Genomic DNA, 144179 nt, shown 5'->3' with positions numbered 1-144179 from the left:
CCAACCTTTTGATCCTTGCTATTGAAGAGAAGAATTTGGTCATTAAGATCAATGTTTAGGGGGTTTTTCAAAATTAGTGACCTGGGAAATCCCCAGCCAGCAGCTAGCACTTCCTCACTCCATGAACACGTGACTGTCCCTTCCAGGGGGCTGGTGTTTCTAGTTCAGCCTTTCTGAGCCCCTCATGCAATAGTGACATAAAGCAGAACAGTTAACAGAAGAAATTCTAAATATTCAAAGCTGCACTGAAGAGGCAGAACCCCTTGTTTCCTTCTTCAAATTTGAAACTATGTCTTCAACATAATTCTCCATAAAACAAAATTTTTAATTTGTTTTTGACATCTCCAAAACCGGTTTTCTATTACAGTATTTTCAAAAGTTAGAGTGCTGTTTACCTTAAACTCTAAACATTTACCAGCTGACACCATTAGAGTCTTCTATAATTGAAAAAACAGAGAAAGAAATGTATTTTTAAGTCTCCATACTGCTTAGGTCTTCATATAGGTAATGCTGAGTACACAGTGATAGAAGGTGTTGGCAAGAGGCTAAATTTACAAAAATAAAAACAAACAAGAATGATTTATCACTAATAAATGAATTTCACTAATGCTGCATACCAGGAACTCCCCAGTGACAATTGGTATCTGCTACATATTCTTCCAAAAAGCAGGAAAATCAAGGAGATAAAGTCAGCTTAAAAGTCAAAAGAATATAAAAACAAAAGGAAGCAAATACACTGGGCAGTCTCCTACTACTAACATTCAGATAGTAGCCCAAGTATAACATGGGAGAACAAGGCACCCGTGCGCTCACCTAACACTGTAGTCCATGGACCTCCCAGATTAGAGTGCTACAAGGGGGAGAAGCAGCAGTCCTCACTCTAGGCCAAGTTGTGTGCCTGTGATGTCATGTCATTTGCAACAGGACTCCCTCTTCCATGGGGAGCTACTAAGGAGCAGTTCTGCTCTAAAACAGGGTTCCCCGAATTGCCTCTCTCTGTAGGCTTCCCTGAGGACCAGGCATTAGAAAGAACTTACTGCTGTACCTGTAACAGGAAAAGGAAAACAACAGAAGCCCTGAAGTGAAAGTGAGTAACAGCTTGAAAATTCCTTTCAGCAAAAACAAAAGCCATTGTGGTGGAATTATTTCAGCTTTGCACTTGAGAACTGGGGAGACCAAAATTCCTTATTAAATTAAATATCCTGAACTTTTACTTTGAATCTCTTAATATCAGAACCAATAATCTCCCCGTACAAAAAAGAAAACACACATCTATGTATTAAAAATTATTTTCCATATGGATTTTACTAGAGTTCTAAACAACACCTTCTTCAAGCAGATAAAGAAAAATAATCTTAGGGAAGCATCTCCCACACAGCTAAAATTTCAAGATTTAGGAGATTCAAAAGAAAATACAGAGTGTGCAGATGTGAAAAGGAAAGTGGGGTAGCTCTTTCGCCTCACACAGATTTGATGACAATAATAGTGGTTATCTTAAGAGTGACTCACAAAAATCCGCTGAGATAGGTATTAGTATTTCCATTCTATAAACAAAGAAACTGAAACACAGATAGTCCAAGGCCATGACATTGGTAAATGATAGAGCCAGAATTCAAACCCAGCTCTCTTACAAATTCCAAATCCTGAACTTATCAATGAAAAATGGATCATGCTTGTGCTCACTCACTAAGTTGTGTCCAACTCTTTGCAGCTCCATGGACTGTAGCCTGCCAGGCTCCTCTGTCCATGGGATTTCCCGGGCAAGAATATTGGAGTGGGTTGCCATTTCCTTCTCCATGGTATCTTCCTGACCCAGGGATCAAATCCATGTCACCCCTGTGTCTCCTGCATTGGCAAGAGGTTCTTTACCACTGAGCCACCAGGGAAGCCCATAAAGAAAAAGCTAATAGACCCCATAATGTTAGTAATGTACATTTATTCAACATACCTGTATTAACTGTTGTTAGAAGCATCATATATATATATATATTCTGCCTCTAACAAGTAAAGATAAGGTCAAAATAAAAAATTTACTTGGCATTTTAACTTCATACAGAGCAGACATAATACTGAGTCCAATCAAAGAGTAAATATAATTTCACCAAGTCTCTTAGAGTCTCTCTATTCAAAGTGTGGGGCTTCCCTGGTGGCTCAGTGGTAAAGAATCCACCTGCCAGCAGGAGATAGGGGTTGATCCCTGGGTTGGGAAGATGCCCTGGAGAAGGAAATGGTGACTTAAGGAGGACTGAGTCTTTAAGAAGGACTTAGTGACTAAACAACAACAATGATTTAAAGTGTAATTCCAAGCCAGCAGCTTTTGGATACCAAGGAGCTTCTTAGAAACACACAGTCTTGGGCTCCACTTCAGACCTTTGGAAACAGAATCTGCATTTTGACAAGATCCCCACGTGATTTGTATGCAAATTAGAGTTTAAGAGGCAGTGACTTAGAGATACGGGATTCCAGGTAAAGGAATTTCTCTCATCCCTACTGAAGTCTTCCATATTCAAAGACCAGGGAGGGAGAGAATGGTTAAGAATCCACTCAGATTTCCTCTCTGGTTTTTAACTAAATATTCTTTTTTTTTTTTTTTTTAGTAACAGCATTATTGAGGTTTCATTACAGTTCATCCATTGAAGTGCACGATTCAATGGTTTTTAGCTTATTCAAAGTTGCACAACCATCACCACAATCAATTTTAGAACATTTCATCACCCTAAGAAGAAATCCCATACCCTTTAGCGGTCACCCCGTCTTTGTCTGCCTGCAATACCAGAGACCACCTGCAATGCAGGAGACCCAGGATGGACCCCTGGGTTGGAAAGATCCCCTGGAGAAGGAAATGACAACCTACTCCAGTATTCTTGCCTGGGAAAGCCCACAGACAGTGGAGCCTGGCGGGCTACAGTCCACGGGGTCCCAAGAGTCAGACACGACTGAGTGACTAACCACCGGCACCATTCTCTTTGCCCCCAGCCTCAGGTCCTCGGCAACCACTAACCTACCTTCTGTCTCTATAGGTTTGTCTGTGTTGGACATTTCACACAGGTGAAATTGTACAATATAGGTCTTTCGTGATTGGCTTGTTTCTCCTCCCCTGTTGGCAAGGTCCATCCATGTTGTTCATCAGTCCGTCTTGCTCCTTCCTCTTAAGTGGCAGTTGTTCTTTTAACAGATGTGCAGGTGTCAAGCAATGTGACCTCCTCCCCTATTCCTTCCAGGGGAGCTCCTGGGTGCCACCGCTCCCCCAGAAGGCTTTTTCCTTCCATCGCTAACTACCCTACTAAGGAGGCCTTTTACAGAGTTCCCCTTTTCCATCTTTTCCCTGGGACTTAGCAGCTCAAGTACAGCTGGCCCTAGGCCAAGTTTCTCTCCACAGCACCTGCAGGCACTACCAGTGCTGCCACCTTATGCCCATTCCTTGAAGTAGTGGACACAGGGGCAGGCACTGTCTTCCTCCCCGAGAGCCCAGCTCTTTGCTCTTTGCTCAGCACTCAAGGGTGTGACGCATGGCAGAGTGTGACCAGGAGAGGTCGAGGGTGTGCTGTGCGGCCGTGCCTGCCCGGCACCTCCAAACAGCCAAAAGCCAGAGAAAGAAGCAAACGCAGATGCACTTCGGGCTAAGGGGGGCATGTTTTGCAATCTCTCTTCCTGATTCTTGGCTGTTTCTTCAGCTCCCATTTCTCTTCCTCTCCTTAGTTCACTTTCATTTCCCTACGTTACTCTTCACAGAATAGGGAACCTAAACATCTTTTCCTGTTCATTTCTACCTGGATTGTTTTCTCTTGTCACTTCCAGCAGCATAACAGTTGTGTACATAGACATTTGGGTATGCTAAGTTACTTCTATAAAAAAGACAGCCAGTCTAAACATTCTGCCCTACTGAACAGCAAAACAAGGAAACGGTTTTCTGTTCTCCAAAATCAAGATGTTCTTCTTTAATGAATGAAGCTGCCCAAAGCCAAATTTTTGTTATGAAACATAAATGATCAGTCCCAAAGAAAAACTAGCGTGATAACAAAAGCATTTTCCCTAGATGCCTTTTCCTAGATTTGGAAACTTGTCTGAGTTCATTTGGGGGCATATAGTTCCATTACAGATTGTTATACATTGCTTAGTACTCTCTGAATAGCCTATACGTCCCCAGGTCATGCCCTTATTCCTGGGAAAAGCTTTCCAAAAGAAGGCTTCAGGTACCTCAAGCTCTCTTTGCCACTCTATCATGTTCATTCAAGAAATGCTTGGATATTACCACATGCCAACCCTGTGCTGTATGCCAGACACACAAGGTACCAGCTCTCAGGGGGTTTTGCCCTGGAGTGGGTGGGAAGGAGGATATGTAACAGACTGCAGCCCTGACCGACCTGCCATGTGCTTGGGTGATTCCCTCACTGTGTCTTGAACAGTCCTGCTCTTCCTGAGTGAAGCAGGAAAGAAAGACCCTGAGGTCTTGGACGGCAAGGAAGAAAAACAGATATACTCATGAGTTCCTGGCTGGTAGCCTTGCAGAACCTCCTGCTTTCAACTTACTTTGACCCTTGAATACCAAATAACCCTAAGAGCCACAGAGGTATCTTAGAGGGTGAGAACAAGAGCATTTATGGACTTCATAATATTATTGCGTTCTTAAGCAATACCTTATATGTATTAGGTTTAGAGGGCTCCTCTGACTGCTCAGTCGGTAAGGAAATCACCTGCAATGCAGGAGACTCAGGTTTGACCCCTGGATTGGGAGGATCCTCTGGAGAAGGGCATGGCAGCCACTCCAGTATTCCACTCCAGTATTCTTGTCTGGAAAATCCCAAGAACAAAGGAGTCTGGTGGACTACAGTCCATGGGGTCGCAAGAGTCGGATACAACTTAGCTACTAAACCACATTAGGCTTAGAAATTGTTCTTGTATACAATCTTTGCTAATTTGTATAGATTCATGTTATTTAGCAGTACAAATAATTTACATTGTGGGTTTGTTTGTATGATCATCCTTTAATCCTTGGGAACTCAGAACTTGGTGTCTCATAACTTTCCTATTTTCTGCTCTTTTTCTCTTCTACATGGCTGGGCATACCAATGGGAACTTGTTACACTTTTACTGTTAGTCAGTTTGTAAAGGAATGCATGATTTATTCTTTCTTGCTTGGGGGGCAGGGGAGGGTCAAAGCAACCAACCAGATCTAAAGACACATTTAGAAGACCTGTCAATGTAAACAGATGTGTATTTACTCTGACTTTGCTGTTATAATGTATTTTTTTAACAGTTAAATTTTTTTTTTTTTTACTTTATTTATATTTGGCTGTGCTGGGTCTTCATTGCTCTGCAGGCTTTTCTCTAGCTGTGGTGGGCACTGTTGTCTAGCGTGATGAGTGAGCTTTTCATTGCGGTGGCTTCTCTTGTAGCAGAGCATGGGCTCTAGGGCACACGGGCTTCAGTACTTGTGGCTTGTGGGCTCCGTAGTTGTGGCTCTCGGGCTCCAAAGAGAACAGGTTCAGTAGTTGTGGTGTATGGACTTAGTTGCTCCAAGGCATGTGGAATCTTCCCAGATGAGGGATCAAACCTGTGTCTCCTGCATTGGCAGGCAGATTCTTTACCACTGAGCCAATAGGGAAGCCCTGCTGTTACAATTTAGAAAAGCTTCATTTATCTAACACCTTTGGAGAATGTGAAAATTCTGAATTAGTTTTCTAAATAACTTAAATTAATTAACTAAATGAATCCTTTTAAGTACAAGATGTTTAAAAATCTGCCTTTAATAAAATATTATTTTAAATAAAATAGATGCTTGCCTTCTTGAAACACACAGCAAATCCACTCCAAGCTCTTCTCATGGTCACCATTAGCATTAAGAAGTAGAGTTCAAAGTAATGCATGTTGTGCTACTGTGCTCAGTCGTGTCTGACTCTTTGCAGCCCCATGGACAGCAGCCCACCAGGCTCCTCTGGGTGGAATTCTCTAGGCAAGAATACTGGAATGGGTTGCCATTTCCTCCTCTCCCACTGGTCAAACCCGCATCTCTTGCTTCTTCTGTATTGGCAGGTAGTTTCTTTACCACTGAGCCATCTTGGGAAATATTAAAAAATGCCAAATTCTTTGCTCTAACCCAAGTGACCCAAGGCTGGTGTGTCTTTGTGTTCTTTGGTGTACTTCTTTTTTTTTTTTTTTTTTTTATGTACTTCTAATAATTTTCTTTCTGGCTTCTCCCCCTTCCTTTGTTAAACTGTTAGATAATACCTCTTGCTACTTCCTAGGCACCTGGCTTTGGCAGCCCTCTTCCTAATTTATGTCCTAGGAACCAGATAACTATGTTTATTAGCACTGTGTGTAAAGTAGGAGCGAATAGGTTAATCTGAGAGTTTTTCCTGGAAGTGAGTTGTGTTGGCTTTTTAAAGACAGTTCAATGTTCCTTTTCACTAGTTCCAGTATCCTCAGTTTCCCTACAGATGCCCTAAATTGTTGGATAAATTACCTTGTTGAAAATTGAATTACCTTAGTACTTTTCTGTTAGCACAGTTCAGCCAGATATGCTTTTTCCCATCAAAAGTTCTCCTTTATTTCTTTTCTTTTCAGTTCCTCCTGATTTCAAACTGTTAGTCCCTCCAATATGGGCATAAAGAAAACCTCAGTAACTTAGAAACCTGATCTTCTTATAGATCACAGGGAATGCTCTAAACACAATTTTGGTTTTGGATTTGTGTGTGTATGTATGAGAGAGAGAGAGAGAGAGAGATAGGAAAAAGGTCCAAGTTGTAATTTTAACTTAAAACCAATGTATTCGATTTTAGAAATGTAACAGCTATTATTTAAAATTGATTGTCCACTATATGCCAGGTATACTAGTTTCTTTACTTAGAACAGTGCTGTGAAGTATATAACAATCTTACTTTACACTTATGAAGCTAATAGACATTAAAGGGATTTAATCAGTTCACAGGAGTATTAAATGTAAGAGCTAATATTCAAATTCCACCCTAAATCAAGAGTCTACATTCTTCTTTCTTTTTAAAAAACAGAAAACAGAAGTTTATTTCTCAAATAGCAATCTGGAAGATGCTGAACATCAGGCAGCTTTGCTGTCCCTGGTCAGTCAGAGATGGGTTCCTTTCCTATTTTTGGTTTGCCCTCTCTTAAGGATATCACCTCAGTTGCATGGTCAGAATTCACTCACAGGCACATCTGGTCCAGCTTGCTCTGGAATGGTGGAGGTCAGACTGGAGTGGCTAAGGGACCCTTCAAGTCCTGTATGTTGAGGGAGAAGAGGGTGAGGGAGTCTGGGTACCCCTGGATAAATGACGAGTCTTAAAGACTGGGGTTGCCCATCTCCCTACCTCCACCCATCTTCCTTTCTCTGGTACCCAGACCTAGAAAGCTACTCTCAAAGTCTGCATGCTTTCTATTAAGTCAAGTTGTTTTCCTTCTACTATTGCTGAGAGGTAATAAAAGAATGTTCAGCATGTTTTCAGCAGTGTAATTGAGACCAACTTGCCCATGGACCTACTGGTAATAAAAGTAACAAACCAGCTGTGTTTGTAATTGGCAGTTATCATTAGAAGATAAAGTGGAAGTGGTTCTTCCCAGTTGCTAGAGTCTCCCTCTGAGGGAGGGGTCAGGAGTGCCTTGGACTAGCCTAGCTAGGGCCAAAGGCCAACTGGCTTAAAAGCTAGCATTGGGTTCCATAAGAGCAGATCTAAAGCCATTTGATGAAAGCCAAATGGCCAAACACTAGGCAGTCAGGGATATGAATATCCTGACTCAATGGACATGAATTTGAACAAACTCTGGGAGATGGAGAAGGATAGGGAAGCCTGGCGTGCTGCAGTCCATAGGGTCTCAAGGAGTCGGACATGACTGAGCGACTGAACAACAGTAATAAGGGGTATGAACACCCCATCCAGAGTACAAAGGCAAATGTTGAGTTAAGATAGTATAGCATTGAGACTTTGGTGAGAACGAGGACAGGCATAGTTCAATAGGAGGAAATCTTAGGCAATTTTCTAAAACAGCTGTTATTGAAAGATATACAGAGGGGTCAACCTTGCTTAAAAGGAACAAGGTCTTCTGTGTTGGCCTGGGATGACTGGAATCATAGAAGCCACTTACAAGCTTTGTCAGGCAGTGGCATAGCCCCCTAATGGATGAATGACAGTGAGAACTGTGCTTTTCTGAGTTCTTATTTAATATTTACAGCAACTTTTAAAGTGTTTAATTCTTTATCTTTTCTTCCTTTTTTCCCTCTAACTGGGATAAACACCAATTCTAGTGTGTTTCAGTTAATTCTTGGTCTTTCTTCCACTTTCTGTTTCTGCTTTAATTAGTTGTCTATATATTTATATATAGATATATTTATATCTATGTCACGTTTTCTCTAGTTCTGGCAATCGGGGCTACTCTCTAGCTGTGGGGTGAGGGCTTCTCATGGTGGTGACTCTGTTTTGTGGAGCACAGACCCTAGAGCATGCAGGCCAAGTTGTGGCTCATGGGCTTAGTTGCCCTGCGGCATGTGGGATCTTAGGGATCAAACTGACCAGGGATCAAACTCATGTTTCCTCATTGGCAGGAGGATTCTTAACTATTGGACCACCAGGGAAGTCCTATAACTTTTTTTTTTGGCCTTCAGATTTTCAGATGTATAGTTTTTTGTGTTACTTTGCCTTCTACAGGGGCTTCCCTTGTTGCTCAGACTGTAAAGCATCTGACTACAATGTGGGAGACCTGGGTCTGATCCCTGGGTCGGGAAGATCCTCTGGAGAAGGAAATGGCAACCCACTCCAGTACTCTTGCCTGGAAAATCCCAAGGACGGAGGAGCCCGGGAGGCTACAGTCCATGGGGTCGCAAAGAGTTGGACATGACTGAGCGACTTCACTTCACTTCTTTGCCTTCTACATACCTACTGTCTTCCTACCTAGGAGATGTGAAACATCTCATCTTCATTGTGGTTAACAGGATTGGGATTCTAGGGGTTCTCCTTTCTTTAGACCCCTCTATTCCATCTAAGTTGGGGCCAAAACTCAGTGTGATCAAAACTCAGTTTAACTGAACGTTAACAGAGGCCTACAATTCACCGTTAAAAGCTTTGCTTCATGCCTTTATATGAGGAGGAGGAAGAAGTATGTGAGACTGTGAGCTATGGTGCTGCCTTAGTGTTGGACCTTATGTTTTCCTGTCAGCGTCTTGCTCCTTTCATTCCTATAATCATAAGCTGCACTGATTGAGACGGGGGTTAACATAGTGTGGTCTTGCTCTAATAAAGACTCCGCTCCAATGTATTAGGAAATATCCCTTCATAACTTATTTCATGCTGCTCCCTTCAGCAGAAGGATTCCTGTGGCTCCCCCAAGTCTCATCTCAAATATCACCTCCTTAGGAAGCAGCCTCTAATTTCTCTAACCTAGGGTTGGCAAATATTTTCTATAAAGGATCACATAGTAAATATTTTAGGTTTTACAGGTCAAGAGCAAAGAGGGTGCTATATAAGGTCTCTGTCCCAATGAAACAACTCTCCTATTGCAGTGCAAAAGCAACCATAAGCAATAGACAAATGGGAAGGGTTGTATTGCAACAAAATTTTACTTATAAAAATAGGTAATAGACTAAATTAAGCCCATAGTGTGTTGACCCCTATTATACTCAGATATATATTCTTTTAACATTTATTTATTTATTTGACTGGATCAGGTCTTAGTTGTGGCATGATGGATATAGTTTCTTGACCAGGGATTGAACCTGGGTCCCCTGCACTGGGAGCATGGTGTCCTAACCACTGGAGCACCAGGGAAGTTCTGAGTCAGATATTTATTTTTCAACCTAATTGTTCATGCTTCCATTATCTCACTTGTACTGTGAGTTTACCTCCACTAGAACATGAGTACCTTGAGAATAAATTTTCTGTCTTTACATCTTTCTGAACTGCGCAAAACTGAGCTTCTAGTGATTGTAGGTACTCTATGAACATTTCTGGAAGATAGTGGGGCAGAAAGGTAGGAAGAGGTGTGTTAGTTGCTTAGTCGTGTGAACTGTTTGTGAACCCATGAACTGTAACCCACCAGGGTCCTCCGTCCATGGGGTTTCCTAGGCAAGATTACTGGAGTGGATTGCCATTTCCTTCTGCAGGGGATCTTCCCCACCCAGGGATCAAACCCAGGTCTCCTGCATTGCAGGCAGAATCTTTCCTGTATGAAGCACCAGGGAAGGGAGGGAGCAGGATCCTGCTAGTCCTCTCCTGACATGCAGTTGAATATGACCTGACTCCAGTAAAATGAACAGAGGCTGTTTATAAAATGGTTACTTTGGGTTCTTCTGAAGGTCTGATTTCAGCAAGCTTGCATTTGGAGATTCACAGTGACAGTCAGCCTCCAAGATGGTCTTTAATAGTCTTACCTCCTGGTAGTCATGCTCCCTCCCATGCTGACAGGGATGACCTCTGGAACCAGTAGGATAGTGTGGAAATAAAGGTACAGGATTTCTGAGGCAAGTCATAAGAGACTTGTGGCTTCTGCGTTACTCTCTCTTGGATCACTCTTCCCAGAAAAAAACTAATGGCTATGTCTTGGAGACAAGCAGCTCTATAAAGTCGTCCATGAGGCAAAGAACTGAGGCCTCCCGCTGAACCAGCTGAACGAGCCATCTTGGAATTGGCTCTTTTTGCCTTGGTTAAGTCTCAGATGACCACAGTTGTGACTGACACGTTGACTGTAAACTCATGACGGTCTCAGAGCCCACACTACTCAGACACTCCTGAACTCCTCACCCATATAAATTCTGTGGAATAATAAATGTTAATTTTTGTCTGAAGTTTCTAATTTTGGAAATTATTTGTTATATAGCAATAGACAGCATACAATAGACTGACTGGCTTTCCTTCTATCTAAATTCCCTATAGTTTTGCAAGACACCTTGAACTTCTCTTCTTGGTTTTGAAAATAACTAATTCTCTATTTGTTTAATGTCTGTCTATCTCCTTCAATGGAGGCAGAGACCACATCTAATTTTTCTTCAAGGACAACTCCTAGCATTCAAGAGGCATTAAAATATGTTTTAGTAAATATCTAATAACAAACAAAATGAAGAATCCTAAACCCAAGAATGATTTGTTCCCAACATTTTATATCTCTAAAAATATTATAGTGATGTCATTCCCTAAATCATTTTTCACATAATATTAAAACATATATGTGCCTCTATAATAGCATTATCACACATAGTAATAGTTGGCATTCTGTGTGCTCCATGAGGGCAGGGATCTTAGCTTATTGACTCAGCATTCCAGCATTTGCAAGTAGCCACCACAAAAGTGTTCAGTAAATGCTAGTGAGTGACAAACTAAGAGAAGTGATCAATCTGCAGAATGACTAAGAATGGACTTCTCATGATACTCACCATTCAAGACTTGAGGGTATGCCATCTCATTCTCTGCAGTTTGGAGGATTCTTTCCTTTGTTGTGGAATTTATACTGAATTAAAAAAAAAAAAAAACCCTTCTAAAAAAACCCTTCTAATAATGCCCATTGACCAAACCAAATTTAAACAAGAGATTCTACTCAGAAAGACAATAAACAAGAGGAAGGATAGTAACATCTTCTGGTCCAAATGCTGCTCCAGTTTGGCAGATGGAGAACACAGTAGAGACACCAATGTAGAGAATGAATGTAACGATATAGAGCAGGGGAGAGGCTAGCATGATTTGGGAGAATAGGGTTGACATATGTACACTATTATGTATAAAATAGATGACTAATGAGAACTTACTGTATAGCACAAGGAACTCTAATTGATGCTCTATAATGACCTAAATGGGAAGGAAATCCAAAAGAGAGGAGATATATGTTATATAATCAAATGGAGATACCTATTGCTGATTCACTTTGCTGTACAACAGAAACTAATGCAACATTGTAAAACAACTATGCTCAAATAAAAATTAATTTAAAAATATAAATAAAGTACCATGTTATACTAGAAGGTATCAAACATGATCTATCTGACTGTAACCAAAGCTGCTTATACAAATTATGTAATAAGTATACACTCTAATGAAAGTTAGCTAGAGTATCTGTTGATTTAGGAATGACTGAGAGTTGAGTCAGTTACTTTTCTTCTGTTACTTACAGTCCCTATTGCAATGACTACTAGTATAACTTATTCATCAAAATAATCTATCATCAAAGAGTTCCATCATCAAAATAATGAGGTCATGTCTTTCACTGGTGGTCTTTCTAACTGTTAATGACCTTCTCATCCCATATACAAAGAATTGCCATAACGCAATAGCAAAAATAAATCTATCTAATATTGTCAAAGTATAATGACCAACATGAAACACAGATATCTTGATTAAAAGGAAAAAAAAAACAAAGATAATATTTAAGCTGGTACTCCCATATTCAAACATTTTCATTTGGATATTTAGTAAAGAACAGGAGGGCACAGTAAGGCCAGCAATGGATCACACAGCTTTGAAGAGGATCTCCCAACGAAGTCAGAGCCACCGATGTACACTTGGTATTTAATGAAACATAAAAGTGCAATGTTCTAGGACAGGGCTATGTTTATACGGTGTTGGTATAAAGACCATCTCAGCTCCAACTGTGGCTTGCAATAGTCATGAGTGAAGGAATTTTGCTAACTGATGAAGCTGTTAATCAACGGTTCCGAAGACATAACCATGAAGGCCTGAATGCTAATTTTCACAGAAGTAGCCAATTTGATGTTATCCCTATTTAATATACTGAATTTTATTATATATTCTCAAACTACGATGGCAATCATTCATTCATATTCCTCCCCCCCCCCCCCGCTTGGTCATTCATCAGATATTTATTTTACTATACATTAATTTTGGTGATAGAAAAGATTTTATTTCATTTTTTTAAGTGTCTTGACGTGTATCTTTTTTTAATATTCCTTTATTTTTTTTAAAGCCTATGATTTGCCTGGCCCTAGTTTTGGTATTAAGGAAACGGGGTAAACAAGATGGGCAAAAGTCTCTACTGTTAAAAACTGACATTTTAGTGATGGGAGCTAGACAATAAAAAATAATTAAAGTATAGGTATAATATGCCAAATGATTCATTGGAGAAAAATAAAGCAGGAAAGGGAAAGATAATGCCGGGGTTAGGTGGGATTGCAACTTTAAACAGGATGGTGAGGAAATGCCTCAGTGAGAAAGCAACAGCTGAGCAAAAACTTGGAGAAAGTGGTGTGTGTTAATCAATTCAGACTGCCATAACAAAACACCATAGGTTGGGTGGCTTAAACAATAGACATTCATTTTTTTTTCAAGTTCTGGAGTCTGAAAATCAGAGATCAGGGAGTTAGCATGGTCCAGTTCTGAGGAGAGCTCTTCCTGGCCTATGGAAGGTAGCCTTCTTGTTCTGTGCACACAAGGAGACATAGAGGGGAGGAGACAGAGAGGGAGGGAGGTGGCTCTCAGGTATCTCTTCTCACGTGGACATTAACTTTGTTATAGCAGGGTCCACCTTTATGACCTCATTCAACCGTAATTACCTTCACTAAAGCCCTATCTCCAAATAGTATACTAGGGGTTGGGGCTTCAATGTATAAATATGGGTCGGGGGGTCAACACAATTCAGTCCATAGCAGGTTATCAGTAATGTGTATATCTGGGGGAAGAATGTTTTGTTTTTAAATTGGAGTATAATTGCTTCGGAATTCCCTGGTGGCTCAGCTGGTGAAGAATCCTCCTGCAATGCAGGTTCAATTCCTGGGTCAGGAAGATCCCCTGGAGAAGGGATCGCTACCCACTCAAGTATTCTTGGACCTCTCTGGTGGCTCAGACAGTAAAGAATCTGCCTGCCATGGGGGAGACTTCGGTTTGATCCCTGGGTTGGGAGATCTCCTGGAGGAGGGCATGGCACCCCACTCCAACATTCTTGCCTGGAGAACTCCATGGACAGAGGAGCCTGGTGGGCTACAGTCCAGAGGATTGCAAAGAGCCAGACTGAAGCGACTAAGAGCAGCACAGCACATAATTGCTCCACAAGGTTGTTATGTGGAGCTGTATACCAAAGGGAATCATCTGTGTGTGTATACCAAAGGCAATCATCTGTGTGTGTATACCAAAGGCAATCATCTGTGTGTGTATACCAAAGGGAATCATCTGTGTGTGTATACCAAAGGGAGTCATCTGTGTGTGTATACCAAAGGGAGTCATCTGTGTGTGTATACCAAAGGGAGTCATCTGTGTGTGTATACCAAAGGCAGTCATCTGTGTGTGTATACCAAAGGGAATCATCTGTGTGTGTACACCAAAGGGAATCATCTGTGTGTGTATACCAAAGGGAATCATCTGTGTGTGTACAGATATCCCTTCCCTCTTGAGCCTCCCTCCCACCTTCTCCCCCATCAGATGACCCCTCTAGGTCATTACAGAGCACCGAACTGAGCTCCCTGGGGGAAGAATGTTTTGGGCAGAGAGTTTGGGACAAACAAACTCTGTCCAGTCAAGGAGTTGTCAGCATATAGATGATATTTGAAGCCATCGGGCTGGATGAAATCACCAATAGAGTAAAAATAGAGAAGCCAAGGTCTGAATCCTAGACAGGAGCAGTCAGTGAGTGCGGTAGGAGAAAACCAAGAGAGTGTAGTGACCTGGAAATCTAGTGGATAAAACGTAGATATTTCAAGAAGGAGGTAAGAGCTTTGTCATAAAGAATGAAGGCTGAGTCTTGGCTGTTGGATTAACAACATGGAGCTCACAGGTGACCTGACCAAGAGCAATTTTGGAGGAGTGGTAAGGGCAAAAGCCTGATTTTGGAGTAGGTTCAAGAGAGACTGAGAGGAGAAGCTTCAAAATATTGAGAAGACAAACAACAAAAGAAAAAAAAACAGATAAATTGGACTGTATCACAATTAAAAACCTTTAGCTGCAAATGATACCATCAAGAAAACAAAAAACAACCTACCATATGGGAGAAAAATTTTTACAAATCTGATAAGAGACTTGCTTCCAGAATATATATATTTTTAAGGTTTTATAACTCAACAGTAAAAAAAAAAAAAAAAAAAAAAGTCAATTTTTTTTCCAAATGGACAAAGGACTTGAATAGACTTTCTCTCAGGAAGATATGTAAATGGTCAGTAAAAATGTAAAACGGTGGGACTTCCCTGATGGCTCAGTGGTTAAAGCTCCGCACTTTCAATGCAGGGGACGTTGGTTTGATCCCTGGTTGGGGATCCCACATGCTGTGCCATGCAGCCAGTAAGTAAGTTTATAAAATAAAATTACCTATGGCTGATTCATGTTGAAGTTTGACAGAAAACAGAAAAATTCTGTAAAGCAATTATCCTTCAATTAAATAAATTTAAAAAAATAAAATTTCTTTAAAAAACATAAAAAGGTACTCAAGAATCATTAGCCATTCAGTACAGTTCAGTTCAGTCACTCAGTCATGTCCAACTCTTTGCGACCCCATGAATCACAGCACGCCAGGCCTCCCTGTCCATCACCAACTTCCAGAGCTTGCTCAAACTCATGTTCATCGAGTCAGTGATGCCATCCAGCCATCTCATCCTCTGTCATCCCCTTCTCCTCCTGCCCCCAATCCCTCCCAGCATCAGGGTCTTTTCCAATGAATCAACTCTTCGCATGGGGTGGCCAAAGTATTGGAGTTTCAGCTTCAACATCAGTCTTTCCAATGAACACCCAGGATTGATTTCCTTTAGGATGGACTGGTTGGATCTCCTTGCAGTCCAAGGGACTCTCAAGAGTCTTCTCCAAAACCACAGTTCAAAAACATGAATTTTTTGGCACTCAGCTCTCTTCACAGTCCAACTCTCACATCCATACATGACCACTGGAAAAACCATAGCCTTGACCAGACGGACCTTTGTTGGCAAAGTAATGTCTCTGCCTTTTAATATGCTGTCTAGGTTGGTCATAACTTTCCTTCCAAGGAGTAAGCATCATTTAATTTCATGGTTGCAGTCACCATCTGCAGTGATTTTGGAGCCCAAAAAAATAAAGTCTGTCACTGTTTCCCCATCTATTTGCCATGAAGTGATGGGACCAGATGCCATGATCTTAGTTTTCTGAATGTTGAGCTTTAAGCCAACTTTTTCACTCTCCTCTTTCACTTTCATCAAGAGACTTTTTAGTTCCTCTTCACTCTCTGCCATAACGGTGGTGTCATCTGCATATCTGAGTTTATCGGTATTTCTCCCAGCAATCTTGATTCCAGCTTGTGCTTCTTCCAGTCCAGCGTTTCTCATGATGTACTCTGCATATAAGTTAAATAAGCAGGGTGACAATATACAGCCTTGACATACTCCTTTTCCTATTTGGAACCAGTCTGTTGGTCCATGTCCAGTTCTAACTGTTGCTTCCTGACCTACATACAGGTTTCTCAAGAGGCAGGTCAGGTGGTCTGGTATTCCCATCTCTTTCAGAATTTTCCACAGTTTATTGTGATCCATACAGTCGAAGGCTTTGGCGTAGTCAAAAAAGCAGAAATAGATGTTTTTCTGGAACTCTCTTTCTTTTTCGATGATCCAGAGGATATTGGCAATTTGATCTCTGGTTCCTCTACCTTTTCTAAAACCAGCTTGAACATCTGGAAGTTCTCGGTTCATGTATTGCTGAAGCCTGGCTTGGAGAATTTTGAGCATTACCTTACTAGCGTCTGAGATGAGTGCAATTGTGTGGTAGTTTGAGCATTCTTTGGGATTGCCTTTCTTTGGGATTGGAATGAAACTCACAGTCCTGTGGCCACTGCTGAGTTTTCCAAATTTGCTGGCATATTAGCCATTAGAGAAATGCAAATCAAAACCACAATGAGATACCACTTTACACCCGCTAACATGCCTATTATACAAAAGACAAATATTTACAAGTGTTGGTGAGGGTTGAAGAAATTGGAATCCTCATATATTGCAGGCAGGAATACAAGATGGTTCAGAATTTTGGAAAACAGTGACAATTCTTCAAAAAGTTAAACATAGGATTACCCTACAGCTTAGCAATTTCATTTCCAAAGATATATCCAAGAGAAATAAAAATATATATCCTCACAAATACCTACATGAAAAGAGATGTACATGGATGTTCACAGCAGGATTATTCATAATAGCCAAAAAGTGGAAACAATTCGAATGTTCATCAACTGATAAGTGGATCAATGAACAAGCAATGGAATTATAATTGAGCAATTCAAAGGACTCAAGTACTGGTGTATGCTACAACTTGGATGAACTTCAAAACATTGTGTTAAATGAGAGAATCTGGTCAAAAAAGATCACATAGCTAAAAAAAAAAAAAAAAAAGATCAGTAACATAATTCCTCTATATGAAAAGTCCAGAATAGACAAGTCCATAAAGACAAAAAGATTAGTGATTGTGTAGGGTTTTATTGAATGGGAGTGATTAATGGACTGGGGGTTCTTTTATGGAAGATGAAAATATTTCAAAAGTGATTCCTGTTGCACAAGTCTGTGAATATGTTAAAATCATTAAATTTTACACTTTCAATGAGTGAATTTTATGGTATGTGAATTACATCCCCATGGAGATGTGGTAGAGTTTTTTGGGTTTCTGTTTGTTTTTTTAATTACTTATTTATTTATTTTTGACTGTGCTAGTTCTCTGTTGCGGCACACAGGCTTTCCTCGAGTTGCAGAGGGCAGGGGCTACTCTCTAGTTGCAGTGCTCGGGCTTCTCATTGTGGTGACTTCTCTCCTCATGGAGCACGGGCCCTAGACTATGTAGGCTTCAGTAGTTGTGGAGCATAGGTTCAATAGTTGTGATTTGCTGACTCTAGAGCTCAGGTTCAATAGTTGTAGCACACTTTTCGGCCGGAACCGCCATCTTCCAGTAATTCGCCAAAACGACCAACACAAAGGGAAAGAGTAGGGGGCACCCGCTACATGTTCTCTAGGCCTTTTAGAAAACATGGAGCTGTTCCTTTGGCCACATACATGCAAATCTACAAGAAGGGTGATATTGTAGATATCAAGGGAATGGGTACTGTTCAAAAAGGAATGCCCCACAAATGTTATCATGGCAAAACTGGGAGAGTCTACAATGTTACCCAGCATGCTATTGGCATCATTGTAAACTAACAAGTTAAGGGCAAGATTCTTGCCAAGAGAATTAATGTGCGTATCGAGCATATTAAGCACTCTAAGAGCCGAGATAACTTCCTAAAATGTGTGAAGGAAAATGATCAGAAAAAGAAGGAAGCCAAAGAGAAAGGGACTTGGGTTCAGCTGAAGCGCCAGCCTGCTCCACCCAGAGAAGCACAGTTTTGTGAGGACCAATGGAAAGGAACCCGAACTGTTAGAACCCATTCCCTATGAATTTATGGCCTGAAGCGTGTAAAGATAAAGAGCTGGACTGTAAAAAAAAAAAAAAAAAAGTTGTAGCACATGGGCTCAGTCATTCCACGAGATGTGGATTCTTCCCAGACCAGGGACCGAACCCATGTCCCCTGTATTGGCAGGTGGACTCTTACTAACTGGGCTACCAGCCAGGCTCTTTCATTTTTTAATTGCATAGTGATGACGAGAGCCACAGAAATAAAACTCTAGGAGATACTAACTCATCACTGTTTGGGATCCAATTCTAAGTTTATCTGACTCTTAACCACTTTGCTATACTGCCTGCTAAGGATTATTTTCTTAAGTTAGATTCCTTGTAGAATTAATTACTGAAACAAAGGATGTGAACAATTCATTGGGAGGGCTGAAGGAGTTCATGCAGCCATTTGGGCTTGCCAGGTACTTGGACCCTTTCTAGGCAAAATGATCCAAACTGTTCTTTCCTGCTCAAGTGATATGACTCATACAATCTGTTTTGAATGAAATATACTCTGCTATCACAACTGATTAACCAGAGGCCAAGACACAAGTCGAAGGCAGCTATATGCAGGCTAGACAACTGCCATTGAGGCAGTAGCAGTAGCTTAGCGTGCAAAAGCAGAATTCACTAGAGAAGGGAATGGCAACCCACTCCAGTATTCTTACTTGGGAAATCCCATGGACAGAAGAGCCTAGTGGGCTGCAGTCTATGGGGTCACATGACTGAGCATGCAAGCATGAGCTGGGTGGAGGCAGGTGGGTTGATAGCAATAAACAGAGGTGCTGCTGCTAAGTCACCTGAGTCATGTCCAACTCTGTGCGACCCCATAGATGGCAGCCTACCAGGATCCTCCATCCCTGGGATTCTCCAGGCAAGAATACTAGAGTGTGTTGCCATTTCCTTCTCCAATAAACAGAGGTAGAACTAAAAACAAAAAACACAAATGCAGAACTCAGTACTGAGTAATGGCAAATCAACCCAATCAAATTATCTCTTTAGGGACATATGCCAAATGAACAAAACAAGGCAAATAACTCAAGTCCAAGTTGTTAAGCTTTTAGCAGCTGTGTGGTAAGTATAGAAAATGAATTATTTGTGAAGAGTTTTCAGTTGTTGGCCAAAGAGTGAGCCCAAACACATCTTGAAGACAAGCCCACACTGCTAGGAACCCATGCATAACACATTGGTGCCAAGTTAATTATACTAATGTAATTATATGAAGCATTCTCCAAATATAAAGGTTTCAAAGGGAAACAAAGTCATTCCATCAGATTGAATCATTATACCAACAAAAATTTTAAATAAATTATCTTTTGTTCCAAGGTGGGGAAAATGAATATGAACTAGAACATCTAATCCAGTAAGGCCTCTGAACCTTCTAAATATTCAACTGCCCTCAAGCCCTAACATCCTTTTCTGCTCTGCACCTAGCTAATAAATTTGCCTTTATGCCACTGGGAAAATATGGCAACCAGATAAGAACTTTCTCATCCTCTCATCACCAAATCCACCAACCTATATCTGCATCAGCACCCATATTCTCAGGAGTGTCCTGTTCTTATTAAAGACCAATTGTCCCATTTAGGCTTTGTTTTACATTTCCTCTAGCCTAGTTATAGACTTTGCTCCTGAAATTTTCCTTAATCTCTCCTGCATTATCAATTTCTACCTTTCTATTGAAATCGTGTGATCACACTCTAGTTATCTCCTTCCCCATACTTAAAAAACTCTCCTGGGAGATTAAAACAAATGAAAACTTTGGGGGTGGGGATGGTTTTCAAAGTATGACACAAAACCCAGAAAAATTCAACTGTGTAAAAAAAATTTTCTTCAGAGAAAAATCAACATAAACAAATTGAAAAGACATATTTATAATTCATATCACAAAGAGAAGGCTAATGTGCCTAATATATTAAGAGGTCCAACAAATTAATAAGACCAATAATACTTTAGAAAGATGAAAGAAAGATAAAAAAAGATAAGAAGAGACAATTCAAGGAAAAAGAAATACAAATAGCTTTTAAACTTTTGAGAATATATTCAACCTCACTTAAAAGAAATAAATGAAAGTTTAAAATACACTAAGAAACCATGTTTCATTAACTAGATTGGCAAACATAAAAACAATTAGTAACATGATATAGGGAAACATACTCATATCATTGCTGGTGGTAGAGATATTGGTACAAATTATATTGAAATATTTTGGAACCATATCTATTAAACTCACAAATGTACTTATCCTTTGACTCAACAATTCTTCTAAATAAATTTACCCTATAGATATATTGCCACACATGTGAAAAGACTTATATATAAAATTATTCATTGCAATTTTGTAATAGCAAAAGATTGAAAACAATCTAAATATTCATCAAGAGGAATCACTAGGGGGTTGAATAAATAAATTATAGTATAACAACACAATGTAACCACAAGCAAAGTAAGTGGAAGACCTTTTTGTATACCTAAATGGAACAATCTCCAAGATATGTTGAGAAACAGAAAAGCAAGAGACAGAAACAGTGTGTAGAATGAGCTATCATTTGTGAATTTGTTTAAAAGGAGGGAAAGTGGAAGAATACATGTATATTTGCTTGTACAAACACAGAATATCTCCAGAAGGATTCAAAAGAAAATGGAAACATTGGAATGAGGAAGGGAAACACTGTGACTGGGGGAAAGGTGTGGGAGTGAGACTTTTCACTGTTTACCCTTTTGTATCTTTATAATTTTGTACCTAATGCAACCTATTCAAAAGTTGTTTCTATTTTTTAAAAAAGTTTTTTTTTCAAAGTTTTCTCTGACCTAGTTCCCTCCCAGCTATCATCCTAATTCTTTACAGAACCACTCAAAGGGTTTGTCTCTATTTGCTATCTTTATTTTCTCATCTTTATTCTCTCTCCAATCCATTCAAACCTAGGTTTTATTCCCACCATTCTACAAAGCTGCCTTGTTCAGGTCATTATAACCTCCATCTCTACCTTCGTCTTAGCCTCTCAACACTGTTCAACACTATTGATTACTCCCTGCTTGAAGGAATTTCTTTTCTTGACTTCTAGGACACTTCATTCTTCTAGTTTGCTTCTTGCCTCCATGGCCACTCCTCAATCATCTTGGTTGGATCCTCCTCTTCCTCTATATAATTTCTAAAGATTGGTTCTCTCTTTGGCTCTTTTCTACTCTACCCACCCTCTGCTCTATCAGTCGGATAGCTTTAAATACTGCCATTGACCACTTGATTTATAATCCAGTCTTGCCTGTCTCCCCGACCTTCCAGACTCATATATTAAATATACACTTGAAAATTCACTGAATGTCTAGCAGACATCTCAGATTTAACATATCTAAAATAGAACTCTTGGGACTTCCCTGTAGGAGATGGTGCTTTCACTGCTGGGCCAGGTTCCATCTTCAAGTTCCTGGCGTGTCCAAAAAAAAGAATTCTTGACTTCTCCCTAAAACCTCTATCTACTTCAGTCTCCTCCAACTCAGTAAAAGACTCTTCTGGGGGCTTCCCTGGTGGTCCAGTGGTTAAGAATCTGCCTTGCAATGCAGGGGACACTGGTTTGATCCCTGGTCCGGGATGCTTCCACATGCCACGGGGCAACTAAGCCCGTGTGCCATATAGCCTGTGCTCCACAATGAAAGAAGCCACTGCAACAGAAGTCCAAGCACCCCAACTAGAGAGTGGTCCTCACTCTTGACAACTGGAGAAAGCCTGCACACAGCAACAAAGACCCCACGCAGCCAAACATTATATACATATATTTATGTACATGAAGGACTTCCTTGGTGGCTCAGACAGTAAAGCGTCTGTCTACAATGTGGGAGACCCGGGTTCGATCCCTGGGTCAGGAAGATCGCCTGGAGAAGGAAATGGCCACCCACTCCAGTACTATTGCCTGGAAAATCCCATGGATGGAGGAGCCTGGTAGGCTACAGTCCATGGGATCGCAAAATGAAGTCTCTTCTGGATATTATTCACAATTATTCAGGCCCAAAACCTAGGATCATCTCTGATCCCTCTTTTCCTGATACCTATATCCAATTATCAATAAGTTCTTTCAGTTTTGCCTTTAAAATGTAACACAGATCCGCTCACTTTTTTTTTTTTTTTTTTTGCACAAGAGATCTCCTTTGAGTCATGTGGGATCTTTTGTTGGCCACATGGACTGTCTAGCTGTGGTGCCCAGGCTTTGCCCCACAGCATGTGGGATCTTGCCAGACCAGGGACTGAACCCATGGTGCCTGCATTGCAAGGCAGATTCTTAACCATTGGACCACCAGGGAAGTCTCCCATTTACTTCTTTTTTTTTTTTTGGCAATAATCAAAGTTTTATTTTTTTTCATATATATATATATATATATATATATATATATATACTTTTTTATTTTTTTAATTAGTTGGAGGCTAATTACTTCACAACATTTCAGTGGCTTTTGTCACACATTGACATGAATCAGCCATGGAGTTACATGTATTCCCCATCCGGATCCCCCCTCCCACCTCCCTCTCCACCCGATTCCTCTGGGTCTTCCCAGTGCACCAGGCCCGAGCACTTGTCTCATGCATCCCACCTGGGCTGGTGATCTGTTTCACCATAGATAATATACATGCTGTTCTTTTGAAACATCCCACCCTCACCTTCTGCCACAGAGTCCAAAAGTCTGTTCTGTATTTCTGTGTCTCTTTTTCTGTTTTGCATATAGGGTTATCGTTACCATCTTTCTAAATTCTATATATATGTGTTAGTATGCTGTAACGTTCTTTATCTTTCTGGCTTACTTCACTCTGTATAATGGGCTCCAGTTTCATCCATCTCATTAGAACTGATTCAAATGAATTCTTTTTAACGGCTGAGTAATATTCCATGGTGTATATGTACCATAGCTTCCTTATCCATTCGTCTGCTGATGGGCATCTAGGTTGCTTTCCCATTCACTTCTTATGTCTACAGCTTCTTAGCCTGGGGCATCATCATCTTCCTAGTGTGATGCTCATGGTAATTTAACATTTTTTTGTGACTACTGGTAATTTAACATTTCTACCTCCCCAAATACAGCATGAGCCTCTCAAAAGTAGGACCCACATCTTAGTTATTTTTGTATTCTGCTATAATACAGAGCTTGGTACATTATAGCTGCTTAATAAATGTTTGTTGAGTAAATAAATGATTAGAGAAATTATGGTGGATGGTGACATGTAAACCATGACTCAGGTAAATAACAGCACCCACATCCAGTGCCTCCTGTCATTTCCTTGCAGTTGTTTGCTAGAAAGGCCATATCTTTATAACATTTCATACAGTAGACACCCATTAAGTTTTCTGGCCAGCATCACATTTTCTGTGAACTGCTTTCCCCACCTCCCACCACACTGTGGTGGTGGTGGGTTAGTTGCTAAGTCGTGTCTGACTCTTGCAATCCCATGGACTGTAGCCTGCCAGGCTCCTCTGTCCATGGAGATTCTCTAGGCAAGAATACTGGAGTAGGTTGCCATTTGCTTCTCCAGGGGATCTTCCCGACCCAGCAATCAGAACCGGGTCTCTTGCATTGCAGGCAGATTCTTTACCAACTGAGCTATGAGGGAAGTCCCACCATATTAATTCACCTTATAATGGTAGTGGGGCCATAGTACCATTTTTTGAAATTTTTGAATACCAAAAGACACTACAAACTAACTAAAATGGAAGGAAAATCCCCCTAGACAGAAGGCTAATATTATTAATGTAAAAATAACTTCTATGAATTAATAACAAAATGATAAACAGGAAAAAACTGGGCAAAGAATAAGAACAGGCAGTTTATTAAAGATGAAATGCAAATGTTAAAAAAACAAAACAACAAAGGCAGAAGATAGTCAACTTTACTTGTAGTCAGAGAAAAACAAAATAGATTTTTTTTATTTTTTAAAAATTATCATTATGATGATTATTATTTTGACCACACTGAGCAGCTCCCCGTGTCATTCAGCAAATTCCCGCTGGCCATCTATTTTATATTTGGTTATGTGCTTTCTCAATGTGTCCTGTCCTTTCCTTCCCCTGCTGTGTCCACAGTCTGTTCTATCTGTCTGTGTCTCTACTGCTGCCCTACAAATAGGTTCATCAGTACCATTTTTCTAGAGTTCATATATATGTGTGTTAATCTTTGTTTCTCTCTTTCTGATTTAGTTCACTCTGTATAACAGGCTCTATGTTCATCCACCTCACTAGAACTGACTCAAATTCATTCCTTTTAATGACTGAGTAATATTCCATTGTATATATGTACCACAATTTCTTTATCCATTCATCTGTCTATGGACATCTAGATTGCTTCCATGTCCTGCCTCTTGTAAATAGTGCTACAATGAACATTGGGGGTACATATGCCTTTTAGAATTGTGGTTTTCTCAGGGTATATGCCCAGCAGTGGGATTGCTGGGTCATATAGTAGTAGCTTTATTCTTAGTTTTTAAAGAAATCTCCATACCATTCTCCATAGTGACTGTATCAATTTACATTCCCATTAACAGCGTAAAAGAGTTCCCTTTTCTCCCTTTTCTCGTCATATCCAAGATACTGTTGCCAAATCCAGTGACATGAAATTTTTCCTTTGCTTTTTTCTCCTTAGAGTTTTATAGTTTTAATTCTTTCATTTAGGTCTTTGATCCATTTTGAGTTAATATTTGTATATGTTATTAGGTAAGAGTCTGTTGCACAAGGGTATCCCAAAACTATTTGTTGAAAAGACTACTTTCTCCATTGAAAGGTCTTGACATCATTATTGAAAACTTTTTGAACGTCTATGCAAAGATTTATTTCTGGACTCTATTCTATTCCATTAGTCATCTTTTTCTTTGTGAAAAATAGACTTTTATGGACTTCCCTGGAAGTCCATAAAACTAAGATCTCACGTGCTGCATGGCGAAGCAAAAAAAAAAAAACTATAAAAACAAAAAATAGACTTAAAAAAAAAAAAAGAGAAAAAAGAAAAGAAAAAAAAATAGACTTTTAATATACTATTTTTAACTCCTCAGATTGGTTATATATCAAAACATTGATAACATTCAGTACTGGAAAGAATATGGGGAGATGAGGACTCTCATACATTGCAGGGGGAAATAGCAAGTACTATGACTATTTGGGAAAGTAATGTGGCAGTATCTTTTAACATGTAATATATCCTTTTAACACAGTATACGGGATCTTTTTTATAGAAATAAAAATGCCAGCACGTATGTGTACAAGGATACTTATTGTGGCATCAGTTGTAGTGGGAAGAGGTCAGATTGGAAAATAGTCAGGCAGCTTTCTCTCCATGCATCTTTGTTCCCCTGGGGTCACATGTTTTCTCTTCTCTCTTTCTCTCTGTATGTCTCCTTGGACTTACAGGACCAACAAGATCACCAGACTTGAATCTCTCTGATCCTACAAATTTCAGTGCTCACCATGTCTCAGTCTAGAGTTTCTACTTTGTTCATTGACAAATCTGCTAATTCACTTTTTATAGTTTCTAGTTCTCTGCCAAATTGTTCAAGTGTAACATTTATCTCCTGGAACATAGTAAACAGAGTTGTTTGATAGTCTCTGTCTACTCATCAGAGTTCCCTTGGGTCTGTTTCTATTGTCTATTATTTCTCTCCTTCCTCATAGTATCTTTTCTCCTCATGTGCCTGGTTATCTTTGTGCTGGCCACTGTATTAAAAAAAAAAAAAATTGGGGATTCCCTGGTGATTCAATGGTTAGGACTCTATGCCATGCTTCTACTGTAGGGGACATGAGCCAGGGGCACAGATTTAATCCCTGGTAGGGGAATTAAGGGGTTTCCCTTGTGGCTCAGTTGGTAAAGAATCTGCAAAAAAAAAAAAAAAATCTGCCTGCAATGTGAGAGACCTGGGTTCGATCCCTCGGTTGGGAAGCTCCCCTGGAGAAGGAAATGGCAACCCACTTCAGTATTCTGGCCTAGAGAATTCCGTGGACTGTATAATCCACAGGGTCACAAAGAGTCGGACACGACTAAGTGACTTTCACTTCACTTCAGGGGAATTAAGGGGCTTCCCTGGCGGCTCAGATGGTAGAGAATCCACCTGCAATTCAGGACACCTGAGTTTAACCCCAGGCTTGAGAAGATCCCCTGGAGGAGGGCTTGGCAACCCATTCCAGTACTCTTGCCTGGTGAATCCCCATGAACAAAAGAGCCTGGTGGGGTACAGTCTATGGGAATCACAAAGAGTCGGACATGACTGAGCACCTAAGCACAGCACAGCGTAGCACAGGGGAATTAAGACTCCACATGATATGCAGCCAAAAAAAAAAAAAATTGTATATAAATAGCTTGAGGCCAATGATGATGATATTTTCCTCCAAAGAGGATTACTTACTGTTTTCTAAATATACGCTCTTATGTTATATTCCTGTGCTTTTTCATATGCTATCCCTTAGTCAGGATTTCATCCCCTCCTATTCTAGTGAACAAACTACCATTTCTTTTCAAGTATCTTGACAGTCCCTTGGACAGCAAGGAGATCAAACCAGTCAATCCTAAAGGAAATCAACCCTGAATATTCATTGGAACGTGCTGAAACTAAAGCTCCAATACTTTGGCCACCAGATGTGAAGAACTGACTTATTGGAAAAGACCCTGATGCTGGGAAAGATTGAGGGCAGGAGGAGAAGGGGGCAACAGAGGATGAGATGGTTGGATGGCATCACAGACTCAAAGGACATGAGTTTGAGAAAACTGAGGGAGATAACGAAGGACAAGAAAGCCTGGTGTGCTATAATTCATGGTATCACAGAGTCTTAGTAACTGAACAACAAACTGTTGCCTCATTTCAAAAACAAGCAAACAACAACAACAACAAAAAAAACAAAAATGCAAAGACAGACATTCCTTCGTCTGTCTTTTTGTAATGTGCAAAACCTTTTCAGAGCAATTATTCTATCCTTCAAGATAGGAATTATTTTTTCACTTATGTGTCTTTGGATTCTATGTCTTCTATGAAAATCAGAGAATGAGGAATCCAAGCAATTGCTAACAAATTCAGAGCATTCCTCAGGGATTCTCGTATCAACCAATGCAACCAATTTCACTCCAAGGGATAAATGGCAAAATGTTTTGAGAACTAAGGATCCATCTTTTGAAGATATTTTTGAGAAAGATAAGGAGGACAGGGAGGCCAAACAGGCTATCAAGCACCAGTCACCTTCAACTTCATCAAGAAAACAGAAAGCATTGTTCAACCATGTTCCCCTAAAAGAAGAGAGTAGGAAGAAAACAGACAGAACACTAATAGTAGCTCTTTGAGGAAGAATAAAAAGAGAGGTTGAAGTATGACCAATTATACAAAGCAGGAAGGATGCAAGAAAAAAAAATATCATTAAAAGTTGCTTCAACTCTAATGAGAAGACATCTACTGTGTTTAGAAAAGCATCTGTAGCCCAAAACCAAAGAAGAAACAAAATCAAAATAATAAAATTTTACCCAAAAAATGAATCACCAAGTAGGTTAACTAGATTTTTTTCCCCCCATAAAATATGCTTATTTAATAACAGTGTGAAACTTCTGGTATTCCATAGCTACTGATAACTTGATCCACTTCTTTGATCTTTTGAAAGTCTTCATTTCAATAGTTGTGGCTTCCAGGCCTCAGAATCATTAGTGAAATGATGGCTTTAATATAATTTCCTAAGGTCTGCATGGGAATTTTCAGTCTATTATGTTCAAGAATCTAGCCTTCTTCAATCCAAAAATTTTATTTCTGTATACAGGAGGGGAAAAAATTAAGTTGGGGAAGGACTAAAGAAACGACTAAAGACCAGGCTGTTTCAGTAAATGCTTGTGAATGAACAAATGGCTACAGAAGAAGAGTTAGGAAGGAAAACAGGGATCGAGCAAGTGCTGATCACGTCTTGAGCACACTGATTCTTAAAGAACACTGGCTACTTATGTAATACTTTTGCCAAAAATGTTTAACTTTAATCATAAAGAAATAATCTGATTAATCCAAATTGAGACCTTACCTCTCCAAAAATGGCAATGTCATAAAGAAAAAAAAAAAAAAGGTGGGGAATTGTTCTAGAATAAAGGGAACTAAAGAAATGAAAAACTCTGGAGTTTCCTGGTGGTTCAGTGGTTAAAAATCTGCCTTCCAATGCAGGGGATTGTAGGTGTGTGCCTTAGCCTAGAAACTAAGATCCCAGATGTTGTGGGGCAACTAAACCTGTGCACCACAGCTCCTGAGCCTGCGAGCTATGAGCCACAGCTAGGATGTGACACAGCCAAGTAAATAAACTTAAGTATTCTCGCCTGGAGAATCCCATGGAGGGACAAGCCTGGTAGGCTACAGTCCATGGGGTCACAAAGAGTTGGACACGACTGAGTTACTTCACTTTCACTTTTCAAGAAATAAAATAAAATTAAGAAAATGCCATGATGTCTACAATGTGCAACTTACTTCTGAAAGGATCATAAAATAATATTTTTTAAGGTACGGATGTATATATTTTTAAGATATATGCATATATACACAACTTAGCAAATAAGACAAAATATTAATGTTATCAATTCATAAATTTAAATGAAGGCATGGATGTTGTACTATTCATTTTTACATAGAATTGAAATTTGTAAAAAAAAAAAAAAGAAATTTGGAGAAAATGATAAAAGTTTACTTCTCTAGCTAAATAAGAAAAAACAAAGAGACATTTACTGGCCCTGGGGCTGTCAGTTTTTAAAAGCAGTATTCACGGGTAGAAGGACAGTTATTTCAGAATGCTTCTTGGAAATCTTATTTCAAAACCAGCAAAATCTGCTGGCTGATATTCCCCCACCCAACCCTCAAGATGGAAGGGATATGAAAACTAATGCTTCTAAATGGCAGAGACAAACAGGATCCATATATCACATAAACTGGGATGAGACAGAAAAGGTAGAGCAGCCAGGTTAAGTAAAACCAGAAAGAACCTTGGAAATAAATTTGTTTATGATATTCCCTGTCTTCAGATTCATGATCTGAAGAAATAATTCCACCTGAACATATGGGTTCCTCCACATTCCACCTTTATAGAGTCAAGTACAAAGACGATTAACTTGAATGGTTTAAGTCTTCACTCAGTATGCCAACAAATTGGGAAAACTCAGCAGTGGCCACAGGACTGGAAAAGGTCAGTTTTCATTCCAATCCCAAAGAAAGGCAATCCCAAAGAATGCTCAAACTACTGCACAATTGCACTCATCTCACATGCTAGTAAGGTAATGCTCAAAATTCTCCAAGCCGGGCTTCAGCAGTACGTGAACCGAGAACTTCCAGATGTTCAAGCTGGTTTTAGAAAAGGTAGAGGAACCAGAGATCAAATTGCCAATATCCTCTGGATCATCGAAAAAGCAAGAGAGTTCCAGAAAAACATCTATTTCTGCTTTTTTGACTACGCCAAAGCCTTCGACTGTGTGGATAACAAAAAACTGTGGAAAATTCTGAAAGAGATGGGAATACCAGACCACCTGACCTGCCTCTTGAGAAACCTGTATGTAGGTCAGGAAGCAACAGTTAGAACTGGACATGGACCAACAGACTGGTTCCAAATAGGAAAAGGAGTATGTCAAGGCTGTATATTGTCACCCTGCTTATTTAACTTATATGCAGAGTACATCATGAGAAACGCTGGACTGGAAGAAGCACAAGCTGGAATCAAGACTGCTGGGAGAAATATCAATAACCTCAGATATGCAGATGACACCACCGTTATGGCAGAGAGTGAAGAGGAACTAAAAAGTCTCTTGATGAAAGTGAAAGAGGAGAGTGAAAAAGTTGGCTTAAAGCTCAACATTCAGAAAACTGAGATCATGGCATCTGGTCCCATCACTTTATGGGAAATAGATGGGGAAACAGTGGAAACAGTATCAGACTTTATTTTTTTGGGCTCCAAAATCACTGCAGATGGTGACTGCAACCATGAAATTAAATGATGCTTACTCCTTGGAAGGAAAGTTATGACCAACCCAGACAGCATATTAAAAAGCAGAGACATTACTTTGCCAACAAAGGTCCGTCTGGTCAAGGCTATGGTTTTTCCAGTGGTCATGTATGGATGTGAGAGTTGGACTGTGAAGAAAGCTGAATGCCGAAAAATTGATGCTTTTGAACTGTGGTGTTGGAGAAGACTCTTGAGAGTCCCTTGGACTGCAAGGAGATCCAACCAGTCCATCCTAAAGGAGATCAGTCCTGGGTGTTCATTGGAAGGACTGATCCTGAAGCTGAAACTCCAATACTTTGGCCACCTCATGCGAAGAGTTGACTCGTTGGAAAAGACCGTGATGCTGGGAGGGATTGGGGGCGGGAGGAGAAGGGGACGACAGAGGATGAGATGGCTGGATGGCATCACCGACTCGATGGGCATGAGTTTGAGTAAACTCTGGGAGTTTGTGATGGACAGGGAGGCCTGGCGTGCTGCGATTCTTGGGGTCACAAAGAGTCGGACACGACTGAACGACTGAACTGAACTGAACTTGAATGGTGCTAATATGATTAAAGCCCTCTGAGGAGGGAACAAACTCAAGGTAATAGTTTTTTTAAATAATATTTTAAGCAGTATTCAGACAAAACAAATTCAGTGACCCAGTTAAACTCTTTGCTCTCAAACCTGAAAGTTAATTAAAGCAATTTTTACAAGTAAATCAGTAAAATAAATACTGTGGAAGTGAAGAGAACATGGACTAACCAGCTCTATTCTGTAATGGTATTTAACCGAAAAGTATCTGTTAAAGGTGACAAATCACAAAGTAAACCAAGAAAAGTGAAGAATAATCTTTGAATACATTGTGAGGATGTTGATCTGCACTCATGCTACCTGCATTGCTAATTTAAGGAGAGAACTAAGCAACTTTTTGGAGCCTAAAGATAAAAATATAAGCAGTTATTTCAATTTAGTTTTCCACTCATTCAGGGTCAGTTTTCATTCCAATCCCAAAGAAGGGAAATGCTAAAGAATGTTCAAACTACTGCACAATTGCACTCATTTCACATGCTAGCAAGGTAATGCTCAAAATCCTCCAAGCTAGGCTTCAACAGTACATGAACTGAGAACTTCCAGACGTACAAGCTGAATTTAGGAAAGGAAGAGGAACCAGAGATCAAATTGCCAACATCCATTGGATCATAGAAAAGCAAGAGAATTCCAGAAAAACATTACTTCTGCCTCATTGACTACCCTAAAGCTTTTTACTCTGTGGATCACAACAAACTGGAAAATTCTTCAAGAGATGGGAATACCAGACCACCTTACCTTCCTCCTGAGAAACCTGTATGCAGGTCAAGAAGCAACAATTAGAACCGGACATGGAACAACCGACTGGTTCCAAATTGGGAAAGGAGAACATCAAGGCTGTATATTGTCACCCTGCTTATCTAACTTATATGCAGAGTACATCATATGAAATGCCACGCTGGATGAATCACAAGCCAGAATCTAGATTGCCATGAGAAATAGCAATAATCTCAGATATGCAAATAACACCACCCTTATGGCAGAAAGCGAAGAGGAGCTAAAGAGCATCTGGATGAAGGTGAAAGAGGAGAGTGAAAAAGCTGGCTTAAAACCCAACATTCTAAAAACTAGGATCATGGCATCCAGTCCCATCACTTCATGGCATATAGATGGGGAAACAATGGAAACAGTCACAGACTTTATTTTCTTAGGCTCCAAAATCACTGTGGATGTTGATTAAAAGACACTTGCCCCTTGGAAGAAAAGCTATGACAAACCTAGACAGCATATTAAAAAGCAGGGGCATCACTTTGCTGACAAAGGTCTGTATAGTCAAAGCTACAGTTTTTCTAATAGTTATGTATGTATAGATGTGAGAGTTGGACCATAAAAGAGGCTGAGCACTGAAGAATTGATGCTTTCAAACTGTGGTGTCGGAGAAGACTCTTGAGGGTCCCTTGGACCCCAAAGAGACCAAACCAGCCATTCCCTAAAGGAAATCAAACTTGAATATTCATTGGAAGACTGATGCTAAAGCTGAAACTCCAATACTGTGGCCACCTGATGCGAAGAGCCAACTCATTGCAAAAGACCCTAATGCTGGGAAAGATTGAAGGTAGGAGAAGGGGATGAAAGAGGATGAGATGGTTGGATGACATCACCAATTCAATGAACATGAGTTTGAACAAACTCCAGGAGATGGTGAAGGACAGGGAAGTCTGGTGTGCTGCAGTCTATGGGGTCACAAGGAGTCAGATGCAACTAAGTGACTGAATGGTGATTCAATTATTTTTTGAGTACCTGCTATGTGTAAGACACTGGGGTTGGTAGTGGGTGGTCACTGAAAATACAAATAGGAAAATGAGCTCCTAACTTCAAGGTATATATGAAAACATATTTTTAATTGACAGTTAAATGTTTAATTGACAGTTTAAATGTAAACTGTATAATTTGGTGCTTTTGAATATATTCACAAAGTTGTGCAAGCATGACCACTATTTAATTCCAGAACATTGTCATCATCCCCAAAGGAAATCTTGTATCTATTAGCAACCATTTCCCTTTTCCCCCTTCCTCTAGTCTCTGGTGACCATTAATCTACTTTCTGTCCCTATGGTTCTGCTTATTCTAGACATTTCATATAAACGGAATCATATACTATGTTGCCTTTTGTGATTGGCTTCTTAAACTTAGCATAATGTTTTCAAGTTTTATCCATGTTGTAGCAAGTACTGGTACTTCATTCTTTTTTATTTCTGAATATCATCCCACTGTATGGAAACACATTTGTTGATCTATTCATTAGCTAACAGACACTTGGGTTTTTTCTAAATGTTGGCTATTATGAATATTGATACTATGAACATTTCTGTACAAGCTTTTGTGTGAACAAAGTTAATACAGAATGATTAATGTACTAATTAGGTATAACTTAATAGAGAAGTAATGGAATGTGTTAAGCATCATGTAATGGATTTTTACCGGCTTTGACTGCCCAGCACTTACTCCTCCTTCCCCTTAGAAAGAGTGCCCATATTCTCTTATGTATAATCACTAAAGGAAGCTTCAGGATAGACCCTATTTGGCTTAAGCATAGCACATGCTATCTCCATGGACATTGATCAGTTCAGTGATGGGCAAGTGATCTTGATTCAGATCAATGAGATATGAAAAAGCCTTGCTGGGGCTTCTGGGAAAGACGCTTCCTTGTTATTCTGAAGGAGCTTCCTTAAGAGATGTCCTCTTCCCACTAGAGATGAAGGAAGCACATGCAGCCCTCTTAGAAACTGCTGCATCCATACTGAGATTATGAAAGAGGAAACTTTAGAAAATCAAATATTTTAGAAGAAATGGAAAGGAACTCAGTCTTTAGGAACATCACTGCACCTCAACACTGAGGACCAAACTTTGATTTATTAGTTGATAACTAGTAAATTCCCTTAATTAAGTTTGAATGAGCTTTAAGTTAACAATCCAAAGATTACATCATAGTATTAACAGAAACTAGATTTTTACAGCCCTTTAATAGTATAACTTCAAGCTACGTGAATTCAGTGGTAGCTACACTGGCTGCTGCCTGTGGGAGTCATGAAAGCCTTCATGTGAAAAGTAACACTTGAATTATAACTTGCAAGTCATAAAGTATTTACTGAGTACAATGGGCTAAACAAAATTAAGTAGATTTCTTTTACTGAAGATGTTCTCAGATACTTTAATATTCATTCATAATTATTCATAACATGAATCGTGTCCAAGAAAGGGATATAATATATGGTGTTTATTAAATGTATTTCACCCAGAACACCGACTAATATCTCAAGCAATCAGCTGGCTTGGGAAACACTGATATGTTTTGTGTGTTAACGGATGACTAGAAGAGAAGAACAAGAGCATCTTGGCCATCTTATTAGGACATTTTTATGAAGGGAAGAGCATTTGAAACACATTTTAAGAGACTGATAAGTACTGACCAAGTAGAATGAATGTAGGTATTAAGTCAAGCTCATCAACTAAGCTCTTCAGTCAAGTAGAAATCTGAAAGGGTAGTCAGTGGTGAGTCACTTTAAAGTTTATCAGTAACACTCTTTTTTCTGGAGTCCTGGAGCAAATTCAACAAATAAAAGAAAAAAATTTCTCACTTTAGCCTTTCTAAAAAAAATAATTATTAGTAAAAAAAGGCCAAAGTGAGAAATCTTTTTAATGTATTGGCCACTGTATTTACAGGAAATACTTGCAGAACAGAGGCATGAGTAATAAGCATGATTCTTTTATATTTGAAAATATATTTGATAAAGTGATTTATATTTGATAAAGTAATTCTTTTATATTTGATAAGAAACTTGGTAATGTGTGGGTCACATCCAGCTTCACTACATAATTGTGAATACACCCTGAAATCAATCTACATTTTTTCAGTTCTGGCTATCCAATATGAACAATTGATAGTTGGAGAAAACTCTGCAAGTTCGTAGGGATAAAATAAGAGAATTAGAGTTGTTACTTTATTAAGACAGAATCATTAAGTCTCTAAAACTCACTCACAATCATCAATGGTAACTCCCTTAGCTCCAGATTAAGAGATCTTTCTCTTCTATGTTTTTCCAAATTTATAAATAACAGGCCAATGAAAGGAAAAGAGACCACTGATACACAACCATCTTTATTTTCCAAAGAAAATTGTACAACTTTGACATAAATTGCTTTCAACGAAGACTTAGTTTACACATAAAAAGATGGGTTGGGGGTGGGAGTAGGAGATTAACTAATAAAAGAAACCCAAAGATCATTTCTAGAAAAGCTACAAGGCAGAAGGAAGAAAATATAAACACCCACCTCTCTCTTTAAGAGTAAAGCTTCCAGGGCTTCCCTGGTGGCTCAGTGATAAAGAATCTGCCTGCCAATGCAGGAGACTCTGGTTCAATCCCTAGTCCAGGAAGATCCCACATGCTGTGAAGCAACTAAGCTCATGCACCACAGCTACTGACCTTATACTCTCTAGAGCCCAGGAACCACCGCTACTGAAGCCCGTGCTGCAACGACTGAAGCCCGTGTGTCCTAGAGCCCATGCTCCACAGCAAGAGAAGCCACTGCAATGAGAAGCCCTCACAGCAACAAAGACTCAGCACAGCCAAAAACTAATAAATAAATAAAAGTGTTTTTTAAAAAAGAGAGTAAAGCTTCCATTGACGTCTTACATCTATCAGTCAGTGCTTATCCAGTCTCCAGGATGAAACAGTATCTCACATGAGGCATACCTATCAATGAAAAGTGAAAGTCACTCAGTGGTGTCTGACTCTTTGTGACCCCATGGATAGTCCGTGGAATTCTCCAGGCCAGAATACTGAAGTGGGTAGCCATTCCCTTCTCCAGGGCATCTTCCCAAACCAGTGATTGAACCCAGGTCTCCCGCATTGCAGGCAAAGCCTTTACCAGATGAGCCACAAGGGAAGCCAGTACCTACCAATAGAAGGCCAATTTGTCCCAAAGTAGGTAAAGCACACAAAACCAAATTTCTAGGCTGTAAGATGCAGATGCTGGCTAAATAAGGTGTTCACAGCGTACTTCTTATCCACAACTAAGTCTTTAAAGGTAGAGAAAATCTGAGATAAACCTTAAGGTACCAGATTCACATACCAAACATTCACTCCCAAGTTTTTCTACTTATTGGCTGAGTCTCTAGCTGAACTGTCTTAAAAATACATGAATTATAAGAAAGCAATTGAGTCTGCTCTGCTCTTTAAAAATTGCTACAGTATTCTTAGGACCCAAAGTCTTATTCTTACCCTAAAGTCTTCTACTTCCCTCATGCTAAATAATTTTTTTCTTGATATTTTACTCTGTTCCCTTGAACATGATTCCCAAAGGTCTTTTCAAATAAAGAATTCAATATTTTAGGAATAAAGATAGGGTATATTTTCAGCAGAGTCAAAAGGCAATTCAAACTCTACTCTGTGAAACTTAACAAAACATCACACATTCATTTAAAAAAAATAATATTCTAAGTCCTTTTGATTGTTTCATTGGGCTACGGTAATTTTTATTGTAAAGACAGGTGTTATCAACCACAGTTTTTCTTAAATTACTTTTAAAATATTTCATAAGTATAAAATAATAAACATTAGACACACAAATACACAAGGATATCTTTCATTATCTGAAAACTGCCCCAGCTACTCCCCATGGTATCACTCCAGGAAGTAAAAATCAAGAAAATACAATTATTTTTTCACCATTCATCAATGGCAAAAATGGAAAGAGAAAGATAGAATGCACAAGCTAAAGTTTCTCTTGAATGATAAAAAGACAAAAATGAGGAAATAAAGAAGATCCAGGTGACTGACAAGAATTGAGAGCTAAGAAAAAGACAAGGAGAGGAGAAACTGAGGGAGAGATTGACAGATAGGCCCACGTCCAAAAATTGGGCTGTAGAAAATATAAGGTAGAACATGGTAGAACATGGATACTGAGATAGAAAGACTACTGTCTTGGGAGTCAGGATATTGCATTCATGCCATACTTCTGAGATATCAGCTTTATAATATTAGCTCTGTTTCCTCATCTCAAGTATAAGGAGACTGAACCAACTGCCTCTGATATTTCAACTCTAAGAACTACTGGATGGATCCCAGGTGGCAGAAACTAATATAAGCCAAGATGGAAATCTGGAGGAACTTGAAGACTAGCAGGAATCTCACAGAGAGTGACAGGACAGAGGGACAGCCAGGGTAGGAAAAGTAAGTGAGAAGTTAAAGATTCAAGAGCAGATACCACATGAACTATCTTTATTTTTCTACCAGTTCCCTAAGAGAAGGGAAAACACATCACTCCCTTAATAATACACTTGCCATCAGGTTGAGCCATATGAAATTGTTGACATTTAATTGTTAATTAATACTTTCCATTATCTCACTTGGAGACACAGCATCTCCAAACTGATGACAAATAGCTGATTTACACTGATTCACATGGAAAATGATAGATCTGATTTCTTAATTTTTTGATAAAGCTGAATTTACTCAATAACTAGTAAGACTAGTAAATGGCCCCCACCATCTATAATTGTGGTTAGATTAATCTCTGTATTTTATAATTCTGAATGCTATATTCCCCTTTTTTCAGCATATTATGTCTTAATTGTCCACCAATTAAGGAAACTGAGTCTTAGAACAACAGAAATGAAAACGCATGATTTAAAGACGGCTTCCCTGGTGGCTCAGTTGGTAAAGACTCTACCTGCAATGCAGGAGACTTGGGTTCCTTGAGTCAGTAAGATCCCTTGGAGAAGGAAATGGCAACCCACTTCAGTATTCTTGCCTGGAAAAGCCCAAGGACAGAGAAGCCTGGTAGACTACAGTCTACAGGGTTGCAAGAATCAGACACAGCTTAGCAACTAAACCACCACCATCAATAGTAAAGAGACCTTGAAATGGAGTTGCCTACGGAAAGAAGTTTAAACAATAAAACATCATCACTCTACAGAGGAGGGGCATTCAAATAATACCACATAAAAGAAGCCTACCATGTACAGAAAACGGTTGGCAATAAGAAAGATACTAAACCTACAAGAGGAGCGATATCCCAGCTCAAAAACTTCAGATTGATCCTTGCCTAATCATGAAGGAACTGAAAGAAGCATTTAGTTATGTTACTTTGGTTCTCTAGTAGAAGGAACTAGCTCTAAGGAACCAAGAAACTAAAAAGAGAAGTAAAAAAGGGGTGGTTCAACCTTTGTCATCCAACACAAATACCAAACAATTCAGTTGGTGTAAAAAGAGGACTGACATCTGGATATCTGAGTTTTGACCCTAACTCTATCACTAACTTATTGTGTGACCTTGAGCAGTCTTCTCCTTACAAAATCTCAATGTTCACCTCTTCAAAGTGAGGGTGGGACAATTGTTATAAAGCAATGTAATTTCAAACTTGCAGAAAAATTTTAAGTATAGTAGAAGGAACTCCCTTAAGTCCTTCATCCAAATTTTATTTCTATTTTTCCCAATTACTGTATTATTCTCTCTTTACATATAGACTTATGAATACATGTATTTTTTCCTAAACCATTTGAGACTTAGAAATATACACTTTTACCCCTAAATACATCAGTGTGTTATTTATTAGGAACAAAGTCATTCTCTTATGTAACCAGTGTGTGGATATAAAAATGAGAACATTTAACACTGATACAATTATTTATTATCTAATTTACAGTCCATGGACAATTTTGTCAATTGTCCTAAAAACATTATGTAGAGCATATTTTTTTTCTGGGTTTGGGATTAAATCTAAGGGTCATACACTGCATTTAGTTGTCATGTCTCTTTTGTCTCTTTTAATCTGGATCAGTTCCTCAGCCTTTCTTTTTGTTTCCTGACCTTGACATTTTTGAAGAGTACAGGCCAGTTATTTTGTAAAATGGCCCTCAATTTGGGTTTGTCTGACATTTCCTCATGATTAGATTCAGTTTGTGCATTTTGGCAGGGTTACCACTGAAGTGATATTGTGTCCTCGGTGCTTCTTATTAAGAGGTACATGCAGTCAATTTGTTCCAATATTAGTGATGTAGGTTTGATGACTTGGTTAACATGGTGTTAATGAGGTTCCTCTGGTTTCTTTGTAACTATTAAATAATTTATGGAAAGATGTTTTGCCTTGTAAATATCCTGCTACTCAACAAACTTTCAGTCACTGGTTTTAGCATTCATATTTATTTGTTGTCAAACTACTGAAAGAAAAACTTTCAGTTTTTCTACATTTATGTAATGATTCATTTACTTATTTATATCAGTGTGGACTCATGGATTCTTATTTTATTCAATGATTTAAAACCCACTATTGGATGTTTGGCAGAAACCAACAAAATTCTGTAAGCAATTATCCTTCAGTTAAAAAATAAATAAGTTAAAAAGAACAACAACAAAAAAACCCCCACTACTAACAGTATTTATTTTTGATTAAAGCAGGAGTTCTTAATCTTTCATTGTACCAAGGATTCCTTTAGCAATGTGGAAAAACCTATAGATCCTTTCTCAGAATTATGTTTTTAAATCCATAAAATAACTATAGAGGATATTACATTGGTTTACAGAGGAAACCTATTATACTGAAATAATTATCAAAACGTTTTGGTAGCTTGTGGGATCTTAATTCCCCAACCAGGGATCAAACCCATGTCCCCTCCATTGGGAGTCTGGTCTTAACCATTAGACTGCAAGAGAAGTCACCCAAATTTTAAAAATGTATGATACAGTAATGAATGTATTTCTTTATTAACACATTAAATAACAAGATCTCCTAGTAATGAATAAAAACTGTATCAGCATGTCTGCAACAATTGCAGTATTGTTATGAAATTACCTGTGATTTCTATCAGTGACTGTCTCAAGTACAGTACTGCTAATACTGCTGTGGTTTTGTTTCATTCAGACTAAAAAGAAATGTTAAATTTCAATTACGAATTAGTGAAAATAAAGATGTGATTTTCCCCTATCCACATTCAGGACCCAATGCATTCTATCCTGGATGCCAGGTTAAGAATTCTTGAAATAGTCTCTTTGTTCCTTTAACCTCTCTAAGGCCTTGCCTTAACATAACATCATTTTTGAAGCCCAAAATTTCAATCCCTCAATGTAAAAGTTCTCTTATCAATGTATAAAAGCTAAATGACTCAGATTTGAAGTAAAAGAAGAAATTACTTTAAAAGTCCAGAGCTCTGCAGCACTGAGGCAAAGAAATGACCCACTGTAGAATGACCTGGGGCTGGTCATGGGTTCAGCAAGATTCTAGATAGAGAAACTGAAGCCCAAATAAGAGGAATGACTTACCCAGGATCCCAAAAAGAACAGAGTCAGAGGCAGTGACCAGAACCATCATCTTTAGAAAGCTTGATGATAAAAAGATTTAATAGGCATCTATTCAAACTATGGCTCATAAAATGACCAAAGAAATGGAAGCTTTATGACTTCCAATTTGGATGCAAGTAAGGATCTATTTATGCTATATGACCCAGAGGTTGACAATAAAGGGAAAAGCAAAACCTGAATTCCATTATGATAATGCTGATGACTGTGTCAATTTTTCTATAGGTTTTAGTCTACAACGTGATTTTCCCTTAGGAAATCAGATGGTGCCACTGACCTCCCAGTTCAGTGAGAATAAACCAGAGCAGTCTGACTCTAATGTCTATGGGGCATAGTTGCGCGCGCGCGTGTGTGTGTGTGTGTGTGTGTGCGCGCGTGTGCCCGCACACACTAAGTTGCTTCAGTCGTGTCCGACTTTTTGCAACTGTATGGATTGTAGCCCACCAGGCTCCTCTGTCCATGGGATTCTCCAGGCAAGAATGCTGGAGTGGGTTGCCATGCCCTCCTCCAGTACATACAAGAGTTCAGAAAATTATCCCCAGATTTAATGAAAAGTAAAGAACTAAAGAGCCTCTTAAAAAAAAGAGAGAGAGCCTCTTGATAAAAGTGAAAAAGGAGAGTGAAAAAGTTGGCCTAAAGCTCAACATACAGAAAACTAAGATCATGGCATCCAGTCCCATCACTTCATGGCAAACAGATGGGGAAATAGTGGAAACAGTGGCTGACTATTTTTCTGGGCTCCGAAATCACTGCAGATGGTGATTGCAGCCATGAAATTAAAAGACGCTTATTCCTTGGAAGGAAAGTTATGACCAACCTAGACAGCATATTAAAAAGCAGAGATATTTCTTTGTCAACAAAGGTCCGTCTAGTCAAGGCTGTGGTTTTTCCAGTGGTCATGTATGGATGTGAGAGTTGCACTATAAAGAAAGTTGACCACAGAAGAATTGATGCTTTTGAACTGTGGTGTTGGAGAAGACTCTTGAGAGTCCCTTGGACTGCAAGGAGATCCAACCAGTCCATCCTAAAGGAGATCAGTCCTGGGTGTTCTTTGGAAGGACTGATGCTGAAGCTGAAACTCCAATACTTTGGCCACCTGATTCGAAGAGTTGATTCATTGGAAAAGACCTTGATGCTGGGAAAGACTGAGGGCAGGAGGAGAAGGGGACGACAGAGGATGAGATGGTTGGATGGCATCACCGACTCAATGGACATGGATTTGGGTGGACTCCGGGAGTTGGTGATGGACAAGGAGGCCTGGCGTGCTGAGGTTCACGGGGCCACAAAGAGTCAGACATGACTGAGCGACTGAACTGAACACATTTTCACATGTAACTTCTTCATTTTACTCAAGAAAGACTATGTTCTTGGGGTTCTTACAATTTAACTTCTGAATCTGTTAGAAGTAGAATAGAATCGAGCTGAAAACCTAGTTACACTATAATACAGCACCACCCCCATGAGAGGCATCAGTCTGCAAACCAGGATGTAACAGCAAAGTTGCAGTAACTGGAAGTAGGAGCCTAGCAGAAACATTCAGAGTAGCAGAATGAAGCTAAAGCTTATAAAATCACTGTAGAAATGTAAATTTGAATAACAAAGTTCAAAGGCAATGCACCCTTAATTGATCTAAAAGTATTTAGATTTAAGTTATATGTTTAATCCCAACTATAATTGATTTTCTTTGGCAGTGGGGTAGGTAAGAGTTTTGACTCTGTCTAACCTAAATCAAACGATTTGATTTCCAAAGTTTGAATTCCACTGCAAACTAGATTTTTCTTCTCTACCACTGGTATTCCTTAAAACTCCCCATCAGAGAATTCCCTGGTTCAGTGGTTAGGACTCTGTGCTTCCACTGCGGGAGCATGGTTCGATCCTTGGTTGAGGAACTAAGATCCTACACGCTGCATGCTGCTGCTGCTGCTATGTCACTTCAGTCGTGTCCGACTCTGTGCGACCCCATAGACGGCAGCCCACCAGGCTCCCCCGTCCCTGGGATTCTCCAGGCAAGAACACTGGAGTGGGTTGCCATTTCCTTCTCCAATGCATGAAAGTGAAAAGTGAAAGTGAAGTCACTCAGTTGTGTCCGACACTTAGCGACCCCATGGACTGCAGCCTACCAGGCCCCTCCGTCCATGGGAGTTTCCAGGCAAGAGTACTGGAGTGGGTTGCCATTGCCTTCTCCAACATGCTGCATAGTGAGGCAAAAACAACAACAACAACAAAACTTCACCAAATCTGTGTCAGTAGTCATGTGCTTAAATACAAAACTGTTTCATCTTTCCTGAAATAAAAGCTACATTTGTAAACACTCATGCAAAGTTAAACAGCATATAATTTCTAAGGCCTTCCTATCTTTCTTCACAATTTAAAATCTGAAGACCTGGATATTCTTACACTTACATTTTTCTTTCCTGCCATTCCTATAATCTCATTTTTCAATACTGAACTATCCTTATTCATATTCCCATTAAGTCACTGCCCACTCATGATCTTTTCTATTTAGATGCTTCTTGGCTCTCCAGAACCTGAGAACTGCACATAAACATTGGAGAAAATTTTTGGAAACCTCAAATCAATATAACTTAAGTGATAAAAAAAAAATAATCAATCTAGAAATAATGAATTTTTACTGATTTGAGCCTATGGTAGAGAATTTTATCTCCACTTAGATTGCTTCTTAAGAATAGCCCTCCCTAGCTTGTCCAACTTTATGTCTCACAAAAGACCTAATATAGTGCTTTGCACATAGAAAACATTTATTGACAGAACAAATGTTCATAAAGTTTATCATGCAATATTCAGTCAACTTAAGAAACTGGCTTGAAACAATCTGGACTGGTTCTTCAGACCATAATTATGCTTAGAAGACATCAGTCCAATAAATAATTTAGAAATACTTGCAATAGAAGGAAATAGTGATAAAACAGTCATTTAATAGAAAGTCCCACCAGTGACTTTCCAGGTGGCGCAGTGGATAAGAATCTGCCTGCCAAATCAGGGGGCCAATGCAGGGGACACGTATTCCATCCCTAGTCCAAGAAGATCCCACACACCACAGAGCAACTTAGCTCACGCACGACAACTAGTGAGCCCGTGTGCTGCAACTACTGAAGCCTAAGCGCCTAAAGTCTGTGCTCTGAAACAAGAGAAGCCACCACCACGAGAAGCCTGCAGACCTCAACAAACAGTAGCTCCTCCTGCACACAGCAACTAGAGAAAGCCCCCAGCAAGGAAGACCCAGCATAGCCAATAAATAAAATAAATTAAGAAAACAGACCCACACTTACAATACTTGGAATGAGGATCTCAAAACATTTGAATCTGAAATAATGAATCTCTTGATATACATAAAATTATACTAATCTTTTCCTTTAATTCCCACTTGCAGCTTTAAAGTTTGTGATACACAAAAAGCTTAGAGATGCAGTGCCTCAAGATTCTCTGTGACATCTCTTGCAAACTGACTGGAGATAACTTTTAACTGGAGCTGAAGCCCAGGGAAGAATGGACTTTAGGGACTGAGGTGTGGAATTTAGGAATAACAATCAACCATACTAACAAAGAGCTTCTGTGGTGTCTAAGAAGGTAAACACTCTGCCTGCAATACAGAAGACCTAGGTTCAGTCCCTGGGAGTGGAAGATCCCCTGGCGGAGGAAATGGGAACGCTCTCCAGCATTCTTGCCTGGATAATCCCATGAACTAGAGGAGCCTGGTGGGCTACAGTCCACGGGGTTGCAAACAGTCGGACAGTACTGTCCGATCAACACTGATACTAATAAAAAGGAAAAGTTTGTTGTTGTTGTTGCTGTTACTGGGATACAAATTATGTCAAAATGTTCAAAAACATGATCTCAAATTGGGGAAGGAGTAAGAGAATTACAAAATCTAAGAGAAAATATTACACAGTGCGTTTAAAAATTACTTCACATTGAATAAATAGCCTATACATAACCTCTAAAATCGCCAATTTGCTCTAATTCAGTGATCGCTACATAGTTGATTTGGGATAAATTGTTTCTATGGTGTTTGCCAACTGGGCTCGGTGGTTTGGCCTGGATTGAGGCTGCCAGAAGACTGGGACTGGCTTTCCATGGTTGCTTAAATTGTAGCAAGTCAAGGGTTACTCTTTCCAAAACCAGTTACAGTGTCTGCTTTTGGGTACAACTCAAAAGGAGCCTTTTCATACTGTACATGGGAGTCTCCTGGCAAGAATACTGGCGCGGTTTGCCATTCCCTCCTCCACCGGACCACGTTTTGTCAGGTAGTTAGAGAGCATCAGCCACTCAATGGACAGGAGTTTGAGAAAACTCCGGAGAGAGTTAAACGACTTGGCAGCCTGACTTGCTACGGGCCACCGGGTCGCAAAGTCGTACACGACTTAGCGATTGAACAACAAGAAGCCTTTAGAGTCTAGCTCGTCGGCGCTCTGGACTTTAACTTCCTCATCTGTAAAATGGAGCAGCCATCGCCTGCAGGAGGAATACAAGGTACTCCCCAGAGCCCCACCAGCGTGAACGCAGCCATCCAGTTAGGGCTGGGAGGAGGCGGCGCCGAAAGGAGCGAGAACAGGGTAGTTTGCAGGAAGTGCTTAAGGGTTGGGAGGGGAGATAGAAGGCGGAGGCGGGAATGTGAAAGCTGAGCCCTAGCTGCGGAGTTCGTACCGAAGCTCAGGGGAGGCGGGGCGAAGCTGGGGTGAAGGGGTTAGTCAGTCGATGGGCAAGATGGGCCACCTCCCCCGAAACGAAAGGGCTGTGTGCGGGGGAAGCTCTGAGGTGGCGGCTGAGGAACGTGGGGGGAAGGGGGGGGAAGCGAACGCGCTCAGGAAAGGGGCGGGAAGCGCGCGCCCACCGCACGCATGCGCGCGCCTAGCTCCTCCAGGTCGCAGGCCTGGGTTTCTGACCGCGCGCCCAGCGCCGACGGTGCGGACGTTACTGGAGGAGGAGCAACACGATCCCTCCCCGCCGGGACCTGAAGGTCCTGCCGCGCATTTCGTGAAGTGGCGAGTCGCCACTTGTTTCTTCACTAGGTATTTAGGAAGCAGAGAAAGGGAACACGTTTCTGTCCCTTCTTTTTTCGTTCCCCTCCCCCACGAAGAGTGGGGAGGGAGGTCCTAGGCGTGTCAGGGAGAGTCCGCTCCGGGTTTTCCCGCCCACTTTAACTCTGTGAGCGCTTCGACCGCGCGGCGCTTCACTCCACCCGGCGCGTCCGAGCCCTCCGCCGGAACTCGTTCCGCCTCCACTACACATATTTCTCCAGGAATGGAAAGTGGGACCTCGGACCTTTTTGCCAGAGCTCCCCAGGCCAGAGAGCTGTTCCCAGTCTTTTCGGAGTTCCAACTCCCGACAGCCTCTGGCAGCTAGAATTCTCTGAATCAGGTCGCTCTTAGGGACTACTTGACGTCTCCGTGCGCTCGGTGGTGCGACCGCGCTCTGAGCTCTTCCTGGAAACTCCCGCCTCGGGGAGCCAGGAGAGCCCGGCCGGGGGGAGGGGAGCGGAGGGGACGCACACGCCCCCTGTCCCGGGGGAGGGCTCCGCACCCCCGCCCTCCTCCCCGCGGGGAGGGGAGGGAAAGGAAGGCAAGGCGCGAGAGGGGGAGGGGAGAGCGCGGGGCACGGAAACGGGGTGGGGGGGCGGCTTCCCGCCCTACCCCCTGCCTGGAGAACAACGGGTTCCCGCTGCTGCCCCCTGCCGCCCACAGCGCCCCGCACCCCGCGCTCCTGCCCGGCCCCGAGAGGGGCGTCGGGGGAGCCGCAGCTGCCGGGGCCGTGGGAACGCGAGCCGACGCTTATAAGAACTGACCGGTTTCCTGTCAGAAAACTTCCAGTTACTTTAGAGAAGCCCTTTGGGCCAGCTTGGTCTCAGGCGGAGTTGGCCACATTTCACTACAGTCCGGTGACCTCCCTTATACTTTAAAACAACGGGGAATAAGCTTCGGGGAAGCAGTCGGTTCATAAAACCAAGAGCAACACCACGTTGCACCGCTCTGACTCAAAGGAAATTAAACAAAATACTGATTGTGGGGAATTTTTAAAGGGCTACCAACAAGGAACTCGGGTTTTTCAAATGAAAGCTTTTCCCCCCTCTGTATGTACACAAAGATTTAAGTCATGAGAATTTATTACAGCAGTACATCTGCTTGTAAGCGTACATGAGTTTGTGGTTTAAAAAAACCTTAGTGAACTTTTTAAGAGAGGCGTTTGTTTCTGAATCCAACAGGAAAAAAACCAATTCGAAAAAGCCTGAAAAAGTTCAATTAGAATAGCAGCCACATTTCAACATTTCCCAGATTTTGCAATATTAAACTGTGAAGGTTTGTGCCAAATTTTAAGGCAAGAATTCTTACTGCCAAATTACAAATTTCTCAAAATGAGGGGTGTTCAACCAAATTGCTGCCAGACCCCATGAACAGGCACTAACAGCACTGCTATAATTACACCTTATTATCTCCCTCGCAGCCTTAGTTGATTCACTGCCTGATAAAATCCTATCCCGGGTGTCACTAGCTGGCCTTTTTCTGGGGCTGAACAATCACACTTCACCCATGCCTCAGTTCCTCCAACGCCTCTTTAACTGTGTAACCCATCGCCTTCTATTCCATTCTTCACAGTACATCTCTTCCAAAAATGCAACCCAATCAGATAGATTCTTTTCACCCTAGCTTCCCTAGAGACTAAGAAATGAAGATGAAAACAAATTTATCAGAGTTACTCACAAGAAAAATTTCTTCTTTGAAGAAAAGGATTTAGGCCAAGAAACTAAATTTGTTGTTTAACTAGAGCCCCCTACGGGGATTTAGCATAGTGGGTTGAATGCAGTTAAACCAGCTTAATCACTTTCTTTGTTCTGGGCTCTTTGCATTTATTTAATGTTGTATTTTAACATGATTTGACACAACCTAAACTAATTTCTTCTGTTAGTGTAGTCTACACTGTAGACCATACAACATGACCAAATGAAACTTTCTGTGGAACCTTTGACTTTTTGTAGAATTCTGTGCTAAACTGCTATATGACCAAGACTAAAAAGGGGTTGGGGGGGAGGGGTGGGCAGGAAGTCGTGTTTTCATTTTTTTTCTAATCCAGAGATTTTAAAAACACACAAAGTTGACCATTGTAGACCATTTAATTCTTTGGTAAGATCTGTAGCTCCACAGCCCTTACGGGGAACTACATTTACTCATTTTTGAAAGTGGGTTGGTTGGTTGGTTTCAATGGAGAAAAAAGGAAGAGAGCATGCCAGATCTCCTGCCTGATAGATTATAATTCTTCTAGCCTTTACTCTCTCTCAAATAACAATTCTACCCTGCTTCTCCCCAGCCCCAGATTGAAGGGCATTCATTCACAAATGACTCTTGAGCTTTTTTCTGAGTGTCTGCTTGCTTATAAAGCCAAAACCTCAATAATAAGGTTCCGTGAATTAAGGTTTGTAAAGATGCAGGCAGAAAAACCTAAGTACCTAGGAGGAATAATCTCTTCTACCTTTAAATTATTTTCCAGGAATAATAATATTTGTCCTTTACTATGTGTGAGATAGACACTGTTCTAAACTCTTCATATGAATTAACTCCTCACTGCCGGCATAGGAGAAGTAGGTACAATTGTTGCTACTATTTTACAGATGATGAAATTGAGACAAAGAAATAATTAGCACAACCCAGGCTGGAACCTACAGAACTAAGTTTTAAACCCAGACTGTTTCCATTGTGCTTCTTATCATCCAAGCTGATTGTCAGTTTAACTGTCCATAAAATGAAGAGTCATCATTCATTAATTCACCATCTTTTGTTTTCAGGATGTCTCCTATATGACCAAGTCTAGGGCTATGCTTTTTCCTGTGGAACTCCAGTAAAGTGAAATCTGTTGAGATCTGCTTAGGAAAAGCATTCCCAAATCAGATTACTCTCTTGGAAGCTAGCCTCAAACTGTCAGCATATGCATTGTAAATGTTAGCCAGGACAGACACATCCAACCTCACCAGAGTCAGAAAGAAGCAAGATGGTTAAAAGTGATTTGGATTCTCTGATGTTGAAATAGGTAGAAACCAGGAGATGAAGTGGGAAGAGATAAGGTGATGGAAGCTGAGAGAAAATAAATGTAACGTATGTGCACAGGGAGAGAATAGTCTGACAGAGCAAAGAATGAGGATCAAGGTCATGCAGAAAAGAATTGAATCCTGTGCATGTGTTACAAGAGAACTAGAAAAGGAGCATAAACGTGAAAATCAAGTACATAACAAAGAGGGGTGGTGGGGTGTCAGGTTGGGTTTTTTCAGCATGTGGGGCTTCAGATGAATTAAATACAATTTTGGCCTGGATTAATAGAAATATAGCATCTGGAACGAGGAGAGAAAGAGCTCCACTTCATTCTATGTTAGACCTCATCTAGGTAATGTGTTCACTTTTAGAGGGATGTAATAAAGAGAACAACCAACCAAGATGGTGAGGAGGCTTGAAATACAGGCTTAGGAGGAAGCGTTGAATTCATAAGTGATGGCAGAGCTATCTTGAAATACCTGAAGAGCTATTGTGTGAAAAAAAGAATTAAGACTTGTCCTGGGAGGTTCTAAGATTCTAAAACTGATGAATTAGGAGCTTCAGAGACACACACTGTAGCTCAGAATATGGAAGAAGTCACACAAGTATGAAATAGATCATCTTAGAATGTAACAAGCTCCACATCCATCACTAGAAGTATTCAAAATATATGTGGAGGCTGGACTATATAAGATTGAGGTACCTTTCATCCTTGCTGCCATTCACCTGGTCACTGTAAAAAAGGGGGAAAACAATATTACATACTTCAGTAGTTCGTTGAAAAACACTTAGCACATAGTGATGTGAAAGCACTCATTAAAAGTCAGCTGATAATAACATCCCTGAAGTTCTAAGAGTCAGGATTTCTAAATTTATCAGTGGGTAACTATTTAAGTCTTGTGTTTATAGATCACTTCTTTAGCATTATCAATACTATCCTGAATGATGGCTTGGGTATCAGTTGGCACCTTTAGGAGATCTTGGTGCAACTAAAACTTATTTAGTAACACCCAGGGAGCAGGATGGTGAATTCTACACCACCAGGATCTTAAAAATTGAATTGTAGCATTACACTGCAATTCCAGAGGCAAACAACACAGTAAGATAATGTGGGGTGACTGTAGGAAGGGTGGATAAAGTAAAATTAATAAAATCTGGCAGACAGAAATCAAGCAGTACAGCTTTGTGTTGATGACTGAAAAACAATAGCAGCTAGGTCAGCCTTAAATTTCACATGCAAGAGTCAGATGAGATGGCTCATTTTGAGCAGAATGTGTCATGAAGCCCGTGAAACTGGGAAAGGTGGAGACAGAAACAAAGACAAGCCCATTAGTGAGCCGGTTATGCGCTTCCCCCAGGAAAGGAGTACGGTAAAGATGTGGCTGTTTCATGGAGAATAAGGCTGATCCCAGCTACATCTTCAAACAAATAAACATACATGACTGTTAAAAGGGACAATGAAGCTGTCTTAGCAATCAGACTTACTTAGATTCCTTTTCCTCCTACCAAAAAGGGAAAATGGAAAGGAGACAAGACTGCTGTGGAATAGGGCAAAACTAGGACTAGAAACCCAGCTCTGCCTCTGCTAGATGAGCAACTAGAGCAAATGACTTTACCTTTCTAAGCCTTAGTTTTCTTATCTGTGGAATGGGAATAATAATAATATCCACCTCATGGCATTGTTGTTGAGGGTTATATAATAAATTACATTTAAAATATAGTTAGAAAAAAATATATAGTTAAGACAATGCCTGACACAGAGTGCCTAATATATTAACAGAATAAATTTTATTGGGAAAGCAGGGAAAAAAGTGTGACCATATTAATATCTGTGATATAGATTCTGCCATGTAGAGATAATGATATTATACAAAGGGAATGAAGAGCCATGACCACTGCATAACCATCCCATCTTAAGTGGTCACTAAAGGGCATAAAACCTACAACTTGTATAACTTATTGGAGAAAGTCAGCTGAAATGGAATTGCAAGTGTCCTTGCTCCAAATGCAAGGTAAATGATTTCCTTCTCTCTCCTTTGGTTCTGTTTTTCTCTTCATGGTTTAATCATTTTGACACCAAGCTGTACGAAAGTAATTTAAAATTAACATGTCTGACACTTGGTAGCTAGCAGAACCTGATTCTGAACCCTGCCCCCTCTCCAGGGCAGCCAAAAGTCGTCTTTGATTGGCTACTGGTCCTGCAGCAGCTGATGAAGGGCCCAGGAAAACACATCCAACAATTAATTTGCTAATTTAGTTTTCTGTTTAATTTGAAACCAGAAAATCCTCAATCACCCAGGAGCTTGGCTCTCTGTCTTGCCTTCTGAAACTTCTCTTTCAGTAGTGAGCAAAGAAACACAAAGGGAGAAGAAAGCTTACCTCCTTAGGTACATATCATACCTCCTGTGCCCTCCTGTCTTCACAATGGTTTTCTATAGGATCACAGTTCACACCTCCTTTCACCAGGAGAATTGGGAGCAAACGTTCAGGTAGGTAAAACGCTTCCTGAGTTATAGGGAATTTCCAGACCAATATATGTTTAGAATTTAGGGTTACAGACAGACCCAGATGGGCTTCTAGCATTAGAATTAAGGATTGCTCTAAATTCTGAAGCAGCTTTCAGCTTCCCTGGGAACTTTCTGGCTGATTTCAAAAGGAAGAGGCAAATTTATATCAGAGGTTGAAAAGATTTGTATTAGAGGGTTGGGTGAGATAAAAGACACAAATTTCTTCCCAGATTCCTCTGAAAGCTTGCTGTTGCTGGAAAGAATCTTAGAATTAAGAGGCAGAGGGGGAATATCCACCAGAACCCATTCCCTTTCTGTCATTCAGAGTGGATTTTGCTCAGCTGGTGTTTTAATTTTTACTACCAGTTTTTCCATCTCAGGGAAGTTAAACTCTTCTGCCTGACATCCAAGACCGTCTACAATCTGGTCTCACCTACCCATCAATCCCTATTTCTAACTCTTCATCAGAGTGCATTTCCTAATTTGGCCAGCCTCAATGTTCTGAAGACACACTGCTATGTTCCTGCCTTTGAACCTTTGTTCAATTCCCAACTGATATTTCTCCTACATGCTCCTCTCCCCTTTATTTAAATCCTATCCAAACCTCAAGGCCCACCAAGGTTTTACTTCCTCCATTCAATCTTCCCCACCACTAACTTCTCCCCTCTGTCTTCACACTGGTAATGTTTATATAAAGTACCACATGTTTATGTAAAGTACCACATGTTGACCACTCTGATGAAACCATATTCACTTATTTCTTATCTCAGTTCTAATTTTCCAAGTAAACTGTTAAGTTCTAAAAGCCAGGGTCCATATCATATACTTCCTTGGTATCCCCACATGGCCATCCATGATAATCATCAGTGCTTATTTACAAACACAAATTATCAAGTTGTACCCTCCCTGTGTTTCTGTTTTGTTAGGTCTCCAGAGAGACCCGGGAGTCTATATGTTTTGCAAGTGCTTCAGGTATAGTCAGCCCTTTAGTTAGAGATCACTGCTCACAGCACATGACACAGTAGTCACTCAACTTGACTGTGAACATCTGGGTATCAACTACAATATATGTAGTTATTTATATCACACGGTGACCTAATTGATGGGCACTCCCACTGCCAAATGTATACCTCAGGGCACAGGTTTGGAGGCAGAGAATCTGGTTTACTTTTGCTGGCTTCAGTTTGGTATGTTTGGAATTCAAATCTCTCCACCTTATGATCTCTTTGTAATTACAATTATAGAGATTGGGCTGATTGAATAGATGGAATTGTAGCTGATTAGAAACATTCCCATCTTCATTTCCTATTCTGTTCAATCAGTTATAATCTATAGTATTTTTCTGTGAAGTAATATTTAGGGGAAAGGGTACTTTGGTATGTGAAAAAAACTCCAGGCATAACTGCAAAATTGGTAAAATGTATCTTCCTCCTCAGTCCTCACCCCATATACTAAATCCAACTCAAGTGTTAAATGATGAAGGATTAAGCTGTGATCCCCTCCTGGGGTACTAGTATTTCAGAGGGAATCCTCTGGAAGTAAGAGGAGGAGATTATCTTAATGATTCCTAAACTTACTTGACAGGCAAACTGCCAGAGCCCGATTTGGGTGAGCATTTTCTTAGAAGATGACCCCCTGGGCACCCCTTTGCTTCTTCCTGAATGCTACAATTTTCAATAAAGTAAACAGTGACCATAGAAATTTACAATTGTTGTTCCTAGAGCTGAAAACAGTTTAAATGTGGACATGTTGGTCTGCTGTGGATGGTGTTAGAAGAAGCATCTGAGTCAGAGTCCCATTACTGTTTTGTCAAAACAGCATCTTCTGGATTTTTCACATTCTTACACTATTAAATTCAAAAGAGAAAACCCTTGAAGTCTTCTATTATTCATCCAACAAATATTTATTGGGTGCCTATTATGTCCCAGGGACTGTCCTATATTCTAGAGATACAACAATGAACAGATGAAATTCATGGAGGCTGTTGTTCAATCGCCAATTTGTGTCTCGCTCTTTGTGACTCCATGGCCTGCAGCATGCCAGGCTCCTTTGTCCTCCACTATCTCCTGGAGTTTGCTCAAATTCATGAACAGGGTTTGTGAAGGGCAACATATAAACTAAATAAATAATCATGTTATACATTAAATGATGAATGCCGTGGAGAATAAAATTAGCAGAGAATGGAAATGAGAAGTGTTGGGGGAAATGTTAAATTTTAAACTGAATGGACAAGGAAGTTATGAGAGGGTATCACTGGAGTAAAGACTTAAAGGAAGTGAGGAAGCAAGCCATGTAGATATCTGCAAAAAGAAAATTCCCAATAACTGGTTTAATATCTCTCAGATTATAGGTTAAGAGTTAGGTCTTGCAAATTCTAATCAAACACTAGTGTCTTTGCTAAATGCACAATAACTTCCCCCTTGAAAGTTATTCAGTCCTCAACTGTAAAGTCTTCTAAGGCTTAGTTGAAGATTTTCTATTGAAAAGCAAAAAAAAATAATAATAATAATTTCCTGAAAGCTTAACAGTACTACCATAATCACTTAAAGGCATAGAATACCATCCTAAAACCAAACAAACCAACAAATAAAGTTTCTTGTAATTTTCAGCTGAGAGATCCCATTTATATTAATTAATTACTTTAAAAAACATTATTCATATAAACAATTAGACATTGAAATTTAAATGGATTGCTTGTTTTTAAAAGATGAAAAATAGTTCCTCGTTTGGTTCTCAGAACAAATTGTGATATGTGCAAAACTGGCATTATGTTCAGTACACACATGAGGATGCTAAGGTCCAGAGAAATTAGATGCCTTGTCATAGGTCCCACAGTCAATAAATGGTTGAGCCAGTGTTAAAACTCAGGTCTTTTGACTCTAAATTCCATGTTTCTTCCCTCTATCCTAGCTGCTATTTCAGTTCCCAAATTAGGAAAACAGCTACAGCATAGTACTTACTTACAGAATTTGAACAACCTCTAGATGCCCTGTGAAACCACATCTGTCATATAAAAAAGAGAAATAACAACAGTATATTGGAAAAGCCAGTTGTGAAGTTAAACTTAAAACCCAAAGGACAGACAGCTGGCAGCAGTTCCTGAGGCCTAAGTCTTAGAGGCTGGAAGTCTAAATCACAGCAGAAACTTTATACCTTTCTACACTGGGCTCTGGTACAAGGAATGCTTTCCACCTAGGGCAGAGTGGATGCTAGAAGCAGCACAATGTTCCATTAAGTACTAAAATTTATCAATACCCAGTTCAGGCAAAAAGAGGTAGATAAAGAAGTGGTTATATTACTGGAATTTGGTTCTTTCCCCTTATTTCCAAAACCACCCAATCAGGGCTCTTGTCACTTATTTCTGTAAGTCTGTATACAGACTTTCTGTAAAAGTCTACTGTCAGTTTCTCCCCTTTCCCTGACCTTTTCCCCAAACTTTTACTTCCCAAATTTTACTCTTTTGCATAAAAAACTTTAGTGACTCCAAAATACAGTTCATTAAGAAAATAAGATTCAGTTTAGCAATCAAGATATTATTTATAACACAACTTACTAAAATTGACACAAGATGAAGTAGAAAATGTGAATTGTCCTATATCTCTTAAAGAAATCAAATTTATTAATAAATATCTTTCTTAAAGAAAGCTCTAGACCCAGATGGTTTCACTGGAAAATTCTATCAAACATTTAAGGAAGAAATAAGATCAATCTTACACAAATTCTTTTAGAAAATAGATAAGGAGGGAATATTTTCAGCTCATTCAGCCTTAGATAGTCAATCTGATCTTTGACATTCCTGCCCTAATTACCAAAATCTAGAGACAGAAACTATGCTTGTTTCCTAATTTTCTTCCAAACAGCATGCTACATGCTCTTGCTGACGGTTCCCCTTCCTTGAAATTCCTTCCTTGGAATTCCCACCCCACTCTCTTTGCCTATTCAAGTACTTTGGATGGATAGAAGTGAGGATTCTTAGATGATCTGAAACTTAGGTCCATTCTTTTTTCTTTTTCCTTTTTTTTTAAGGCCTATTCTTTTGTCACTTGCCACTAAAGACAAGTATAACCTTGAGAAGTGAGCACAGAAAAAAAAAAACAAATCAGTGTTAGTACTATACATAAATATTAAACCCAGTGTAGTATACACAAAAGAAAAGTCAAGGGCTTTCTTTCTTTTTTCTCTTTGTTTTGTTTTCAAGGGCTTTTCTGATTCAACGAAGTAGTGTTCCCACTCACCAGTGAAATGCAATAGAGAACTCTGCAAAAGGCAGAAAAACTGAGACTTTTTATTTTTTAAAGAACAGCAACAGAATACCAGTGAGAATCTTCTGTCACTCAGCTTTCCAGCAAACATTTATTGAGAGCCTACTATGAGCCAAGATTATGCTAGGAATTGTGTATATACTTGGTGGTCCCTTCTTTCATGGAACAGTCTAGAAGAAGAGACAGACAATAATTAGGTGACGAGAATTATAAATTGTGATTAACTTTTCTGAATGTAAAGGACAACCCCCCTTTTTGGGGGGACCCTCACCAAGTGGGGATCTTAGTTTCCCAACCAGGGATTGAACCAGGGCCCCAGCAGTGAAAGTACTGAGTCCTAATCACTGGACCACCAAGGAATTCCCAGAAGAAACATGGAAAGCAAGAATAATGGTGGGAAATTTTTTTGAAGTTGATGGTCAAGAAACGTCTCTCTGAGGAAGATAAGTTTCTTGGAGGATGAGAAGGCACCAGCCTCTTGGATGAGGGCCATTGCAGGCAGAGAGAAGAGTGTGTGATAATTCTGAAACTAGAAAATTGTCGAGTTTTCTTAGCAGCTGAACAGAAGGTTGATGTGGCCAGTGGGTTGGACAGGTAGCTGAAGCCAGATCATGATGGATCTTCCTGGTTTTGGAAAGATTTTTTTTTTATTCTAAATATAGTGGAGCCTCTGGAGGATGATAAGTTAATGAAGAGAGAATTGAGAAGGCCCCAGATTGATAATACTTCAAAAGACATTATTTGCTCCCACATTCAAATGGCATTTATGGAATATCTCTGTACCAGGTACTCTTCTCAGCATTTTAACATCCCATTCGGTTCTCACTATAGACTTGTCCGTGTGTGTGTGTGCGTGTGTGCGCGCGTGCAGGAGCTAAGTTGCTTCAGTTGTATCCAACTCTTTGTGAACCTTGGGCTGTAGCCTGCCAGGCTCCTCTGACCATGGGATTTTCCAGGCAATAATACTGGAGTGTGTTGCCATTTCCTTCTTCAAGGGATCTTGCTGACCCAGGGATTGAACTGGTATCTCCTGTGTCTCCTGCACTACAGGTGGATTCTTTACCACCGAGCCACTGGGGAAGCCCTGATAGACCTGTGAGTGAGGTATTATGTCATTATCACTTTCCCACTCATTAAGAAACTGATGCTCAGAGAGATTCAGTGACTTGCCCAAGATTTTATCGATATTAGCCCAAAGCCGTGATTTGAAATTTAGTCTCAGCTATGATTCAAGGTCTCTCTGTTCATCCCACCAGATTATCTAACAGTTACTCAGGCCAAATATCCACAGTATCTTTGACTCCTCTCTATTTCTCATATACCCCTCCCCTCTTATTAGTTCAGTTCAGTTCAGTTCAGTCGCTCAGTCGTGTCCAACTCTTTGCGACCCCATGAATCGCAGCACGCCAGGCCTCCCTGTCCATCACCAACTCCTGGAGTTTACGCAAACTCATGCCCATAGAGTCGGTGATCCCATCCAGCCATCTCACCCTCTGTCACCCCCTTCTCCTCCTGCCCCCAATCCCTCCCAGCATCAGGGTCTTTTCCAATGAGTCAACTCTTCGCATGAGGTGGCCAAAGTAGTGGAGTTTCAGCTTCAACATCAGTCCTTCCAATGAACACCCAGGACTGCAAATCCTGGTACGTTTACCTCTAAAATCTAACAACTTGTCAGCATCTCTGCTGCTGCTGTCCTGATCTGAGACACCATTGTTTTTTGCCTAGATTCCTGCAATTGCCTCCCAAACTGTTCTCCCTGCTTCTGCCCTTGCTATCCTATCTTCTTTTTTTTTCTGCAAAGCAGCCAGAATAAACCTTCTAAAACATAAGTCATATCATAAAACATAAATCATTCCTCCAGTGACTTCCCATGTCACTCAAATAAAAGTCTTTAATGACTTCCAAGGCCCTACAATTCTGCCCCCTACACTCCTGCTTCCCTGGCCTAGCTCCTAAATCTCTCCCTAGCTCACTTTATTCAGCTACACTAGTCTCCTTCAACAAGGAAACTCTTGTCTCAAGACCTTTACATTTGCTGTTCTTTCTGCCAGGAATTCTTTTCTCTCTAATGTTTGTAAAGTGTCCTCCATTTTTTTAATGTCTTAGCTCAGGGGGCCCTTTCTGATCACCCTTTGTAAAATGGATAACTCTACCCAAACAATAGCCTCATCTCCCTTCACCCTACTGTCTGATTCTCCACAACCCTGAGCACCAAGAGGTAGACTGTAGGTTTACTTATTTCTTGTTTGCTTCCCCCCCTGCCCTTCAAAATGTAAGTTCCTGAGGACAGGGATTTTACTCTCTGTTCTTAGAACACAGATTTCAGCTCCTAGAACACTGCCTGGCTCAATGAATTTAGAGGCAGGTGACTAAAGAACAGAGCCTATTTGATCAATGACTGAATGAACAGAAAGACAAAATCATTCTCCTGAGGATGGGAAAGCACTTTTTTAAACTAGGAAGTCATGGCAGAGGTTTATTTCTTCCAGTTGATTCTTTGGTTTCGAAGCCTTAAGAACAGCTTCTGGACTTCCCTGGTGGCTCTGTGGTAAAGAATCCACCTGCCAATGCAGGAGACACAGATTCGATCCCCGGTCCAGGAAGATTCCACATTCCTCTAGGCAATTAAGCCCGTGCACCACAACTACCAAGCCAGCCTAGAGTCAGGGCTTTGCAACAAGAGGAGCCACAGGAGTGAGAAAGCTGGCCCTGCAACAAAGAGGAGCCCCTGCTCACCTCAACTAGAGAAAGCTTGAGCACAGCAACGAAGACCCAGCACAACTTAAAAAAAAAAAAAAACTCAACAACTTCTGAAAGCTTTAACTAAATTGAGTGGATCAAATGATCTTGGTTTATGCAGTGCTGACTACCAGCTGGCAGGCTACCAGTCATATAACTGGGTATGTCCAGGAGCTCAGTCTTGCCCCATCACCTTCTCTGGTTCACTGCAAAGCTTACTGAATACCTTTCTCTTTTCTTTGTTTCTTTTTAAAAATATTATATGACATATTTATTTAACATGTATATTACACATATGTTACTCTTTTCTAAGACACACTTCCATGCCTTTGGCTTTTTTGAGTTTTTTATTCTGGGCAATGGGAGTGATAGTTGGTCCCTGTCTGTGGTTGGGATTCTATACAGGGAAAGTCATTCAATTAAATCAAGCAGTATTGAATCCTTAATTGACACAAATGAGACAGACAGACAGCTGGAGGAGTGGGGGAGGGACAAGGAGCAGGTGCTCTGCATAATGGAGAAAGAAGAGGGGCAGAATATAAATTCAGCTCACTTGTGAGTCTAGGGTTTGTACCGCAAGATAGGTAAGTTTTACCACAGCTTACTTTACATACAGCAGAAAGGATTTGGTGGTATCTTTGCCAAGGATAAGGCAACAGATTCCAAATGCTTGTGCCATTTTGGCTGCCCTGATGGCCAAAGTCGGCCTCTTTTCAGGTACAGTCATTTATGAAAATCACTCTTGGTGGAGCCCAGGGTTTGTTTTTTTTTTCCCAGATAACTTTATCACATAATGTTTGAATGAAAGAAACCACTTTTTAAATTCCTTTCTCAAACAAAGGGATTCTTAACACATGAGTTAGGAAAGTGAGGGAAAGGATGTTTCTAAATCATCAAATGCCAGATATAGGGGCATTCCTGCTGAGGAGGCATGTCCCTTGACAACTCTGGAATTTCCCTGAGAATGTTGGGGGTATTTTTTCCTCTTAGCCCCATCTTGATCTGAGCTTTGACTCCTCAGCTCAGACAATTCTTCTCTGTATCCATGGGAATTGCTCCCATAATTAGCAGTGTCTCCTGCCTGGAACACAGACAAGTAAATGTTCAAACCTGGCAGCTGATCCTGGGAAGGAAAGCTGATTAAATCTTTCCTGTTGAGAGGCACCTCTCTGATTTGAATGTGACACCTACATCCTCCACCTCAGGTTTGTCTGAGAGAAGCAATTTCACCCATGCCTTCATAACCAGAGGTCCTGATATTTAAAGATATTTAATCTTAAAAAGAGCCCACTAGTTTCCCACTGATTTAGTAAAAAGCACGGGCTTCTCCCCCACCCCTTTCCTGGCCCCTTCTCCACTAAACACCACCCTGGATTTGGTATGATGAAAGCTCCTGCTGCACAGGTCTCATCAAATGCCAGGAGCCTTGAGGAATAAAAGGAGTTCAGAACACCACTAAGTACATGTAAGTATTAACTGCAGTGGAAGAGTGAAGGAGCAGGCAAACTCTTTAAAAGTTTTGGTAAGACAGGCTGGAACCATGAAACCCCAAAGTGAACATTCTTGGTGATATTCTGTTCCAGAAAAGCTTTCTATGGGAGGAGGTGTATTCTTATCTGGATGTATCTAGGGTTATGTATGACCATTCAAATGTGTGCAGGAGAGACAATATCCATTTTCTTCTGACATCAAGGCAACCCTTTAAGTGTATCCAAATTTATTTCGGTTAGTGCAATAAAAAAGCCAGGTTGGAGAATTATGTCTAAAACAAAAACAAAAGCCATTGTATGCTTGAAGTTTCCCACTGAAAGCCTGCTTTTCGAGCAGTTTGCCTCTCCACAGTTCCAGTCACCTCACAATATTTGCATTCAGGCAGGTTGGCTGTGAACAAAGCAAGTTTGCTTCACAGGCAGTAGCCCTAAACGTACTCTCTCAGGACAAAAGTTTTTCTTCGCGGTGTTTTCTACACGGCTCTGGTGAAGGGCCATTCACTTACCTCCAACCTCTTTCTCCTGGGAGACAAAGGCACCTTTGGGCAGCAGTGACATGGGAGAGTTAGAATCAGATTTGTTATCGCCATTGCAGCCTTCAATTTCAGTAAGAGGCTAAATCTGTCTATTCCAACTACAGGAAGGCAGTCTTTATAACCCCTGGAGCACTTGGCCAATTATGCACCTGCAAATATACCATACAGGACATTTCAGGTTCCTAAGCACTTTGAAAACCGATACTTAAACAGTCTCAAGGGATCCTATCACCCACCTCGAATAATAGCTGCTTTGGAATCTGTTGTTGGCACCAGAAAAAGAAAGAGTCCTCTGAAGTCATTCTAAAGCCATTTTTATTGTGCATTTTCAAACAAAGAACCTCACCAAAAGAACTTCTGTTACAAAATCAGGGTAGAAAGTCAAACTCATCTCATCTAAGAGTCAATTACCCTGGCAATTTTGTGAAGGGATGGGAAATGAGTGCTAGGGGAAAGGGTTGTGGGGAGGGGGTGGGATTGGCTTTTAAAATCCCCTGGGTGAGAAGGGTGTTCCCACTGACTCTAAGCTCTAACAATTACAACAGAAGGGCCTCTGTGACTTTCTGGCTATAAACTTTTTATGATTATTAACTGGGGAAATCTAGAATATGTGGAATTTTAACAATCGGCTTTCAACCCCCATTTGCTTCTTTCTGAGAAATTTGTTTTTGCACAGAGTGTAATAACCTAAGGCTCAGAATTTACGTTGACTACCTTATATTCCTTGCTGAAACCCACCTTCTTACATATCTTACTTCCAATAAAGAGGCAGATGCCCTACATGCTGTTTATCTCGGGGAAGAAATACATGTGGGAAAAGAAGCAATTTTCTTCTTGCAATTAAATTGTCATGACCACCTGTTGTGGGATTATCCTGCCATCTGCTGTTCAAAAGAGAAACAACAGCAGAGAAACAGGTTGGATGAGCTAAAATGTTCCTCAGTTGATAAAGGGTTTCAGTACAGTTTAAAATCTTCCTTTTTTTTTTTTTTTTTTTTTTTAAGAGTATCGCTCTCAATTACTATTGTGAGGTAGAGCTAATGGCTGATGGAATATCCCAAAAATGGGAGGACAACTGACACTGTTGTTTCTAGTTGTAGAACCTTCTTTCCCTTGACCTAATCATTTCACTCCTAGAAACCTCTTCTAAAGGATGAATCTGAAATTCAGAAAAGGCCATGTGTGCAAAGATGTTTATCATAATGATCATTTTATATTGAAAAAAATTACAGAAGCGACTCAAAAGTCCACCAGCTAGCAAATGGTTAGGATCATCTACTTGGTGGAATATTCTGAAGCTACTGTAATTTACATGAAAAATTTGACATGATGGTGTGCTTAAAATGCAACATAAAAATAAAACAGATTAAAAGAGCAGATTAAGGACGTCCCTGTTGTTCTAGTGGTTAAGAATACGCCTGCCCATGCAGGGGACCAGGGTTTGATCCCCAGTCCTAGAAGATCCCACATGCCGTGAGGCAGCTAAATCCCTGCACCACAACTAGTGAGCCCTCGTTCTAGAGCCCAGACAATGCAACTGTTGTGGCAGTCCGAGGGCAGCTAGGAAAAGTATTTCCAGACACAGTATTTCAGACAGGAGTGAGTTTATTAAGAACAAAGAGCAGAGATAATGAGAGTCCTGCAAGCTCAGCGGGCTGACCTCCTGACAGACCAGGAGAGTCCACGGGAGGCTGTTAGAACAGTGGGCGGGCTCAAGGGAGAGCCGACGCTTTCGTGGGCTAGGCGCCAATTTTTATAGTCTCAAGACAAAGAAAATTCCTGCTGGAAGGGTGGCATGAGGTGATTGGTTAGGACACTACAGGGTGAGTGCACCCAGGGTGGGCATTTTTGCCTAATATGGGGTCAGAATACTCTGGTGGTTCCGATGGTAAAGAATCTGCCTGTCATGCAGGAGACCTGGGTTCAATCCCTGGGTCGGGAAGGTCCCCTGGAGGAGGGCATGGCAACCCACTCCAGCATTCTTGCCTGGAGAATCCCATGGACAGAGGAGCCTGGTGGGCTACGGTCTGTGGGGTCGCAAAGAGTCGGACACGACTGAGCGACTAACACTTTCACTATTCGTGGGGTCAGGAAGCTGGCTGGTAAAGATCAGGGGGCTTTTGGCAACGGTTACAATGGGGCCCAATCAGTTCCAGAGGTGACCTTGGTTCTGAGCTCCACTTCCGTGGCCTTGGTGCAAGGCCTCGCACCTGTGACCTTGGTATGGAATTACTGAAGCCCAAGGCCCAGAGCTTGTGCTCTACAACAGGAGAAGCCACCGCAATGAGAAGCCCACACAAGCAGAGAGCAGCCCTTGCTCGCTGAAGCTAGAGAAAGCCCGCATGCAGCAACAAAGACCCAAAGGAGCCAAAAATAGATAAGTAAAGAGCAATGTTCCTTAAGCTCTTTGGCTGCTCTAATTGTTTCCCATCTGGCCATCTTGTGTAGTCTCTCTTCCCTCGTGGTGCCAGCCAGAGTGATCATTCTAAAATGCAAGGTTGGGATTTCCCTGGCAATCCAGTGATTAAGATGCTACGCTTCCATTATAGGGGGCATGGGTTCAATCCCTGGTTGGGGAACTAAGATTCCACTTGCTGCATGGCATGGTCAAAAGAAAAGAAAAAAAAAAAAAAAGGAAGGTTGATGAAGCCATTCCCCAGCTCAGAATCTTTCAAAGGCTCCCACTGCCTTATGGAATTAAGTTCAAACTCCATGCTATTTCACCCCTTTGTGATTTTGCTCATGCTGTTCCCACTGCCAGGGATGCCTCTTCTCACTATCTGCCTGACAACTCCTCCCCGTCTTTTGGGACTCGGTTCAGGTATCAGCTCCTCTTGACACTTTTCCTGACACCTGGCCCTTCGACAGAACTGACCACAGCCTCCTTTGTACCAGTGGCTCCCCTCCCCACCATACTATAATAACATCACTTATCACATAGGTGATTTTCTCTTTCCTCATCTGACTCCTTCCCTGGATGTAAAGCTCCTTGTTTATGAATCTTGCATCAAGGGGTAGATCCCGGACTTCCCTTGTGGTCCAGTGTTTGAGAGTCTGCCTGCCAATGCAGAGGATGCAGTTTTGATCCCTGGTCTGGGAGAATTCTACATGCTGCTTGGCAACTAAGGCCATGGGCCACCACTACTGAAGCCTGCGCCCCAGAGCTTGTATTCCACAAGAGAAGCCGCTACAGTGAGAAGCCCACGCACTGCAACTAGAGTAGCCCCCGCTCACTGCATCAGAAAAAGCCCTCAAGCAGCAACAAAGACCCAGTGCCGCCAAAATAAATAAAAGGAAAAAATTTTAAAGGTGTATATCCCAGCACCTAGTACTGTGTCTTGTTTATACTAGAAGTTCTATAAATGCTTGCTCAATAAGGAATTCATCTAAAACATTTTGTTTATTTATTTATTTTGGCCGTACTACTTGGCTTGTGGGATCTTGGTTCCCCAACCAGGGATTGTACCTGTGCCATGGCAGTGAAAGCTCGGAATACTAACCACTCAGTCACCAGGGAATTCCCACATCTAACATTTTAATTTCCAGAAGGCTTTCATTATAATGTGGCATTTGATTCCGATAAGTGGCAAAGCAAGGACTTGAACCCAGGTTTTCTAAAAGGAAGGAAAAAACTCAAACCCTGTAGCAGATACTATTTTTGCTCACCCCAAATCCTCTCAGATCTTTTACCAGTTCCTCCACACCTCTTTTAGGTGCTGTTTGCTTTTGCTTCCAGTAACCAGTACCTGCGGCTCTTCCCAGGAGGACGGTCCTCAGGATACTAGAATGGCTTTGATTCTTTCCTCTTCCCTTTGCGTGCAATGGTGTTAAGTCACCTCAGTTGAGTCAGACTCTGCAACCCTATTGACTGTAGCCCACGAGGCTCCTCTGTCTATGGGATTCTCCAGGAAAGAATACTAGAGAGTGTTGCCATTTCCCACTTCAGAGGCTCTTCCTGACCCAGGGATGGAACACTCATCTCTTGTTTCCTGAATTGGCAGGCGGTTTCTTTACCACTGGCGGCACCTAGGAAGTCCTCTCTCTTCCCTGCTGCTGCTGCTGCTGCTGCTAAGTCGCTTCAGTCATGGCTGACTCTGTGCGACCCCATAGACGGCAGTCCACCAGGCTCCCCTGTCCCTGGGATTCTCCAGGCAAGAATACTGGACTGGATTGCCATTTCCTTCTCCAATCTCTCTTCCCTAGCCTCTAGCAAATGACTAACTGGAGGTGGGAATTTGCAAACTCAGTTGATTGTCTCCAGTAGAATTTATACTCCTGAGTTCCCTAAGGGATTAAGCTACACTTTCTGGGACTACCTGAAACCTCATTTTTGCTTGGCTTCTTTCTCTTCTTTGCCTTGCTTCCCCTTGGCCCTCTCTGGCTTCTTGGAGGGCTTCCTTAATTAATCGCCTGTCTAGGATTGTTGTCTCAGACTCTGCTTCTAAGGTTTCCAAAGCATCCACCTAAGCATTTCCTTAGTTCCTACTTTACGTCGGAACCTGTTAAGTGCTCTTACAAAAGCTAGTTTATTTATACCTCACCAACTCTCTGTGAATGACGTATATAAATTTTTTTAAACACCTGAATAAACAGGCTTAGAGAGCCAAGGTAATTTATCCAAGGTCACAGCCATCGGAAGAGTCAGAAGTTGAACCTAGTTATTTTTATCCCAAAGATGTGTCCTTTTCACTAAGTCTTGATGCCTCTTGTGACTCTAAATTCAATGTTTTTCTCTTTGTGAGGATGGCATCATCGGCTGACTGAGTTTAGTGGGAACTCTTTATTTTGGACATTTATCTGCACATCTGGTGGATTCATTTGCCAGTTTGTATAAATTTTAGTAATGTCAGATAAATAGTAAGAGCAGGTAAAAGACAAAAAGCGCTTCATCAAAATAGGCTTGCTCTTTTCTCTACTGCAGGATGTTCCTAGAATAACTATATATCATTCTAATAACTTGGGATCTTTTGCCAGTTTCCTAAGTCTCTGGGCCTCAATTTTATCATCTTTAAAATGGGGAAATAAGATAATAAGAATACCCACTTAACTTGATAGGTTAATGAAAAACACTTAGAACTGACACAAAGTGTGCGTTCAGTAAGTGTTGGTTACTGTTGTTATTATTAAAACTGCTACTTAATATTAAACATGTCTTTGTCCTTTTGGTCACATGTACATTACAGTGTAGAGACTCAGGATGGACAAAACACTAGCAATGAGTCACTTATAGAAGCCCTGTGTGTACTAAGAAGGAGCTTGTTCCTCAGATATCAATATTGTTATCAATATTTCCAAGTAGGTAGATTGTTGTTTAGTTGCTAAGTCATGTCTGACTCTTTGCGACCCCATGGACTGCAGCATGCCAGGCTTCCCTGTCCTTCACTATCTCCTGGAATTTGCTCAAACTCATGTCCATTGAGTTGGTGATGCCATCCAACCATCTCATCCTCGTTGCCCCCTTCTCCTCCTGTCCTCAATCTTTCCTAGTATCGGAGTAGATAAAAAGTATTATTGAGTTGTTCACAGTCCACAGAAGTTAATTCATAGTCCCTCTTGTGGTGACTCCTAGAATTACCATTATCACTTAGATAAATCATAGAGGATCACATTTGCAGGAGTTGTCAGACACTGAAAGACCACTTTAGTTCAGAGGTTACAAAGCTAGAGCTCCAGACCCCCATATGTCAGAGAAGGTCTAATGAAAATTTTCAAAATTTCAAAAAGTCTAGCTAAAATTGTTCTTTTACTTATCACAGAAAAAAGTTTTTTCCACACATATTAACTCTTTTAATCCTTTGAGATAGGTGTCACACTATTATTCCCATTTTGCAGATGGGGAAGTTAATTCATAGAGACATTGAATAATCTGTCCAAGGAAGCAAATAACAGAAATGGCTTTGAATCCAGGCAGTGTAGCTTCAGGGTCTATCTCGTCACCTAATTGCCTAGCTGTATAGTTGCAGTAGTACTAGCTCTATTTCCCCAGTGCCCACTATATATGCCAGTCCACAAATTAAGCTCACATCATATTTTCTCACTCCGGAGCTGCATTTTGCAGATAAAAAAGCTCAGACTCAAAAAGGGCACAAGGAAGGTTAGAAGTGAAAGATTCATCACCTCTTTGTGAAGATGGATTCACAGGTGTATACAGATGTCAAAACATCCAATTTACACTGTGTAGTCTATCGTATGTCAGTTTTATTTCAATAGAGCTGTTTTTAAAAACAGCAAGAAAAATATTTTAAAAATAAAAACAACATGGAGATGTCAGGCATGAGACTAGTAAAAATTATAAAGCTGGGGAATGTTAACTGTTAGCCAGAATGAGGGGATATAGAGATTCAAGAGCCAATATAGCCATTCTGGAGAACAATTTGCCAGTACACAGTCAAGTGAATTCTGGATTTAGCCTATGCCCCAGTAATTCTGTTCTTGAGTCAACATTAAAAAAAAGAAGAGTCACACCATAGTGAAACTGCACAAAATCAAGGAAAAGAAAACACAAAAATATTCAGGAGAAGGGGACTTTTTTGGCTTTGTGGAGCAGCTTGTGAGACCCTTAGTTCTCCCATCAGGGATCAAACCTGAGCCCCCTGCACTGAAGGTACACAGTCTTAACCACTGAACCACCAAGGAAGTCCCAGGAGAGGCATACTTTTAACCTCAATATTAATATTTACTTTAAATATTATAAAGCTATAGTATGAAGTATACTATAGTATAAACTATAATATAAAGCTTTAGTAATAAAACAGTGGTATTATGTTAAGACATATACCTCAATAGAATAGAGAGTTAAGGGACAGAGCCACATGTATATGGTCAATTGGTTACCAAGAAAAGTGCTGTAAAAGGATAGTCAGTCTTTCAAAAAATGGTGCAGAACCAACTTGGATATCCATAAGTAAAAAATAAATTTCAACTCTTCTCTCATACCATACAAAAAAATTAATTTGAAGTGGATCATAAACCTAATCATAGATGCTAAAACTTTGCAAGAAAGTAGAAGAAAATCTTTGAGAACTTGGGATAGAAAAAGCTTTCTTAGGAACTTCTCTGGTGGTCCAGTGACTAAGACTCCATGCTCCCAATGCAGGGAACTTAGGTTCTCTTGTTGGTCAGAGAACTAGATCCCACATGCCCCAACTAAAGATCCTTGCATGCTGCAAGGGAGATCAAACATCCCATGCACTGCAGCTAAGACCTGGCACAACCACATAAATAAGTAAAAAGAACTTTTAAAGTCACTTTAAAAAAAAAAAGAGTTTTCTTAGAGTTAAAAAAGAAAATTAACCATCAGAGTAAGACTTTACATTGAAACTACTTGATAAAAAAAAGTCTTCTGCCCTTCTAAAGACAATGCAAGTTGCAGACTAGGGGAAAGTATTTTTTATGTATATTACTGACAAGGAAACCGTATCCAGAATACATTAAAAAATGTATTCTCAATGCGTCTTAAAAAACCTATCAACTCAATAATAAGAAAACTCAGGGAAAAAGAAGTGAAAGATTTACTCAGACTCTTTTCCAAGGAAGATACATGAACAATGAGCAAGCGCATGAGGAGATTGCTCAGCATCATTAGCCATCAGGGGAAATGCAGATTAAACCACAATAAGATATATCTGTATGCTTCCACCAGAAAAGCTGTAATTTAAACAGGCATAACACCAAGTGTCAGTGATGTTGCTGAGCAACCAGAACCCTCAAATGTGGCTGATGGGATTGTAAAGTGGTTCGTACAAATATTTTGGAGAACAGTTTGATAGTTCCTTAAAAGTTGAACATATGCTTAACTTATGACCTAGCAATTCTACTAGATAAGTAAAAACGTATGTCTACAAAAAGTCTTGGGACTTCTCTGGTGGTCCAGTGGCTAAGACTCCATGCTCCCAATGCAGGGAACCCATGTTCCATCCTTGGTCAGAGAACGAGATCTCTCATGCCACAACTAAGGAGCCTGCATGCCAGAACAACAACAACAAAAGATCCCGAATGCCTCAATAAAGATTGAGGAAACTGCAGCTGCAACTAAGACCTGCTGCAGCCAAATAAATAATCTTTTTTAAACTTTAAAAAACCTAATCCTTAAAAAAGTCTTGTATATGAATGTTTATAGCAGCTCCATTCATAATAGCCCCAAATTGCTAGTAACCCAAGTGTCTTTGAACAGGTAAATGAATAAATGAACTGTGGTATAATAATACAATGGAATACCACCTGGCAATAAAAAGGAATGAACTATTGAAATATGCAATTATGGATGAATCTTGAAAACATCATGCTGATGAAGGAAGATAGACAAAAAAGAGTATATCAGCACATCATATATTACCCTCTTTACATGAAATTTTAAGGAAAAACTGGAAATAGAATCAGTGATTTTCTGGGGGTAGAGAGGTTAATAGCAATAGAATTTGGGGGGCTAATGTAAATGTTCTGTATCTTGATTGGGGAGTTTTTGCATAAGTATATATATTTGTCAAAACTCATCCAACTGTATACTTTAAGTGGATGTATTTTATTAAGTGAAAATTATGATATTTCTTTCACCTTTTCACTTTGATTTTTAAAATAAAAAAGATTAGAAGGAGACAAAAGGAGTAGGAGGAGGGAGGGGAAGAGGAAAGAGAAGGTGAGGGAGAAGCATCACTCAGGCTCAGAAACCAAAGTCATTTACCGAAGGTCACATAGCTGATGAATTGTGGAGTTGAGAGCCCAGCCTAGATCTAACTGACTTCAAATCTCAGTCTCTTGCCACTGTTCCCATCAGCCAATGTGGTTCGATTTTAGACACAGGATTAGTGAAAGAAAAAATAACACAAAGGGATATTTAGTGGTTTTAAACAAACAGAACTGTTGGTTGGGTTTTAGTCCCTCATATTACAGATGAGAAACCTGAAGTCCAGAGAAGGAGGTGACTTACCCAAGGTCACACAGCTGGTAAATGACACGATTGGGACAATAACTCGGCTTCAGTATTTTTATGATTTCTCCTTGAGACACTTTTCCTCCAGTTTCATTCTATCATTTTTCTCTGCCTCAAAGAGAAAAGCATAAAGAAAGAGTAATAAAAAAGATGAAAAAACAATAGTCAAATGAGTGTTGCAAGCAACAAAAATAAAAAGAGGCAAGAGCAAGCTATGGGGCTCAAATGATTAAGAATGTTTTTCTGGAGGAGGCAGGACTTGATGGAAACCTGGAAAGACAGCCATAGTGACATTTGTGTGCAAGAGAGTTTAATTACAGGGGGGTGGGTAGATTTCATGGGAATATGTTTACAAGGTACCCTGCCATCCCATTCAGAGTGTTTTCCTCTGGAAACCTGCCAACCCCAGAATGTTATCTTTCACTGGAGCCTTAATTGTTTAGGTTGAGATCATATTCATATGTTTCCAGGAGTCCTAGGTCGTAGAAACTCTCCAACACACTGAATGCAGAATTCAGTCATGAGCTCTTCCATCATTTCTTAACTGTGCCTACCGAGTGGGGGTGCAGAGTATGAAGAGGTGTGGAGTGAGGGGTACGACCCTGTGTGAGCTTCTCAGGTCCAAAGAGACAGATCCTGGGAGACTTGGAGGCTGTGGATGATGAGAATGGACCTTTTGTTGATCTCTTAGGGTAGTTCTTGCTGGGGTAAGAAAGAAACCCATGAACAATTTATTTTTGGCTAATGTGAAGTCCAGAACAGGTGTCCCTGATTGACATGTGACCTTCTTCTAAACGGATTCATTAACCCAAGCTCTTTCCATCTCATGGCTCTGCCATCTCACCACATAAAGCCCAAAGAGACTATGTTTGTCAAACTGCAGAAAGGAGAAAGAGATGGGGAGGTCTTCTTGGGAGGATTTTGTGAAGAGATAATGTCTGCTCGCATCCCATTGGCTAGAACTCTGTCACATGAGCACATCTAATAGCAAGTGTAGTCTAGCTGTGTGCCCAGGAAGAAGAGGAAGCAGAGAGTCAGAGGGGATACAGACAAAAGGGACCTTGCCTGCAGCTTGTAAATAAAATAATTACGACTGATTGAATGTCTGCTTCAGTGCCAAACATGGTGCAGGGCACTTTACTTAACTCAGTCCTCTGAAACACTTGTGTAAAGTAGGTATATTATACAGAAGATGGTAGAGAAAAACACTGAGGTTCAGAAAGGTTGGATATTTTACCCAAAGTCATACAGATAGTGGGTTGTACAGCCAAGTTTTCAAGCCTGGGTCTGTCTGATTCTAGAGCCCAGTCTAGTTGTAAGAATGGGATCCCTTGGACTTGTGTTCCTTAGTTTTATTTCTATCTGATCACCTTTATATAAACTACTAAAGAGCAAACAAATTATTCATTTATGCATCCTCCCAGTGCTTCCCAGTATAGGCTGTGATCTATATATATACATATTTAAATTCTTGGCTGCAGAGTCTTTGTTGCTATGTTCAGGCTTTCTCTAGTTGTGGCAAGTGGGACTGCTCTCTAGTTGTGGTCCCCTGTTGCAGGGGCCCCTCTTGCTGCAGAGCCTGAGCTCCGAAGTGTGCGGGCTTCAGCAATTGGAGCTCTTGGACACTAGAGCAAAAGCTCAGTAATCATGGTGCCCAGGCTCCACAGCATGTGGATTTCATTTCATTTTGTCCCTGAACAGCATTCCACGGACTGAATGTGCCACAATTTGTTTAACCCATTCATCTGTTGATAGACATTTTCCCCCATTTTGGCTTTTATGAATATTCATGTAGGAGCTTTGTGTGAACATATGTTTTTATTTCTCTTGGGTAAATAGAGTTGACCCACAGCATGTGGAATCTTCCTGGACCAGGGATTGAGCCTGTGTCCCCTCCATTGGCAAGCAGACTGTTAACCACTGGGCCACCAGGGAAATCCCAATGCTGTTTTTTGATTAAATAATAATGCAAGTTTAAAGTGCCTTAAAAGTGTACAAAGTCCACTTGTGACTTTAAAACAATCCTCATAAAAAACCTAAGCAAGGACTTCCCTGGTGGCTCAGTAGTTAAGACTCCATGTCCCCAGTGAAGAGGCACAGGTTTGATCCCTTGTCTTGGGACGATCTGATGCTGCATGCCCCTCCAAAAAAAAAAAAAAACCCAAAACTCCAAAAAACTTAAGGAAAAAACTAAAGTGAGTTGTTCAGTGTCTTGCGTAAAATCACATGGTAAAAGCAAAATCAGAACAAAGTCTACCAATGCCAAGTCCAGTACTGATACCAGCTTTACCAGTCTCTAACAGGATGACCTTGGGTAGGTAATTTAACATCAAAATAATTTAACCTCATACTCTTAAGTAAAATGAGTATAATAAAAGGTAAGTAAGTAAAGGCAGTAATTCTTATAAAGCACTTAGTACAGTGAGTAGCACCCATAAGCACTCAATACACATGAACTACTGATTAAAGGATTTAAGTTCTTTGATATTTCAGTTGTTTAAGTTCTCTGACATTCCATTTTTTCATGTGTGAAATAATAATATCTCTTTGATGTGGTTTTTGATAATTAAATGAGCTAACCTGACTTGAAGAGCCAACTCATTGGAAAAGACTCCCTGATTCTGGGAAAGATTGAAGGAAGGAGGAGAAGGGGAAACAGAGGATGAGATGGTTGGATGGTATCATTGATTCAACGGACATGAGTTTGAACAAACTCCGGGAGATAGTGAAGGACAGGGAAGCCTGGCGTGCTGCAGTCCACGGGGTCTCAAAGAGTCGGAGACGACTTAGCCGCTGAACAGCAACAACAAAAACATGCATTTCAAGGCCCGGGTTAAGTGCTGAGCATGTGGTAAATGGGAGGGAAGAAGAGTGATTACCTTTTAACAAACACCAAACCAAAGTCATCATTTTTTTCCTCCAAAAATTAGATGTTTTTTGGGTAGGTGCCCAGGAAATATTTGTTGACTGACAAATGAGCTGATGCCAACATCACTGCAGTGTATCATGTAATAAATAAATTTCATCTGTCTAAACATGTTGCTTTTCAGGCAATCAAAACACTTTCCCATCCCTATTTAGGCTTTCTCAGTTTCAGTGTTGGGGATCAGTAAATCATTCCTTTTTCCCATGGTGTCCCTGAGACCCTGGACAGTAGTTAAGACTCTCCTTGATATCCAGAAGGCAGAAAGATGGCTCTATAGGGCTATGGTCAAGGGTACAGTAGCTAATTCTGAAACTCTGCACCGGTTTGGTTCTTAGGACGTGTGCTTGGGGCTGGACTGGGTTCTGAAAACACACAGGCACGCATATATTTTTTGTGTATGAGTGTGTGACTTTTTTTAAAGTCCATAGCTTCATTTTAAAAAGTTAGTCAAGTCTTTTAAAAGCCAGAAAGATACTAACATTACAGCATACTAACACATATATATGGAATTTAGAAAGATGGTAATGATAACCCTATATGCAAAACAGAAAAAGAGACACAGAAATACAGAACAGACTTTTGAACTCTGTGGGAGAATGTGAGGGTGGGATATTTCAAAAGAACAGCATGTATACTATCTATGGTGAAACAGATCACCAGCCCAGGTGGGATGCATGAGACAAATGCTCGGGCCTGGTGCACTGGGAAGACCCAGAGGAATCGGGTGGAGAGGGAGGTGGGAGCGGGGATCGGGATGGGGAATACGTGTAAATCCATGGCTGATTCATGTCAATGTATGACAAAAGCCACTGAAATGTTGTGAAGTAATTAGCCTCCAACTAATAAAAGAAAAAAAAAAAAAAAGCACAAAGAAGAATCATTGTTAACATTTTGTTGTCTATCATTTTGGCTTTTTCTATACATATAACATTAAGAAGATAAATCTATCTTATACTGTTCTCATACTTGCTTTTATTTTTATTATTTTTTAATGTTTACTTGGCTGTGCCAGGCCTGGGAACTCTTAGTTTTAGCATGTGTGACCTAGTTCCCTATCCAGGGATCCAATCCAGGCCCCTGCATTAGGAGCACAGAGTCTTAGCTACCAGACCAGCAGGGTCAGGAAGTCTCTTCAATTTTTTAAATGAAGCAAAAGTTTTGAACAGACAAAAGAATATGTAGGAATAACCAGTAAATACATGAAAAGATGTTCAGCATCAATAGTCATTAGAGAAATGCAAAGTAAAACCACAAAGGGAAACCAATTCACACCCACTAGAATGACTAAAGTTAAAAAGACTAATAATACCAAAGATTGGCAAGGGTATGAAGCAAATGGAACTTTCATACATTGCTAGTCAGGGTGTAAAATGTCCTTTGGGAAACAGCTGAGTCATTTTTTAGTTAAACATACACCTACCCCAGCATGGAGCAACGACACTTCTATATATTTACCCAAGAGAAATAAAAACGTATGTCCACACAAAGCTCCTACATGAATATTCATATGAGCCAAAATGGGAAAAAGTGTCCATAAACTGATGAATGGGTTAAACGAATTGTGGCACATTCAGTCCATGGAGAGCAGTTCAGGGACAAAACGAAATGAATTCCTGACACAGGCAACAACACAGACGAATCTTCATAGATATTATGTTGAACAAAGGAAGTCAGACATGAAAGAGCACACTCTGTATGATTCCATTTATACATGTTCTAGAACAGGCAACACTAATTTATGGAGACAAAAGATTAGAATGGTGGCTGCCTCTGACCTTGGGGGAGATTGAGAAGGGACAGGAGGAAATTCTCTGGGTAATAAAAGCGTTCGGTATCTTGTGAGTGGTGTGGGTTTCACAGGTGTACACATTTGTCAAAACGCATCTGATCGTATACATATAATCCATGCATCTTGTTGATGGTGAATTAAACCTCACATAGTTGATATAAATACACTTGTGGAATTGCTTCCTGGTTTGTCAGCTTGTGTTGGAGTTTAGGAAAGGAACCCCCCTCCCCGAGTCACCTCAGAGTAGAACAGGGCCGGTCATAGTCAAGGATTAGCCCACCTGCTGGCAGTTTGCCTGCCCCCCCAAAAGTTGTATCTGCACCTCAGCTCCCTCACTGTGACCCCAAGGCCTTTTTTTTCTTCTTTTTTGGCTGCACTGTGTGACTTGTGGTATCTTAGTTCTCTGACCAGGAAAGGAACCTGGGCCCCAGAAGTGAAGGTGTCTAACCACTGGGCTGCCAGAGGATTCCCAACTTTTTATTACTATTATTATTATTTATTTATTTATTTTGGCTGCTTGTGGTGCTCCGGCTTTTCTTGTTGTAGAGCATGGGCTCTAGGGCCCACAGGCTTAGTTGTTGCCTCACGGCATATGTCCTTAGTGGCCTCGAATGGGATCGAACCTGCATCTCCTGTGTTGGAAGGTGGCTTCTTAACCACTAGACCACCAGGGAAGTCCCCCCAGTGCCTTTCTTATGCAATGCTGATCCTGCTAGTCTTGGCTAACCAGAGGGAACTTAGGCAAGTCACAGGCCTGGCGGGGAGGGGGGCCTCTCCTGATACAAATGTGGCCAGCTTTGCAGTCAGAGATTTGGGGTTCCAATCCCAGCAGTAGGCTTCCTTCCGTTCTCAGCTGTCTGTACCTTGGCTAAATCACTTACCCGCCCTGAAGCCCAGTGCTCCAGACAGGCGAGGAGCATTGGTCTTTGCAGTTCAGTGCTGGGATGAGAAGACTGTTCCACATGCTTGTCAAGTAAAAATCTAATATCTGCTCCCCTGGACACAATGGTTCTCAACATTTTAGGGGATCACAAACCCCTCTAAAAATCTGATGAGAACCCTGAACCTTCTCCCCAAGAAAACTACACAAGCATACACCCTTTTACATATCATTTCCTCGTTTCTGGGAAGCCCATGCACCTCAAGTTAAGATCCCTGGTTCTGGAGGGTTTCTTTCGGCTCTAAATGTTCTATCAAGCATTCTTGCAGCATAGCTACCATTTTTCCTGCACCTAATCTCTGCAAGAACCTTCACTCTTATGACCCTCTGAGGATGGTTTACAAATGAAGAAAACAAAATTCAGAGAGGTCAAGTGACCTGCCGGAGATCACACAGCCTGTCATGGCTAATGTTGAGACCTGACTTCACTCTCGTGCCTTCTGATTCTAATCCTCTACTTACTGCTCCAGGTGAGAATATTCAGTCCCCTTCAGTTGCTCCCTGATGCTCGCACAAAGGGTCTGGGACCTGGAACGCTCTGTAATAACAGCAGGAATGACTGTCCTTACCCAGTCCTCTAGTAAGAAGATTCTGCAATGGGTGAGTGACGCCAGGCCCAGCCCAGGTGCAGACCTCAGGCTCCGCTCAAGCATGTGTCATCTGCCCCTCGATTTCTCAATTTAGCCCACAGCCTGAGGAGTGGGTGTGGAGCGGAAGAAGGGAAGAGAAACAGAGGAAATTACTTATAAAAAGAAGTTTCAGGTTGAGTCATACACATGAGTTATAACTCAGAGAGAGGCTCTGAGGTAGGAGAGGAAAAGACAGAGACAGTCCTTTTGAGAGGGTTCCTTCTTCTCGTGGGACAAAGATGTTCAGATGAGTTGCTGGTGTCTCTGCTCTGGAGACAGAGAGACAGAGAGGCAGAGACAGAAGTCTGTGCCCTGGGAGGAGTGAGTGGGTAGTAGTGTTAACAACACGTGTTAATCGTTTCCCATGTGTCAGGCCCTCTGCCATGTGCTTCTGAGGCGGTGCTTAGTTTTACCTTTACCAGAGTAGACAGTACTATTAATTCCCATTTTTAAAGAAGGGGAAATTGAGACAGAAAGGCTAAATGACTTGCCCAAGGTCACACAGACAAGTGGTCAACATTGGCTTCTAACCCAGAAATGTTTATACTTTAAGAAAAAAAAGAAAAAAAGTAAACAATGTGGAGTCCTTCCCCAAGGCTACTGAGCAGGACCTCATACCAAGGCTACAGAAGTGGAGTCTAGAAACAAGGTCATCTTGGGAACTGACTGAGGCCCATTGTAACCGCTGCCAAAAGCCCCCCTGATTATCACCAGCAGGCTTCCTGACCCCAGTTCAGTTCAGTTGCTCAGTCGTGTCCGGCTCTTTGCGACCCCATGGACTGCAGCACGCCAGGCTTCCCTGTCCTTCACCAGCTCCTGGAGCTTTCTCAAATTCATGTCCATCCAACTATCTCATCCTCTGCCGTCCCTTTCTCTTCCTGCCTTCAATCTTTCCCAACATCAGGGTCTTTTCCAATGAGTCAGTTCTTTGCATCAGGTGGCCAAAGTATTGGAGTTTCAGCTGACCTCATATTAGGCAAAAATGCCCACCTCAGTGCTCACCCTACAGTTCCCTAACTAGTCACCTAACTTCCCTGGTACCTCAGACGGTAAAGAATCTGCCTGCAACATGGGAGACCTGCTTTGATCCCTGGGTTGGGAAGATACCCTGGAGAAGGGAACAGCTACCCACTCCGGTGTTCTTGCCTGGAGAATGCCCATGGACAGAGGAGCCTGGCGGGCTACAGTCCATGGGGTCGCAAAGAGTTGGACATGACTGAACAATTTTCACTTCACAATGCCAATCTTCCAGCAGGAATTTTCTTTGTCTTGAGGCTATAAAAATTGGCTATTAACCCATGAAAAGCGTCAGCTCTCCCTTGAGTCAACCCGCTGTTCTCACAGTGTCTCAGTCGGCTCTCACTGGCCTGTCAGGAAGTCAACCCACTGTGCTCACCACACCCTCATTATCTCTGCTCCCTGCTCTTAATAAACTCACTCCCTTCTAAAACGCTCTGTGTCTGGAAATTCTTTTCTAACCCGCGCTCGGACTGCCACGACAAACAAAACCAGGACGGCTCTGACTGGAGTCCGTACTTAATCCCCGGACTCCGGGTTTCTTCCTACGTTCTGTTTGATGTTTGCTTATAACCGAGACTCTGTAGACACACCCTCTCCTTTAACACTCACATCAGCCCCGTTTGACCGTTGGGGAAACCTCAGAGGAGTGAAATGACTCGCCCCAGGTCAAAGAGCAGGTCAGCCTTGGGGTTGGGGAGTGACTGCAGATCCAGCTGTTCCCACCACCACCACCTGCCTTCAGGGATGAGTTGGGCCAGAGGGTCCACTGCACAGCCCTGGGGAGGGCACGGCTCCCAAGGCCCTCCTGCTCACCTCCGCATCTGTGTCTCTTGACAGCACAACCTTTGCCTGTGGCTGCAGCTGCTTCCCTGAGGGTGGGGATGGGGGTGTCCTTTAGATTTCCCTCCTGTTACTGCTGAGTCATTTCTCCCTCGAGTCCTTGGAGTTAGTGGGAACCCCCTCAAGAAATGGAAGCTACGCAGAAGACCTCAGTTCAAAGCAGAGGAACCTTCCTGCCATGCGGGGGAATGCCTTGTGATGTGGTGGTGGTGGGGGGGGTCTCCGTAATCGCTGGCGGTATCTGAGTAGAAACGGGAGAACCATCTGTTGGAGATTCCTGTCGTGGGTGGAGACTGGGTTGAGGCCTTTACAGCCCTTTTAACTGTGAAATTTTACAAGTCAGTGTGGGATGAAACGTAGGCTGTGCAGCAGAGTGGCCTAGAATGGGCTTTGGGGCCAAATAGCATGTGTGCTTGCTTAGATGCTTCAGTCACATACAACTCTTTGCGATCCCCTGGGCTGTAGCCTGCCAGGTTCCTCTGTCCATGGGATTCTCCAGGCAAATACTGGAGTGGCTTGCCATGCCCTCCTTCGGGGGATCTTCCCTACCCAGGGATTGAACCAGTGTCTCCTGAGGCTACTATATTGCAGGCGGATTCTTTACTGTTAAGCCACCAGGGAAGCCTGGGGCCAAATAGACCTGGGCTCAAAACCTGGCTCAGTCAACCTCCTTGCTGGTGACTGGTGGGCAAGTTTCTTCTCTTAGCTTCAGTTTCCTTGTTATAAGATGGAAATGATCATACCCACCTCATGAGATTGCTTTGAGTATTAGGGGTGATATATATACTGTGCCAGCATAAAGCAGGAACTCAGTCATGCCTACTATCATTGCCAGTAAATGAATGGCCAGATCAAGGATTAAATCCACATGTTAATCAAAGTACCAAATGTTTGGATGCTTAACATTTAGGGGAAACCAGCCTTTTCTCTGAGGGTGCCTGTCCCAGAAATAACCATGAAAAACATAAAATGTAAGTGGGTGAAATACAAGAAACAATTAGGGACTTTGATGCCTGTGCCAACAATTGAGAACTGGCGTCTCTGACTCAGAGGGGATGTGTAAAATCATCTAAATAAGTCCCCACCTGGCAACAGGAATCTTCTCGAAGATCTTGACAAGTTTCATTAGTTCTCTGCCTTAGCCCAGGCTATGGGGAACTCACTACCTTCTGAGACTGTCCATAGGAAACTCCCCAAATTCCCTAAGTTGTTTTCTGTCCTTTGCCAGCTGGGAAAACAACTTTCTAACAACATCTTCTAATTGAGACCAGACCCTAATACTATAGGCACCTTTATGACCACATGGCTAGCTGAGGTGGAGAGTGATAACCAGACAGCTCTGTGGAACATGGTAAGTAGATTTTGGGCTTCTTGGAAGCAGAGAAGTGGGACAGTACCCTGTTAAGAGCAAAGTTTCAGAACCACACAGACCTCAGTTTGAGTTCTGCTCTTTCACTTAGCTGGATCCTTGGGCGAGGATATTTTTCACACAGCTGTATCCTGTAACCTCCTAGCCTCAACTTTCTCATGCTTGGAATGGAATTAATCATATCTCTGGGGACTTCCCCAGTAGTCCAGTGGTTAGACCTCTGTGCTTCCACTGCAGGGGGCATGAGTTTGATCCCTAGTTGGGGAACTAAGATCCTGCAAGCCACGGAGCACAGCCAGGAAAAAAAAAAAAAAATCTCCTTCACATGAGGATCAACTGAAATAAAGCCTGGAAAACAGCTGGCATCCAGCGCTTCCACAGAGCGAGGATCTGTTTAATAGGTGCATGGGGATATTTCATGGGACGGGCATCCTAGAGGATGGCAGCTCAGGCAGTTATTTGAGCCTTAATGGGAAGAGTGACTCTGGAACTTGGGAACATCTGGACTGACAATTCGATTCCTCAAGTCAGGTTATTTCTATAAATGGGTTTTGCCCAGGGAGTCAGCACTCAAGAGAGGAAAGTTCCTGGCTAAGATGCTGGTGATTGAGAAGTGTGCTTCTGAAGTCCATTGAGTTCCTGAGGGCAGGGGGTGGGGGTGGGGGCTGAGCTTGCAAAAGTTAGAACAAGCTTAACTGTGCAAGTCACGCTTTTTACCTTCCAAAACATGTGCAAACTTACTTGCTCATTTGATCTTTACGTTAAGCTGTGACATGAGCCCAGGTTGTAATTCCCATTTAGCAAGTGAGGAACCTGAGGCTCAGAGAGGTGAAGTATATGAGTGTCGGGGTTTAGCTGCTGAGAGAGCAGTTGTGGTCTCCCACTCTACCCATCGTCACTTCTTGGTTCTTGAATCCTCCGTCTGGTGCCTGGGGCAGGACACTAACTGCTTGGTTCGTCAGAGCATCAGCTTCCTTTCCTCCTTCTTAGATGCCTTTCCAGGCTCCTGCGACTCTGTGGGTGAAGTTTCTATGCTTCCTCTTACATCTCCAAGCCCACTGTTTCTGCGTTCTCTCTCATTCATTCATTCAACAAATGCTAGCTGAGGACCAAAATATTGTGTGCCAGGCCTGGAGCTAGGTGCTTGGGATACAGAAATGAACAAAACACAGCCCATACCTTCGAGTTCACAGTCTGGGTAGGGAGAAAATACATCATTAGCCAGTTCTAAATCTGTATAACATACAGTGTCTGGGGATCCCAAAGGAGAACTGCCAAACCCTGTCTGGGATGTCCTAGTTGGCTTCCTGGAGGTGTCATTTGAATTTTCCTAAAGGATGAGTAGAAGTTAACCAGGCAGTATCCGGTGGAGGCAGGAGCCTGGCAAGTTCAGGTCTTGTGAGCAATCTGGGGACAAGTTATGAGAGCTGATGCTGGGGCTCAGCAGGGACCAGGTCACACAGGACACTGACTGTCAGACTAGGACTGACTGTCTGGGCTCTCTCTGTGGACAGCAGGGAGCCACTCCAGGGCAGACGCTGGGTCAGAATTTGTGATTCTAAATGGAGGATGCTGGGGACACAAAAGACCGAAGGGAAGTAGTAGGCAGCGGCAAAGAACAACAACAACAAAAAAACAAGATCGGGGACTTCCCTGGTAGTCCAGTGGTTGAGAATCTGCCTTCCAATGGGTGGGGTGGAGGTGCTGGTTGGGCCCCTGGTTAGGGAACTAAGATCCTACATGCAGCAGGGCAGCTAAGCCCACGTGCCACAACTAGAGCGAAGCCTGTGAGCCACAACAGAGATTCCACGTGCTGCAGCTAAGACCCAATGCAGCTAATAAATAAATAATAAATATTAAAAAACAAAAACAAATAAGCAACAAAAAAAGAGGCAGACCGGGAGAAGGGAGAGAAGGGGATGGATCCCTAAAGTATTTAGGGAACAATACTGATGGGACCAGAAGGCAGACTGGATGTAGGAAGTGGGGGGAGGGGTCAGGGATGAGCCTCAGGATTCCAGCAAGGATGATGGGGTCCAGGGTGGATGACCTCGGGTGGTGGGTGGGACCAGAAATGAACACACCCTGGTCAGGGGCTCAGCACTATGTGTGTGAGTGGGTGTTCACGAGGGTGCCTCAGCCTTTGGGGTTCCAGTGCAGGTTTCCCTGCTCCTGTAGGGAGACTGCGAGCTCAGAAACTGCAAGCCAAGGTCAGCTCAGAAGTTGAACTGCTAGTGTCAGAATCTCCTTCTATCATAATAAGACTTACTCATCTCTTGGGTCCTTGCTTTCTTATCTATAAAGTGAGAAGGTTGAGAAATAACAGAAGCAAAAGCCTCTGGTTCGTAAAGCTTTGGATTGTGCCAGACTGGCAGGTTCCCATTCACTGTTACCTCCTTTCCTTTGCTGGCTCTCCCTCCTCCCGGTCATCTCCTCTAAATGCTAGTATGTGCTCAGTCTCCATCAATCCCCTTCTCTGCCCTCAGTCCCTGCAATTGTTATTATTGTTCAGTCGCTAAATTGTGTCTGATTCTTTGCCAGCCCATGTGCCGCAGCATGCCAGGCTTTCCTGTCCTTCACTATCTCCTCGAGTTTGTTCAAATTCATGTCCATTGAGCTGGTGATGCTATCCAACCATCTCATCCTCTGTCATCCCCCACTCTTGCCCTCAGTCTTTCTCAGCATCAGGGTCTTTTCCAATGAGTCCCTCTTCCAATCAGGTGGTGAAAGTATTGGAGCTTCAGCTTCAGCGTCAGTGCTTCCAATGAATGTTCAGAGTTGATTTCCTTTAAGATAGACTGGTTTGATCTCCATGCAGTTCAAGGGACTCTCAAGAGTCTTCTCCAACACCACAGTTCAAAAGCAGCAATTCTTTGGCGCTCAACCTTCTTTATGGTCCAACTCTCACATCTGTACATGATTACTAGAAAGACCATAGCTTTGACTATATGGAACTTTGTCAGAAAGTGATGTCTCTGCTTTTTAATATGCTGTCTAGGTTTGTCACAGCTTTCCTTCCAAGGAGCAAGCATCTTTTAATTTCATGGCTGCATTCACTGTAGTGATTTTGGAGCCCAAGAAGAGAAAATCTGTCACCACTTCCACTTTTCCCCCATCTATTTGCCATGAAGTGATGGGACTGGATGCCATGATCTTAGTTTTTTGAACATTGAGTTTTAAGCCAGCCTTTTCACTCTCTTCCTTCACCCTCATCAAGAGGCTCTTTAGTTCCTCTTCACTTTCTGGCATTAGAGTGGTATCATCTGTATATCTGAGGTTGTTGATATTTCTCCCAGAAATCTTGATTCCAGTTTGTGATTCATCCAGCCTGGCATTTCACATGGTATACTCTGCACAGAAGTTAAATAAGCAGGGTGACAATATATAGCCTTGACGTACTCCTTTCCCAATTTGGAACCAGTCCATTGTTCCATGTCTGGTTCTAACCTGCTTCTTGACCCGTATACAGGTTTCTCAGGAGACAGGTGAGATGATCTGGTATTCTCATCTCTAAGAATTTTCCGCAGTTTACTGTGATCCACACAGTCAAAAGCTTTAGAGTAGTCAATGAAGCAGAAGTAGATGTTTTTCTGGTATTCCCTTACTTTCTCTATGATCCAATGAAAGTTGGCAATTTGACCTCTGATTCCTCTGCCTTTTCTAAAGCCAGTTTGTACTGGAAGTTCTTGGCTCACATACTGTTGAAACCTAGCTTGAAGGATTTTGAGCATAACCTTACTAGTATGTGAAATGAATGCAATTGTATGGTAGTTTAAACATTCTTTGGCATTGCTCCTCTTTGGGATTGGAATGAAAACTGACCTTATCCAGTCCTTTGGCCACCGCTGAGTTTTCCAAGTTTGTTGACATATTGAATGCAACACTTTAGCACCATCATCTTTTATGATTTTGAATAGCTCTGCTGGAATTCCATCACCTCCACCAACTTTGTTTGCAGTAATGCTTTCTAAGGCTCACTAGACTTCATGGTCCAGGATGTCTGGCTCTAAGTGAGTGACCACACCATCATGGTTTTCTGGGTCATTAAGACCTTTTTTGTGTAGTTCTGTGTATTCTTGCCACCTCTTCTTAATCTCTTCTGCTTCTGTTAGGTCCTTACCATTTCTGTCCTTTATGGTGTCCATCCTTGCACAAAATATTCCCTTGCTATCTCCAATTTCCCCATTCTGTTGTTTTCCTCTATTTCTTTGCATTGTTCATTTAAGAAGGCCTTCTTTTCTCTCCTTGCTATTCTCTGGAATTCTGCATTTCAATTTCTCCCTTGCCTTTCACTTCTCTTCTTTCCTCAGCCATTTGTAAAACCTCCTCAGACAACTACTTTGCCTTCTTGCATTTCTTTTTCTTGGGGATGGTTTTGGTCACTGCCTCCTGTACAATGTTATCTACTTCCGTCTATAGTTCTTCAGGCAATCTGTCTACTAGATCTAATCCCTTGAATTTATTACCTCCACTGTATAAATCATAAGGGATCTGATTTTAGGTCATACCTGAATGGTCCAATGGTTTTCCCTACTTTCTTCAATTTAAGCCTGAATTTTGCAATAAGGAGCTGATGGTCTGAGCCACAGTCAGCTCCAAGTCTTGTTTTTGCTGACTGTATAGAGCTTCTCTATCCTCGGCTGCAAAAAATACAATCACTCTGATTTTGGTATTGACTATTAGGTGATTTCCATGTGTAGAGTTGTCTCTTGTCTTGTTGGAAAGGGTGTTTGGTATGAGCAGTCCCTACAATAGCACTTCTCAAACTTTAATGTGCACACAAATCACATGTAGATCTCATTAGAGTGTAGATTCTGACTGAGCAATTCTGGGGATGGCCCTAAGTTTCTGCATTTCTAACAAGTTCCCAGGTGATGCTGATACTGCTGGTCCAGGGACCACATTTTTAAAGTGCAACCTCCTGGCTCTACAAACTTTATCCAAACCAATGGCTCCCAAATTTAGACTTCCAATCCAGACCTCTCTCCCGAACTGCCACTTCTAATTACAACTCTTAGTTGACACCTCTGTTTGGATATTCATAAGGCATCTCCTAAACTTCTCAAGGGCTTCCCTGGTGGCTCAGAATGGTAAAGAATCTGCCTGCCACTGCAGGAGACATGGGTTTGATCCCTGATCTGGGAAGATCTCCTGGAGAAGGAAATGGCAACCCACTCCAGTTTTCTTGCCTGGGGAATCCCATGGACAGAGGAGCCTGGCGGGACTATCCTTTGGGTCACAAAAGAGTCAGACTAAGCAACAACAGGGTTCTCAAACCTACTCTTGCCCAATGTCTCCCTTAGGACTCAAGAACTCAAGTCAAAACCCTAAAAACTATCCATGAATATCCTTTTTCTCAGTCTCTACATCCAAACTGATAGCAAGTGCTGTCTACTTTACCTGCAAAGCTTATCTGGACCCCGTTTACTCCCTCTGCTCTCCACTCCCACCACCCTAGTCCAGGCGGCCTCCTCGCTTGTATGAGCTACTGCAGAAGCCACTGGTGACTTTGCTTCCTGCCTGTCCGCTCCCCTTTCTCCCCCATCCATTCTCTACACATTAGTTAGAGTGATTTTTCTAAAGTATAAATCAAATCGTGTCACTTTCCTGCTTCATGAAATTCCTTTAGGAGCTTGCATCTCATCTAGAATTGAATCCTAACTCCTTACCCTAGCCTGTAACACCCAGCATGTCTGGCCTCTGCCTTGCTTCCGAACCTCATCTCAGGCAAACCCCTGGCCCTGACACCACAGTCTTGTTGGCTTCTCTCCAGTCCCTGAGCATGGCCTATTTCCTCCCTGGGCCTTTGTTCTGACTCTGCCCTCTGTCTCCTGGTCCTGGCTGGGCCCTTCTCATCATTCAGATCTCAGCTTCTCAGTCACCTCCCCTGAGAGGCCTTCCCTGATCACCTTATCTCTCACCCCAATTTCACTCCGCATGTTTCACCAGTAGCTGACCTTTGTTTGTCTGTTTCTCCACTAGGAAGTAAGTCCAGGAATACAATAAACTTGTTTTCTACTTGATTCACCAGCATCTGGAACAGGGCCAGAATAGGTACCCAGAGAAAATTTATCATGTGAAGAAATGTCAGTTCCCTCCACCCCAAGCCTCAGTTTCCCCATCTGTTAAACAGGCATAATAACATGATAGCATCTTCCTCACAGAGTTAAGATTAAATGAGAAGGACTTCCCTAGAGGTCCAGTGGTTAAGAATCCGCCTGCCAATGCAGGGGACACAGGTTCAATCCCTGGTCTGGGAAGATTCTACACACCTCAGAGCAACTAAGCCTGTGCCCTACAGCACTCAGCCTGTGCTCTGGAGGTCAAAGGTCACCAAACTGAGCCCACATACAAAAATTACTGAAGCCTGCATGCCTAAAGCCCGTGCTCTGCAACAACAGAAGCCCCTTCAATGAGAAGCTTGTGCACCGCAAGTAGAGAGTAGCCCCCACCCCCTATTGCTGCAACTAGAGAAAGCCCGAGTGTAGCAGTAAAGACCCAGCATAGCCAAAAATAAAATAAATTTTAAAAAAAGATCAATTGAGAAATACACATAAGGCTCAGGCAGAGTGCCTGGCACTTGGTCACAAGTGGCTAATAATCCCATTACTATTATCAATACCATAACGGAATCCCTGGCAGAAATGGGGAGAGCCAATGGGACTCCCACTGCTCCCCAGCTGAGCTCCAAGCAGTGGGCTAACTTGCCCGGGCCCAGTACTGGTCACGACCAAAGTCCTCAACACCCAACAGCAGAGGGCGGGCAAATCCAGGGATGACAAGCGGAGGCGAACATGCTTCAATTCAACTGTAAGTTTATTAGAAAGGCCATGGACAGATGAACCCTGAGTTACCAGCTGAGGAAGAAATGAAAAAAGCTCCTGCCCCTCTCGGCCCGCCCCACAGGCCTCTCATGAACTCTGTCCTGTGGCGGACTCCAACAGAAGTCAGCCAGAAAGTGCTTTCTCGATGCTCCTTCATGGACTGCTCAACTTGACTGCAGGGGGCCCAGGGGTGGATGCTGGTGCCTGGAGCTGGGAGCCACAGGGCCTTGGTCCTCTCCTCTAGCAGAAAGTGGTTCCAGACCTCCCTCCCGCAGCACAACAGAACAGAATAGGAGCCAACCAGGGTAGACCAAGTTCTGCTAAACAGCCAAAGGCTCTGGGAGGGGACGCCGGACTGCCTCGGAGGTGGGTGCAGATGGCTACAGACAGCCAATCGTGGGGGTCCCCGGGGGGAATCCTAAAGCTGCTCTAAGGGGTCTCAGCCACAGAGCGCCCTTATGACTCAGCGCCCTCCTGGGGCTCCACTGGCTACTTCTGCTCCCAGAAAGGCAAATGGATCTTGTAGAAATCCATGGTGGTTGATGCCATTTTGTCCTTAAAAATAGATAAAGAGTTTGTACAGTGAATCGATTTCAACCAGCAGAGCCTGAGCCGAGAAGAATCTGTCCTGGGGAAGGAGAAGGCACTTCTCACACCCTCCCTGGGGTGATCCGGGCTGGCTGCTTCCTGGGCCCCGCGGGGCTCCGCTCCCTCTGGCCCTGGGATTCAGGTCTGCTTCCTCTGGGAAGCACGCTGCCTCCATCCAGCTAGCACCGCCCTGCGGCCTGGATGCTTGGGCCCCTCACAGGGTGGTGGACGGCAGCTTCCTCACCCGCCGCTGGGCCAGGATAGACGACTCGATGGGCTTCAGCTGAGGGGTGGGCTTGGAGCTGTTGAGCGCTGAGTAGGTAGCTGCCATGGCTCCCTGGGAGACAAGGGGGACTCAGTTCATGACGGTGGGAGGTACATGTGCTCCAGGGCCAAGCCAGCCCCTCCCAGGGTTCTGAAGCCCACCCGGGCCCCCGTTAATCCTGCCTTGGTGGTTCTTCACTGCCTCCTCCCTCAGATAGGAGGCTTCAGAGGGTAGGAGCTGTGCCCGCCCACACATGGACTGGGGGCCATGAAGGCACTGTCGACACCCTGGCGTGTCAGACAGGGGCTCCCTGGGGAGAGACGCACATGGCATCTCCTGGCTCTACCACCCCGAGTCCTTGCCCCCGGAACCCTGGCTTGGGCCTCTGCAGCCCGGCAGCCTGGGGTGGGGGTACCTTCACAAGCTGCAGGTCCTGGTGTGACAGCTGGCTCTGTGGAAGCTTGTCTTTCTGGGTGATCCACGGATGCTGCAGGACCTGCTTGGCTGTGAGGCGCTGGTGGGGGTCCACATGCAGCATCTTGGACACCAGGTCCTGGGGAAGAGCAGGCAAGGCGGTTGGTGGGAGAGGCCAGCAGGGGAGCAGAGTGCTAGGCCTGGCAGATGGGGACTGGCTGAGGCAGCCGTTTCCTGCAGTCTCCCGCCTGGACCCTTGCAGTAGCCCCTGCAATCCTTTCTCCATGCTGCTCCAGGGCCTCCTCGAGTGGCACATGCCCTTTTTGGGGATTTCTTCCTGGAAGGCCCTTTCTTTTCTCTTTCACCATCTAGAAGCCACGCAGGAAGGTGGGAAGAACCAAAGGCTGGGGCTGGGAAGGATCAAAACCTGACTCTGCTGCTGATCGACTGCATATCTGGGGCAAGTTAACTTGACTCTCTGAGCCTCCCCTTCCCCTCTGAGAAATAGGATGACAAAAGTACCCGATTCATAAGGTCAATGCGAGGGGGTACTATTCATTAAGGATTCAACCCAGTGTCTGACACAGAGGTTCCCACCACTGGGACCTGTTGTTTAGCACTGAAAGCGCAAACGTTCCCTCCTCTGAGAAGGCTTGTCTGCCTGGTGGCCCGTAGCTCTGCCTGGGCTCCACTGCCTATACCTCTGACCAGGAGGACCTGCCTCTGTCCCCCTGTGTGCAAGCCTGTCTCTCCCCTCACACTAAGTCCCCACGAGGCAGGGGCCGTGACAGTGCAGCCCTCTGTCCCCCTTCAGGGCCCAGAACACAGAAAGGGCCAGTGAACAATCACCAAGTTGTCCAAATAACACACAAGATAGAGTGCAGGGGAGGGGGCAGCAGTCTGTCTGGGAATCTTCCACTTGCAGAAATACAGCAACAGAGGTCTGTGGGATATTCCACTTGGGAGAAATGAGGCTGCCGGTCACCTGTCCGTGAAATGCCGAAAAGCCCTGAGATGGGACCCTGCCTCCCCAGCCCTAAGTGAGCAGGGTCCAGGCCTTACAGACTCACCTTGGCTGTGTCTGAAACCGTGTTCCAGTTTCCCCCGCTGAGAGTGAACTTGCCACTGCCAATCCGGGTCAGGATTTCCTCTGGTGTGTCACTGGGTCCGTTGGCAAATGGAGTGTATCTGGTGGAAAGTCCACCTGGTGTGGGTATAGCCTCTGGCCTCCTGGCAGCGGGGGGTGGCGAGGGGGGACTGTGTCTCCCCCTTCAGAGTGGGTGCCCCCAAAGGTGGCACTTCCTCCCCAAGGTGGAGCTCCCAAAGACACCATCATGTTCCTTCTCCAGCCCTTCCTGAAGCAGGGATGAGTCTCTCCCATCAGACAAGCGCCACCCCAGCCTGTACACTAGGGCTGGAGGAAGGGGCGGGGGGCAGACGGGGTGCAGGCCAGAGGGGCACTCACCCCGCCAGCATGGTGTACAGCAGAATGCCCAGGCTCCAAATGTCGCAGCCTTCATCATAGCCCTGGCGCTTCAGGACCTGGCAGGAAGGCAGGCAGGGAAGGGTGGTTGGGCCAAGGGGCATATGCCTGCCTGCTGCCCCCAGAATGCAGGACAAGGGTCCCAGGTGTGGGCTGATCCTCCCTTGGTACCTGGACCGAGGCCACACAGACTGGAGTCCTGGACAGCGTGGGGCTTCTGGAAGGGACACAAGGCCCCCGTGCCAGGCCCCCCCTCACCCTTGTAGCCGACGAGGCCGGGCCACTTACCTCGGGTGCCACGAAGTTGGCGGTGTAGCAAGGTGTCATGAGGAGCCCGTTCTCAGCCCGCAGCTGCTTGGCAAAGCCAAAGTCACAGATGCGCAGGCACTCGGGGTTCCCAGACTCGTCCACATACAGGATGTTGCTGGGCTTGAGGTCCCTGTGCACGACCTGGGGGCAGAGGGTCCGGGTCAGTTCTCCATGTGGGCAGGCTGCCGGGGGCCCAGGTCCACTGCCAGGGATAGGAGAGTCAGAAGATGGGCCCAGAGAGGGGGCAGAAGGACCTAGAATCTGAAAGGGGGGGAAGGGGCTGCCAAGGGGCCTTGGTGCTGCTGGTGTTATCAACTTGAACCCTCTAGGTCAATGTGTGTGTGTGTGCACGTGCTCAGTCGCGTCCGACTTTGCAATCCCATGGACCATAGCCCGTCAGGTTCCTCTGTCCATGGAATTTTCCAGGCAAGAATACTGGCATGGGTTGCCATTTCTTACCCCAGTGGGTCTTTCTGACTCAGAGATCAAACCCAAGTCTCTTGTGTCTCCTGCACTGGCAGGCGGGTTCTTTACCACTGAGCCACTTGGCAGCCCTAACTTCACTGTCCACAGTGAACTCCTCACATCTGCCTGCCACACATGTGTGCACGTGCATGCATGCTAAGTCACGTCAGTCGTGTCTGACTCTTTGAGAACCTATGGACTGTAGCCTGCCAGACTCCTCTGTCCACTGGACTTTCTAGGCATGAATACTGGAGTGGGTTCCATGACATCCTCCAAGGGATCTTCCCAACTCAGGGATCAAACCCATGTCTCCTTATGTCTCCTGCACTGGCAGGTGGGTTCTTTACCACTAGTGCCACCTGGGAAGCGGGGACCACACATGTGACCTAATGGCAACTCCATCCTTCCCACTGCATGGGTCAAAATCTTAAAGAGTCATTCTTAATTCCTCTTTTTTTCTCATATTCCTCGATCAATCCATCAGCAAACACTGCTGGCTCTACCATTAAAATATATCCAGGGACTTCCCCGGATAGTGGTCCAGTGGTTAAGACTCTGTGCTCTCAATGCAGGCGGCCCAGGTTTGATCCCTGGTCAGGGAACAAGATCCCATATGCCATAGCTAAAGATCTGGAGTGCCGCAACTAAGACCTGGTACAGTCAAATAAATAAATATTTTTAAAAAAATATCCAGAGCCCAGGTACTTTTCAGCCCCTCTACTGGCAGCATGAGGATCCCAGCCATTATCATCCCTCCCCTGGATTATGGCAACAACCTCCTAACTGGTCTCCCTGCTTCTGCTTCATCTCCTATGGCCTGTTCTAAACAGAGCAGCCAGAGTGATCCTGTTAAATGTAAGTCAGTTCATGTCACCTCCAAGGGGTCCCCTCTTAAGAAGAAAAGTCCTTACAGTGGCCTGGTGGTCTCACCTCCTCTCTCCCCTACCCCTCACCCACATCGCTGGCACTCCCTGGCCCTCTAGCACTCCTTTCCTTGCTCAGCTGGCTTTGGCCATGCCAGCCTCTTTGCTCTTCCTTCAACTTGCTAAGCACACTCCTGCCCCAGGGCCTTTGCACTTGCTGTTCCCTCTTTCTGGAATACTCTTCCCTTAGGCATCTGTCTGGCTCATTCTCTTATTTCTTTCGGGTTTCAGCTCAAATGTCACCTCACCAGTTAAGGCCTTCCCTGGACCATTCCATATAAAATAGCAACCACAGACCAGAACGCCTTCATCTCCTCACCCTGCTTTATCTTTATCCACAGCATTTACCAGTGTTGGATATTTACTTCATCGTCTTCTGAACCCACCCACAGGAATGTAAGCTCCAGGAGTGTTTTGCTCACTGCTGCATCCCAGCATTAAGAACAGTTCCCAGCACATAGCAGGTATTCAATAAACACCTGCTGAAGAAATGGAGGCCTTAAGCACATGACTCTGCCCTGGGCCCACATGCTTATGTGTAACCTGAGGCGGCTGACCCATTCCACTTCTTTTTCATCCACACCCTCTCCCTCTGCATGGTTCCATTCAGAGTCACTAACTCTCACCTAATTATTGACAACTCTCAGATCTCCGACACTAACCTGGAACTTTCCTGAGTCCAGGATCACACAGCTGCTTACCAGATGGCAACCACTGAATGTCCCCCTAGCCCCTCAAGCCCAACAATCCCAGACTAAACTCATTTTCACCTTCCTTCTCCCATGAGCTCATGGTACCTCCCTGAGAGCTGTGAAAAACCTTCATTGGCTCCCTACTACTTCAGGATAAACCCTGAAGTCCCCATCCTGGTGTGGAGAGCCTGGCTGCCCGTTCTAGCCTCATTGTCCACCACATCCCTCCAGTGCCTGGAGCTCAGGCCAGAGGGGGGTCCTTCAACCACGAACAGCCATATCTCTCTGTGGAATGCCTGCTCACCCCCAGGACGGAGCATAGGGACTCGCACACAGCAAGCTCTACGTGAACTCTGTGCCCTGAATGAATGAATAGCACCTCTGAAACACACAGACACTTTGCATATTAGATCGGCCGAATCTTGCCAGTTAGTTGGCTTTATAAGAGGATCCCTGCACAGTCCCTGTGGAGCCAGGCCAACAGGCTCCAGAGGCAGCTGCTGCTCACTCCAGCTGACAATCACTACGCAGCAACTCGGGCCCAGGTTTCAAAAGCAGCCGAATTACCAAACCAAATTACCAAACCAAGAAAACACCCGCGTTGCGCAGGCCAAACGCAGCCACTGAGTCACAGGCTGTGGCTCTAGTGAAGTTGTGATTTCAGTCAGGAGGCAGACGGGCTGTAGTGTGAATCTTGGCTCTACCGGCAGCGGCTGTGTGATCATGATGTGTCACTCAGCATCTCCAGCCTTTGGTTTTCTCACCTGTAAAACGGGGCTGATAAGAGTGCTTGGCCCCCAGCGTTACAGGAAGGCTCGTACGAGTTATGTACCAGAAGTATGTAGCACAGGGCCTGGAAAATGACAGCTGCTGCCATAGTAACCCCAGCACTTCCTGGGGCTGAACCCCACCATCATGCTGGATATCAAGATACAGTGAGTGCTTGTTAAGAAGCTCTTAAAAATTAGAGGACAAGAAGGGCAGGAAAATGAGGGCACAGATGCTGTCCAAAGCAGCAGCCAATCACACGCAAGGAAGGCACTCAGACTCTGAAGCCAGTTTAGCTATGAGACTTTTACTTAAGCTCCCAGAGCCTCAATTTCCTCACCTATAAAATGGGTGAACTAATACTCACACCTTCTTCATAGGTTTGTTGAAACTATTAAGTGAGTGGATGTGTAAAATACTTAGAATCTGTCTGGCCCGTGGAAAGTGCTCTGTGGTGCCAGGGGCAGCAAAGTGCTCTGTCATCGCCAGCATCATCGGAGGATGCGCGTTAGGGCACCTGTGACCAGCCACATACACACAGATAAAGGATGAAGCTCTTTGACGCGAATCATCTGGTTAAACAGAGAAGTCAAAGTGCGAAGCACTACTGAGTTCTCAGACAGGCTGTTCTCGGCACCCTGGGGCCCTGACGGAAGCTAGAGACTTGAAAGGGCTCCACATCTTAAACGAAGAAGTCCTGCAAAATAAAATGAAAAAAAGCAGACAACCCAATTTCATTTAATGGACAAAAGACTTGAACCGACTTTCCATAAAGAGGCTGTCCAAATGGCAATAAACCGCCGAAGAGGTGCTCAACTTCATCAGTCATCCGGAAAACGTAAATTAAAACCATTATGGGATACCACTCCTCCTCTCTTAAGAGTGGCTATAATTAAAAAGATGGAAAATGCGAAGTGTTGGCAAGTAACAGAACTCTCACACACTTTTGGACAGTATAACTATGTAAAACAATTTTAGAAAACTGGCAACATCTCCTAAAGATGAATATATCCTGCACTATGACCCAGCAATTGCACAGTTATGTTTTTACCCAGGTTATAGTGGACAAGTGTTCACAAGAGACAAGTGCAAGAATGTCACGGCAGTGTTACTTGTCATAGTCAAAAAACTGGTAACAGAGACTTCCCTGGTGGTCCAGTGGCTAAGACTCCAAGCTCCCAACGCAGGGGGCTCTGAACACAGTTCATCTCTTGTCAGGGAACTAGATCACACAAGCCAAAACTAAAGATCCCGCATCCTGCAACCAAGACCCAGAGCAGCCAAAAGAGAAGAAGAATCCTGAATATCATCAAAATCTTACTTTATCAGCTTTGTGAAGCAATATGCCGAAGGGACCATCACTATCAACTCCTTCGTTCCTGAATACCTTCTTTAAAAAAATAAATAAGTAAACTAGTAACAACCCATGTCCACTAACGGTAGAAAGAATAATAAACTGTGGTTTATTCACACAGTAGAAACCACAGAGCAATGAGACTGAGGAAATTGCATCTACACAACATCACAGGTGAATCTCAGAGACAGTGGTCAGTGGCTGAAGTCAGATATGAAAGAGTACATTTATATCAAATTAGAAGTCAGCTTAGAATGGTTATCTTGGAGGAGGAAGAGTGGAAGGGGTTTGAGGGGCTTGGGGAACGAGAAATCCTTCAGCTCCCACTCTAGAAAGCCCTTCCCTGAAGAGTTCCCTGGTGGTCCAGTGGTTAGGACTCCCAGTGTTCATTGCTGAGGGTGTGGGTTCAATTCCTGGTCGGGGAACTAAGCTGAGAGGCACAGCCCTGTCTGCTCTGGGTGCTAGTTATGTGGGTGTATTCACTTTTGAAGACTTATTGAATTGTACATGATGATCTGTTTATGTGATATTTCAATATGAAGATAACATGAAAACAAATAGGAGGGCCCAGAACTGGTCACCCTCTTCTCATTCCTCAGCTGTTACGATGACTAGATTCCTGGCTTCTGGACCACAGACGCCAAAGTGGTAAACAGCTTGAGAATCTCCCTCCAAAAACCTCCATGAGAGCTTCCGATTTCCTCCTCATCTTCCCCTAGTATTTGGACAGGGCCAGAAACTTTAGAGGCAGCTGGTAAAGAACCTGCCTGCAATGTGGAAGACCAGTTCGATTCCTGGGTTGGGAAGAGCCCCTGTAAAAGGGAAAGGCTACCAACTCCAGTATTCTGGACTGAAGAAACTTTAGGGCCCATAGGTTCCAAAATCCCAAAGATGTCCTTTGGGCAAGAAATAATATTCTCCCATGACACCTCTACAGAGTGAATGTCTGTACCTGGAGCTCACCTACCCCTCACAGAGAGGCTCACTACTTTTGGAAGCAGCTCCCACTCTAGAAAAGCCCTTCCCTGGTTAATTTCCTGGTGGTCCAGTGGTTGGGACTCTGAGCTTTCACAGCTGAGGGTGCAGGTTCAATCCCTCATTGAGGGAACTAATATCCTATAAGCTCTGAGGTACAGCCATCCCTGCTCTGAGCTTTAGGTGGCCTGCTGGAAACTCACCACTTCAGCTATATCTTCTAAACCTTCTTCAGGTAATGCTAGCTAGTACTCACGTGAGAACAAAACAGGAAAGGGAAGCCCGTGTACTATCTGACCTGACATATTTCCATATCAGTCTGTTGGCACCGGTCATTTCAAAACACATAACCACTTCAAACACGACCATGCAGTAACCAAACTAGACCTCTGGTGATAAGGTAAAGTTCTTTTTCACAAAAGAATCCCCCTAATAAGTTAGACAGAATCACACATTGTTATTTTTGCAAATTCTAATGAAATGATTCAGGGAAATGTCACGAAAGGCTGAAACCATTGCATGAAAGGTTGGTGAGGATCTCCATGATACACCTCACACCCACCTACTGCCTGACACCCGTTCACCCATCCCCAGACTGTGATGACTAACGGGGGCAATGAGACACTGGCTCCCAGACATGATGCTGTGCGAAGTTCACTGCACCTCCCATGGAGTGATTTTTGACTCCTTGCTCCCAAAAAGAAGTTGAAGCAAAATCTAATTAAGACTTTGGAGCACCTTGCAGTTTACAGGAAATATAAGCAATAGAAAAACAATTAAAATGATGCCACAAGAACAAACACATTCAAAATGAGGGACCAGGACTTCCTTGGTGGTCCAGTGGTTAAGACTTTGTGTTGCCAATGCAAGGGTTATGGATTCAATCCCTGGTTGGGGAACTAAGATCCAATATGTTCTGCAGTGCGGCCAAATAAATAAGTAAATAATGTGGGACATTCCACAGAACTGCTCTCTTCAACAAGTCAGTGGCATCCAAAAGGGAGGTTTTACTATGGAGGTGACATGGATGTACACATTTAATGAAACTCATCAACTTGTACACTGAAGATCTTCTGTAGGCAAATTTTATCTCAGTTTTATAAGAGGCTTAAGGGGTATGATAAGTGAATGAAAGGTATGAACCTTGCAGAGATTGTGAATCCAATAAACCAATCGCAGAAAGACATTTTTGACATTTTAGTCAGTTCTAATGAGGTGGATGAACCTGGAGCCTATTATACAGAGTGAAGTAAGTCAGAAAGAGAAACACCAATATATTAACACCAGTATATTAACGCATACATATGGAATTTAGAAAGATGGTAACGACAATCCTATATGAAAGGCAGCGAAAGAGACACAGATGTAAAGAACAGACTTTTGGACTCTGGGAGAAGGCAAGGGTGGGATGATTTGAGAGAATAGCATTGAAACATGTATATTACCATATGTAAAACAGATGACCAGTGCAAGGTCAATGCATGAAGCGGAGCACTCAAAGCCAGTGCTCTGGGACAACCCAGAGGAATGGGGTGTGGAGGGAGGTGGGAGGGGGGCTCAGGATGGGGGGAACACATGTGCACCTGTGGCTGATTCATGTCAATGTACAGCAAAAACCACAATATTGTAAAGAAATTAGCCTGTGTTTCCAGCAGCATTTCCTCCTACATCCACTTCCTCTTGTCCTGACAGCTGAACCCACAGCCAGATTCCTCCCTGAAGCCTTGAAGCTCCTACAGTGATCTCACTGCTTCCTAACTCAAAACCACTCTGCATCTATAGCTCCCCACCCAAATTTCTCAGTCAAACACTCTGGTTCCCTTCTTCCCAGGCTGTGTGACCTCAGGCAAGTGAGCTCACATCTCTGAGCCTCGGCTTCCATAACTATAAAGTGAGACCAAGAACAGCATCTACCCAATAGAGTTGTTGCGAAAATCAGTTGAGATAATGCAAGAAGGAACTCAGCATGATGCCTGCCTAGGTCCTGAATAAATGTTCCTTTTCACAATGTGGCCTCATCTGTCCCTCCTTTCCTTCCTTAAATCCATCCACTTGCCCACTCACCCGTCTCGGGTCTCCCCTCTGGCTGGTGGAAGATTGCCACTGTCTGGGCCAGTCATGGTCCATGCACTCTTTTGATGGTTAGACCCCAGGCTGCCCCCCCGCCCCAGGCCCACTCAGTACCCCGCTACTCAAGACTTACCCCCTGGGAGTGCAGATATTCCACGGTCTTGCTGATGGTGTGCAGGACGAAGCTGGCCTCACGTTCCGAGAAGAATTTCTGCCGTAGGATCTTATCCAGCAGCTCCCCTCCCCGCATCAGCTCTGTCACCAGGTACACGTGTTTGCCGTCATCGTACACCTGCCAGAGACCTCACCATCAGGCCCCTCCCCTCTATGCCAGGCCTGGGCTCCTTGGTCACCAGCTCACCGGGCCAGTGAGGAAAGACCTGAGCCTTGGGCCTGCATTCTGCTGTGTCTCATCACCCTGGCAGCGCTTTCACCTGGGCCCCTGGACAGGATGCTGGCTCTGTCCTGAGGGCAAGAATGCTCTTGGAGAATGCCAGCGTCACCCAGGGAGGGCACCTGCTGCAGCCAGACTAAAGTCACCTCAGTGGACCTCCCATCTGTGAGCAGAGGAGGACCAGAAGCCAAAGGAATGGCAACCCCGAGACCAGTCCGAGAGCCGAGGGCCCGTGTCCCCACCCCACCCTCAAGGACCCCCACTCACATCTTTCAGAGTGATGATGTTGGGGTGCTGCCCATACCGCAGAAGAATTTCAATCTCTTCTGAGGGGTCTCGCTTGCTCTTGTCGATGACCTGAGGAAAGGGGGTGCATGTGGCGGTGTTGGGGGATCAACTCCAGAGTCCCTCCCTGCCACAGAGCCCCATGCTGCAGGGCATGGAGTCTCAGCCACACACCTTCCATCCATCCACAGAGCTTCTAGCACCACCCGTCTCCGACCAGTGGGCCAGGGCTACATCACCCACCACCTCCACCCCAGCCGAGCGGCCTTGGCCTAGACAAGGTCATGAGGCTCACCTTGACAGCATACTCCATGTTGGTGGCCTTGTGGACACAGCGCTTGCACTCAGAGTAGGAGCCCACACCAATTGTCTCTTTTACCACGTAGCCATCGCTAAAAACCAGGTTCTTCCCGTGTAGCTGCTGCAGGAGACCAAGAGGTGGGACTGATTATGTGCTCTGGAATGGAGAGTCATCTCCCAGAACCCCAGGCCTTGGGCCCCTGGAGGTGGCAGTGGGCAAGAAGGAAGCCTGGCGTGCTGTAGTCCACGGGGTCACGAAGAGTCGGATACGACTCAGTGCCTGAACAACAGGAGGCAGGAGGCCTGGGGTAGAAGACCTCAGGCAAGAGTCTGCCCCTCTCTGGGCCTGTTTTCTACACTATGATGGGCACTTGCCAGCTCCTGGGTGCCAGGCTGCAGTTTGTGGTCAGCGGGTGCTGGAGGGGGCAGGTAAGGAGCCAACACACACATGGAGCAGTTGGAGGCTCCGAGAACCCCGGCAGGCCTGAGGGGGCACGGGAGCCCTGAGCCAGGTCCCAGCTCTGCCACTTACTGCGGGCTTTGGCGGGTTGTTTCCCTTTGCTGGGTGACACAGCCCACCTTGTGGGATGTCTCAAGGCTCTGAGACATGAACTGTATCAAATGCTTCTGTGATGCTGAGTGTGTGGCAGGTACTATTCTGAGCCCTTCTCACCAGGTGACCACACAGCCCACACGCGGCCCTGGTTCACGTCTGTTGCCCTCACATCCAGTCTGGTTTAACACTTGTCTGGGACCAAGATATCCCAGTTGGATAATAAATCACATAGTCACCCTAACTTTATACACAGTAACTCACATAATTCTTGAAACAACCCTTGGGGAAAGGTTCTATCATCACCCCCATTTACAGATGAGGAAACTGAGGCACCAGGACGTGTCCCCTCCACAATCCCTGACCTTGGAAGTTCTGACCCAGGCAGTGAGCTCCAAAGTCTCCATTCTTGCCCCTCAACTCTAAATTTCCCACGGAGTTGGGAGAGTAGGCAAGTGGGAGACAGTGGGAAGAGATCTGAGTGTCCCCCCATCCCTATCAGGGCCAGCCACCGCCGAGCACCACCAACCTGGGTTTGCCCTGGCCCTACAACATTCTGCCTCTGTGTCAAGAAACTCATAATCTGGAGGAGGGAATGGCTACCTACTGCAGTATTCTTGCCTAGAAAATTCCATGGACAAAGCAGCCTGGCAGGCTATAGTCCATGGGGTCTCAGAGAGTCAGACAGGACTGAGCAACTGAACATACACACACAGGACTTATAAGGACCAAACGTGTGAAAGGAAAGCAGATAGTGATTCTTGAAAAATTCAAATTTCAGAATATTTTAAAGTTTCAAATTATATATGTATATATGCATATGTGTGTGTGTGTGTGTGTGTGTGTGTGTGTGTGTGTGTGTATACACAAAGAAACTCATAACCACGCTGCCTTCCCTGTTTTACAAATGGGGAAACTGAGGCTCAAGGAGGTTGAGGTGCAGTGGGCTCCTCGGTGGCAGCAGGGTCTGAACCCAAGTCTGTCCAAGTTCAGTGCCTGTGTTCTCAGCTGTTCTGCCTTGTGGTTTCCAAGAGGAAAAGGACACTCGAGAAGTTTCTCCCACCCCTCACCTGTACCACCGCGTGCAGGGGCGTCTGTGTGGCCCGAGGCTTGCCGTCGTCCTCCATTAAGCCGGTGGCCACGAAGCTGAAGCCGCGGAACAGCTGATGGGCACCGGCACTTGGGGGGATGCCTGGGGAGTCTGCAGAGGCAGGAGGGGGATGTGAACCAGAGGAGGTACCCTTGACCCAAGGGGGCCCAGAAAGCTGGCCGGGACGGGAGCCTGGGCAGGACCTCTCATCCCCAGCTTTAGCCCATCTGCCCGTGTGTGTTCAGACCAGCCCAGTGCTGTCATACAAGAAACAGCAAAAACCCTCACATCCACCACCCGCCTACTTTATCCCTTCCTGGAGGCCTCCTTGTGTCTGGTCTGCCCCTTCAGGTCCATCTTCTATGCAGCAGCCAGAGGGATGGTTCCAACCACAAGTCTGCCCCCTGTCTGTACCCTTCCTCTGCCCTTGGGATAGCCCAGGCAATGAGGTGCTTGTGATCTTAGCCTCCTCTAGCCCCACTCCACAGCTCAGCCACGCCCAGCTTCTCAGATCCTTAGAGGAGACTCTAAGCCATTGCACGTGCTGTTCCTGCTAACTAGACCATTCCTTGTCCATCCTTTGAGGCTCAGCTCACACACTGTCCTCTGAGAAACCTGGCTTCACGCTGCTCCTCCAGCCTGTTGCCCCCATTAAGCTGTACTTGCCGAGCTGCCCAGAGCTGACTTCGTGTCTCTCTCCCACTAGAGCCTGAGCCATATGAAGGCAGGGCCAGGGTCTGTCTTGTTTACCGTCAATCCCTGCATGACTGGCACACTAATAGGGACCTGGTACATACTTGTCAGATAAATAAAGATGGGACACGCTGCTCGGAGAAGTGACAAGTTCCCCGACATCAGAGACGTGCAAGCCACAGTGAGAAAGGCACTCCCTCTGCTAAAACCTGTCCCCCCAGGAGGACTTTCAGAACACTTCCCCCATATGTGGCCAAAACATTAGGATTTACCAAGCCCCCTCCCAGAAGCTGCCTCCTTGGCTTCTAGCAGTAACCCCATGGACTGAGTGGGTCTATGGCTGAGCCCATGTTCCAGATGCGTCACCGAAGCCCAGCTGTCAGAGCAGCCAAAGCCGATTCCCACGCTTGCCCCTGACCTCTGGGCACTGTCACCCCGGCTCTGCCAGAGTGTCCCCACCTCGCGTGTTTGCCAGGTCAGATTCTTCACCCCTGACGTGAGTGGGAGCCTGAGGTGTCTGGTCTTTCCAGTGGGCTGAAGGTGCCTGGGGCCAAGGTCCTGACTTTTCCATTGTGGCCCACTCACCCACTCACTCCCACCCCCTTGCCCAGGCACAAAGAGGCCCATAGAGCCCCGGAGTGGGACAGCCAGGCTGAACGAGACAGGGACAAAGAAGCAGAGACTCCCGCCTGTCTGCCCACACACCTGGGCCTGCCTCAGCCCTCAGGGCCCCTGCACCCCAAGAGGCCCCTGACTCCCCGCTTCCCTCCTGGGGAAGGGAAAGCCCAGGACAAAGTCAGACGAGGGACACACCCTTGGGCGTGCGGGACGTGAACTCAGTGTCAAAGTAGAAGGTGTCATCGGGTTGCGCCACAGCTGGCTTGAAGGGTGGCTTGATCTCACGCCGGTACAGCTTCTGCAAGGTGGGGGTGGGCGCCCTGGTTACCTTGGCACCCCCACAGCCCGCCGGAAGCCCCATGCAGGAGGAGTTAATGGCCTGGACAGATCACAGGCTACGCAGATGGGGCATAACTGCTCGCCCTGGGGAGGCCAGCCCATGCCCCCAAGGCCACGCCGTCGCCTCTGCTTCACGCTGGAGGCTCGAGTCAGCAGAAGCCCCCTCCCACCACAGCTGAAGGCTTGCCTGGGGCTCCAGGGTGGACAGACTCACTCACATTCCAGTCAATGGTGGAGTAGAAGACATGCCGCTTGATTTCCTCTGCCCCGTCAGGGCCGGAGCCTGAAAGAGCCCAGATGAGGGGTCTGCTCCAGGACGTTCTGACCCCCAGACACCCACCCTGTCCTCCAAGCGGCCACGCCTCACTGGGGTCTGGGACCAGAGGCTAGGCTCATGCCACCCCAAGTCCATCCAGCCGTCACCCCGAGGCCTACAGACCACTCAGCATTTTCCACTTTCTGGAGCCTCTTGATGATCAGGCTCCCATGTACTGATGGGAGAAGGAGGGTCTAGAGAAGAGAGGCTAGACAACTTGTCCAAGGTCAAAGTCAGGACAGGCCAAACCTGTCCTGAGATCTGCCAGAGGGTCCCCACCTCCCCCAACGCCGCACCAACTTAGGCCTCATCTCTGCTGCTCTTAGCCCATCGCCCTTGTCAGCCACCAGACAGGCTCTCCCTCCATTCAAGCCCAGACACCTGGATGGGACCTTAGGAAGCTGGTCAAGGTCCAGGTGAACCCAGGAGCCAAGGAACCAACACATACTGAGCAGCTACTACAGGCACGTTCACGTGACTTCATTTAATCCACGAAGCTCAAGACCATTGTCCCCAGTGGAGACAAGGACCTCGGGCTCCAGGGGGAGACGTCAACTGCCTTGGGTCACTCTGCTCACAAACAGTACTCATTCGACCACGGTATCTGTGGAGGGACCACCACGTGCCAGCAGTGGGGTCCTGAGCCCCTGGCGCCTGAACTTGTGCCCCTTCTCCTGAGCCAGCAGCCTTGGCAAAGGAGCCGTGCTGGCCTCTGTCCTCATCCCCAGGGGGAGTGGAGATGACTCAGTTCCTGCTTTCCCCCAGACACAGGTCACCACCCCCCTGCCCCCCACTCCACACATGGGGCCAGAAGGCAGGGTGGCCGCTGGCATTGTCTGCCCACACAAAGGACAACGGCCCCTTTCAGCCCCAGATGTGGCCCTGTGGCCTAGGCCGCAGCTGTACCCGTTCCCCTCCCCTGAGCTGGGGCCACTTACCGAGCCGGTTGGCAGGATTCCGCTTGAACAGTGCCCGCAGGAGGCTCTGGGCTTCCGTGCTTAGAAACTGGGGCATGCCTAGCTTCGCCCTGCAATGGCCCCCGGGTCTCGTCAGGGTTGAGCCCCGCCCTGGAGGCCCCGTCTCACCTCCCGCCTCTGTCCACATCTCATTTCCAGCTCAGTCAGTCCAGACAAGCTGTCCACTAACTTCCCTCCCAGAGACAGGATTTTCTGCCCATAGGCCCCTGTGGGTGAAAAGGGAGCCCTAGCAAAGGCACAGCGCTCGAACCAGTGGAGTGTCTCGTTCTTGGAGAATCTGGGGGTAGGTGTGGGGTGTTACTCTGACCCCCAAATAAGGCCAAGGAGAGGAGACAACTGGAGGGGTCAGAGAGAGGCTGGAGCTTACTTCAGAATCAGTGTCATGGTCTCCTTCCGGTCCTTCCCCTGGAAGGGCAGGGAGCCCGTCAACATCTCAAACTGCAGGGAACAAGGGTCCGTTCAGGCTCTGGTCCTGCCCCCGAGACTCCCCCACCTCCTCCCACCCGGGCCAGCCACTCAGCCCCCCGCCCAGGAGGTCCACCTGGATCAAGAACTGTGTGTGTCCCTCCCCACTCCGTCAATCAGACCACCAGGAGCAGGACTAGGGGCCTGAGGTTGGGGAGAGGCCCAGTACCGGGCCGGGGGCACCCCAGGTGGGGCCAAGCCCGGAATCCTTCCAAGGAAGGAAACTGCAGCTCGGAGGAGTGTGAGGCCAGTTTAGCTATGAGAGGACAAGAGAAGAGCCTTAGAGACCAGCAACCACCCTCCCCCGCCCCCTTCCCAGATGGGGAAACTGAGGCCATCCCTGGGCTGGATGCTGGATGCTTTACCCCTGCGTGGGCACTCACCATCAGCACCCCATAGGACCACCAGTCTGCACTGTGGGTGTGGCCCTGGCGGTTGACGACCTCGGGGGCCATGTATTCCACCGTCCCGCAGAAGGAATAGGCCTTCTTCTCATGGTCGATGGCCTCCTTGCTCAAGCCAAAGTCTGTGGCAAGGAGGGCAAGCGGACACACCTTCAAGACCCCCTGCCTTCCTCGCTGCCACCCCTGCACACCCATCCCCGCTGTCCAGAGGAACTGAGGGCATCACTACCATGGTACTCAGGAGGAAACTGAGGCCCAGGGGGGTGAGATGGTCTGCTCAGCATTACACAGTGGGGACCTGGGATTCAAACCCAGGTCATGCCAGGCCTGGACTTTTGACCACTTCTAAGTGCCTGGCACAGCCTCTCACAAGAGGATACCCTAGTACCCAGCCCAGGTCCATCTAGAGCCCATCTTGCCCTCCCCTGAAACCGGAGGGGCAGGTGTCCTCCACTCACCAGTGAGTTTGATGTGGCCTTCCTCATCCAGAAGGATGCTGCAATGGAGAGAGGGGGTCAGGGCCCCTCAGCCGTGGGCCTTTGGTGGAGTCAGATGACACCATGGGGCTGTAGAGGTTGGGCCCAGGCCAGAGAAGCTGATCCACCCAGGTCTGGCTGATGAATGGGTGGGTGGAGCAGGTACTCATGGTGCCATACAGGTGTGTTGCCTACCTTTCCACTAATTCTCGAAACAACTGTGTGAGGCAGGTACTTTCATGGCCCCATTTTAATCATGGGGAAGTTAAGGCCCAGGAAGGTTAAATAACTCCCCTGGTCAGAGAGTTAGGAGGTGGCAGAGATAAGATCTGAATTCGGGTCTGCCTGACTCTGGGCTTCCCTGGTAGCTCAGATGGTAAAGAATCTGCCTGCAATGCAGGAGACCCAGGTTGGATCCCTGGGTCAGGAATATCCCCTGGAAAAAGGAATGGCTACCCACTCCAGTGATACTGCCTGGAGAATTCCACGGACAGAAGAATCTGGTGGGCTACAGTCCAAGTGGTTGCAAAAAGTTGGACATGACTGACTTAACACTTTCACTTTTCACTTTCTGCCTGACTCTAAAGCCACATCTCACTTTACGTTAGCACCTGCCCCTGGCTCCCAAGTTACCACTTAAGGATATTTAGATGTTAAGGAAAATTCTACAGAGGTTCATATCAAGGAAGGGCTTTTAATGGTGGCATCTCAGATGTCATGCTGGATTAGCAAAAAAAGTAGGCAACCCCCAGGCACAGAGGTACCTGGTGCTTGGTGATGGCAGCCCCCCAGGTGAGCCCGGTGCTACCACCACACTGCTCCACCCACCCATTCTCGGGGCAACCCAAGAGAGGGGGACTTTCTCAGGGGAAGTCACACCCACCCGCCTCAGACTGGCTCTGTTCTAGAAGAGGCCCCTGGGGCCTGCCTCTGCACACCCTAGGGAGCTGGGCAGAGCTGGGCCTTCACTCACTTCTCAGGCTTCAGGTCTCTGTAAATGATGCCTAGACTGTGCAGGTGGTCCAGGCCCAACGCCAGCTCGGCCAGGTAAAACTTCACATCCTCTTCCGTGAACATAACCTGCAACAGGAGGGAGGGGGCTTCAGCCAGGATCGCCCCTTTCTCAGGAGCTGGGGCACTGGGCAGTCAGCAGCTTTCCTCATCCTCCTCAGAGAGTCCATACCCCCTTCTCTTTATGAAGGGGTTTGAAGAATGAAATGACTAATATCCAAGTCACTCATGGTAGCATTGAAAGGCAAATAGGGAAAGACTGGAAACAGCCCAAGGGTCAAGCAGTAAACTAAACTGTCTACTTCCCACACAATGGAGTGCTATGCCAGCTATGAGGGGTTCCCAGGTGGTTCAGTGATGAAGAATCTGCCTGCCAAGCAGGAGACACGGGTTCAACATCTGGGTTGGGAAGATCCCCTGGAGGAGGACATGGCAACCCATTCCAGTATTCTTGTCTGGAAAATCCCATGGACAGAGGAACCTGGCAGGCTACAGTCCATGGGGTCGCAAAAGAGTCAACTCGACTTGGCAACTAAACAACTAAAATGCAGCCATAAACTAGAGCAAGGATTCCTCCATACAATGGATGGCTACAGATTCATCTCCAAGATATAAGTGCTAAGTCACTCCAAAACACACTGTCATGAAAAAAGCAAAGTACAGTATATACAGAACAGTATTTTGTATATAAGAAAGTAGGGGTCAGGATTCAGATCATACATTGAATTGGTTTGTAATTTTTTCCCAAAGAAACATGGGAAATTTAGATAAGAAAAATGTTTACCTAGGGGGGAGTCAAGAGGGCTGGAGTAGGAGGAAGATTTCTCAATGGATATTTTTCTTCTCAGTCATGTATTATCTATTCGATCATTCAAACAGCATTTTAAACATTTAAAAACTTTGGTTCTCTTCTAAAATTTAATTTGTATTAATGGTCCCATTTTTATATCTGGTTCAAATTCTTTTATGTGAGTTTAAAAGCCTTTTGGTTAATAGGACATAATCCTAAAGCATCCAGCTTTCCAGATGGATTTGGGCTTCTCCAAATCCTCATAACCCTGCCTGGAGAAGCCCTGAAAAAAATGGAAGTGAAGGGGTTTCCCTGGTGGTCCAGTGGTTAAGAATCCATCTTGCAATGTAAGGGGCATGGATTTGATCCTGGTCTGGGAAGATCCCACATGCCTTGGAGCAACTAAATCTGTGCACCACAACTGCTAAGCCCGAGCTCTAGAGGCCACAAGCTACAACTACTGAAGCCCATTCACCCTAGGGCTCGTGCTCTACAAAAGAAACTACCTCAATGAGGAACCCAAGCACTGCAATGAAGAATGGCCCCCACTCGCAGCAACTAGGGAAAGCCTGCATGCAGCAATAAAGACCCATCACAGCCAAAAAATAAATGAAAACTGGTAAATAAATAAATCCTAAAAAAAAAAAAAAAAAAAAAAGAAGCATGGAGGTGAAGAGGTGAGAGCCACCCTTGGGTTCCTGGAATCAGGGCAGGATCACATCCTGGGCCTGATTCGCCTCACCCATCTCAGGGAACTCTCAGAAACTCTGCCAGGGAATGGGCTCTGTCCTCCCAGGGTGGGTCAGGGAATGCTGGGCAGGCCTGGGGAGTCCCGGGTGGAGGCCTCACTGTCACGCCAGCTCCATCCACGGCCCTGGCAGTGGGTGTCCCGGGTGTCAGCTCACCTCTTTAGAGAGCCGGGTGAAGAGGTCCCCGCCGCGCAGGAAGTCCAGGATAAGGTAGAGCTTGCCCTCGGTCTGGAAGGCTGTGGAGATGGGAAAAGGCCATGGAGGAGCCAGCTGGGCCCTGAGCCTTGTCCCTCTGCCCCTCGGCTCCCTTGGTCTGCCAGGTGGCAGATGGGGCAGTATGCAGGGAAGGCAACAGGCCCCCAGCAAGGGCAGAGGCCGGCAGGCGGGGTGGGAGGTCAGGGAGGCTCCGCGGTCTTACCGTAGTGCAGCTTCACCACGAACGGGTGGTTTACGTCAGCCAGGATGTCTCTCTCCATTTTGGTCCGAACACGGTCACGCACTGGTCAAAGGAAGAAAGGGCTTACCAAAGGTCTGGCTGCCCAGCACAGCGCCCCTCCAGCCTTGGCTAAGAAGGACTCTCTTTTCTACTTGTTCTTCATGTCTCTCGGCAGCGCCCAAGACTGGCCCTTGGTGCCCTGCCCATCTCTCTAGCCTTGTCGCTAGCTGTGCCCCAAGGGGCCATTCAATCCAGCCAGTCTAAGCAACCTTTTCCTTGTGTGCCTCCAGCCTTTGCCCCTGTGGCTCCCCTTGGGATGCCTTCATCAGCCCCCTCTCCATCTGGCATAAAAATCTCCAATTCCCAGACTTCCCTGGTGGTCCAGTGGTTAAGACTCTGCCCTTCCACTACAGTGGGTGTGGGTTCAATCCCTGGTTGGGGAAGTTCCACATGCCATACGGTGTGGCCAAAAAAAGCAAGAAAAAAATCCCCAATTCTAGCCTGAGGCAGAGTCCCTGGGCCTGAAATTCAGACTCATGGGTCTGAGCAGGCACCTCACCCTTTTTTTTTTTTAAAGAATAAAAGTCCCTAAGCCGTTCTGATCATCAGCAGGTTCTCCTCTGACTCAGTTCAGACATTTTCTCCTCCAGGAAGCCTTCCTTAACTTGCCAAGCTGAGCTGGAATCCTCTGGACTCCTATAGTGCTCTATTTTCCCCTTCAGAGCACCTTTCACCCTCTTGTAATTTTCTTGCTTCCCTCACCAGACAAGACCGGGACCATGCCGGATTAACTACCCTCATCACTGTTTCCAAAATACACCTAACATTTTCAAACTATTACTATTCCTCTACATTTCTGTTCATGCATAGTTACTCCCTCCTGGGGTATCTTTCCTCTATGTTTTCAGTCTGGAGAGAAGGCCTAACTCGCTCTCTAAAGACACAGCTCACCTGGCTAGTCCCATGGGAGCCCCTTCCCTGTGAGGCTGAAACCCAGACTCTCCTGGGTCCCAGCACCAACTGCACCACCCTGGGGGCTCCCGCACCCGCTCCCCTGTCCTAGCCCAGGAGCCCTTCACAGCATCTTTCTTCTCCCATCATCCTTCCTGGGGAAGGATTCCCATCCCTACCAGGGTGGTCTTACAGCACCACAGCTAAGCCCACTGTGGCCACAGGAACCCAAGGTCAGTATCTCCTATTCTGCCCCCATCCTAGCCGGGGTCCACTCCTCCTGGTCAGCAGGACCAGCCTGGTCCAGTCCAAAGCCCACTCCCAGCCACCCTCACACCCTCTGTAAGTCTGGGAATTCTAGACATGGGCTCAGCTCCCTTCTGAACCTCTCCATCCATCTCTGGGGCCCTGCCTTGACTCATCCTTTCCAACCTACCCAACTGCCTCGTTCCCTGGGCCCCCTCCTCTCCTCTCATGCACTCCTCCACTCTGAGAGGCCTCCTTCAGACTCTTCAAGCATCGTGAAGCAATTCTGCTCACAGAATGCCTCTGCCCAACCAAGCTGATGCCTGATATCTGAAGCCCTTGCCCACCCCCACCAACATACCGCACTCACCCCCCTGCCTCCTGCCAGAAGCCCTTCAGCTACAGACACTGGCATTTGGCTTAGGGGAGTGGGAAGGGGTTAATCCCCGGAAGTCTTTTCTTCTGCATGGATCCTGTCTTTGCCATCAGGGGAGGTGGGAGAGAAGGAGGGGCTGAAAATAGACCTGTTCTGGATCTTCAGATCTGGTATTCCTGGTGAGAGAGCTATCTCTCCCATCAGACCCAAGGCCCCTCAGCACTGGGTGTCATCTGTCCTCTATCTCTGCCCAGCCTGAGGCTCTGCAGGGGAGGCACCCCCACTCACCTTTCAGTGTCGCCTTCTTTAGTACCTTCATGGCGTACAAGTGCCCACTGTCAGGTCGGGTGACCTTTCGTACCAGGAAGACCTGAGACGGCATTGGGGGGTTTGGGAGGGGGGTTGGTGAGGGAGAAGCAGAAAAGAAGATGGGCAGGGGGCTGAACCTGCCAGCTCGCATGCCCCAGGTCCCAGGCTGACCTCCAGCTTCCCTGAGCACCACGTTGACCTGTGTCACCCCTGGGAACCACAGTGACCTCTCTCCTCCTCCCCTCAGACCCGTCAACCCTTGCCATCTGACCCTTTGAGCTCCAAGGTGGTCCTCCCACCCCGACTGTGACATGACCAGTGCTGCCCTCCCAGCTGTGGGCTCAGGACTCACTTTGCCAAAGGATCCCTGGCCCAGGACCTTGAGGAGCTCAAAATGGGATGGGTCGGCCTTCTCCGAGCCAGCCTTGACATGGTGTGTAATGGAGATCTCCTTGAGAACGCCCTCATCCTGATGGAGGAACAGAGCTGGTGAGCACGGTGGGCCCCATCCAGGTCAGCACAGGGCATGGCCCCCCACCGTGAGATCCAACTCCTGCCAGATCTCAGCAGACAGGGTCCTGCAGGCCCAACCAGCCAGCTACCCTGGAAGACGGGGCCTCCCAGTTCATCAATATCAAAACCCAGGGAGGGTCAAACTACCAAGATGCCAGGTCAGGTGAGCTCATTATAGCTCCTGCTGCTCCAGCCTGGTCAAGCCCAGAGGGGTGCCCAGGCACGGCCAGGCAGAGCCAATGCCGGGCTCTGGTTGAGGCCTACAGGCCTGCCCCCGGTCCTCCCTGTGAGGCTCCCCTCCGCAGCTACAAAGGTTTTGGTTTTGATACAATAGGAAGTAGAGTTTGCTTGCGTCCTGGGAAGGCATAACTGGGCTTTTGTTTCTGGTCAAGATGGAAGATGGGCTCTCTCTGGTAGAAGGACAGGGCTAAGGTACCCAAGAACACAGGGTCGTCACCTCAGACTCCCCCTACCAGCCCAATAAGTGCCAGCCTGGGGTGGGTGCGAGCAAGACCGGAGACTCTGTGCCCCACCGTCTGAAACCTCCTTCACGCAAGTCTACCAGAAACCCCTGCCAGGTCCCAGATGTTCTAGAACCCCTCTGCTCTCCCTCCAATCTGTCGATACCGCCCTGGAGCCCGGAAGTGCCTCCTCACTTTCCCAGGAAGCAAGGCTGGACAGGGTCTAGTCACCCAGGAGGGTCAGGCATGGGCAAGGAGAACCCAGAGCCAGCTGTTTCCAAACCGGTTACCGGGGCACCTGTTCCAGGGGCCACCGTCAGGCCAGGCCCAGATATCTGGGCACACTCACCGAGTCCTGCCTGGGGCCAGGGCCAGGGCCAGGGCCGGGGGCAGGCAGGGAGGTCTGGCTGATCCTGGGCCGCTGCTTCCTGGGCAGCCAGGGGAGCAGGGCCCAGAGCCGCAGACGGGGCGGCTTGGGATCTTGTTCCATGCGCCCGGCCGGGCCGAGGCACCATGGCAGGAGCAGGCAGCGTCCGGGGCTGCTGCGGAGGTGGCCAGGCCCAAGGCGGATGTGCAGGGTAAAGGCGGGGGCTGGGCCAGCCCAGGGCCGCCAATCACTCAGGGCCTGTGGTTTCCCAGCTCTCTTACCACGTTCCCTTCCTCTCTCTTCTCCCCCCTTCCCCATCGCCAGAGGGCTGCCCTCTGGCCCTCCCCCCCATCCTCCCTGTGGGCCTGCAGAGGGAAAGCCCCATGCCGAGCCAGCTGCTGAGGAGGAGACAGGTGCCCAACAGGCAGACACAGGGACCTGACATGTTCAGGCAGATAAGGAGGGACACCCAACCGGCAGAGGCAGGCACCCTACAGGTGAAGACAGATGAAGGTGCACATCCAACAGATGGGTAGGAGAGTCCACGTGCCCAACAGGCTGGGATGTACGGGGCCATGTACCCAACAGGAAGGAGGTGGGAAGAATACACATCCAACAGGCAGAGACAGATGGGGACATGTACCGAACACACAGCGGAGGCAGGAAGGGACTCACACCCAACAGGCAGAAGTGGACAGAGACTCATATCTACCATGGAGAGGCAGATGAGGGGGACACATTCCAACAGGCAAAGATAGATGGTGACATGTACCCAACAGGCAGAGACAGATGGAGATCCAACAGGCAGAGGCAGATGGGGACAAGTACCGAACACACAGCGGAGGCAGGAAGGGACTCACACCCAACAGGCAGAAGTGGACAGAGACTCATATCTACCATGGAGAGGCAGATGAGGGGGACACATTCCAACAGGCAAAGATAGATGGTGACATGTACCCAACAGGCAGAGACAGATGGAGATCCAACAGGCAGAGGCAGATGGGGGCTTGCATCCAACAGGTGGAGACAGATGGGGAATGTACTCAACAGGCAGAGACAGAAGGGACACGACCCAACAAGCACCCAGCTAATGTGACGTGGACCCAACAGGTAAAGACAGGCACTCATGGAGTGGGGACAGACAGGAGCCCAACAACAGAAGCAGATGGGCAGCAGTCAGAGGCAGCCAGCATCAGTGAGGCCCAAGGAGGCTGACAGACACCCAGGGCAGATACACGGGCACCCAGAGAGTCAAACCCTGGACTTAAGGGCAAGAGCTCTGGGTTCCTGCTGGTCCACCTGGGGGAACATCACCTGCAAAACCCCAGCACTTGAGAGAGAGCAGTCTGGTACTTGTGGCCGACTCATCTCTGAGGAATTCCATTTCTTTGGGCTTTCCTTCCCATGCCAGGGCCTGAGAGGCGCCCAGGATCAAGTCACCCGACGGAGACGGATGTCTGCTGAGTGTAACCTGATGACTCTGACCCTGACCCAGACAGATATCCCAAAGCTGTCATGCCCCACTTCAGGAACCAGAATCTGAGCTCCACCGGACAGCGACTCACCCAGGCTCAAAGTGAACTGGTGGCAGAGCCGGCTCAAACCCAAGTCCTTTCCCTGGTCCCTGCCTGCCTGGGGGTCAGCAGGCCTCAGGAGCCAGGAAAGGGAGGGCGGGTAAGTCAGCCAGAAACACATCCTGCCGAGCCAAGCCCACCCTCTCCCTTAGTACCAGGGACAGTCTGGGGACTTCCCACTCTAGATGTCGACCCTCAGAGACGTCTCCCTTGAGGGACCCTGAACAGCCACAGAAGCTGCAGTCATGAGAAACTGCAGGTCAATCAGGCCCCGGAGAGGAACCCAGTAGGTGGGACAGGCAGAAAACCTGGCTCCGAGAGGGGCTGGGGAGGGCCAAGACCACACAGCAACACCTACGCACCCCGTCCTGAGGTCTGAGTCTCCACCTCTCGGTCTGCCTCTGACTGAGAACCGTCCCTGGGGACAGAGGTAGCCACCCGGAAACCTCAGGGCACAGAGCCACCCCCAAACCCATTCCTGGCTCAGCGTCTTGGTGACAGACACCGCTGGAGGCTGGCCAAGCCTCTGCTCACCTTTCTGGGGCAGGGGCGTGAGTCTCTCTCAACTCTGGGGAAGTCTGCCGGGGTCTGCATGGTGGGGCCCACGCCTATGGCCAGAGAGCCTGGCTACTCCCCTCACTTCTGCTTTTTCAACTTTCCTGGACCAGAAGGCAGGGTCCCTGACCCCCTCCTTCTCACTTCCCCCTCTGCCGGGAGGAGGGACAGAATGTGGGCAAGGCTCCCCTGTGGAGGAGGGGACACCGTAGACCCCAAGCCCCCGACTCCAGGGTGGACCCAGAGAGACCCCTCTCCTCGTCTCCTCTGATCCTAAAGAAGGGAGACCGGGACACAGACAGAAGTCACAAGGAGAGGCGGCAGCGACACAGGGGGCACCCTCTACCTGCACACGTCCCCAGGAGAGAACGGCGGGCAAAAGCCACCAAGGCCACCATCTCTGACAGCCCAGCCCAGGGCACGGGCGTTCCCTCCCCTGTGGTGACCTCCCCGCGGCTGGGCCCACCCAACATGGCAACAGGCACGACCACACTCAGCGCTGCCCTGAAGAAGCCCATCAGCCCAGGGCCCTGTGGCGGGGTGGGGTGGGGTGGGCAACGGGGCAGAAGGCATGGACCTCACAGGTAGCCGTGGGGCAGGGTGGGGACCAGGCCCGGCCCTTTGCCACATGGGCCTACCACATCACTCACCCAGGACCCGCACAGGAACTGACACACACACAAATGCACACAGTCCGCTGATCGGAAACCATTTCCACAGACATCCCCTATGTGGAAACACGCCCCCACGTACACAAACTTCCCCTTCCAGTCCCCACAGAGCCCCTGACAGCAGTCTGAGGCGGGCCTGCTGGCTGTTGTGCAAGATGCTTCCTTACACTGAGGCCTCTCATTGTACCTCAGCTGCTTCTGGAGGGCCTGGGGTCTGGGGTTGCCCTGAGAGCCTCAAAGCTCTCTGGTCCAGTACCAGCTATGCAGCCCCCGTCGACTCCCCACTACCCCCGTATCCTTCAGAAGCAAAGGAAGGCTCTCCATGTACCCATGGGGGGGTACAAGAAGGGGCAACAGGAAGGAAGCTGTCTCCAAACTGCCTTCACCGAAGGGGTACATGCAGGACCTGGGAGCCTCTGGTGGCAGCAGTGGGGAGGACAGCACCAGACCCCACCCCCTGGACGTGGCCCCATTCCCCCCACAGATACTTCCTCTTATTTACTTCCTCCCACAAGGCAGCTGGAGAGAAGCCCAGAGCGACCCTCCCGCCCCCAACGCCTCCAACACACACCCTGCCTGATCCCTGGCCTGTAGGGTCCCCCGCCCGGGCCTCCCTCCAGCAGCTGCAGCCCAAGCCCACCTGCTGATCTCTGGCCCTAACGGACACCAACAGCCCCTCCCCCAGCTAGCAGCATCTGCAGGGCCTCCCAGGGGTGCCCCCTCTCATGGGGCAAACAGCCCCAGACGCCTCTCCCGGCATGCCTCTGGGCCGTGGGGCCACAGTTCCCAGGCCTCCTTGATAGGTGAGCTGGCCTTGGGCCCGAGGCCAGGACTGGCATGCAGTGATGATGAGAATTGTGCCCCTTAACTGAGCATTTATTGCAGGAAGCCATTCTTTCCTTCAGCTTTTATTGGTGTGGATTCTGCCAGGCTCAGGTGTCCTACTCCAAGGGAAGTGCTGTCATCCCATTCCAGAGAAGAGGAAACTACATTCAGACAGAAAGTGACTTGCCCAAGGCCACATGGCCAGAAAGGCGGAGAGCTCGGGGCAAAATCGAAGCCTACAGGCTGAAGCATTTCATCATCACTCTCCTTGCGAGGCCCGCCAGCCTGCCTCCCCTCTGGACATTACTCACAGCTATGGGCCCCCGGGTGTATCCCCAGGCCAGGAGCCAGACACTAGGAGGCGCACGTGTTAAGGAAGACTCCAGCCTTGTCCTCAGACAGCTCCCCCAAATACACAACAAAACGGAACTATGGCACACACAGCAGCGCAGGCAAGGTGCTGGAGGGGCCGGCAGGTTCTGTCTGCCTGGGGTGAGATCCGGGAAGATGCGACAGTCTGGCTGGACCCTGAAGATGAACAGGAGCTGGTCAAGCAGAGAGGAGGAAAACAGACACTCCATGTAGAGAGCGTGGAAAAGAGGCCTGAGGCCAGGAAGGCCAGGTGGGAAGTTAAGAACCATCTACTCATTTGTTCCCATGCAACCCTCTCTCCCTATCTGAGCCTCAGTTTCTTCTGTAAAATGTTCACACCCTCAGAAGGTTGTTTCGAGAAGCAAAATGGACCACAGAGATAAAGGAATGTGGTAAACAGAACGCCCTGAATGGCAAGGGCATTCTTACCACTGCAGGGTCTCCTCTGGGCAGGATGAAGGGACAGAGTCCACGGGCCTCAGGTGTTGAGATGGTGGAGGGTGGGGGAGCCTTCCCCGGCCAGTCCCAGGGAAATTCCCCTCCAACACCTGAGACTCCCAAGGCTCCCTGAAGTCCACAATCACATCCTGCCTGAGCTCCAGCCAGGGGAGCATGAGGGATCCGGGAGGGATCAGGGTTTCATAAACAGGAAGAGAGGAGGGGAGGGGGGGAGACGCGCAGCTCTCAAAATAGACCTGCAGGCGCTTCCAAGGGGTCCAGCTCCGGAGATAGCCAGGGAGGGGGCCTGGGGTGCCCAGTCCACCCCCAGGAAGGGAGGGAGGGTGAATGGAGCCCCAGCATGCCTGAAGGACCAGGTGCACACGGGGAGCTCTCATCCTAGACTGCAGTCCTCTCTACAGCTGCTAAAACCCCAATCCTTTCTTCTGCCTGAAACGGATCAAATAAACAAGCATTAAACACCAATATGATGTCTCAAACACTGCTGGATGCTCCAATTTATGCACATCACGTTCCCTCCTTCTGGGTGGCCCTGACGGGTGGACTCTATTCTCCTTTTACAGAAGAGGCATCTGAGCCTCCGAGGGGTAAAACAACTCGCCCAAGGTCAGCCGGCAAATAAGAAAGAGGAGCAGGATTTTGAACTCAGAGAGCCTGCCTCTCCTCCAAGTAAGACCTCTCCTCCCGCTGGAAGGCCCACTTCTCTCTCCAGCTGCCCAAATCCCGGCTTTCGAGGCCCTGGCAAATGCCAGCTCTGCAGGGAAGGTGACCTGGTGCCCCACAGCCCACGCTTCCTCTTCTGCCACACACAGCAATGCCTGTCCATCTGGTCCACCCTCAACCTTGAGTGCGGATGCTACTGGGTTCCCTGGGACGTGCTCATCTCATCATGCCCCAGAGAGGCAGGTAGGAAGGTGGTATATTTCACTGCCCACTGTCAGGCCTGGCACTGAATGGGAGGTTCTATGTGCCCACAGCCTGTTCTCCATCACTGCATCCACCACACAGCTGTCTTGTTACCACCCTTCCCCAACACTGAGAACTCCCAGATGGTGGGGTGTTGACTTCATTTTGGGGTTCCCAGTGCCATGAAAATGTGATGATGCAAAAGATAAACCAGCTCCTTCCACTGCACAAAGTGATGAGGTTCTGACCACAGGCTGAGCGCCCCCTGGTGTGTTGAGCCCAAAAGTGGACACTGGGGATGCTATGAGATTCTGCAGCAACAGAGAAGGTGAATGAGCAGGTGCCGAGTAATGATGGAAACTGGGGTCACGGGGACACAATGCTCCTCCTCCTCTTCAACACTCAGTGTGTTTCCTGGGCTGGGAGGAATGTGGGTTCTGTGGTCAAGCAAGACCTGACTTCATTGCCCACTAGCAATATGACCTTGGGCCTCAACTTTCTCATCTGTACAATGGGGAGAGTAACAGTTTCTACCTCTGGGGGTGTTATGAGAACCAAATGCAAAGCTCTTGGTATGGCACTTTCTCTCTCTTAATGTGGCATTCAAGGCTCTCCCTGCCCCATCCATGTCCAGCCTCGTCTCCCTTCCCACCCCAGGATCTGCTCTAGAAGCAGGAAGAAGTCACAGACTTGGGATCAAATGTAGGTCGTCCACCTGGGTAATTGCTTGTCCTCTCTTAACCAGCCCCTCTAGCTCTGAGGTGAGAAGCTGCACTCACTACCAGTTCCCTCAAAGCTGCAGGCACCTCTGCAACCCTGAGAACTTACAGTCCCAAGATCTGAACACCTGGATCTTCACTGGAGACCTACAGTCCCTTCATTACTAGGCAACCAGGGGTAGCTATGTGGTGGGAAGAGATTCTCCCACATGAAGCTGAGACAAGTCAAGGGGCCCAGTCCACATGACTCGGCCTGGCCTTTGGTGACCCAAGGTTGCCATAGTGAAAAAGAGGAGGGGGTGGGAGCCTACTTCTGTTGGCCTGCCCTACCCCAGGAAACTCGGCTCCCTTATCTTTGGAGGCTGAGTCAAGACAAACATCAGGGCCAGCCCTTGGTCTGTCTCAAAGGTCGGGCTTATGGTCTGGTACCGAGGCAGACCCAGGCCAGAAGGGCGCGGCCACTAACAGGCAATGGGGCTGAGCAACACGGCCAGGCACATTCAGGCTGCCAGGGCTAAAGCTACTGTGTGCCAGGCAGCTGCTCTTCCATTTGTCCTTCACATCACTCCTGAGAGGTAGGAGGCAGGCACCATCATTCCCAATTTACTGCTGAGGAAACTAGACTCAGAAGGGAGAAGCTTCAGGTCAAATGGTGATGGTGGAGGCAGGACTAGAACTCAGGTCAGCTCTACCGCCAGAACTCACGCCCTGTCCTGCCTGGCGGCTTCCACAGCCGCTTCCCAGCCAGCAGCTCTGCGACCTCACGGCACCTTGAGGATCGGGTGAGGTCATTCCCAACACGGCGATGAGAAAGCCCAGGCCAGATTGCCCCCCAGCCTCGGCAGTGCTATCAACACACAAAACCAGCAACTGGACCTGGAGGGCTGAAGGGAGGCGCCCAAGGGAAGCAGAGAGCGGAGAGGTGAGGGAGCCGGCCTGGGGCTGGGAGCCCTGAGAAACGGGCTGTGTGCCGCATGCCAGGCACTGGGTCCTGGTTTGACTGGACGCCGCCAGGTTCCCTCCAGCGCCAGGTGCCCAGACCATTCCAGGCCCTCATCAGGCCCAGTGGACTTGAGCCTCTCCCGTCACCCCTTCACCCTCTTAATACAGTCAGCCAAGCCACCACGAGTAAATAAACAGAGGAAGCATCCTGGTCTGGGTGACGGGTAAACTTGAGTTCTAGCCTGGCTTCTGACCCTGACTGGGCCATAGTCCACTCACCTGAGAAACCAGAAGGTGGAAGGGAGTAATCTTGACATACGGGGTTGCCTCCAGTATTAGGTGGGACCAGAGAAGGACTTAGTGGCTCAGTTGGTAAAGAATCCACCTTCAATGCGGGGTTCGATCCCTGGGTTGGGAAGATCCCTTGGAGAAGGGAACGGCTACCCACTCCAGTATTCTGGCCTGGAGAATCCCATGGACTATATAGTCCACGGGGTTGCAAAGAGTCGGACACGACTGAGTGACTTTCACTTTCACTTTCAGAGAAGGAAGGCTGAGCTGGGCCAGGGGGCCTCACACCTGGGTGGGACAAGGTCAGTGTCTCCCTCCTCTTCTTCTCCATGCAGTGACTCCGTCCCTGACGATCCTTACCTTGGATGGCTGAAGCCCAGCTTCTTCCCCTGAGGCTTGTCCATTCTGGAAAAGAGAAGAGAGAGTGGGGAACACTGTCAGAACTTACCAGAGTGGCACAAAGCAAAGACAGCCCCTACGGGGCACCCCGGCCCTTGGATGCTCCCAGCGGCTAGAAGGGCCCTGGAGGCAGGGGCGGGAGTTCTGGGAGGGCACAGGCCTCAAGCCTCCTGCAGTCACCCCGACTCAGGCAGCCCATTTTGGGCACCCCTCTCCCATGGTCTCTGCCTAGAAAACATCTTATCTTTGAAGGTCTGGCTCAAATGTCACCTCCTCCCAGTGAGAAGGAAAGGACTGTGTGTGTGTGCCAACTAACCAACTCAAGAGGCCTCAGTTTCCTGATCTGTAACATGGGTATTTACATCCACCTCCCAGAGCTGACGTAAGGGCTGAAGGAGACAAAGTCTGGGAGAGTGTCCAGCCCAGAAATGCCCTGGCCCTGCCTTCTCTGGGACCCCTCTCCATCCTTGCAAAATCACTGCTACTCCCTATGAGCCTTCATTTTACCACTTATCACAATGCAGGGACTACTGACTCATGGGCCGTGCGTGCTAAGTCACTTCAATTGTGTCCGACTCTTCGCAACCCCATGGACTGTAGCCTGCCAGGCTCCTCTGTCCCTGGGATTCTTCAGACCAGAGTATTGGAGTGGGTTGCCGTTCCCTTCTCCAGGGAATCTTCCCCACCCGGGGATCGAACCCATGTCTCTCAGGTCTCCTGCATTGGCAGGCAGGTTCTTTACCACTAGTGTCACCTGGGAGCCCCTCCTAATAAATAGGGAGCCCGGGGAGGCAGAGATTAGGCTTTGGTGCTAACAGCTGCTCTCTTCCGAGCCCCTGCTGCACGCCCAGCTCTGCGCTTGATGCCTCACACCTGTGGCACCATTAAACCCTCCTGACCTGGGCGGTAGGCCCGGGTCCCATTTGGCAGAGAAAGAAACTGACGCGCAGAGGGGCCTCGTGATGGCACCTAAGGTCACACCACTGCTAAGCAGGGATTCAAAATCCGGTCTCTGACACCAGGAGGTACTCAAGAGGACTGAGGATGAGAAGCCCGGTGCCCAGCCAGGGCAACAGAGAGGCAGGCACGGGAGCTCGCCCCTGGGCAGTCCTCCAGGCACCAGATTTCGCCCTCTGCTGGGTGCTGTCCACCCTGGGTACACCAACCCTTTCCTGTGTGATATGAGGTGAGTAATCTACCCCATCCGGGCCTTGGGAAGCTAAAAGGAGCTGTCCGCAGCCCTCCTGCGCAGCAAGAGTGTGGAGAAACCAGGAAGACCCAGGACTTTGGAGCCAGGGGCCAAGTCCACAGGGCAGCTGCAGTCTTGTTGGCAGCAGCGGGCACAGCTGTGCTCTCCCCGTTATATAATCTCCCCGCTCCTGGAGCAGCACTCCCTCCCCAGCACTCCCTGGACATCCTGCCCCTTGAACCCCCTTAATGCCCCTAATCCTCCCCAGGGGCCAGTATTCCGAGGCCCCACCATATGTGTTCTTCCTCAGGAGCTTGGGGAGCAGGACCGGGTGGAACCAGGCCTGAGGGGAGGAGGAGGTGTGATGCCTTTGTAGACGGTGTTCCACTTCACCCAGCATTGTAGACTCTTGACATAACCCCGGATGGTAACAAGGGCCTACACACCAGCCTCCCCCATTCTAAGCCCTCACCCTTCCTAAAACTCAACTGCAATCATTACACTTGAGTAAGACTCCCCTGGTCACTCACTCACTCACTCCTTACTGAGAACTTTCTAGGTACCCAGCCTCAAACTCTTCCATGGCTTCCCACTGCCTGTGGGATAAAGCCCCAGCTCCTTGGTATGGCATTCAAAGCCATCATCTCCAGCTCCCACAGGTGATTAATGTGGGTTCTGGAATCTGACCTTGTGGGTTCAAATTCTGGTTCCTATCACCTGCATAATAACCCTGAGGTTACTTCATTTCTCAAAGCTTCAGTTTCCTCATCTGTGAAATGGGGATAAAAATAATGTACCTCACTGGGTGGCCTTAAGAAGCAAGCAAAATAATGTCTCTAAAATACATACATCCAGGGACTTCCCTGGTGGTCCAGTGGGCTAAGACTTTACATTCCCAATGCAGGGGGCCCAGGTTTGATTCCTGGTCAGATCCCACATGCCACAACTAAAGATCCCAAGTGCTACAACTAAGATCCAGCACAGCTAAATAAAGAAATATTAAAAAAAAAAAAAAGTACACCTGGCATATAACTGGTCCACTAACAATCACCATTTATTACTATTCCTATTTTGGAGCTAAACTGAACAACCTGAGACGCTGAACAGACCAGCGTGTCCCCAAGCATTTGCACGGTGGCTCCTTCTACCAAGAAAATCTTTCCTGCCCAGTCACTTCAGCACACTCCTGGTCTTTCAGGACTCAGTTAAATGTCTTCTCCTCTGTCCACACAGCCTCAAGTCCTTTCCTCCCTCCTCTGGGCCTCACAGCACCGAGCAAACCTCAGGGAGGAGCCACGGCTTGTCCAGTATTGTCTCCTTGGCACCCAGCTCAGGGTCTGGCACATAGCCTGTCAAATGAAACCTCAAACCAGCAAAGAGAGCAAGGAGGCCACAGTAGGTTGTTACTCCCATTTTTCAGATGAGGCTCAGAAGAGCTGAGTGACTTAACTGCAGCCCCTCCGTTAGCAGGTAACAGACATGGGGCTATGACCCAGAGTCACGTGCATCCCCAGTGAGAGAGAGCAGGAGGTGGTGGGCGAACCCAGAGGAGGGTTACAGAGAAGTATCTTGGAGGATTCAGGGAGCCTGTTTGGCTGCCTCCAGTCCCAGGGTCTGGCTTGGGTACCATCCTGATGGAACCCCAGGCCTGTAAGAGCTGATGCACAAGGTCTCTAGTGGGGAATGGGCGGCCCTGGAGAAAGGATTAGGAGTGCAAAGAGGACCAGAGGTGACCTTCCCCTTGAAAGCCAGGGTCCTGGGAAGACAGGGCGCATCTGCCCTTCTGGACTGACTGTTGCACAGAGGGTGGAAAGAACACAGGTCTGCAGCCACAAAGACAGAGTCCCTAATGCTAGCTCTGCCAGCCACTCACTCTGAATGTGTCTGTCACATTACTTCTCTGAGCCTTGGTTTCCTCACCTGTACTAGGAGGGCAGGTCTGTCTTGTTCACAGTGACACCCTGCTGGCTGGAGAAGTACCTGTCACATTGTAAGTGCTCAATAAATATTTGCCGAATGAATGAATAAGGACCATGATACTGACCTTGCAGAATACTGAATGAAAGACCTTGTCTACGAGTCTGGTACAGGAAAGGGCTTCTAGCCTCTTAGAGGATGGAGACTCACTCTCCTCCCACTTCCTCAGAGAGCAATACTCATGGGCACAGCAACCGAGGGACCCCAGGCCATTATTTCCCCTCCCCAGAGGTCAGAGATGGGTTCCAATAAGCATCCTTCCTTCCCACCCAAGCCGCTCTGTCTTGGGAAGAGAAGCGTCCAGGGCAGTGTCTGGAGAAGCCGGGCAGCAGATGGACAAGGACGGCACGTGCCCCACAGGCAGGAAGCAGCCCCAGGAGTTGGGTTCAGAGCCCAGCACTGGCAACCCTGCCCGCTGCTGGAAGCTGGGGGCCAGGTGCCAGGGCTGGCTGGCACTACTAGCCCTCAGCCAAGGTTGGACAGGAGAGTCTGCCAACATCCGGAGCCTCTCCTGGAGTACCTTCCACCTGGCCAGCTTGATCCCAGCTCTTGCCTGTCCTTAAGACTCCCCCTACTGGGTAGAAGACAGTGAGAGATCTGGGTTCTAATTCTGACTCTGACATTAATTCACAGGCCAGTTCTGTCTGAGTTCACTTGTTCCATATGAAGACAGGGGTAATAATCCCTACCTTGAGAAACTGTTTGGAGAATTATTTGATTTTAATAAGGTCACAGTGCTGAACTGGGGTGGATGGCACAGAGTGAAGCTCTGCACCCAGCGAGGCTGGGCCTGGGGCCAAGGTTACTGCGCCCAGCAGGGCCAGGGGAAGGCCCCAGCAGAATCCTCACCCACACTTCCAGTGGGTTGACTCCACCTGGGCCACACCCCAGACAAGGCCCTGCCTCCGAGCAGCCCATTTTCAGCAGCGTCACAGGGAGGGCAGATCCCAGGCCTCTGCCAAATGCCCTGCCAGTCCTCGGCCTGCCTCCCTCCCGGCCAGGAGCCTGTACCTGCAGGTCAGGGTGCTGTATCACTTACATGTCACCTGGGCTGAGAACAGCGAGGCCCTGTTCTCCAGTAAGAACCTGCACCCAACCCGCGCCCTGGCTGCCCCGTGGCTCCTGTTACCCAAACAATAACACCGAGTCGCCTGGCACCTCCATGGAGTGGGGAGGAGGAAAATAGGCAGTGCTCCTTAGGGCTCTGCACCCTCTCAGGCCCAGAAAGCAGAGGCCAGAACTCAGCCCTGGCCAGTGGAGAAACAGAGGTCCAGAGAGGCTACGGAATGACTGAGGGTCATACTGCGAATCTGAGGTGAAGCTCCTGGAGAAATCACAGCCCCCCTTAATCCAAGGAAATAAGCCCACCTTTTTTTCCTCTCAAAGTTCAGGTGCAGTAGGACTAAAACTGAGTTGAGTTTCCTGTTTAAACCTGGTCCCTGCCTCAGGATTTCCCAAAGAGAAGCAGGAAGCAGTGCCCTAGACTGGGAATCAAGTTTCTGGGTGTCTGCCTTCCAGACTAGTATAACCCACGGTAAGTCCCTCCCTGGCCTCTCCTAGTCCACCTTCCTCTAGAGAGGCCTAGGTCTCAAGGGTGTGCCAGGACAAAGGAATTTACCTCTGAGCACCACCACCACCCCAACCCCTTGTGCCCCAGTCCCAGGGGGTGGGCAGCCTGTGGATAGGGGCTGCAGAGGGCCATGTTCCTCAGTTGGGAGGGTGAGTCAGCGGGAGAACTTCTGAGCTGTGCAGGGCCCGTAAAAACCCCATGGCAGGAATCCCAGAGCAATTTACTCCAAATTGCGCCTTCAGGTTGGTTACCTAATCTTGCCGCGCCCACCCTCCAATAGCCAGTGTCAGCCATGACCATCCCTTTAAAGGGGCAGCACACTCTGGGTGCTAGGGACCCAGGATCCTCACTCAGCTCTCAACCAGCGGCCCTGAGAGGCAGGGCACTTGGTGGTTGCCCCAGGTAAGAGAGGGCAGAGGAGGGGATCTAAACGGGGAGGGGTCCGAGCCCCAGCCAGAAGAAAATCACTCTGGGTCTCAGGCTCTCTGAGGTTTCCATCGTCGCCCTCATATCCCCACATCCCTCTGGAAAGGCAGTATCACCTACTGTCCTTCCCATAAGGAGGCTGAGGGGAAAGTTTTCTCCATCTGCTGGTTCAAGGGCTTGACCTTGACCCTGGAGGGTCAAAGGGCACAGGAAGAGCAGGCCTCTGCAAGGTTAGGGCCTAAACCACAGTATCCTCAGAAGGCAAGAGTTGTTTCTGGAAGAGGCAAAGGCCAAATTCTCTGGAGGCCCAACCCTTTCTATGGGAGGGGGCAGGAACCAACGACCTCCTCATCTCCAGGAATAATTTTCTCAGGTCTATGGGCTTTTCCCCATTCTCTTCTCCCCAGCCTGGGAGAGGTGACACAGGCGTCCTCTGAGCCTAGCCTGGGGCAAAGAAAACCAAGGGTTTCAGCCCCAGACGGGCAGAGTCACCCCAAATTCCACAACTGCGACGATCAAGAAGGAAAGCCTTCTAAGGTCAGCAGCGGAGACACTGGGAGCTCTTGGGGTAGGGCCGCTGTGAGACATCAAGAAGAAATTGGGTGGGTGGGTGGGGGTCCCATGACCCTTGTCTCTTGTAGAATCCAAGACATCTGGCATCCCAGCCCCGGGCCGTGTGCCCTAGTGAAGGAACCTCCTACAGCTCCGGGTACAGGTCCCAGGTATGTGTGGGGTGAGGCGGGGGTCAGATCTAAGCGCAGCACGGGGTTCCCTCTCCGGGGTAAGGGGCTTCCTGGGGGCTTGGCAGAACGGTGCCTCGCGCACACACACCCGGGGCATTAGGGGGTGGAGCCGGAGACGAGGCTGGAGACCGGAGGGCACTCCTGTCCTCGCGGGCGCCCGCCAGGCTACAGCGGCGCCGCGGGCCGCCCCGCCCCTGTGGGGACTCGGGCTTGCCGGCCGCCGGCGCCCGTCCCCCGCCCAGCTCACTCACCTCCGGGTCCAGCGGCACCAGCTCCATGAGCGGCCAGGGCTCCTTGAGCTGGGCGAGCGGCATCGCGCCGCCGCCGGGCCGCCCGCGCTCCACCGGCGGCCCGAGCCGCGCCGCCGCCTGGGTCCTGAGGCCCCACGCCCAGAGACCCCAGCGCCCCCTTTCTCCCCGCCGAGACCCCCTTGCGCCGGCTGGGCCGTCCGCCGCCGCCGCCGCCGCCGCCGCGGCACTAGCACTTCGGCTCCCTCCGTCACCCGGCGCCGCCGCGCCCATTGGCTACCTGCGCGAGGGGGCGGGGACAGCGAAGCCCCGCCCCGGCCCCCGCGGCGCGGCATTCCCAAGGAGGACCGCCGCCTCCGCCACGCGGGGAGTGAGGGCCCACGCTCCGCCCAGCCCAGGAGAGGTCCTCCTGGCTCCTCCCTCCCAAACCCGGTCCCCGGGGCCCAAACTCGTTAGGGCCACCGATCTCCCCACACTCAGCACATTTGGAATAGTTCCCCAAATGCCCCCTCTCTCTCCAGCGGGCCTTATTCCCTTTACCTCCCCATCTCCCCTCAACGCCCCCCCCCCCCCCCCACCCCCAGTCAGACCGAATGTCCTAGGCCTGACCCAGGGAGAAGCTGGAAAGGAACTTGAGCCCTACTCCCCTCGTTGCGAGGCCCTAAGACACTCCCCACATCCCACTCCCCCGCCCCCAAAGCGACACTGGGATCCTCTGCGCCCCAGCTCCGGGCAGGGTACGGATCTTCTTTCGCCACCATCAGGGCCCACAGTGCCTGCAGACTGATGTCTTAATAGGCATGCTTTGCTCTTTTAAGCCAAGTCTCTCCAGAATCTCTCCAGCTGCAGACCTGGCTCTGGGCTGATTTGGGTTTGCGCCCCCTCTGGGGAGGCCAGGGCCCAAGCTCCCAGGATCCACCGACGCTTGGGCTGCACTTGTAGTAAGAGACCAGGGAGAGGGATTCCCACTGGAGAGACTCAGCCTCCATCTAAAGCAGTGTTAGGGGTCCAGGTGTGGTGAGATTCACACCTGGAAGAGTGGAGAGATGGGTTTGCGGGTTTCATGGAGGGGGAAGAATGGCCATTTGCAAAGCTGTTCTAAGGCAGGATTATCAGAAGCCTTCTTCTGATCAGGCTTCACCAACTTATGACCTCTGTGGATCCTCACCACCACCTGGTTTACACGTCATAAAACAGCTTCAGAAAGATGGGGTGACTTACCTGAGGTCACACAACAGGTCAGGAACAGATTATAGGACTTTGATTAATCAAAGTCAATGAAGGTTTCTACTGAATCCACATGCTCCTGCTATTCCATGATTTTCCAAGGGTAGCACCTCAACTGTTGAAGTGAATTGAGCTTTGAGTGGAAAGACTTTGGAACCTAACAAATCTGGATTGGAATCCCGTCCCTGCTACCTCCTTAACATTGGAAAACTCCTTTCATGTCCCTAAACCTGTTTCCTTATCTGTAAAAAGGGAATTATGATTCCAATCTTTCTGGTATATCCTGAGGACAAATTTAATTCAATAAACATTTATGGATATATATTACATGCCAGGCCCTCTTCTTGAGCATGTACTGTAAAACAGCCCCACTCCTAGCAATGAACAAAAGAAAATCCATGTTCTCATGGAGTTTACATTTGGTCTGGTGTGATTAGATAAACAATCACAGCTAACATTAACACAGCGTTTACTTTGGACCAGGTACTGTTCTAAACACTTCATCTGTAAATGCATTTAATCCTCACGACATCTTTATAATGTAGGTGCTATTATTATCTGCAATATACAGATGAAGAAATTGAGGACAGAGAAGTTAAGCATTTCATTTGTTGGGTCCCTCCAAGGTTACACAGCTAGAAATAGGTAGAGCTGAAAGACAACCCTGGTAGTCTGGGCCCAGAGTCTTGTTCACTCACTTGGTTACCTCCCTGATGAGGGCCAAACCGGAGGTAACCTGGGCCAGTGTTGACACCTGTTATTATCATCAGCATTAGTTATCAGTTGACCGGAGCCAGTTTCTGACATCCCAGCCCCTGCTGCTCAGGGACAGTGTTGTAATATTTGGACCTAGTTAGACTAAAAAATTGTTGTTTATCTGAATTCAGATTTAACTGGGTATCCCATTGATTTGCTAAATCTAGTCATCTTACTCAGGGCTCAGAATAGATTGCACACAGGTGCCAAATATCTGGCTGGAAGCTAGTTTAAATAAATTAAACTTGGGAAGAGACATTGAGACCCAGAGAATAAGGGCAAAGGACTGGGTGAGGAAAATGAGGTAGATGAGTGGGAGGGGTATAGATGAAGGGAAAACTGAAATGATTTTGCCTTCAGTCTGCCCCCTTCCTGAAGCTGCTGGTCTCGTCCTTCCCCTTCTTACACGAAAGGATTCCCTATCAAGTGCATCATCTCCATCTAAAGATCCAGTAGTGATTGTGTTTTCCTATGAATATTTCATTTCCTGTGTCCTCTGAAAAGTATTGGGGAGGCAGCAGGTCATGATGGAAAAGGGAGCGGAGGGTGGGGGAGGAGACAGGACTCCTGGGCCATGCCTGGGAGCTTGGGCAGGTCAGCTTGCCATCATTGTAGTAGGAATGTTGCGGTCACTCAGCAGAGAGCTGTAGACACCAAGACACCAATCTATAGCCTACAGTGTGCTGATCCCACTGCCACCTCAGTTCACCGTTTTCTCCATTTCTCTCCAGGCTCCAGCCTCACTGACTTTCCTGCAGTTCCCCTGCCACAGCACCTTCTTCTTTGTTCTTGAAACTATCTTCCATATTCCTCAAGCCAGTTTGTCTCCACAATCACTTCCTCCAGGACATCTTTCTTTACCTCCCTGTTGTGGACAAGGGACACTGCTCCTGAGTGCTCCTCAAGATATGAAAATGAAACTGTTAGTTGCTCAGTCGTGTCCAACTCTCTGAGACCCCATGAACTGTAGCCTACCAGGCTCCACTGTTCATGACATTCTCCAGGAGAGAATACTGGAGTGGTTTGCCATTTCCTTCTCCAGGGGATCGTCCCAGCCCAGGGATCAAACTCAGGTCTCCGGCAATGCAAGCAGATTCTCTAGTGTCTGGGCCACCAGGGAAGTATACCTCAAGGTATACTTTTGCATTTGTTTTTGTGATTACTTGATTAACATCTGGCTCTCCAATTAGACAGTAAGCTGTGAGAGGGCGGCAGTCAGCTCTTCTTGGCTCTTTCCTGTTTTCCTGGCACCTGACACATTGCCTGGCACATAGGAGATGTTCAGCGAGGCTAAATGATATGTCCAACATCATCTGGTTACAACACAGCAAATCTGGGACTCGGATCCTATTTTCAGGCTCTGAAATGCTACACTCTGAGGTGTGCATAAATTCTAGCTATGATTACTATTCATAATAGGATGAAAACAGGCTGTTCCGGGCAGTCACTTGAGGTGTTTGTTAAATGAATGACTCATAAGTGTGTGCTGGACACAGGTGAGGTTCTTAGTCTGTCCCCTGTGGAAGAGGTTATTCTGGCCTGGAGCAGGGGTCTGAACTGATAGGGGCTGAGCACTTGGTTTTAGGTCCTTCTCCTGCAGCCTGGCCATGAGCTTGCTATAATGTTCAACAGTACAGGTTCTGGATGCTCCCTGACCCAGGAAGGGAGTCTGTCATTTTTTTCTTGGTCTTTCAGTAGAGAAAGGTATTGGCACATGTGTCTCCTGGCAGCAGGTAGAACAGCATGCGGAGAACGATCATAATGGTAGTTACCTTTAACCAGAGCTTGGCTCAGCATTTAAATAATCATCATCATCAGCTATGACAGCTTATTTTTTTTTGACAGCTTATTTTTTTAATCTGGATAATTAAACATTTAAAAAATATTTTATTTATTTATTTGGCTGCACCAGGTCTTAGTTGTGGTACACGGGGTTTTCAGTCTTCGTTGTGTCATGTGGCATCCAGTTCCCTGACCAGGGATCGAACCCCTGTCCCCTGCATCAGCAGATGGATTCTTAACCACTGGACCACCAGGGAAGTCCCAATGGTATTTTCTCATCTTTCTTTCATGGCATGCCTCTCTACCAGCAATCATATTGTATATTTACCAGTTTATTGTTTGTTTCTCCCACTAGAAAAAAGCTCCATGAGGTAGGACTTGTCTGTTGTGTTTACTGCTACTCGCTGGATATGGCAGATATGGCAAGCCCTCAAAATAGGCTTGTGAACAGAGCCACACCAACCTGGACTCTAACCCCTGCTCGCCCGCTTCCTAGTTGCATGACTGAGAATTCTGGTTAACGCCTCTGAGTTTGTTTCTACATCTGTAAAATAGGAGTGGTTATGAGTTATTAGGTGAAGTCAGGGAACAAAATACCTGTGCAGTGTCTGGTAGACGATCAGTGCTCACTGGAAAGGGTATGTAACAATCATAGACTCTCTCCCTTCTCTCCAAATTCTTGCCCCTGAAAAGTAGGAGAAGGGCAGTGGACTGGGGCTTGGGGGGCTCACTGGATGAGTTCTCCATTGGTGTGAGATGAAGATGTAAGAAGAGGCTTCAGCTTGAAGGAATTCCCATGAGTGTGATCAGTTCAGTTCAGTTCAGTTGCTCAGTCGTGTTTGACTCTTTGCAACCCCATGAACTGCAGCACGCCAGGCCTCCCTGTCCATCACCAACTCCTGGAGTCCACCCAAATCCATGTCCGTTGTGTCGGTGATGCCATCCAACCATCTCATCCTCCATCATCCCCTTCCCCTCCTGCCCTCAATTTTCCCAGCATCAGGGTCTTTTCAAATGAGTCAGTTCTTTGTATCAGGTGGACAAAGTACTGGAGTTTCGGCTTCAGCATCAATCCTTCCAATGAACACCCAGGACTGATCTCCTTTAGGATGGACTGGTTGGATCTCCTTGCAGTCCAAGGGACTCTCAGGAGTCTTCTCCAACACCACAGTTCAAAAGCATCAATTCTTCTGGGCTCAGCTTTCTTTATAGTCCAACTCTCACATCCATATGTGACCACTGAAAAAACCATAGCCTTGACTAGACGGACCTTTGTTGACAAAGTAATGTCTCTGCTTTTTAATATGCTGTCTAGGTTGGTCATAACTTTTCTTCCAAGGAGTAAGCGTCTTTTAATTTCATGCTTGCAGTCACCATCTGCAGTGATTTTGGAGCCCAGAAAAATAAAGGCAGCCATTGTGTCCACTGTTTCCCCATCTATTTGCCATGAAGTGATGGGACCAGATGCCATGATCATAGTTTTCTGAATGTTGAGCTTTAAACTTTTTCACTCTCCTCTTTCACTTTCATCAAGAAGCTCTTTGGTTCTTCTTCACTTCCTGCCATAACTGTGATCAAGAGGCTGGTAAAGAATGAGGCCAAAAGCCAGGACATCTACTTAAGGCTGTTGGTCAAGCTGTACAGGTTTCTGGCCAAATGAACCAAATCCTTTGATCAAGTTGTGCTAAAGAGCTTGTTCATGATTTGCACCAATCAGTCACCTCTGGCCCTTTCCCAGATGATCTGGAAGATGGAATTTCCTGGCCGGGAAGGCAAAACAGCTGTGGTTGTAGGGACTCTAATCGATGATGTGCCTGCCCAGAAGGTACCAAACGGAGGGTGTGTGGACTGCCCCAGGAGCAGCTGCACCCAGAGCATCATCTCCAAGGCCTGGAGCAAGATCCTCACCTTCAACCAGCTGGGCCTGGATTCTCCCAAGGGCTGTAGCACTGGCCTGCTCTCTGGTCCTGGTGAAAACTGAGAGGTGTACAGGCAAATCCTGCGTTCCAAGGGCTAGAAGTTTAAGTGTGCCGGAAACCAATGGGCCAGTTGCTGCTACAATAACTAACCCCAGACCCTGCCTTGTTAGTAAAAAGATTTTGGACACTGGAGAAATAAATATGAGGCCAAAGGTAGTCAGAGAAGAAGAGGAGACATGGTAGCATCCAGATGAGACAGTCCCAGAGCTACTGGAGAATTAGCTAATGGGCTCCTCCGCTGACCTAGAGATGGGACCGGGGGTGGGAGGGCAGAGAGAGGCAGAAGCTTCTCGCTGCAGGTTACAGAGGATGGGAGCTGGCAGGAGAGGGAGATACAGTAGTAACAAGAGATGAGGATGGAACTGGAGACAATGGGCAGTGAGTAAGCAGGGGGTCATCGACAGATACTAAATGGGCAGGTATCTGCCAGGCACTGTTCTGGGCACTGAGGACACCGTGGAGGAAAACAGAGAAGGTCTCTGCCCAATACTGGTGGGTAAACTATGAATGGCCCGTGGACCAAATCTGGCCTCTTTTTATGTGCTTATGAGCTAAGAATGGTTTCTACATCTTTAAAAGACTGAAAAAAAAAAAAATCAAAAGGATATTTTATAACGTGTGAAAATTATGTGAAATTCAGATTCCAGAATCCATAAATAAAGTTTTATTGGAGCACAGCCACGCTCCGTTTACGTATGGTCTAGGGCTGCTTCCACACTACAACAGCAGTGCAGAGCAGTCGCAACAGAGACCATATGGCCAAGAAAGCCTAAAATGTTTACTAGCTGGCTCTTCAGGAGAAAAAAAAAATTTTTTTTTTTTTTTTTTTTGTCAACCCCTGCTCTAGGAACTTGCATTCTCTTTGGAGAAATGGTTAAACAAGCAGGTAAGCTAATTTCAGAACCAGCCGGCATCTGCATTTCCTCACACCCTGCTTCTGCTTCAGCCACCTTCCCCGGGAAGGGAAGTTGCTCCCTCCCAGCTGGGATGTAATACAGCAAGAGAGGAACTGGGGTCATTGTGATCAGGCCCCTGCTTCCTGGCCAAGAGGATCAAGCCTTTTCCTGGAAGGAAAAAGTCACTGTCAGTGATTTGTGAAGTCCAGCACCCACTAGATCCCCTTCCCCTATCTCAGATCCTCGATCTAGGAACAATTCCTTTATGACTTTGGAGGAACTCGTCACCTTTGTCATCAAGGTCTGCCGTCTGGGTACCTGCCACCTGTGTGCAGTATCTCCTTCTTTACAAAGTCTTCTCTCACACCATCTCCTTGAGCCCTTACGGGATAAGACATGGCTTGGGATTACCGTTCCCCTACAGATGAGGAAACTGAGACTTGGAGGGAGGACCTGACTTACCCAGGGTCACATAGCTTGAAATAGCTTACAGAGCCAGAATTAGAAAGTAGTGCAATGTCAGCTTTGGAAGGGCCTTTGAGACTGTCTCAGCCAGAGATAGGAAACTGATGGCCTGAGGCAAGAGGTGAATCAGGTAAGGGTGGTGGCCAGTCCTCCATGTGCAAGACAGAAGGCATGCATTGTCTGTGGAGAAGTTTAAAACATTAGTGAAACTGGGTGCGTCAGCTTTTATTATCACCATGCCCTGGCAATTCTAAACAATGTCCTTGGTGATAAAACCCTCCCTCCTGAAGAGATCTTTATTGGTCTAACTTAAATTATATATGTGTGTGTGTGTGTGTGTGTGTGTGTGTAGGCTCCAAATTAGTACATTTTATCACCTAACCTTTCATAAATAATACATTCTACATGGAAGCTAATTTGAAGAATTCCCAGTTACACAACTGGCCCCAATATACACCTTCAGTTTGAGAGTTCATAGCAGGTCAGCATCACTGGAGCTCCCATCAGAAGTGTTCATGTCCCTGTGTCCCTTCATTTATCTACATTTTTAAAGTCTTTATTGAATTTCAATATTTCTGTTTTATGGTTCGGTTTTTTGCCTGTGAGGCACGTGGGAACTTAGCTCCCTGACCAGGGATCAAACTTGCACCCTCTGCATTGGAAAGTGAAGTCCCAACCACTGGATGCCCAAGGGAAGTTCCCATGTCCCTGCATTTAAACAGCAGATTTGAAATCAATAGTGATAGCACAGTGATGGTAAAACAGTAAATTGTTACTGCAGTTCTGTCATTCTCTGTATAAATCATTCTCTGAACTTGACAAGTTGCCTCTTTTAGAGGCATTTGTCGTGTGTGTATGTCCCTTTTTGTTAAAAAAATAAACTAATGTAACCAAAAATTATTAGTCCATTACTTTGTTCCCCTTTGTATTACAATTTTTATTTTATTTTTTACAATTTTTATTTTAATTTATTAAAAATTTTATTGGTCTGAGTGCATACATGAGGTTCAGTAAAAGCAAGTTTTTACTATTTTTGTTGCTTTTCTGCCATTATTATTATTTATTTCATGATTATTACTGAAGATAATTCTTGTCATGTTGGCCTTAAAAAAATGATCTCTTCTACACACACTACTGTATACAGGATGGATAACCAACAAGGACTTACTGTATAGCACAGGAAACTCTACTCAATATTCTGTGATAACCTATATGAGAAAAGAATCTAAAAAAGAATGAATATACGTATAACTGAATCACTTTGTGGTACACCCGAAACTAACACATTGTAAATCAACTATACTGCAATAAAAATAAAAATATTTTTTAATACTTACCAGAAAATATAAGTTAAAGAAGTTAATGAAAAATAAAATTTGATACCTCAGGGGGAAGAAAAGATACATTCTGGGTGTCAAACATACCAAGATCACCATTGGTCTGAAGGCAGAATAGGACCCACAGACAATGACATTGTTATCTTCTCAAACATAATCATCATTATTATTTTATTGAGCCACCTGCTTGGTGCCAGGCACTGTTCTAAGGTTTGACATGTGTCATCCCGTTATTTCCTCCACTCAAAAAATATTTATTAAGATCCTACCCATGTATGAGGCATCATGGTAGGTGCTGCGGATATGACAGTGAACAAAGTCAAATGCCTTCTCTCTCTTACTCTTGAACCACTGGGCCTGGAGGTGGAATGGGTGTTCTCTGTGTGTATCATCATGTTTTAAGAATAAAGCTATGGTGAGAATATAAACTGATATAGTCATGGAGAACAGTATGGAAATTCTTTAAAAAAACTAGGAAAAAAAATTAAAAAAATAAAAAAAAATAGGGAAAAAACTACCATATGACCCAGCAATCCCATTACTGGGCATATACCCTAAGGAAATCACAATTCAAAAAGACACATGTGGGGCTTCCCCGGTGGCTCAGTGGTTAAGAATCCGCCTGCCAATGCAGGAGACGTGGGTTTAATCCCTGGTCCAGGAAGATCCCACATGCTGTGGGACAACTAAGCCCATGAGCCACAACTACTGAGCCTGCACACTAAGGCCCAGAAGCCTTAGACAAATGCTAAGACAAACTCTCTGGAGCCTGTGCTCTGCAACAAGAGAAGGCACCACAATGAGAAGCCCACGCACTGTTGAGTTTTTTTGGTGGTGCTCCCCTTAAATTCTGCATCGAAGATGGTTCCTCATTAACTTCCTTCTAACAACCTCAGCCTAGTCCTGTCCTTGCTCATGTAACCCTTTCAACAATCATGTGAAGTAGGTGCAATAATTACCCCCATTTTACAGATAAGAAAAGTGAGGCACAGAGAAGCTAAATGATTTGCTCAAAGTTATTCAGTTAATTAAGTGGTAAAGCTGGTGCATGAAGTTCTCTTAGAGTCCATGCTCTTAATCCCATTTTACATTTTGTTTATATTTACATTTTGTGTAGTTCATACGGTTGCTAAGTATCTCAGATAACTTGAATTTAAATTAAAAATACAGGGAGGCACATTCCGCTGCCCCCCTGGTCAGGGAAAGCCCCGGGAGGCATAGCCGGAAAGGCAGCCACCCCCTCACCTGTCACACAACGCACACTGGCGGGGAACCTGGGGTTAAACCATTCATAGATGACCTGCTTCTGGGCTGGAGTTTCCTGTGTAACACAGCAGCTTCCTTGCTGGGATCTATTGAAAGTCAGAGAGAAGGGTTTGTAAAAAGAAACTGTATATAAAAAAAACCAAACAGACAGGAAGAAGAAAATTTAAAATAGAACTTTCCAGCCTCTTTAAAAGTCAGGCTACCTGGGCTCACAGTCCAGTTTTGTGACCATCAGCAGGCAGCCTCTCTTAGATAAAACAAGCTCATCAGATTACCACAGTCTCCACCACCCCCTATTGTACCAATGCCTCTTCCCTTTCATTCACTTGCTACCTGACTGCTCCTGGGGGCTTGGAATTTGGACCCCTAATGTACTTCCATTTGGACTTCCATTTCACAGATGGAAGAATCCAAGCCCCAGAGGGGAAGACGTTTACCCAGTTCACACAGTACTTTGAGCTGGACTCCAAGCCAGGCCTTACACAGCCCTTCAGTGACGAGTCACTTGTGATTTTACACTTGATGGGGGCTCAGAAAGGGGGTTTCCAGACAGATCAAGCTAACCCCTATTTCCTGCGCACCTCCCACTTGTTGTCTTCAAGGTGGGCGTTTCCACATCAACATCTCATGGGAATCTCCCAGTGACTCTGGCAGGTCAGCCTTGACTACCTCTATCTTACAGGTGAGAAACTATGGCTCAGGGGCTTGTGACTCTCCCAGGAGCTCACTGCAAGTATGTGGCAGGTCTGTCTAACTTCACTAGCTTTCAACATAAGAACAGAGGCGTCCACCTCTTGCTCCCTCCCAAAGGCCGCCATCTCTCGCTCTCGCTAGGATTTTCTTAGGCTGAGGCTGGAGTCATGGCTGGTTACATTTACTCTCTTCCAGAAGGATGCCGATACAGGGCAACCTGAGAGTCAAGCTGGAGTTGTCAAAAATACTGATACAGGGACTTCCCTGGTGGTCCAGTGGTTAAGAATCTGCCTTGCAATGCAGGGGACATGGGTTCGCTCTCTGGTCGGGAAACTCAGATCCCACATGTCTCAGAGCAATTAAACCTGCACTTCAAAACTACTGAGCCTCCACACTTCAGAGTCCTCTCCACCACACACCACAATTAGAGACCCTGCACGTCCCAAAGAAGATTGTGCATGCCACAATGAAGACAGCCAAATAGATAAAGATTTAAAAAAAAAAAAAAAAGCCTATATGCCAATCATGTGCTAGATGCTTTTCAGAGTTTTTAGTATTCTCTTCTTTTTTTTTCTCTTCTTTATATTTATCTGCATCCTCTAAAATTTCCACAATGAATAAAATATTTTATTTTCCTGTGAAAGGAATTGCTTGATCTAGGCCAAGATCATTTCAGTAGAAATGATTCTACTGAAGGTGTGGGGAAATGGGGAGCAATATCCCCGATCTGCAGTTAAGGAAACTGAGGCCCGGAAGGCTGGCCCAAGTCACACAGCTAGGAAGTGATGGAGTCAGGATGGTGTCCAAATCCAAGGCCTGTGCTCTTTCCATTCCACTTCTCTGCCTACCCCCTCTCTTTTTTTTCTAACACCTTGTTCCACAAAGGAGTTTAGGCAACTTATAAAAATACAAAAAAGAGGGAATTCCTTGGCAGTCCAGTAGTTAAGACTCAGCACTTTCACTGGAGTGGCCTGGTCTCTGGTCATGGAACTAAGATCCTGAAGATGCATAGCATAGCCAAAAAAATTAAAAATACATAAAAGGAACGAAGCATTTATCTTAACTTTCCTGTACACACTGTTTCAGGAAAATCAAATAATGGATGAGGAGAAGTTATTCTTTATGGAAGAATGCCAGCTAATGAATGCGAAAAGAATGATAGAATTATTAATAGAAAGTCACCATTTTGTAACACCTAATGAAATAATGGATCATCAGTGGATGCTGAAATTAACAGATAAAACTTTGGGGGGAATTCTATAATGAAGAGATTAGGCCAAGGGCCCTGAAACCATGAATCAGTCAATAAAAATATTTCAAGTCAATATTATGTACCACTAGATATGACATAATAACATCATCGCCAATAAGGTATGCTTGCCAAAGACATTAAACCTAATCAAGCTCTGGGGCTTCCCTAGTAGCTCAGACAGTAAAGCATCTGCCTGCAATGCAGGAGACCGGGGTTCAATCCCTGGGTTGGGAAGATCTCCTGGAGAAGGAAATGGCAACCAACTCCAGCATCCTTGCCTGGAAAATCCCAAGGACAGAGGAGCCGGGCAGGCTACAGTCTGAGGGGTCACAAAGAGTTGGACACAACTGAGCGACTAACACACACAATCCAGCTCTAGATCTAACGTTCAGTCTACTGGAAATTCAAGAGACAGAAGAACAAGGTAAACTACACCATCAGGAAGCAATCAGTCAAAACTTCTGGGATGTGGGAAGCTTTATAGAACAAATTCTTTGGTTTCCTTTACAAATAAATAGCATGAGAAATGAAAGAAAAGTGAAAACTGTTACAGATGAAAAGTTACTTATGAGATACATCAACCGAATGAACTATGTGAGCCTTATTTGAGTCCTGATTGAAACAAACTATTAAAGAAATCTGAACATGAACTAGGTATTAAAAGGTTTTAAGGAATATGTATTAATTTTGTTAGGTATGATAGTGGCATTGCAGTTGTATTTGAAAAAGCCCTGTCTTTTAAAGACATATGCTGAAATAATTCCAGTGAAGTGATATGATGTCTGGGGTGTGCTTTATAATACTTCAGAGCGAAGGAAAAGTGGGAAGGCAGATGAAACAAGATTGGCAAAATGTTGATAATTATTGAGGATGGGTTATAGGTATGTGAAAATTTATTACATTCTCTCTACTTTCAAGTGTTTGAAATCTTCCATAATAAACAGACTTCCCTGGTGGTCCACTGGTTAAGACTCCACCTTCTAATACAGAGGATGCAGGTTTGATCCCTGGTCAGGGAACTAAGATCCCACATGACTTGGGGCAACTAAGCCTGCACTCCACAAATACAGTGGAGCTGGACTACCATAAGACCCGATGCAGCCAAAAATAAATAAATGTTGAAATATTCCATAATAAAAATATTTTTAAAGGCTAAAAATAAGTAATTAAGAAAATTGGGACAAAGAGAAAATACCGATCCAGCAGTAGAAAAGTTCTGGGACTTCCCTGATGGTCTAGTGATTAAGAATCTGCCTGCCAACACAGGAGACTTACATTCGATTCCTGCTCCAGGAAGATTCCACATGCGGTGGAGCAACTAAGACCGTGCACCGCAACTATGGTGCCCACTCGCCTCTGCAACAAGAGAAGCCGCTGCAATGAGAAGACCGTGCACCGCATCTAGAGAGCAGTCCCCACTCACCGCAACTAGAGAAAGGCCACATGAAGCAAAGATCCAGCGCAGACAAAAATAAGTAAATAAAAATTTTAAATAAACAAAATGTGGATTTTTTTTTTTTTAAAGTTCTGAGTTTCTCAGCAGTCAAAACAAAGATGGAGACAAGAGTCATGATGGCCAAATGTTGAGAAAGTCTCTTGCCTGCAGTTTTTGAACCCTTACTCAATCACATAAGAATGGGCCCTGGGTCTGGAACTCTTCCTAACCAGGAGATAAAGAGCCCACGCAACCAGTGCTGGATTTATCACCTTGTGTGGGTTTCTTTCCTTGTTTCAGGTGTCACGAGTACTCGTTCATCTCTGCTTAAAGCATGTCGGTCATTTGGCATCGAGTCAACCCCATTGCTGTATCTGTCCTCCTCTTAGAGAGGACAAGGTCCTTCCCCTGTGGCACAAAACGGGGAATACAGTGAATTTCCTGTGCTGATCACTGCGAGAGAGCCCCAGGCAATGAGAGACCAACACCCACTCCTGAAGTTGATCTTGTTCTGTCTTTTCTCTACTTGAGTAAAGCATTGTTCTATCTGGTGCTTGACTGCTTTGTGTCTCCCTCGAATACTCAGATGCCAAAAGGAAATGGGTAGACGTGTTTATAGAGTCTTCCCCTGGTAATGATAACTGGTGCGTGGGTACTCTGCTTGACACCAGGATTTCTAAAGCCAGCAAACCAGCACAGTTTGTTGTAACCAAAGAGATTCTGGTGATGGCAAAATTCCTACTCAATATGGCCTACCAGCAAGGGGCCAGTCATCTGTCCTGATTTGGGCTATCATGAGGGACTTGGAAAAAGCAAGGGCCAACCGGAGGGAAAGAGGTGAGCCTTCAAGGACAAGGGGACTGGAGAAGGACACAGGAAAGACAGGGCACTCTAGGGGGCGGGTACTGAGTGAGCAAGGGTAGACAGGCTATCTCATCTTCATAAAAGACAAAGTAAACAAAATGCACGCGAACCTGGAGAAAGCTCGTCTTTCTTTGCTCCCTTCTCACCCAAAAGAAATCGATCCAACTGCAAAAAGCACTGACAGGAAACAAAAAGCTTTGTTACCAAAGCTCTCTGGAGGACACTGCAAAGGGATTGATTACGAAGCACAACACATGGCAAGACCTCTTTTTCAGAATCCTCCCAAATCTCTCTTCCTTAAAGTTCCACACTATTACAACAGCTCCCCAAGCTCTCCCTTTTTTCTCTTTTTTTCCAAATTCTTGACCACCCAAACTCCGCCAGCTCCCCTCCCTCCTCTCAGTAGCAGCTTTTCCTGAGTGGGACTGGAAGGAAATTCCTCCAGGTCTCTCCACTCTTCTGCTTAGGTCTATTCGTCTCCCTCTGCCCTCCTTACAAAGGCTCCTTAGAACTAAGCCTGGGGAGGAGGAAAAACAGTGCATATTTACATGTGAGTATTTTTGTCCTGTTGCATGTTTAAAAAAAGAAAAAAAAGGTTGGAAGGAAAGACACACGAATGTTAACAGGAAGATGCCAGGAAAGCTTTGGAATCAGATAAAGTCGGGTCCTGGCTCTGCCACTTTCTAGCTGTGTGACCTTGGGCAAGCCTCACTGGAGACATTTCTTCAAACCTCAGATTGCTGTTCCGTGAATGACTTAGCATGGTATCTGGCATACAGTAAGTGTTCCATAAAACATAGCTTACAAAATAAAGGAGTTAGCTGGTACGAATATGGTGCTGCCTTTATCCATATTTCTTGCCTTTATCAAGATTTTATTTACATTTTTTCCAATAAGCACATATTTGTAATTTAAAATGAAACAACATGAAGATCACTACAAACATAAGCATAAAACTAAATGTTTATCAGTAGAATATCAAAAGAATTATGGGGTACCTGTATTCTGGAATATTATGAACTCCTTAAAAATGAAGTATCTCTATAAATGACACACACTATAAATGTCCACAATATACAGCAAGTTGCAAAACTATATGTGGTTTGACCCCTTTATGTATGCCTGTGTCTTTATACATGTTAAGCAATTATCAGTGAAGATGTTTTTCAATTTTCAAACCCATATTTTGTAAAGTTTAATTAAAAAATATAATATGCATGAACTACTTTTACACAAAAGAGAAACACTGAAGGGGCTTAAGAAACTGGCAGAGTTTCTAGCTGTGTTTCCCAGGCCCACAGCAGAACGGAACACCAGAAAACAAAAGGACTCCGAGATTCTGCGCACCTCAGCCCAATTGCTGAGCTCCTACCAGCCACTAGGCAGGGCAGGAAGGGTTAACAGGGCCCCTCATCTTCGTCCTCTCCCCACGTCCTCTTTTGCAGACTGCAACAGAAAGAGGCCGGTTGAAATTGCTCCATTTCGCCCCACGGGGACCCCTCTAATACCTCTGCTAAGGAGAGTAAGGTTTGTGGGAGCCAGGAGGGTAGGAGGAAGAGTGAAGGCCCTGGGGCCTGAAGATCTTTCTAGATGTATGTGGCCTGTGGCCCCCAAGACTTCCTCTCCCCAAACTGAAGATGAGGGCGGGCTCTGGAGGGACCACAGGGCCTTCCTGGGTTCTCAGGGTGGGGCTCACTCTGCAGCGTGTGGGCGAGGGGGCTGCTGAGCCCCCCAAACACTTGGGGCACAAGCCTGAGAACTTCCTGGAGTGTGGGGGAAATGGGTGTCTTATCAGCGATCTCTATAAAAACCATATGGGGCCCCCATCAGCCCTCTCTATAAACACCATGGCCGACAGATCAAGCCTCAAGATTTCCTGGCTCGTTCCAAGAAACCCAGGTCGGAAAGTGGGCGGGGTTCCTGCTTCTTTCTTCCTCTCGGCCCCCCCAACCCCAGGCCTTTCCCGCTTTGGGGCCCCAAATCCAGGCCCAGCCCTAGGGCCTGACCATTCACCCTCCAGGTCTAGCCGGCCCTGCGCTCGCTCACTCAAACCACCTCCGGCGTCCGCCCAGCCCCCAGTCCCGCGCCTTCCCTTCCCCCCCACCCCGTTTCCGCGTAGTTCGCGCTCCCGGCACCCTGCGCGCGCCTCGCGTACCTCCTCGGCCCGCGGGAGCGCTAGCTCGGAGGCCCCGCCCCCAGGGCCCCGCCCCAAAGTGTCGCCCGAGGCCCCGCCCCCAAATCCCCGCCCCATGTGCCCGCGCTTGCCCTGTTTGCCGGTCCCCGCCGTTAAGGGGACCCCGCTACAGGTCGAGCCCTGGGGATGCTTTCAGTCCTTGAGACTTGCGTTCGGATGGTAGGGAAGGGGATTCGCGGCATTCAGAGAAGCTCGGAGAAGACGCAGGCCCGGAAGCGGAAGCCGAGGATGAAGCGGGCCGGAGGTCCGGGCTGTGAGGACCTCAGTCCGAGCCCACGCCCACCTCCATCCCTCCGGGCCCGCGCACTATGGGAGCTGGGACTGGACGCTCGGTCTGGGTCCGGCGGGCTCGGAGCCTGAATCTGAGCACGAGCTGGCTCGGTACCCGCCAGGTGTGCTGCGCGGGACTGGCGGCACGGCGGGGTAGCTCCGGCAGTGTTTGTCGGGCGTGGAGGGCGAGTCAAGCGAACCGGGAGCGCCCGGCCTAGGGTCGGGAGTCGAGGGTCCAATCGGAGGTAATGAAGTGAGGTTAGGCCCAGCGGTTCTCTCGGCCTGGATGCCGTGACCTGTCCTGGCAAAAGGGTGGGGAGCAGGAGGCCACCCTTTGGGGCTCTGCTTCTGCCAGCGCTTCCCAGGTGGGGCGCGGGGCTCGGCTCTACGCCGCCACCGTGTGGCCCCTGGGAGCAGCGCCTACCCGGTACCTGGAGAGTCTCCTCAGGGCCGGAGCGGGAGAACAGGTCTCCAATAAATCCGGAGGGCCGCCCTTGGGGAGACTGACTTTAGACACCCTTCTGCTCACCATCTAGCTTCCAGAAATGGGGTTGAAGTTGCCATAGCGGCGGCGGAGCGGTCACCAGGGCTTCCCCCAGCTGCCGTGGATCCTACTCAGGACGGCATAGGACTCGGGTGTGGACATCCAGTAACCGCCAGCATCTTGTTGCTCACTGAGTAAGGAGGTGTGGAGGTGTGGATGAGAATGGCCCCTTCCAAAGGCAGCGAATTCTCCAACAACCAGCCAACTTTTCCTAAGCACGTACTATGTGAAAGGCGTACAAAGACGAATAATTTAAGTAAGTAGGGAAAGTCATATTCGTTGCTCCCCATACTCATGAAAATAACAGGTTACTTTTGAAGAGGGCTTACTGTATGGTAGACATTTACTGATTACTTTTATATGCATGATGACATTAAATTCTCACCACAATCCTCTAAGGGTAGGCACTGTTATTCCTATCCAACAGATGAGGAAAAGTTCAGAGAAGTTAAGTGTCTTGTTCAAAGTCACACAGCTAGCTAAGGATCAAATTTCTAAGCCTTGGTATTTTTTTTTTTTTTTTTGGCCAAGCATGGGGCTTGCAGGATCTCAGTTCCCCCACCAATGAGAGATTGCAGCCTCTGCCGTGAAAATCTAGAATTCTAACCACTAGGCCACCAGGGAACTCCATTGGCTTTTTTTTTTTTTTTTCAAATAGACTTTATTTTTTTACAGTATTTTTACATTGACAGCAAAATCAAGCTAAGATGCAGTGTTTCCCTATGCCTACTGCCCCAACACATAACCTCCTCCCCCTTTGAACATCTCACACTGAGAATAGTGCATTTGTTACAATCAGTGAACCTACATTGATACGTCATTATCACCCAAAGCCCAAACTTTACATTTGATAAGTCTTGGCTTTTAACCACTATGCCAACCTCCTACCCTAACTGAAGGCCATGTTCCTGAGCAGGGATTCAACTGGGACTTTGAAGGGTACATAGAATTTCCAAAGCAGGGGGTAGGAAAGGCCTTTCAGGCAGGAGGCTTGTATAGAAAAAGACATGGAGGGATTTTTAGGGTATTTGACAAATTTGACTTGACCAAGAGGCTCCAAATCTTAGTTGGTCAATTGAGTATCAATCTCATGAAGTTTGTCCTAAGCAATAATGGCTGTGGAATCATGGGTTTAGTATGAAAGTTTTATTTTTGAATACCAGTTGAAATAGATATGTAAGTCTTTGGGCTTCCCTGGTGGCTCATTGGTAAAGAATCCACCTGCCAATGCAGGAGACATGGGTTCTATCTCTGATCTGGAAAGATCCCACATACTGCAGAGCAACTAAGCCCATGTGATGCAGCTATTGAGCCTGTGCTCTAGAGTCCAGGAACCACAACTGTTGAGCCCACGTGCCACAACGACTGAAGTCTGCCCACCCTAGAGCCTGTGCTCCGCAACAAGAAGCCACAGCAATGAGAAGTCTGTACACGGCAGCTAGAGAGTAGCCCCCACTCGCTGCAACTAGAGAAAAGCCCGCACAGCAACGAAGACCCAGCACAGTCAAAAATAAATAAATAAATAAAAATTAGGGCTTCCAACGTGGCACTAGTGGTAAAGAAGCCACCTGCCTGCCTGCAGATGCAGGAGACAGAAGAGACTCCGGTTTGATCTGTGGGTCAGGAAGATCAGCTGGAGAAGGAAATGGCAACCCACTCCAGTTTTCTTGCCTGAGAAATCCCATGGACAGAGGAGCTTGGCGGGCCACACCCCATAGGGTCACAAAGAATCAGACACAACTGAAGTGACTTAGCACATAAAGAAAATATGTAACTCTGAAAAATATTTGGCCATATGCCACTAAAATTACTCACTTAGCCCTCAGTGGTAGTCATGCCCCATTCTGGAAAACACATAGGGAATTACCGAGGTACCCTGGGGAGAAAGGATGAGGCCGTTGTTTATTGAGCAAGGGTCATCTGTGTCCCAAGTAAGTTGCTTGCTACTGTTCGTAATTCTCTGAGCCCCAGACCTACCAGCATGTTCAATCTTATCTTTCCTGGCTGGCAACACTGGTGGCTCCCTGTCTTCTAGATAAGGAATAAATGCCTTAACATAACCTACAAGGTCCTTGAGGATCCTGGGATAGGCCTGCTGGTGGTAAAGAGATGGAGACAGAAGACAGGGAGGACCTCCTGGAGGAAGTGAAATTTGAGCTGAAGTCTGATTTATGGAAGAGAACTAGGTGATGCTGGTGAAGAGCTTTTTAGGTAGAAGAATAGCATGTGCAAAGTTCCTGAGGCAGGAAGGAACAGTGTACCTGTGAGCACCTGAAAGAGGCATGAGAGGAAGAGTCAGGGAGAGGAGTTTGCAGGGGCCAGACCCCACCTGCCGTCCCTGGAGGCATCACAAGCATTGTGATCATCATAGTGTATATGCCTTATGAGGAGCTGTTTAGAGCTTCAACGTAAGGTGACTTCAATTATTTGAATAACAACTTTTTGAACACCTACTTCAGGTAGGGATTTTATAGAACAAGACTCATGGCCCCTACCACCAGAAAGCTTATATTCTTTTAAAAAATAGAAGTGATACATACACGTGGTTTAAAGACATACCAAGTATTATAAGGTTTTCTCTGAAAACGGAAAGTGGTCTGGTCCACTATGCTTTTGCCTCATCTCCATGTTCACAGACACATCTATGGATACTTTGAACTCTCTTTAACTGACTGTATTTTAGATTCATCTCCATCATCTCTGATCTTCTCATCTTGCCACTTCTAGATATTTCAGGGTTTTAGGGGGGTTTAAAAAGTTTTTTTTTTTTTTTACTTCACAGCATCTGGAATCCCAGTTCCTCAACCAGGGATAGGTCCCATGCCCCCTGCTGTGGGAAGGTAGAGTCCTTAAACACTGGACCATCAAGGGAGTCCCTAGATGTTTCTGTTTTAAACACTATCTTTTGATTTTCTACTATGGAAGATACAGTTTTAATTCTCTTTCCCCATCCCCTGCTCCATCATACACATAATCCCCACGTCTCCAAATTGCCAGTATAATCTTGGTTAGTTCAGTAGTCACTATGTACATTACTATATGTATGCTATGATTTTTTTTCCTTTCCTGTACACCTTTTTGTTTTCCCCAGAGTCAGTAATTGTCCTGTTTCGTCACTTGCTTAGTTTGTATGTGTTCCACCCCCTACCAGTTATCTAAATCTCTTCTCAAGAGGTTCCTATGAATCAGGTGTCTCAGGTTGGGGTCTCTGGCAATAGAGCTGGAGGCAGAGATGTTTACTAGGGATCAACGCCTCTGAAGTGGCAGTGGGTGGAAGCGGATGGGGCGGGGGGAAAGGAACTGCATTGAAGCCTGGAAAGCTTCCGCTCGCCTGGCAGGGAGCGCTGAGGCAAGTATGGCCCATCTGAGAGTGTCCTGAACCCCACTGAAATGGCCAGGCCTTTATGCCTGACTCAGTCCCCGCTATGGGCTGCCCCAGAAGGATCTGCATTTTCAATACAGCTCTCTGCATCAGAGACCAACCCTGAAGAAGCTAACAGCTGGAGGTGGTCTGCTGTCCAAATTCCCCACAGCTGGGCCACAAGCCCTTCCTTGAAGAGGGCTCTGGAAGGCGAGCTCCATGACCACCACATCAGGTTTTCTGTCAATCCCGTCTTCTTAAAGGGAACTTTCCCTGGAGTCTACCTTCTGCTCCAGTCTGGAGTGCTGGCCTTTCTACCTGGTGAACGGTTCTCATTCTGAGCAGGGAAAGATCCAGACTTCGTAGGGTTTCAAGTTTATACGATCTGGGGGCCCTTAAAAAAATAGGTATATACAAAGGTATATTTAATTTGGATTGATAAATCAATAAATTCCTGGAGTTTGAGATCCCTGGAGATTCAGGATCTATTCTTCTGAGCTCTGATTGGGCAATCCAGCGGAAATGCTTTCTTCTGTTTGGCTTTTCCCCGCCTCCTTAGAGAACACTTACCACCCCACCCCCACCCCAGCACGCCAGTGCCCAGGGGAGAGTTGCAGGAATCAGGAGCTTAGGCTTCTAAGTGAGCCCCTCTCTGATCCCGGGGTCTTCAGGGGCATCTCTCATCTCACTCCTCTGTTGGATTTCCCTGGGACTGCTTCTTTTTTTACCCTTCCTTTCAGTGGAGTACCTCTTCCAACAGTTTCTTAGGAAAGAGGATGTGGGAAAGAGGATTTCTGAGACCTTACAAGTCTGCAAATATCTTCATTCTATCTTTGCCCTTAATAATGTGGCTCAGTACAGGATATATGAAAACTCTTAGAACAGTGCCTGGCACATCGTAAGTGACAGGAGTTTTCCTTTCATTATTATTAAAAAACTCTCATTGGAGATTATTTTCTTTCAGTGTTCTTGTGAGAAGTCCAAAGGCATCCTGATCCCTGGTGCTTTGTGTGGGGTCTCTTTGCTGCTCTTGGAAGCTACAAGGTTTTCTCTTTGTATCTCCCGGCCCCTGCCCTCCTCCCCGACAGTACCTTTGGGACAGGTCCATTTCCATCCATGGCACTGAGCACTTGGAGGCACCTTTCTTTTTTTTTTAATTAGTTAACTAATTTTAATTGGAGGCTAATTACAATATTGTGATGGTTTTTGCCATACGTTGGCATGAATCAGCAACGGGTGTACGTGTGTTCCCCCACCCCGGCCCATCCCGAACCCCCATCCCACCTCGCTCCCCACCCCATCCCTCTGGATTGTCCCAGGGTACCAGCTATGAGTGCCTTGTTTCATGCACTGAACTTGGACTGGTCATCTATATCACAAATGGTAATATACATGTTTCAATGCTATTCTCTCAAATCATCCCACCCTCGCCTTCTCCCACAGAGTCCAAAAATCTGGTCTTTACATCTGTGTCTCTTTTGCTGTCTTGGATATAGGGTGGTCATTACCATCTTTCTAAATTCAGTATATGTACATTAATATACTGAATTGGTGTTTTTCTTTCTGATTTATTTCACTCTGTATAATAGGCTCCAGA

General features: G+C 45.7%; 1 protein-coding gene, 3 long non-coding RNA genes and 1 pseudogene across 8 annotated transcripts; 2 read left to right on the top strand and 3 right to left on the bottom strand.

Moving 5' to 3' along the window:
* Positions 1-17823: 17823 nt before the first annotated feature.
* On the top strand, positions 17824-18317 carry LOC133061044 (large ribosomal subunit protein eL21-like; annotated as a pseudogene).
* A 36620-nt stretch (positions 18318-54937) lies between these two features.
* On the bottom strand, positions 54938-74954 carry LOC133060663 (uncharacterized). Its single transcript, XR_009693800.1, has 4 exons — positions 74858-74954; positions 68631-68741; positions 59675-59853; positions 54938-55109 (listed from the first exon to the last, which is right to left on the bottom strand). It is a non-coding gene; the product is annotated as an uncharacterized LOC133060663 (long non-coding RNA).
* A 9990-nt stretch (positions 74955-84944) lies between these two features.
* RPS6KA1 (ribosomal protein S6 kinase A1) lies at positions 84945-122376 on the bottom strand. Of its 4 annotated transcripts, XM_061148293.1 has the most exons (22): positions 122265-122376; positions 116070-116114; positions 107407-107523; positions 107034-107115; positions 105155-105235; positions 104893-104972; positions 103160-103266; positions 102169-102206; positions 101690-101832; positions 101209-101279; positions 100803-100891; positions 99767-99831; positions 99405-99507; positions 97879-98009; positions 96251-96376; positions 95938-96027; positions 95410-95568; positions 88009-88170; positions 87703-87779; positions 87308-87425; positions 86239-86376; positions 84945-85895 (listed from the first exon to the last, which is right to left on the bottom strand). In XM_061148293.1, exons 1-22 carry the CDS (start codon positions 122325-122327, stop codon positions 85773-85775), a joined length of 2208 nt encoding a protein of 735 aa, XP_061004276.1. In that variant the 5' UTR covers positions 122328-122376; the 3' UTR covers positions 84945-85772. The 4 variants fall into 4 exon arrangements, with proteins under 4 accessions (XP_061004276.1, XP_061004277.1, XP_061004275.1 ...); XM_061148294.1 differs by lacking the exons at positions 116070-116114; positions 122265-122376 and adding an exon at positions 110504-110637; XM_061148292.1 differs by lacking the exons at positions 116070-116114; positions 122265-122376 and adding an exon at positions 108378-108597 and having other exon boundaries at positions 96251-96373.
* LOC133060664 (uncharacterized) lies at positions 121160-128906 on the top strand. The gene is made up of 3 exons (XR_009693801.1): positions 121160-121246; positions 121912-121992; positions 128853-128906. It is a non-coding gene; the product is annotated as an uncharacterized LOC133060664 (long non-coding RNA).
* A 508-nt stretch (positions 128907-129414) lies between these two features.
* Positions 129415-138390, bottom strand: LOC133060662 (uncharacterized). Of its 2 annotated transcripts, none has more exons than XR_009693799.1 (3): positions 138369-138390; positions 131949-132055; positions 129415-129546 (listed from the first exon to the last, which is right to left on the bottom strand). It is a non-coding gene; the product is annotated as an uncharacterized LOC133060662 (long non-coding RNA). The 2 variants fall into 2 exon arrangements; XR_009693798.1 differs by lacking the exon at positions 138369-138390 and adding an exon at positions 135622-135805.
* Between the last annotated feature and the right edge of the window lie 5789 nt (positions 138391-144179).

Source organism: Dama dama, chromosome 8, assembly GCF_033118175.1.
Source record: "Dama dama isolate Ldn47 chromosome 8, ASM3311817v1, whole genome shotgun sequence".
Taxonomy (NCBI): domain Eukaryota; kingdom Metazoa; phylum Chordata; class Mammalia; order Artiodactyla; family Cervidae; genus Dama; species Dama dama.
This window is presented reverse-complemented; position numbering and strand designations above follow the sequence as displayed.

Excerpts from the sequence above, each read along its gene's own strand:
- RPS6KA1 (XM_061148291.1), bottom strand. The coding sequence starts at position 108,518 with ATGGAACAAGATCCCAAGCCGCCCCGTCTGCGGCTCTGGGCCCTGCTC. Across the intron at positions 100,892-101,208 it reads ACCATGACACTGATTCTGAA|GGCGAAGCTAGGCATGCCCC; the intron begins GTAAGCTCCAGC and ends GGGCCATTGCAG. Across the intron at positions 87,780-88,008 it reads CCAACTTCGTGGCACCCGAG|GTCCTGAAGCGCCAGGGCTA; the intron begins GTAAGTGGCCCG and ends CCTTCCTGCCAG.